The 127,345-nt window shown below is 41.6% G+C and overlaps 8 protein-coding genes across 12 annotated transcripts in view; 6 read left to right on the forward strand and 2 right to left on the reverse strand.

Moving 5' to 3' along the window:
- pitpnm3 (PITPNM family member 3) overlaps window positions 1-4,105 on the forward strand; it is a 56,696-nt gene extending 52,591 nt beyond the window's left edge. Inside the window, exons 15-20 of the mRNA XM_030778127.1 lie at window positions 808-924; window positions 1,288-1,436; window positions 1,883-2,032; window positions 2,810-2,993; window positions 3,365-3,493; window positions 3,785-4,105. Coding sequence (XP_030633987.1) covers window positions 808-924; window positions 1,288-1,436; window positions 1,883-2,032; window positions 2,810-2,993; window positions 3,365-3,493; window positions 3,785-4,105 — 1,050 coding nt within the window. The remainder of the gene's footprint in view (window positions 1-807; window positions 925-1,287; window positions 1,437-1,882; window positions 2,033-2,809; window positions 2,994-3,364; window positions 3,494-3,784) is intronic.
- Window positions 4,106-15,439: 11,334 nt separating this feature from the next.
- LOC115813735 (multidrug and toxin extrusion protein 1-like) lies at window positions 15,440-22,815 on the forward strand. Its single transcript, XM_030776334.1, has 17 exons — window positions 15,440-15,580; window positions 16,075-16,176; window positions 16,469-16,537; window positions 17,058-17,206; window positions 18,116-18,158; window positions 18,335-18,379; window positions 18,654-18,751; window positions 18,868-18,965; window positions 19,303-19,416; window positions 19,808-19,875; window positions 20,233-20,341; window positions 20,479-20,554; window positions 20,714-20,783; window positions 20,958-21,090; window positions 21,632-21,726; window positions 21,880-22,005; window positions 22,357-22,815. The coding sequence occupies exons 1-17, from the start codon at window positions 15,440-15,442 to the stop codon at window positions 22,669-22,671; spliced, it is 1,851 nt and encodes a 616-aa protein (XP_030632194.1). The 3' UTR covers window positions 22,672-22,815.
- Window positions 22,816-24,697: 1,882 nt separating this feature from the next.
- On the forward strand, window positions 24,698-31,138 carry slc47a4 (solute carrier family 47 member 4). Its single transcript, XM_030776335.1, has 17 exons — window positions 24,698-24,838; window positions 25,428-25,529; window positions 25,939-26,007; window positions 26,362-26,510; window positions 26,707-26,749; window positions 26,865-26,909; window positions 27,075-27,172; window positions 27,360-27,457; window positions 27,952-28,065; window positions 28,224-28,291; window positions 28,940-29,048; window positions 29,173-29,248; window positions 29,398-29,467; window positions 29,685-29,817; window positions 29,931-30,025; window positions 30,158-30,205; window positions 30,518-31,138. Exons 1-17 carry the CDS (start codon window positions 24,698-24,700, stop codon window positions 30,878-30,880), a joined length of 1,821 nt encoding a protein of 606 aa, XP_030632195.1. The 3' UTR covers window positions 30,881-31,138.
- A 140-nt stretch (window positions 31,139-31,278) lies between these two features.
- Window positions 31,279-38,216, reverse strand: slc47a3 (solute carrier family 47 member 3). The gene is made up of 17 exons (XM_030776336.1): window positions 37,915-38,216; window positions 37,416-37,517; window positions 37,178-37,246; window positions 36,788-36,936; window positions 36,591-36,633; window positions 36,379-36,423; window positions 36,178-36,275; window positions 35,619-35,716; window positions 34,847-34,960; window positions 34,561-34,628; window positions 34,313-34,421; window positions 33,983-34,058; window positions 33,345-33,414; window positions 32,842-32,974; window positions 32,663-32,757; window positions 32,152-32,194; window positions 31,279-32,043 (listed from the first exon to the last, which is right to left on the reverse strand). Exons 1-17 carry the CDS (start codon window positions 38,062-38,064, stop codon window positions 31,832-31,834), a joined length of 1,674 nt encoding a protein of 557 aa, XP_030632196.1. The 5' UTR covers window positions 38,065-38,216; the 3' UTR covers window positions 31,279-31,831.
- A 9,738-nt stretch (window positions 38,217-47,954) lies between these two features.
- On the reverse strand, window positions 47,955-54,746 carry slc13a5b (solute carrier family 13 member 5b). Of its 2 annotated transcripts, none has more exons than XM_030776135.1 (12): window positions 54,596-54,746; window positions 53,665-53,793; window positions 52,641-52,777; window positions 52,164-52,378; window positions 51,759-51,933; window positions 51,510-51,632; window positions 51,182-51,394; window positions 50,851-50,947; window positions 50,558-50,677; window positions 50,225-50,386; window positions 48,799-48,936; window positions 47,955-48,349 (listed from the first exon to the last, which is right to left on the reverse strand). In XM_030776135.1, exons 1-12 carry the CDS (start codon window positions 54,695-54,697, stop codon window positions 48,224-48,226), a joined length of 1,737 nt encoding a protein of 578 aa, XP_030631995.1. In that variant the 5' UTR covers window positions 54,698-54,746; the 3' UTR covers window positions 47,955-48,223. The 2 variants fall into 2 exon arrangements, with proteins under 2 accessions (XP_030631995.1, XP_030631994.1); XM_030776134.1 differs by having other exon boundaries at window positions 50,558-50,679; window positions 50,841-50,947.
- A 2,522-nt stretch (window positions 54,747-57,268) lies between these two features.
- Window positions 57,269-68,400, forward strand: wdr81 (WD repeat domain 81). 2 transcript variants are annotated; one of them, XM_030777190.1, is made up of 12 exons: window positions 57,269-57,670; window positions 58,307-61,311; window positions 61,363-61,863; window positions 62,186-62,293; window positions 62,500-62,693; window positions 63,113-63,294; window positions 63,496-63,661; window positions 63,848-64,013; window positions 64,147-64,989; window positions 65,423-65,568; window positions 65,813-65,995; window positions 67,878-68,400. In XM_030777190.1, exons 1-12 carry the CDS (start codon window positions 57,312-57,314, stop codon window positions 68,202-68,204), a joined length of 6,180 nt encoding a protein of 2,059 aa, XP_030633050.1. In that variant the 5' UTR covers window positions 57,269-57,311; the 3' UTR covers window positions 68,205-68,400. The 2 variants fall into 2 exon arrangements, with proteins under 2 accessions (XP_030633050.1, XP_030633049.1); XM_030777189.1 differs by having other exon boundaries at window positions 58,307-61,863.
- Window positions 68,401-70,929: 2,529 nt separating this feature from the next.
- Window positions 70,930-75,262, forward strand: serpinf2b (serpin peptidase inhibitor, clade F (alpha-2 antiplasmin, pigment epithelium derived factor), member 2b). Of its 3 annotated transcripts, none has more exons than XM_030778733.1 (9): window positions 70,930-71,046; window positions 72,179-72,250; window positions 72,367-72,441; window positions 72,549-72,798; window positions 73,112-73,255; window positions 73,508-73,696; window positions 73,792-73,934; window positions 74,218-74,422; window positions 74,596-75,262. In XM_030778733.1, exons 2-9 carry the CDS (start codon window positions 72,194-72,196, stop codon window positions 74,955-74,957), a joined length of 1,425 nt encoding a protein of 474 aa, XP_030634593.1. In that variant the 5' UTR covers window positions 70,930-71,046; window positions 72,179-72,193; the 3' UTR covers window positions 74,958-75,262. The 3 variants fall into 3 exon arrangements, with proteins under 3 accessions (XP_030634593.1, XP_030634595.1, XP_030634594.1); XM_030778735.1 differs by having other exon boundaries at window positions 72,370-72,441; XM_030778734.1 differs by having other exon boundaries at window positions 70,937-71,093.
- Window positions 75,263-75,774: 512 nt separating this feature from the next.
- rpa1 (replication protein A1) lies at window positions 75,775-102,247 on the forward strand. The gene is made up of 17 exons (XM_030777477.1): window positions 75,775-75,893; window positions 76,378-76,425; window positions 76,843-76,921; window positions 77,826-77,934; window positions 80,247-80,335; window positions 80,494-80,571; window positions 82,052-82,169; window positions 82,281-82,383; window positions 82,507-82,575; window positions 83,407-83,599; window positions 84,321-84,457; window positions 85,313-85,461; window positions 90,858-90,987; window positions 95,619-95,795; window positions 96,932-97,039; window positions 97,372-97,458; window positions 102,044-102,247. The coding sequence occupies exons 1-17, from the start codon at window positions 75,861-75,863 to the stop codon at window positions 102,146-102,148; spliced, it is 1,812 nt and encodes a 603-aa protein (XP_030633337.1). The 5' UTR covers window positions 75,775-75,860; the 3' UTR covers window positions 102,149-102,247.
- Window positions 102,248-127,345: the final 25,098 nt, after the last annotated feature.

The raw sequence follows: 127,345 nt of genomic DNA on the forward strand, positions 1-127,345 counted from the left end.
AGGAGCATGTGAGAGTTTCTTTGGACGTGGGCCAAGATGAAGGCTGGAAATGTTTAATAGCTTCATTAAATGACAAATATAGTCAATCAGGCTCATTATCTCTTGCCGTTCGTCAATTTGTATAGCTCAGCTGCTTAAGCGTCGCATCTCCCAACACTGCTGCTACAGGGTCAGAGCCCTGCACACGTGCGTAATCCTGCTACTTCTTCAGAGCGATATGAGGGTGTATCCCCCTCTCTCCACAGTCTCATGCATTGTGAGGACATTTGTGAAAGCTCAATGCTTTTAATTTAGCGTGCATACCTGCATATAAGACCAAAAAAAAGGCACGGCGTGTCATTCCGATTTCTCTTGGGGTTTCACAGACGTTACATGCCGTGCGCGTGTGAATGCCGTTGCCGCCAAGGAGACGGAAACCGTTAATTTCTACGAATCTCCATATTTCAGCGTTCTGCACCCTTACGTTTCTCATTGAAGTCCAGTCACCTTAGCAAACGATTTGAAGCATTTATTTGCAGAGTGTTATAACTTTCTCAGCGAAATGAAATTTATTGAAGTGGAACACAATTGCTTCGGAGAGGGGCTGAGCACAGATTTAACACATTCTTTAGGAAGGCATCTCTGTACTGCATATTTATGAATCTATTCTTTTTTACCTTTCTAAAGTGTGAGGAGAGAGATATTTTGTGCTATCTTTCTGGGGTCTAAGTGTCCTGTTCCTCGTAACCTATTATAAGGGTCCTTTTGGATAGAGATGAACGTAGAAGTGAGGGGAAAAAAATATCTTTTTTTTCTTTTCTTTTGCAGAACGTCACTGCTAACCACAGAGTGAACGATGTCATCGCGACCGAGGACGGTCCACAGACGCTGGTCGGACGTTTCATGTACGGTCCTCTCGACATGGTCACACTGACAGGCGAGAAGGTACTGTTCCAGCACGACGCTTACATGATCAATCAGTTAAATAGATTGGTAAATCACATGTTCACCCCTCAAATTAGTTCTGTTAGCACTTCAGTTACCTCACCCATAATGACCTTGCAATGCTGGTGTGTGCTTTCTGTCACACATCATATAACAGGTCAGAGTTCTGCTGTCTCAGTGGGGAGATGTCATTGTTTTATCATTGTATTAGATTATGCTATCCCAGAGTGGAGTGACATTTACGTGAAATGTGAATTCAGTCTTACCGTTGCAACATTATTCCCCTGTCTCATTGTTTTCCTCTCTCTTTTTTTCTCTCTCTCTATCTCACACACACACACACACACACACACAATCACACAGGTTGATATTTTCCTCATGACGCAGCCTCAGTCTGGGCGTTGGGTTCACTTTGACACAGAAGTGACCAACAGCAGTGGAAGAGTTTCCTACACCATCCCCAAGAGCAAGAAACTGGGTTTGGGGGTTTATCCCATTAAAATGGTCGTCAAGTAAGTCATTTCCTCTAGACTGGTCTTCTCTGGGGTGTCTCATGCAACCCCCCCCTCCCCAGTACCATTTGGCTACGGTTTTTATTTTATCAAACTGCATTTTCTTCCGAGGTGCAGTATGCGGACTAGTCTTTGTGGAAATAAACAGGAGTTTGCTTGGCTGTCTTAAGTCTCTTGTCAGCAGAACTGGATCGCAGATTGTCTGTGGGCTGGCACGCCAGTGAATTGATTTAGAGAACCCCGTGGAATTGCTGGAAAGACACACAGCCCATTTGCCTGCAGTCACCCCAGTTTCTCTCTCTCTCTCTCTTTCTACGCTCTCTTTCTCTCTTTGTCTCTCTCTCTTCTCTCACTCTCCTTCTTTCTCCCTCACTTCCTCGCTCTTTCCCCCCCCCCTCTCTCTCTCTCTCTCTCTCTCTCTCTTTTCTCTCTCTGTACCCCTTCAGGGGTGACCAGACGAGTGCGGAGGCTTTCCTGACGGTGTTGCCGCGGGGGATGGAGTGTGTGGTGTTCAGTATTGATGGTTCCTTCGCCGCCAGTGTTTCCATCATGGGCAGTGACCCCAAAGTGCGAGCGGGCGCAGTGGACGTGGTCAGGTAACGGAGGAGGTGTTATTCTCCAGTCACTGAGCAGAGCAATGTCAGACCCCTCCCATGCTTTCAGGTGTCAACTGGAAAGTAATTTCTCTCCAGGCTTTTTCTCTTTCGCCCGCCTGCTGTCAATGTCAGCGTGCTGTCTCACTGCAATTGATCTCCAAGTGCAATCAATTTAAATGTGATTTGGTCGAGAGATTGTGGCATCGCTACGCGCGTTGTACATTTTGTCTGTTGGCAAGCCTGTACTGCAGTTTTGAACCTCTTGGCTGGTATGTCATCGTAAATGAGAGTTGATTGTTTACTGATGTACTTGGTTAGATAAAGATCAGAAACCAAAGACCAGAGAAAGAGATGTGGAGTATAATATATGTAAAGAGTCATACGCCTCAGTGTTTGATTTAATATTTGATAGTGTCAGCATTGATTTCTTGATTTGTAATTTGAATTAGTAGGCGTGTATAAATACAAACAATTTCTAAATACGTAACATTTGTATTCTGCTTTATGTAATTCCAAATATATGCAATTAATGACAATAATTATTAGATTTTAGCTGAGAATGTTGTTACAAATGTTTGTAGATTTATTCACGTCTATTGTCAGTGAAAAGTTGATATTGTACTGTACTTACACGTGTTTAACTGAGTTAACGCAAATGAAAATGGCATTTTAACGGGTTTTGTGACTCAACAAACCAATGAATTGAATGTAATAAAACAGTAGAGTGTGTGTTTGTCTGATGAGAGAGAATGAGGAGAGATGTTTTGCTGGGTTTAGACACTGGCAGGACCTGGGCTATTTGATCATCTATATCACGGGGCGTCCGGACATGCAGAAACAGCGCGTGGTCTCCTGGCTCTCCCAGCATAACTTCCCCCAGGGCATGATCTTCTTCTCCGAGGGCCTCGTTCACGACCCCCTGCGTCAGAAAACCATCTTCCTCCGAAACCTAATGCAGGAGGTGTGTGCTGGTACCCCACAGAGTACAATTATAAAGCTATCTTTTTCTTTCATTCTTTCTCTCTTCCTTTCTTTATTTCTCTCTTCTTTCTTTCTTTCTTTCTTTCTTTCTCTCACTGCTGTTGTGTGCCTGGCTTCTGCTCCTCTCTCTCTCTCTCTCTCTCTCTCTCCCTCTCGCTTTCTCGCCCCCCCCCTTTCTCTCTCTCTCTCCCTCCCTCTTTCTCCCTCTCCCCCTCTCTCTCTCTCTCTCTCTCTCTCTCGTATTTGTGTGTGTTTGTGTTATACTCTTAATTTACATATTGATGCATTTTCGTGTCTTCAGTCTTAGCCTCTCCAGCAGAAAATGTTTTCCTTTTTTCTCTTTTCTGCTAGTGTCACATAAAGATTACATCTGCCTACGGCTCAATGAAGGACATCTCTGTTTATAACATGCTGGGACTAAGTCCCTCACAGATCTACATTGTGGGGAGACCATCCAAGAAGTACCAGAATCAGTGCCAGGTATCCCACTCTCCCTTTATCTCTCTCACTGTACCTCAGGCTAGAATAAATTGATTCACTAATAGATCTAATATTGGAATTGATTGTGTCCCTGTTCATTTGTTTAACTCTGTGCCTTTTGTCGTCTCATACCCTCCCTCCATCTGTTTCACACCAACTGTCATTTCCTTCTGCTCTCTAACTCTTCTCTCTTCACTGCTGTCCTTCTTTCTCTTCTCTTCTCTTCTCTTCTCTTCTCTTCTCTTCTCTTCTCTTCTCTTCTCTTCTCTTCTCTTCTCATCATCTGAGTAGTTTTTGAGTGAGGGCTACGCGGCACATCTGTCCTCCCTGCAGTTTGGCCACAGGGCGCGGCCGAAGAAAAGCCCCTCCGTTCGCATGGTGCTGAGGAAGGGTTCCTTCGGCCTGTCGGCCAAGCCCGACTTCCTGTGCAAACGCACGCACCTGCGCCGGACCATGTCGGTCCAGCAGCCCGACCCGCCGTCCACCCCCAACCCCAAACCCGAACGGGCCCAGAGCCAACCCGAGTCAGACAAAGACCACGCCGGCGGAGGGGGCGGGGGCCACGGTGGATGGACGAGAGGCTCCATGCACCGTGGAGACACCACACCCTAATGAAGAGACAAGAGCAAGGGAAAAGAGGGGAGAAAAAAGGGTTACTTAGTGGACAAGGCCCAGGTAAGCTCTTTGGTATTTAATACCATATCTCCTGTCTCAGTATGTCTCCTGTCAGCCACTAGGACTTCTTCTATATTCTGTTAAAAAAATGCAACAACAGCATGTTACAGATTCTCAAAAAAACCCCCCAAAAAAACTCACTGATCTCATCACCATTGATGATTTGAAAGTGTTATGCATATGGTCATAATGATTATGAAAAACCCGCATAAAAAAAAAACCTAGCCTCTGGATAGAGAAATACCCTGCTGCTAGAGCATTAGACGATTATTTTTTTTCAGCAGAATCATAACATCCACCGCATTCAGCAAAATGCTCATGCATATAATTCCTGTATTATTCAAATCAGCACCCTGTGAATTTGCATGTAAGCCTTAAAGAACACACGGCTGAGAAAAGCATTTCCCATTTGGCTTCAGCGGTTCTTTGGCACAGCCTGGGCTTGGCCACTTTGATTGTGGCTGTTTTTTCCCAGGTAGGAAGCAAGGGAGGTCACCAGACAGAGTGAGAGAGAGCCACTGACATAAAAATCCCCATTTAATTCCATCAAGGGAAGACTCCGCCCCTTAACGCTGTCCTCATTCATATTCACGTCCGAACTGAGAAGGCAGCGGTGCTATTATTAGGACCGTGTGTTTGTGTGTGAGTGTGTGTGTGTCTGTCTGTGTGTGTGTATGGGTTTTTTTTTTTTTTTCTTATGTTCAATTCAGTCATCCAGAATCCAAATGCAAATTTTACAATTGAAAGCTATTAAGTCGGTGTCTGATGATCCGCGGACACAGTGCCGGGGCATGGCCCAAATCCCGGGCTTTCTTATTGTGAAGTAATGTTATCTCAGTGAGTGTAGATGAGGGCATGACTGACGTGACTCTTAGTGCGTACCGTCATTTCTTCTGATGTGGTTATAAATGGATATAAATGGATAGATACAGAGATTTTTTGGTGTTCATTTTGACACCATTGCTGTGTGAAGTGACATCCCGCTTACTCCATTTCCTTTGTAGAATATGCACCCACTCTGAAGCCGCCAGTGAAAATTGGACCACATGCTATGACAAATCTTGCCTCAGCTATCAATTGTTCACCGAGGGGCTTACTTCTGTGTTTTTTTTTTTGTTTTGTTTTGTTTCGTTTTTTTTTTTTTTTTTTCCCCTCCCTGTGGATTATTTTGCCAACCGAAATAACATTATTGAAAATTCCAGAAATCTGGTTTCCCGAGATGTGTGCTCTCTTTGGCGGACATTTTTTAGGGAATGCAACGTTTTTATTAAGCTGCCTATGTTACAAAATGCCCTGTTTTTTCCCCCTAAATAAATTCACGCGTTGTTGCCCTGAAGGTGGCGGAAGAACGTGGACCGGTAATTCATGGTTTCCCCTTGCATGGATTGTTTTTCCCGTGGATTTGTCCAGTGACTCACTCGTCCTTGTCTTCAGTGGTTCCGCAACTCAACAGAGCTGACACAGCAGGCAAGCTGTCGCTCCAAGCAGGAGAAGTAAAAAGGCAGACAATTCCGGAACATTCCCTATGCCTCAAGCAATACACACACCGCGGAGGACGCCGGCTGGGCCGCGGCCGTAACCCGCTGCTCAGACAGGTGGACGGAGCATGCTCCTGCAATAATCCTTTTTTTTTTTTTTTTTTTTGTAAATATCCTAGGCGTTTGTCTCCTCACTGGGTTGCCTGTCTTTGAGTTGGAAGCTCTCCTGCTCACAGCGGGCATGTTAACCTTGAGTCAACACCGTTGGCCTGGCCTGAACTTCACCGTTTCTCACTCAGTCACTCAGGTGGGATATCGTACATGACAGCGACAGGAATCCTGCGCTTGACCTGTGTCCAGCCCCCCCTTTGCCGAATCAAACCAATATTTACTTCTCACAAAACCCGCGAGCCGTCATACGAATGGCCTCAGAAGCACTGCGTCTGCGGGTTTTGGGCAGTCGTTACTCTCTGGGCCTCATCCTCTCTTGACCCACGTCAAAACTGTGAGCGGCACCAGAAAAAAAAATCGTCGTCTGTGCTATCGTCTCGTATCGCAATAGTCAATTATACTTAATAAGCGCATAGAAGTCAAAGTGTATGATTTTTGTAATGGTTTTGAAGTGACTTTGAGTGTTTACACGGTTGTCACGGAAACACCACATGAATTAAATTGTTGGTCAGCGATCTGTACTAAGACTTAAGCTGACAAAATGTTACTGTTTACATATAAACACAACTCAAACTGACTATGCTGTGTTTGTCAAGGGAAATATTGGTTGTGTGTAATGTAACGAGAGTACAGTTTTATTGTGTTATTATTGGACTACAGTATCTAAAAAAAATCATAACCTCTTAAATGAGAGTAACATTTGTGAATGAAGCTCGAGAACACACTGAAATTTCCTCATGGTGTTTTTTCTTTTCTTTTTTCTTTTTTTCTTTTCTTTTTTTTTTTTACTTGTAATGCAATGCAATTCTTGCCTTATGTTTTGCGGTTAATTTATTTTACATTAAATAGGTTTTTATTTTTTATCAGGAGGTGATCAAATTAAATTGTTTAATTGATAGTAAATGAATTATATAGTATCTATTTATTTTTGTGGCTGTGCAAAGTTTGCTTTTAAATTTATTTAAAAGTGTATAGTAACCTCAGAATACTGTGAATGAGAATGTTTTCAAACGTGTGTGTGTGTGTGTGTGTGTAATTTTGTATTTATTGTATATACTCTGACAGAGGTCCAAGAGCATGGCAAGTTTTATTAGTTTTTTCTGTCTTAATCAGCTGAGTGCAATTTCTTGAGTGAACTTTGTGTTAACTGTTCAGTGAAATGTTGTTTATGATAGCCTTCGATAGCTATTCGAATAACAAAAACTCGAGTCCGTCTAAGACACCAAAATGACAATTGTAAATATATCCTTTTTGTGTGATCACTTTAAGTCATGTGGCAGGAAACTGTACATTATTAATGATGGAAGGACTGCTGGCTGATCTGACAGTGCTGAAACCTGTGTATGAATGTATTTCTAGCCTTATTTGCATACGATGTGCACACAAAATATGTAAATGTATTTGTCTTATATAAAGCTATATTGTGCGCTGTAATGAAAATATAAATATTTTCATGTTTTGTATTTTCCTTAAAGAAATGGTAAACATATCCTGTGTTCGGTAAAATACATACAGCGTATGTCCCCGAATTATTACTGATATTACAAAAATATTTATAGTAATAAATGTACTTTCAACATATTGGCAGAATAATTCATGTTTCCTGCTTATTGAATACATATTCTCACCGTTGACGACACCAGGTGTCTGAATGAAGACAAGTTTTTGATATTAACTCAAAGATATTAACTCACTGACATTTATAAGCAATGCAAGAACTTATAGCTCTTGTATTTTGTAAATATGTTCTCCGTATTGCTGAAACAGTGTGAAATTCAACAAGATTCACAAAGAAGGTTTATCTAACTGTTATAGTCTCATTAAACTGTCCATTTTGCCCAGATCGTGAGCCTTTGTGTTCAGTGAGGATAGCGCTGTTAGTTTTAATGCTGTTGAAATGGTTGACTGGTTTTCTGAGCCACTTTCCTCTGGCTCTGCTCTAAAATGAGAGCTGACCGTCACCTTCCTTCCCCAGAGCCGCTCACCTCCAATCAGAGAAGGGCACGTTCGTCTGTCGTTCTAATTACTCTCCCTCTTTCTCAAGCTCTTAATTGCGTGGCTTCAGATAGACCTTTTTCTAATATTTATGTAAATTCCACTGCTATTTTTCATGTACCTTTGATCCTGTAGTTTAAGTAATGGTATCTGAAAATGAGAACAAAATGGGTTTAAGAAGAAAAAAAAATGCTCACTCATTCCCCTTCATGTCTCAGTGTATGGTAATGTGAAAACGGACACTGTCTTCCTGTCACAAAAATGACAGAAATGGCCGTCAAGGGTCAGCTGTCGAACGTTTTTACTGTCAGATGCTCTCTGTCACCCTGCCAAATCCTGGAGGCCCATTTTGTTCCAGTTGAGGATAAAGCCTGTTATTTTCCTGCTCTCCTCCTGTGTTCGTTTGGCTGTATTAGCCATTATAAGGACACAGGCCACTAACCTCTTCGACGGACGACCGCAGTCAAGTAAAATTTGATCTAGCATGCAAACAGGAGCTTCTGGAATTTTCAGCAGAAAATGGCTGTTCTATTTTTTTTTTCCCTCTCTCACCTTCAAATTAGATTTTTCTTCAGATTAGATTTGTCACTTATACAACACTTTCTCTCTCTCTCTCTCTCTCTCTCTCACACACACACACACACACACACTCACACACTTGCACACATACAGATTAGGAACATGGATTTACTTAAAGCAGAGGTTGCGACCAGAAGAACAATGTTCCTCAACCTTTAATATGCTTTGATTGGGGCCTTCTGCTCGTTTAGCCTGATTAATGGTGCATTAATCATTTGGTTGTAAATCCATGGGCTGAAATGGATTAGTTCCAGCTGCATACACATGCTTTGCGTATTAACATTATGGTTACGTTACTCACCTCATTTGATGAGGGTCAGTTTTACTGCCTCTATGTACAGTATACCATGCTTTAAAAACAACTTGTGATGTCCCATTAAAGGCTGCAAGGTAAACAACAGAATAACTTCCAATCTTAACGACCCCAACCTCTGATAATGTTTGGATTAGAAACAGTATGTAAAAGATTCAACCGCTGAACTTTCTTGTTTTATTTTGTTTGTTTGTTTTGTAATGGGAATCCCAAAACAAATGAGTTTATTTGATACCGTTTTGCATCTCTTACATACCCGAGGTATATATTATAATTACCCACATACTGTCTCGACTCCTTTTCACGTTATTGAATGCTACTGTACTTATGACAATGCAATTCCTATATCAGCCTATTAATGCTGAGAGTGTGTATAGCAAACACTGAAATGATAGACTTCACCTTATGTAATCATAATGCACAACTTTCATGTTTGGTACAGCCATTAAAAAACAACCGCATCCACTCCCTTGGCCAGCTTTAAGGGTTTTCTCTCTCTCTCTCTCTCTCTCCTGATTTGTGGCAGTTTATTGAGTCGTACTATATGGGGGAACAATTGGCAGTACCGTGTTTTACCACCCATAATGCTGCTGAAATTGCCCTTAGAAAGGCATGATAAGTGAGTCTGTTAATTCGACTGCTCTGTAGAAAGGCAATCAAGCACTCGACAGCAAACAGAGGCATTTTCACCAGAGGATGGACTTCAAAACTAAACTGTCGCAGCAGGCAGTGCACTGGGTTTTGTTTGTTTTTGTTATTGTCCCTTTTTTGGGGGGGTGGGAGGGGGGCTGCATATTGGTTATTAATCATCATATCACTCAGGCAACAACAGCGACTTGTTCCACGTTCCCTGTCTCCTTTGCGATAAGAAATGCAAACGGGCTTCTTTAAATGAAAAACAGAATGAAAATAGTGGAGAGCTAGGCAGACCTAACAGATGCCAATGTTCACTCTCAGAGGTTTGACTCTTTTTCTCTTCTCCTTTTTTACACCTTTTATGAACTGAGTGCCTGTGCCGCTGGATGCGGTCGGATCGTTTTACAACAGAGGAAGAAGTCAGAGCGCAGCACAGCTGATGAGTGTTTGAACGTTATTCCCAGACACTTTGGCCAGGCTCTAATTTGGTTTGAATGAGTGGGTTTGTTTAGGCCACAGCAGTGATGAGGAATGGATGGTGATTGTTGGCCAGATAAACAGCAGAGAGAGCCCTGAGAGAGGGAGGCTTTACGCTACGATTCAGCCAGACACACACACACACACACACACACACACACACACACATACATACGCACACACGCACGCACACACTCACACACTCACATATACACAGTCTAGTTGGTCCCTGTCTTTGGGAACTCACTCCTCAATGTAGCCCATTCTTCCATAGGAGGGTCAAACCAGCAAGGCCAGAGAGATTAGTTTCCCATTGATGATCGAGCGTGGGAAAGTCCAGTGCTGCTTTGGCCAGAGGCTGCTGGTCTATTTTTGGTACACACACTTTTTATCCTTCTTGAAAAATGTTATATAAGGTCAAGTACTTCCATTAGTTCAGTACTTTTTCCTGTCATTTTTGGTAATACACGTGAAAGAAAAAAGAATGGTTGCACTCCAAATAAGGAAAAAGTCCTGAAAATAGCATGATATGTTAAAAATTTCAGAGGAGTGAATGGGTTATTTTCATGTCTGATACATGACTGTGTTCATTTCTTATTACTCTGAGATTCATTTTCACAAGAAGACTAAACCTTTTTTTCCCTTGATTGCTTCAATATGCACACTTGATTTTTTTTTTTTTTTTTTAATTTTAGGCTAAGCCAGCCATGCTCTCTTTTTAGACAATCGATGTGTAAATAATTATTATCTGGTGTAAATAATTATGTATAAACAATTATTGTTATTATCAAAGAAGATATACAATCATATCTCCTTCTTTCATTTAAGGAATTCAATACATCTGGTAACGCTAAGGTACCTGGTTCTAAGATTTGCTAGATAGCACATTCTCTCAGAAGATACAAACTGTCACTCTTCTCCCGTTATATGAACTGAGAGACACGCTTTAGGCAGGGTCTCGTCATGCACTGAAAAAGAGGGATGGTGAGAGTGACCCAGGCTTGGACTGAATTAGTCTAGAAAATTCTTTCTTTCTGTGACATGTCCTTGCCTCATATCGCTCACCTCGTTCTCCAACGCCGTTTGAATGGAACCGCGTGTGAGGAGTGCGACATGCCTTACCTTGTAACCTACGGGGCACAATCTGTATAGGTAGAAAATGAATACATATGTGAGTCTGCCCCAGCTAGAGATGGCAGAAAGACAGGTTGCTCACTGTAATAACCCTCCCAGCTATCACAGGACCCAGAGAGAGAGAGAGAGAGAGGGGGAGAGAGAGAGAGAGAGAGAGAGAGAGAGAGAGAGAGAGAGAGGGAGAGCATGATCTCATAACACGTTGTGATGTTGTTGCTGATATTATACCTGCGCCCGAGAAACTTCAGCTTCATAACCTCTCCATAACATTTACAAAATAAATAAACCTTGAAATGTATTGAAACAAATCTCTGTATGGTGATGGTGAATGGATGTAACTTTAGTTGAGATATTTTTGGACCTGTTCTGCCCTTCTCTCAGCCTTCGCAATCTTCACTGTCACATAAGAGTGTACTCTTTTTCCAGAATGTTCCTTGTCCATTCTCTCTTAGTCACTCAGAGCTGTCGTAGGCCTTATATTCACTGCTTAAGTGAAAATAATATGTTCTCACAGCAGGGTCTCAATCACACTCATCTCCACAGCCACAACAAGTCCTGGTTTACTTGGTATTTTTGGACCTTTGTGAACCTTGATCAACCTTTTCTCTGAGCAAGGTCTTGCAGGAAGTCCGATTGTCCTAGGCTAGGTCTTCTAAATGTCTTGTTAACATCTTGTAAATGTCTTCCAAACGTCTTCTAAATGTCTTGTTAACATCTTGTAAATGTCTTCTAAACGTCCTGGGCCTTTTCTTTGTTTTAGTTCATTCCAGTCAGAAAACTACCTGATGAGCCGGTGTTTTCTGTCTCAGTATGTTCTCCTCAGACATCTTATTACCACAGCATCTGCTCTGTAACCTGCTCATAATAACTTCATTATCTCCCCCAAACCCTTCCCACCTCCCATGGCCTCCTTATCATTACCTTGCCTCATTATCCCAAAACCCTGTGGGCTCCTCATCCCCACTCCCGGGCCTTACTGGCGGATGAGAGTGAGGGAGAAGATGGTTTAGCTCTCAGTAAGAAGGCTGTGGTATGGACCACGGCTTGGTTAATGAGTACTCCCCAGCATTCACACCGGCTCACGCTTCACCCTCATTGTGTCTGCTTCCTATATCTCCAGGAGAATGGCGAAATTTTCTTCTCCTGGAGATATTGTGTTCCATCCTTGACATCCACGCGCGCACCCACACACACACACACACACACACACACAAACACAAACAGAGCAGAGTAAGACTCCTCATTAATCTCTATAGGCATGAAATGCAATACAAGGCTGACCCACTTGCTCATGGCGTATGACAGCAATTCCAAATAGCAAAATGGTTTCTGGAATGGACACGGAGTCCGAGAGAGAGAGAGAGAGAGAGAGAGAGAGAGACAGAGAGAGAGAGAGAGAGAGAGAGAGTCTCAGGTCTCTGTTTCCTTTAATCTCTCTAAGCCACATATTCCATGTTAATTGTATCCACGTATTTGCAGTCGCCAACTGCTCCACATTTGTTATTCACACCATTTGCATAAATGACAGAATTATTAAAAATGTTTTGTGTGGTTTCTGAGAAAGAGGACAAAAAAGGTGTGTTTTCTTTTTTTGTTCTGTTTTGTTTTTCCTGATGGTAGGCTGTATGTGTTACGTTGATTTAGATAGCGTTTCGCTGAAACGTGGTAGTTTTCTATGTTGTTATCTGTTGCTGTCGGAAACAGACAGAAACTGAAGAGCTCTTCATATTTCGTTTATTTTCATTGAGAAAAAAAAAGACAAAAGAAAACAAGCATCAAGTCTAATTCGAAGGGAACAAAGCAGTATACCTGACAGAGATGGTCGCATGGAGGGCTTTGAAAGCGCATCTCTGTTTACAGAGGGAAAATTGCAGCGAGGATCAACAAGAGGTTGGAGGAAGTAACAGACAACAGTGAAAATGTCTGGTACAGCTGTGCCAAAGGACAGTTCTGTTGATTAAGGCTGTATGAGCACACTGTCTCACTGAGAACATCCAAAAAAAACCAAAAAACAGTGGGAACACACACTCACACACACACACACACACATGCACACGCACACACGCGCGCACACACACACACACACACACACACACACACACACACACATGCACACACGCACACACACGCTGGAGATCTGAAGCAGTGAAGGTTACACTGTTCCGTTTGGCATTATCCCTCTCTTGTTCTCCAGTACAATCTGTTGGAATGGATAAAAGATATGAGAGAGTGTCATGTGTGCGAAGAATATTGAGAGAGTCCATCACTAAAAACCTCTTTAAGGTCTAGATGAAAGAGCAGTGAAATAACATGGCATAGAATACCAACCATGTTGCATAAGTCTTTCTGAATACCCTCTTATTCAAGCCTGCTTGTTTTCAGAGAGAACAAAAAATGTTTCAGCAGATACAGATACTGACAGGGCATGTTGTTAAGATGCTCTGATTATATAAATGAGCTACTTTAATTCTGTTAAGACCATGAGTAACCACAGCAGCTGGTAAACATGGAAGACATCCTTGCAGGGGAAAACTTCATATATAGCTTAAGTGTTTGTGAACATCTGATTGGTACAGATATACATTGGTACATACATACATTGGACCACTGATTCGTACATGTATGTCAAACAGCAGCACCAAAATATGTATCTATTTTTTCCTCATTAGTTAATATGAAGGAGCACACGCTGTGATTCCTTAAAAATCGATGTGAAAAGTGTATCGTTCCTGCAAAGGGGACGTGTAAATTTCAGGGTTTAATGCAATATTACTGTATAAATCTCATTTACTTCACTGTTTTGCTGCTGTACACCTCCTTCATAATGTCTTTGTGGAGAAAAAAAAATACAAAGCTTATTTAAGTCATTAAACAAAACAGTAAAAACTGCAGGGAGCGCATTCAGCAGTTTACAGCCCACAACTGCCATAGGAGTTTTGACTGTACCAACTGATACAGTGTCCATCTGAATTATGAGGCTGGTATTTCATTACCTTTGTTATTTATTATAGAAATATTTCATGCCCTCTGAGCTTTCAGTTTGTTTAACAGTCATTAAGGAATCCTCTTCTGAGGCCCATCTTAAGTTGACAGATCCACTACTGTACATGGAAGTTTTGTTCCATTTATCGCGTCATAGAAACTCTACATACCGAATGTCAAAGGAGGACAGAGATGAACGCACTGCATGCAGTATTCATGACGCTACTGCCCCCTTCTGGACGGAGCAGAATCTGCAGGTTCCAAATGTGTGTGTGTGTGTGTGTGTGTGTGTGTGTGTGTGTGTGAGAGAGAGAGAGAGAGAGAGAGAGAGAGAGAGAGAGAGAAGGGGGGGGGGTGAAGTTCAAAAGAAGTGGTTCACAAATTAGAATTGGCAAATTGTCTAATAGCTCTACCAAACAACTAAACGGATTAAAATAGCAAATACTTAACATGGAAACAAATAACCGCCTGTCGTGACTTAATATCGACTTCACTGCACTCTATGCATTTTAAATGAGAGCTTGCAATAGCCAAAATAGGACAGAGGAAATTCGAGTAATATCCTATAGCAAATCTTCTTTTAATTCCATTCACTCACATGGTTTCTAGACACAAACTAATCCTCTGCCAACTAATGTACTGCGACAATAGGCTATCCATCAAACAAACTCTCATCACTGCAGTCTTGAGATAAAACGACAGAAAATGGATCCTCTGATTACATCATAAAAAAAAATTACAGCTTGTTATTAAAATATGACCATTAAGCACTTTCATACATTTTCTCAAAGACAACTGACCACTTTCAAAATTTTAGTATTTGCAGAAGGGAGAGTAACTTAGGAGTATATTTTTCCATTTTAATGTGAGGTTCAATATGCCAGTCATACAGTGTAGTCACTATGAAATTAATGTTTGGGAGAATCTAATTTGGAGATTAATAAAGCACAAGTATTAATTCTGTATTTAAAATTCATTTTCTCAGATTTATTATGCCGCTGTTGTAACTGGAATTATTACAAGAACATTGACTAATAGATATTTTGTGTAGGAACATTTGACTGAAAAATTTGCTTGTTTTTTTGCCTTTATAATCATTCACTCTTCAGCCATCCATGAAGACAATGTATTCATAATCTATAAAAAAAAAAAAACCCCATCATAGCTACCAAAGAAAGTAGATTAACATCCCTGTGTAGGTCTAAGCAACGGATTCGGTCTGACAATATTAAAAAGGTTTAAACTCAGACTTGCTCCATGCTTTCTTAAGTGTCTCCCTCCAACACCTCGTGACAGCGCTGGGTTGAGGGGCCATTTAATGTTTATAGATCTCTTTCATAGATTGAAACATTTCTTCCAGGATTTCGCCAGTTTTTTATCTAATGAGTAAGCCTTTAAAGAGCACTGAAACTTAGCCCCAGTGAACTGCACAGGGCACAGCTGCAGGAGTGGAGCCAGCCCACCGTGTTGTCAGCGCTTTAACCATGGGACAGAACTGAGGAGATCATGGATGTGTCCGGTCCCGCTGCTGAAACCTCCCCGATGGAACCCAGCGCTAAGCTCTTCTTCTGTCGCTCTGTGAGGCGTCACATCCCCCTGGCCTATAGAGAGGAGACCTACCACATCCTGTGTATGACTGGACCCCTGGTAGGAACCCCCCCCCAAAACCATCACTCCATACTACTCTTTTTTTCTCATACCTTTTCAATGCTTCTTCTGGTTATTTCTGGCGACTAAATGCTTTTCTCTGTTCTGTAACTTACTAAACTACTGCTCTGCAGTCATGCTACTGATCAGTGTGTCTCATCTTTGCAGCGGTTCTCGCTGAGTTCATTGTATCTGGTGTGCTTTTGTTCCCAGTGTGGGACGGTTTGATTGATATTTAATAGACCGTCATCGGGTGTAATGTTTTCCCATGTGCAGGATTTTAGAGTCATTACCTCAGCTTACGTGTCACTCATGAGCTGCTCTACCCAAGTTTAGACTAATCTTCCTGCACCAACAGGATCACAGCAAAAATAATGAGTTTTACAGTCAAAAAGAGAAGACAGAATTAAGTGTAAAACAGTCTCTGTTTTCTGTGAGGCTCTCTGCTGTCTTGTGATCTTTAACCACTTTTCTTTGGGTTTTGTTTTTTTCAGGTAGCATCCCGAATCCTGAATTACCTTCTTCCGTTTGTCGTGACGATGTTTTGTGGTCGTCTGGGAAACAGTGTTTTGGCTGGTTATGGGATGGCGTCAGCAGTGAGCTCATGATATCATCAGCTACTTTATTGGTGTTGTTTGTGAAAACAAGAAGATGCTGAAAATGTAGTTAGGATGTACTTGATTGTTATCCCCCCCCCCCCCACCCCCCAACCCACACCCACACACATATATATATATATATATGTGTGTGTGTGTGTGTGTATGTAAACATTTGTGAATACAGTCATGTTAGTCACAGCTGTTGGAAGGACCTCACAGACAGAATAATGAATACTGTATGTCCTTTTTTTTTAGCTGATAACAAATGCTATAAACTGTGTTTTTTCAGTTCATTAACATAACAACTGCAGCAACGGGCGGTGGACTAGCCTTGGCGTGTGACACACTGGTCTCTCAGGTACCACAAATTTCTCCCTTTCTTCCAAAAGAGGCTTTTACCACAAAAATATCACCAAAAAATCCCCTTGGATCAACTCTCTTGGATTTAACCTCTAAAGAAATAATCTGTTACCTATAAGAAATTTCTTGTGAACAGTTGATTTTCACCTACTTTTGGATTATGATAGCTATGTATCAACAGTCCTGTTTTCACACTGGTTTAATGGAAGGACATTCATGGCTTTTGATTCAGGGAGGACACCCTGAGAAATATCCAAAATGATGAGTTCTATTACTATGCAGAGCCAACCTCTCTCCTGCATTCAACGCTATTTTTGTCAATGTGTTTCTGTCTGCTTCATATCTTTTGCCCAGATAAATAGACAGGTATTACTGCCTGCAGAGATTAAAAAACACCAACAAAAACAACAACAACAAGAAGACGGTTCGTGTTGAATGAAATTATAGTCTACGCTGCAGACGTATTGTCCTGTCTGCGTAATAAGAGAACCACGTCTCTGTGCTTCTGTTGTCCTCAGACGTTTGGGGGGAAAAACCTGTTACGTGTGGGCGTGATCCTACAGAGGAGCGTTCTGATTCTGCTCCTCTTCTGTCTGCCGTGCTGGGCCCTGCTCATCAACACACAGGCTGTTCTTCTGCTTCTGGGCCAGGAACCGGAGGTGGCCAGGTAACACAACCACTGTGACTGACACTCACCCATAAACCCTCACTCTAGTCTGTACTGTGCAACTCTCTGTATTCTGTGTTTCCTTTGATTTCAAAAACTGATGGAGAACATGTTCTTATTATTTATATTTTTGTTTTTTAAAGTTATTATTTTCTTGTCCACCCAGGGGCGCCACTAGAAATTTTGGGCCCTTTGAAAGAATATAATATTGGGCCCCCCAAACCTGATAATAGTGTCCTATGAGGGCCCCCTGTCAGAGCTGAGCCCTTCGAATCATCCTAACAACCCGCCCCCCTCTTATGGCGCACCTGTGTCCACCACTTACATGTTGAACTGTATGAAAGAACTTAAAATTATTCTTGGATCCTAAAGTCTCTTTGTACAATGCATGTAGAGATGCAATTGACCAGGCTGTGGGGTCAACCATAAAGAGGTCGCAGTTGACCACTTTTGTAAACACTGTTGTGGTTGACATTCCGGAAGTAGCAATGAAAAACGGGGTTGTCAGCTCTGCTTAACTGATCCTTGCTTTTCACTGTCTTTATTTTGTAAGTGTCTTTATTTTGTGGCTTCATTTGCTTTTAAAAGACTGTGAGCCGAGCCAACTGGAATTAAACAGATAAAATCTTCTGAAACGTAAAAAACCAACCAACCAACTAAACAAACAAATATAAAAAAAACCCCACTTAAGTACGGTTCACTTCCCTAATGCAACAGGAACACAGTTGTTACATTTTAAATGAGCTAAATATTTTCTCACTGACGCTTTCACCACAGACATATGAAATTGCTTTGAGCTCTGAGCTAATATGCTTTTCACACAATAAAATATCCTCTCTCCACGATCATTTGCAGTTGTACACCCACTCTCTCACAATAACTCGTTTTCTCCTTCTCCCTCTTCTTCAGAATAGCTCAGTTATACGTTGTTGCATACCTGCCCGCGGTACCGGTAAGTCATCCGCCGTCTACGTTATTGTACACTTATGTCACATCGCCCCCGTAACGCTGCGTTTTGTTATGTGGAGCGACACTTAGAGCTATGCAAGACGGAGCTATTTTCTTGCGATCATTAGTTATGCTCTTCCTGCTCTTCCGACTTCCTATTTATGTGTCATCTCTACGCAGGCTATGTTCTTGCATCAGCTGCAAGTTGCTTATCTTCAAAACCAGGTACATTTTTTAAACGAAATTCTTTTCAGTTTGATTTTTTTTTTTTTTAATAAGGATTCTTCTCTGGAGCTGTCACCAAACTCCTTTTTAGGGCCGTAGCTTTTCAGAAGATAGATGAGGTTGTAGAATATGCTATTATAAATGAATGAATGAATGAATGAATGAATAAATAAATAAATAAATAAATAAATAAATAAATAAATAAATGTCTTCCCAAAGTACAACTTCACAAATTATAACCTGGTATTTAAATTTGCATTTAAACTGGATTTAGGGGATAATTCTGCCACAGATGTATGCAGCTGTGTTGGCTAACATTGCCAACGTGGTAACAAACTATATCCTGCTCTTCTGGCTGGACCTAGGAGTTTAGTAAGTACAGGCCATTGAATAAGTTAATCATCATTCACTATTAGAGGGCTGATATTGGCATTACACGTAAGGACATTTTTCTTTTTTTGCCGTTTGTCTTTGTGATTGTATTTAAGCGGTTCTGCTGCTGCCAACACCATCTCTCAAATTTACATCTGTGTGATTTTATTCGCTTATATTCGCTGGAAGAATCTGCACACTGGAACGTGGGCGGGTAAGCAGAATGTACACGCTTCGCTAATGAAATGGCCGATAAAGCTCCTGATTAGCAAAGGTCTTTGGAACAGCCGTGTACTAGAAGTCGGTTAAAACCGAGAAATTACATATTTATTACGTACACAGAGACAGTGTGACTCCTCTATAGGTGTGTACAGTTGAAATGCATTGTCATATGATGTCAAAACCTGATAATGACATGTTAGAAATGCCTGTCAGCTGCAGTAGGTGCATATATTCATTCTGCCATACCTTCACTCGTTATGGAAACTTAATATGAGGAAGGTTTCCTTTTCTACAAATGTCTGATGATGTTTCTCTCTCACCCTCTGTAGGCTGGAGTATTGAATCTCTGCAGGAGTGGGGATCCTATATGAAATTAGCCATTCCCAGCACAATGATGCTTTGCTTTGAGTGGTGGATTTATGAACTTGGAGGCTTCTTAGCCGGTATTTTGGGGGGTGGGGGGCTGATGTAAATCCAACCTATATCAACCATTCAAATCAATGGTATACAATACATTTGGCTTGAAGTCATCAAATGAGACTTTATATTCTTCCTTCACTTCTCCGGCATCTATTTAATAACACTGAAAACTGGTTAATGATCTTCCGCAGTAATTATTTTATGTCAAAATACGTCACGCTGTTTGCTTCATTTCATGTGGCAATGGCAATTCAAGACATATATACAGTACATGTTTTAGAACATATGAAGTAGCATGAAATACGTCATTCTAAAGGATTTCAAAACGACCCATCAAGACTAGGCCAATGTTTAGCTGTAAATGTATTCCGCATTTTCTTCTCAAACACAGTCTCTCTCTTTCTCTGTTGACAGGACTGCTGAGTGAGATCGACCTGGCCGCCCAGCATTCTGTTATAATGCTGGCTTTCATCAACTACATGGTATAGTGAGTTACACAAAGAAAATACCACTGCAAATCATTCTCAGTCATTTACATTTAAAAGACATTAAAAAGACAGACATCTTTAAAATGTGCTCAACTCAGTCAAACATTGATTATCATGCCATTGCAGTCATCAGTTGAAACCTAACCAACAAATGGTGTATTAACTTTGACCAGAGCACAGTGAATAACGATATATGTAATGTGTGTACACACACACACACATTACATTCTGTAGCTTTTGTTATAGTTCATGCACCGTGTGTCGTGTTAATTAAATACGGTCTGTTTTATGACATTCCATGTCATTCTTTCTTCATGCTTTTTTTTCTCCTTTCCTTTTTGATTGATGTAGTTCCCTTTAGGCATCCAAGGAGCGGCGTGCGTCCGTGTGGGAAACGCTTTGGGAGCCGGCGACACTGCGGCCGCTCTCCTCACATGCAAAGTCTCGTACACATGCACAGGTCACCTGAGGCTATTGCTCTTTTTTCCTCTGCTCCATGTTTGTCTCAGCCACCGACCATGTCTGTCATTTCATTTGACTTCTGTTGCTTTTCTTTTCTTTTTTTTTTTTCTCTTGGCTCTTTCTTTGGTGATACAGCTGCTCTAGCTGTGCTTCAGGGCATTGTGCTGGCCTCAACAAAAACAGTCATCGGTTTCATATTCACATCTGATGTGTAAGTTTTACGCACACTGGATATTTTCAGTGTTGTTGCTAACACAACATTGCTATCTGCCTTTTTTTCTAGCAGATTTTTTTCTTTTTTTCATTTTAGGAAGAAAGCCCAGATGAGTGTTATTAGACTAATGGATCCATGTTTGTTTCTTGTTTTCAGGGAAATTGCAGGTCTGGTCTCTAAGCTAATGAACGTCTATTGCGTTCTCCAGTTCTTTGATGGTCTGGTGGTGAGTTTTAATCAGTCGTTATCATTGTGTTTCATAATTGGCCACACCGTAGGTTAATGGAATTGACAACATGGTGCCTCTACATTTAATACTTTTAACCGTGTTCAAATGCAAAATAGTCCATTTTCTCTCTTTCTCTCTCTCTCTCTCTGTCTGTCTCTCTCTCCTGTCCAGTGTGTGAGCATGGGAATTTTGTTGGGCTCAGGACAGCAGAAGATTGCCGCTGTGGCAAATCTCTTTGGTTACTACTGCATTGGTCTTCCTCTGGGCGTCTCGCTCATGTTTGCAGCAAAACTACAAGTTGTTGGTTTGTTTTTTGGCATTATCTAAATACGCTGGGGTTTTTTTTGTTGTTGTTGTTGTTGTTATTGCTGTTTTTGTTTTTTTTTTAGATTAAGGATATAATTTTCACCAACATTCAGTTTGTTTTAATGGAAGTTTCCAGGAGAACTTTATTGTGGTAGTAAAAGTGGTCTACCAGGAAAACCCTTCAGAGGGCGAAGCGCAGGCCGGGGATTTGTGGGGGATAAAAATAATTTGGCATACATTTAGCTGCAAAGGCAGAAGGTTTTTTTGTGAGTGTGTAAAATGTGGGTTACTGCTAGTTTGGGAACTTCTTTTCATTTGTTTAACAACTGGGAGTTAGAACGCTCTTTATGAGTCTAAAAGCTGTATTTTCAAAGGATGGAACATTTTAGAGAAAAGAAGCCAAGGCCTTCCAGTACCGTTGGTTTCCTGCGAGACACCATATCTTGCAAAAACGGTCTCCGATGCATAATAGTAGTTGTGCTCTCTGATTTGAACATGAAAATAAAATGCTTCCACTCTCTCCTCTCTCATCGAAACAGGTTTTTGGTTAGGTCTGTTCCTCTCTGTCATTGTTCAATCAACTTTTTTCATCACAGTCATTTCCAAACTAAACTGGCAGAGAGTCACAAAGGAGGTAAGGGAGTGAAATTCCTCTGAATGCAGAGTGATCAAATTGTTTTCCTGTTTAATTTGCACTTTGCTAATTGATGCACTGTCCAAAATGCATGATGCAGAACAGGTGGATTACGGTATGCCGTTTTTGTGAGTTTATCTTTCATTTTGTCAGGCGGTTGAACGTGCTGGAAAGAACAGACAGGCTGCTGTGCTGGCGCCGGTTCCTGAAAGGGAACTCAGTCACCAGTTCTCACCGGAGAACATGAACCCTACGGAACGCATAGAGAGGAATGGTGAGGTAAGCCAAACAAAAACCTCATAAAATTTCATTTTCTGTATATAGGTTCAAATAGTTATTTCAGTGCTTCTTCTGTATATGTACTTAATCACTTAGTCTTAAATATGTAACACTCCTTTTTTCATTCGGATCAACTGCCATTAATACCGTCTGTGAAATTAGCTGGGTTTTTTTTTAATGAAGTTTGATTGATATTTTCAAATACTAATTCAATGTATTCAGTTATTTAAATTAGATACAGTACGGTGAGATAATGGGAGAATAATTTCACTTCAAGTTCTTGCATTTTTATGAATGTTAATGCTATTGGAGAAAATGAATAGAAATCATTCATTCTCTGCTCTAACCCAGAGCACTAATGGGTACATGCCAGTGAGCTCTGAGGAGCGAGAGGAGAACAGAGGGAGAGCTGTGACACAGGAGGTGTCGAGAACGGATCAGGATCAGGACGGAGAGACGCCCAAAGGACGTCTCTCCGTCTCTCAGCTCATCATTAGGAGAGGTTTGACCACTCTGGTCGCCCTCCTCATCCTCGCTATGGGAACAGCTGTCCACCTCATCCTGCCTCTGCCTGAAGTGTCCAATTCAACTGTAGCTAACGACACTCTGGACTTTGGGAATTCAACCACGTTCTCTCCTCTCGTCCATTCAACACAAGTCATGTAAAACCACAGACGCCGCATCTTTATTCATTTCCTCTGCTCTTTGTGCATCCAGACGTTTCATTTGTGAGAGCAAGATTCACAGATTGTCAAAAATGGTTAATCATGTAATTCAAACATGGAAATTTCATGAAAAGTAAACAATTTTTTTCAAGCAAACTTTGGTAACTTTATGGTATGGGTGTGTGTATGGCTCTGTGTGTCTCCTCCCCTCAGAATGCATACACACACACATATATATATATATATATGTTTATGTGTGTGTGTGTAGTTTTGATATGCATTGGTCCCAAACGTGGTGAGGCCTACGTGATGAAAGCGAATGTTTATGGTTAAAGGATTAAAGGTATTGCTGCAAGTAAAAAAAAAAAATCTCATGATCAACAATTTGATTTATACAAAAGCAAGAGTAAAAGCGTATTTCACCAACAAGAAAACCAAAACAGTTTTTTTTTTTCCAAAAAGGGTTTAAAGTCAATTTATCTGAGTGCAAACATTAACAACAAGGGCTCATATGACGCCAGATAGTGAAGTACATTTGCAGAAGGAAGGTGCTTTTTGATCAGTATCAGAACATGATTAGTCTGAGCTGTGCAGCATTCATTTTGTGAAAGGGTTGAAGTTCTTGACAAAGTAGAAACTCTTGTGTCATATCTGTTTACTATCGCTCAGCAATGACCAACGGCTGTGAGATAAGGCTGTCTGAAATAACACATTTAATCAGAGGAAATTCCATGACTTTGAACCAGTTGCTAGAAAAACCTCCAGCTCCTCCTCAAGCGTTCAATTTCAGGACAAGCAGAAGATATTTGATAATTCAGCTAATCCACCAACCTTAATTATATGAATCAGGTGAGCAGAAAATGGAATATGGAGGTGAAAGTGAGCTCTAGGTTTAAAGCTAATTAAATAATGTTTAACGACGCATAAAAACCAGTGTAAACAGTTCTTTTTTTTCTGTACAGCATGAACAAAGCGTATTTTCCTGCAAGAAATGTTTCGTGTGTCCTTTTTTTTTTTTTTGTCAAAAATACTGAACATAAGTGGTTTCTCTGAGATCAGACCAAGAAAGTCCTTTTCAGTGGAGAACTGAATCCCATTTGTCTTGTCCTCTACCCTTTGCTAATGTATCATAGCAAGAAGAAAACATGTTCGGTGTCTTCTTCCACCACACTGAACCTCAGAACGCAGAGAGCAAGGGTCCACTTAAGTAACGCATAACCAGCTGGACCAAGGCATTTATTCATTTTCCAGACAGCAGCTGTTACAACACAGCTCTGTGAAGAGTCTGCCAAGGTGAGATGTGCCCATCACCTTTCTCAGAAAATCCACTGTGACCACTATCACCCAGTGCAAAGGTTGGTTTGGAAATAACAACAAAGCAGCGGAGCATGTTGAGAAATGTTAATGTTTGTTTCGTTTCAGGGGGAAACACGTGCATGAAGCTCAGCAGGTGACAGAATACGGCATGTCGAACGCTCCTCGCGTATTCATTTCTTTTCAAATGACCCTGTGAAAACCTATGAAAAGTTACTTATTCTGTTTATTTTATACCATGTGCTTGACTCTAAAGAATTATACTTTATAGCTTGTGTTTTATGGATATTATTCTGGCTCTTTTAGAAATGAACCCTTTTCTGTCAGTTATGTATTGACCTATGCTAGCCTCTAATTTGTCTATGAAATGGTGCAACAGCAGAGAAAAAATAACATTTCGTATTACTAAATAATGGATTTAAACTGTACAAAGTCTGTCTGATTATTTCTAAAACAGGTCATTTTAATTGATAATGGGATGCGGTTTCATGAAATCCAACAATGTAACTTCAAGCTGTTACTCCAAACATTCTCCTTCCTTTGTTGATTGAATCAAAGCTTTCTATTGTCTGAAAATCTGTTTAATCGGTAAGCCTTTAAAGGCGGCGAAACTAAACCAAACCTTCAAGACCTGGGGGAATGCACAGCTGCAGGAGTGGAGCCGGCCCACCGTGCTGTTAGCGTTTTAACCATGGGACAGAACTGAGGAGATCATGGATGTGTCTGGTCCTGCCGCCGAAACCTCCCCAATGGAGCCCAGTGCCAAGCTCTTCTGCTGTCGGTGCGTGAGGCGCTGCCTCCCTCTGGCCTATAGAGAGGAGCTGTACCATATCCTCTGTATGACAGGACCCCTGGTAGGAACGCCGCCTGATCTATAATGTTCTTCTGCTACTCTTTTCCCCGCTCCATGCTGCTGGTCTTGTCTGTCATGCTCTGCTGCTGGTCTTTATCATCACTCCATCATTGGCTGATGGCTATTTTCTGTTCTTACAAATTTATGCTCCAAGCTGACACTCTCTGATATGGTTTCTCCATATGACAAAAATCCACTTCTGTTCCACACTGCTACTCCCACACAGGTCACGATATGTTTTTGTCTGGGAAGGAATAAGGATTAAGGAAACAAATCCCCGACAAGAATCGGTTTTAATGATTCTACCGGCATTAATATTATGGAGCTGATGAACTCTGACTGCCGATGCTATTACTTATGTTGTTCTATGAGCATATTGTATTATGCAGTATTTTTGTATGCCACTTGAGTTTCAAAATACTCTATGAAAGAGAAAAGGATGTTCTGGAAAGCTCCCTTGGAGTTCTAGGTAATTAAATTGTGAAATTTACCACACAATAGGTCTCAAGTTGTTTATTTCTTCATCACGACACAATGCCTCTTTCAACTTTATCAACAAATGCTTTTTTTTTTGCTGTTTGTCTTCTCAGCTGGTATCTCGCTTCCTGAATTTCCTTCTGTTCTTTGTTGTGACTATGTTCTGCGGTCGCTTGGGGAACACAGCGCTGGCTGGCTACGCCATGGCTTCAGCTGTGAGTCTGTGCCTCTATCACTTTTGAAGTCTCTGTTTTCAATAACTACAGGCTCTATTGTCTTGAAGAGGGAAAAATAACAGAGATGATAGGAGTGGTGGAAAAAAGGCTTTAATTATGTAGTTATTTGTGATAACTGAATAGCGGGACCTGAAATTAGAATTAAACCCCCATATGATTTCCCCTTGATATCCATGTTAAGTATTTCAGTTATATAAACCAATATATAATCTAATTTTTTTTTTTTATTAAGTTATAAGTTATAAATTATTTTTGTTGACGGCACATAAAGCATATCAGAGGGATCACTCGTTTTAACGGAAAATTAAGAAAATTCAAGCAAGTGTGAAAAAGGCTAACATATTGTTTCAAACAATATTAATTTTCTTTTTTTCCCCTTTTTTTTCAGACAATCAATGTAACAACTGCAGCAACAGGACTGGGGCTAGCCTTAGCATGCGACACACTAGTGTCACAGGTATGTAAATGAAGTGATCACTAAATGCCAACTGTTCCATTAAAAAAGAGTGTCTGTGTCAGGATTACATGTAGATTTTCCCCTCCCCTTAAATGCCATGACATTTATGTAACTGCTCTACTTGCATTTATTTTGGACAAGTTTGGGCTCCACAGGGGAAATGGCGCCAAAGACTAGACTGGTCATTCTACAAAGACCGAAAGGCCAAAATTAGAAACCGTGAACATGAAAGTCTGACCAAGCGTGGGCATTTGGATGAGGGCTGTCACAGGAAAAGTGCTTGTTAGTATTTTGTGTGTTGTGTTAAAAGCTGTTCTGCTTGGATTGAGTACTTTTTTTTTTTTCGGTCCTCAGACGTTTGGGAGTAAGAACCTTCTGCAGGTTGGTGTGATCCTGCAGAGAGGCATCCTGATCCTGCTCCTCTTCTGTCTGCCATGTTGGGCCATACTCATCAACACACAGGCTCTTCTCCTGGTACTGGGCCAGGAACCAGAGGTTGCCAGGTGACAACACCCAACCATCTAAAAAAAAAATATATATATTTTTATATACTCAGGCAGTCAGTGAGATTCCTACAGAAACCAGGGCTTTTACTGCAATTAAAAAGCTATAAATGCTGTTGTCCTGTGCTATGTTTCAAAGGTAGACAGTAGTACACAGTGTCCTTTGAATCTGTAACTGGCTTTTTTTCATTCTCAGGATAGCTCAGCTCTATTGTGTGGCGTACTTGCCTGCTGTTCCGGTAAGATGCCTTAGTTTACAGACGTCCAACATTACTGATGTCCAAACACCTTCTGTTTACATCACCACGGATACTTTTTTTTTTTTTGTCTTTGTCTTCTGTTTTCCAATCACAGGCCATGTTTCTATACCAGTTACAACTGTCCTATCTTCAGAATCAGGTATGATGAATGTCTACATTAGTGTTCCAACTTCTCTAACATTGGGTTCAGAATAGATGGTTTCTTGCCTTTGGTGATGTGGATATAGAGTCTGACAGCTCGATTTTGTGTGTGTGTCTGTGTGTGTGTGTGTATGTGTGTTTCTGGGGGGTTTGTGGGTCCTAGGCTGTAATTATACCTCAGATGTATGCATCTATAGTGGCCAATGTTATCAACGTGCTGTCAAATTACACCCTGCTGCACTGGTTGGACTTAGGTGTGGAGTACGTAACCTTTCAACATACGTCATTCTCATTAACTATGTTTAAAATGATAATATGTATCAACCCTGCTGCACTGGTTGGATAAAATGTATCAGTCTTCTTATGTGCTTTGTATGTGTGTGTGTGTGTGTGTGTGTGTGTGTGTGTGTGTGTGCGTGTTTTAATTTGTGCTTGCGCTGAATGTAAGAGGGTCTGCGGCAGCCAATGCACTGGCTCAGGTCCTGAACTGTATTATCCTGTTTGTGTACATTCGTTGGAAGAAGCTTCATGCCAAAACATGGGGAGGTGGGTGTTTTTTGCTCTTGTTTCATGATTATACAGTTGAGTTGAATTGATGGAGGAAGGTTCATTCTAATTAAACATCAGCCAAATGCCTGCAGCACTGTACATAGTACATAGTTTAATGATTCTAGGGCTACTGGACACTCTTTTTCCCCCAAAGCTGCAATGAGAGGTTAAAGGAGACAGGGCTGGTATGTCGCTGTATTACTGGAGTATTAAGGGTTTAATATCCTTATTCAAAGGCACAACAGCAGTGATGTTGGGAAGAGCAGAGACATTAGAGCCTGCGGCCTTTTGGTGTTAAGCCAGGGAGCCCAGGTACCCTGTTCAGGGTATGAAACCAGTCACTCTCCTGCTCTTCCTGCTGTAACTCTTCCAGCACATTAGCTCAGTGAACAATTGGTTTGGCTAAGCCTCTTTATGGTTTGAGGTTTTTCTGTGTTTTCTGTGGCCAGTTGCATTCTGGGTGTTTTGTAATGGTTATTGTCTTCCTACAGGTTGGTCCTTAGAGGCTTGGCAGGAGTGGGGCGCTTATATGAAGTTAGCTCTCCCTAGCACGCTAATGATATGCTTTGAATGGTGGATTTATGAAATTGGAGGATTTCTGGCTGGTAATTTTCAAACAACAACAACAACAACAACAACACAGACAACAACACAAATTTAACTTCTATACAATAGGATCATATTTATACTTTTTTTTTTTTTTAAATCATCGCTTCAGTTCATCTCAGACATATCGAAGTGTATCACTCTCTTTGACTATCAGGAATGTTGAGTGAGATCGACCTGGCGGCCCAGCATGTGGTCATTATGCTCGCTTACATAAACTACATGGTATGTTGTGTTTCGTTTGAGTCTTTCTCAATGCTCACTGTAGTTAAAGGGATGGAATGTTCAACTCTGTTAAACATTGAACCACACAGAGATGAACATTTGCGGTTATGTCATTTATACATAATGTGGGCAACTTGAATAACCGATAATATATAATAAGTAATTTATATAATTTATATTATTACAATTTGATATCAGTTAAATTTCACTCTATTTTTCGTGTATTTTGTAAATTCAACCCATAAATATTAATCAATTAATCAGACTGATTTATGAAATAAAGTCTTGATCGATGAGATTTTAAAATATAGATTTATCACTTTATATTAAAAAACTATATTTGTGGTAATCTTAATATTATTAATGATAATATTAAGGTTATGGACTTAAGGTATTTACCGTAGCACTACAGATCTGCATGCAATAACCTACAGAATAAATGTCAGATTTGGAAACCAATACTGTAATTTAAAATCCTCTGTGCGGGGTCACCGTCACAAATTACCACTGAATTTTCCATTCCAGATCAACTGTTCCATTATTCGCCTTGTTTTTTTGTTTTTTGTTTTTAATAGACATGCTGATAAAAGCTGAGTTAAGATATTAAGACAGTGTATCCTCTGCTCTGTGTCTCTGTGGGTGATGTAGATTCCTCTAGGTCTTCAGGGGGCCGCTTGTGTCCGAGTCGGAAATGCATTAGGAGCGGGGAATACAGCGGGAGCTATACTCACCAGCAAAGTGTCTCTCATCTGTGCAGGTTAACACACGCTTACTTTATCATTTTTTTCACTCATATTTATTATTAATCTGACTTCAAAGGGGTCTGTTATATTTTATTAAAGTATTACATTTCTAAATCTTTTTTTTTTTAATCGATGCAGCTGTACTGGCAGTCTTTCAGGGTCTTGTGCTTGGCTCCACAAAAACAGTCATTGGCTACATTTTTACCTCAGATGAGTAAGTTTTTATTTTTGTTTCATGGTTTACATTTATGATTTATCTAAATAAATCAGTTTGGGCTGTTTGAAACAGTTGTGTATTTTCTTACCCTGTGAGGACCGGCGGGGTTAAAGAAGTTCATGTTTGTTTTTGTTTTAACTTCCCAGAAACATTGCGCAGGTAGTGTCCAAACTCCTGAACATATACTGCCCCCTGCAGTTCTTTAACGGACTGCTGGTGAGTTTGGCAAACTACATCCATCCTGTTATTGTTCCTAATAGGTCAGGGTCAGGGTTAGCATATTAGATTTGATATTGAAACGTAGCTTTTATCTTTTGTAATGTTCCAGAAAGACAGCAAAATTGAAATATCAGTGCTGCCTGGACAGAAAATGAGAGTTCATTGTGTGTGTGTGTGTGTGTGTTTGTGTGTTTTGTCATTTACTCTCTCGCAGTGTGTTGGCATGGGGATTTTGTTGGGTACAGGACAGCAGAAGATAGCAGCGATTGCTAATCTCTTTGGCTACTACTGCATCGGCCTTCCTCTCGTTATAGTTCTGACTTTTCCAGCTCAGCTCCAAGTAGCTGGTTTGTCTTCTCAGATCTGACTTCTTCACAATAGCCTTGAAGTCTTAAATACACTCACGACTTTGAAACAGCTCACAAAAAAATCAATTGTACCCTCTGTCCTCTCTGATCAGGCTTTTGGTTGGGCCTTCTCATTGCTGTCGGTTTGCTCTCTTGCTTTTTCATCATCGTGATACTGAAGCTGGACTGGAAGAAAATGACAGCGGAGGTAGGCCAGACGATTCTCGCTCTCCATCGCTTTTTTTTTTTCCCTTTCCCTCCGAAAACTTCTGTGAAAAACTCATTCTGTCTTGAGAATACTTTATGCCTCTTACAAAGCTGACTGATTCTTGTCTCACAGGCTATTGCGCGTGCAGGAAAGAGTAAGAACGTTGCCATTAGGACATCAGTGTACGAATATGGATCCACTTACTTCACCCCAGATGGGATGGCAAATGGAGAGGTAGATCTTCAAACCAGAATAATACTGAAACAGTTGAAACTAAAGTTATGTTACATGACTAGGTCTGTTTGAATGTATAGTCAATTTCCTTTAAATGTTAACACCACAGAAAGAATAATATAAAGAGAATAATACATATTGTTTCATAACCCTGATGGAAATGTGTGTAGAATAACCGCATTGGAACAATGAGAATCATATAAAATTAGTTTTAGGCTTTACAGACCAGATGAGACAATGTAAGAAGAAATAAAAGAGCATACTATGTTTTTGTGTGTGTGTGTGTCCTCTGCTGTGACCCAGAGCACTAATGGGTACATGCCAGTGAGCTCTGAGGAGCGAGAGGAGAACAGAGGGAGAGCTGTGACACAGGAGGTGTCGAGAACGGATCAGGATCAGGACGGAGAGACGCCCAAAGGACGTCTCTCTGTCTCTCAGCTCATCATTAGGAGAGGTTTGACCACTCTGGTCGCCCTCCTCATCCTCGCTATGGGAACAGCTGTCCACCTCATCCTGCCTCTGCCTGAAGTGTCCAATTCAACTGTAGCTAATGACACTCTGGAGTGGGAAAATTTCACTACTGTAGCCTCTCCGCTGATCCAGTCCACGCAGCTCATTTAAAAAACACAACACCCTCAGGACAGACTAATCAGTGTGCCCTTCTCCTTCTGTTGGGTGGGCACATTCTGAGAGCAATTAGCACAAAACATCATGATCATTTTTGGTCATTTGTATTTAGAGAAATCAACAAATGTATTTCAGATCTAAATCATAGTATTGTTGTTCCAAACGACAGTATGTGGTTCATTTGTATCAAATATGTGTGTTTAGATTTACAGTAACATTGTGTTAGAATAGTTCACCCAACACCAGCACTTCATCCTTAATACATTTAGTTTTTTTCTTTCTTTAATTTTCTATTAATCAGGTCATTCTATACTGATCATTATGATTGATGACTTGTGGTGACATTCACAAAACCCCATATATATATGTGTGTGTGTGTGTGTGTGTGTGTGTATTTCATTAAAGTGTACATTTTCCAGTGATTTATGGTTAAGTGATCTGTACTCAGTTATCACAGCAATATTTAAAAAAAGAAAAACAAAGATCATAATGATCTCGCTTGACTGATGTGACTCATGAGTTTCTTTAGCGTTTTTTGGCTGTCATTTACCAGAAAAATCTTTTATATCATGTGCGTTTACTGATTCAGATATCATAGATGATCTGTAATTTCAGCATATCGCAAACATCACCATGTTGACAGCTGAGTAAGCTAGTGAAAATCTGTCTGGAATATTAATATTGGTCTCTTTACCCCACACCAAAAGGAACCAAATAAACTTCAGAACTTACAGTCCATATGCAATATGATCAATAACTGACCCCACTGCTAGAACTGTATTCTCATAACTAGCAGAACCAGGTTCTCTCCTCCTTTATCCTTCTCCCCACATTTCTCCTTTCTCCTTCTCCCCACGTCTCCCAACATGGGTGAAGAAATAGGCTCCTCTTCTCAAGGAAGTTCAGCCTGCACCCTAACTTTTTTAACAGTGGACACGTCCCAGTTTATCCGCCCAGCAGCACGTAGACGACGATGCCCACGGCAAGGATGGAAACCATAGCGGCGAGAGTCAAGCCCCGTCGCAGAATCAAAGCTCTGCATGACAACGGCGCTCCCACCGTGGTCACCGCTACACCAACCTGCTCCTCCGTCAGCACCTCCGTATCTGCTTGAACCTCAAAGGAGGCTTTATCACCTTCTACTTGCTTGACTCCGTCTGTCAAAAGAAAACCGGACAGAGAGCATCCGAGTCATTAACTCTAAGCTTCTGCTAGTGTAAAGCCCAAACCTATCTTTGTGATTGCCAGATTACCACAATTCTTACCCATTTCTGTCTCACTGGTCTGAAGTCCAGCTCTAACCCGCGCCTGGGAGGAAACAATTATATTTTATGTAGTGGTGTAACAGTACACTAAACTAACAGTTTGGTACATATTGTGGTTTTGGTGTTTTGGGTTGATAGGTTCTCCAAACAGTGGGGGAAAAAAGGCCAATGGTAAATTTGCTAGCTAACAGACAAGAACTGCCTGCTCTTTGCCAAAGCGGAACAATCCGTTGGAATAAGAGGTTTTAAATAATGTTTTGCATGAGCCTTGCTTTACCCTGCTGTTCAGCAACCTGACTCGTATAATAATACAGTCTCCATTTGGCACTGTGTAACTGTCCGTGCCAAACAACGTTTTCGATTTATACATTGCGTCAGTTCTTACATGGAAAATTGCTCAGTTCACTGAAACAGCCATTTTCATAATAAATAAAGCTAATTCAGATAATTTCATCATTACTCAATGTAGTAAAGAGACCAGGCAGATACTAGCAAGGAAAGTAAGGTTCACCTCTGCTGTGGCTTTCTCCCAGTTCAGTTTGATGAGGAGAGTGCTCATGAAAACTGACAGAAGGATCACAGAAATTAAGAGACTGGTCCACAGCCCTGAATCAGAGAAAACAAGCACGTCAGTGAGAATCAAAACAGCAGGGAGAAAGTGAAAGGATATTTACAATGTCAGTTTCCTACCAACAATTCCCAGCTTTGCAGCAAACATCAGGGTCACCCCAACAGGAAGTCCGAATCCATAGAACCCCGTCAAGGTCAAAATAGCCCCAATCTTCTGTTTTCCTAACCCTCTCACTATATTAACAGTAGCACCCTGTCAAGACACACACACACATAAATGAGTGTACTTTTCATTCATAAGATCATTTTTATTCAGTGCAAATTTCTTATTTACTCTTTATTCTCATCTGAATATTTAGTGAAATAAGAATTTAGGCTTGACAGCGGTGTAGTACAATAGGTTGAAAGTTAATAGACGTTTTTATCAACTGAACCTTTTAAATCTGCCATTTAGTTGAGGGGATTCTCTATACATTTATCATGATTCAGTATCAGAATGGAAGGACTTCATGTGGTGTTTTTTTTCATCATGTAATGTCCATTTCAAATGAACTTTGAATGAATGTTCTGTTTCTCATTATGTCTGACTAGTCCGAGTAAAGCCAGCTGTATTCCTGCCTTACCGATATTCCATCAAAGAGATGGAAAGGGGCATAGAGGACCATCACCTTGGCAACTCTTTGTGTAATTTGCCTGACAGGAAAGAGAGAGAGACAGAGCAAGAGAGAGAGAGCGATGACGTTGTGAATAAGCCGTTGTCTTATTCTTATTTTCTTGCTATTTCAAAAAATGAGACATACTGGTGCAGGTGAATGCTCTCCTCTCAGTAAAAGTGGCAATACTGTCTCTAGAATCATATCAAATTTTGACAATTTAAAATGAATGAAGTGTGATTTGACTGTGTTTAAATGATTAAAACTGCTTAATTTCAATTGGCGAGACAACATGATCAGAATGTTTACAAAGTGTGCGAAAACTAAACGGTCTTGTAACAACTTTGAACAGTTAAAATTACACAACATGAAATCACCTCATCCACGTTAATATGTAAGTCATTACATGACCAAAGTTCATGTGCAATATGTCATATCATGTTTAAACAAGCAGTTCACCAATATAGGCCATTAAATGTGTACAAAGGTTAAGTCAAGAACACGTTTAGCCACTGAAGAAAATTATCACACTGTGTGATTGGAGACAGAAGTCAAAAACAATCAAAAGTAATATGTTAAAAGCTTTCTGAGGCAGAAGAATAACTCACTCGTCATTAGAGAAGACATATGCAATTACATCTTTTGTAGAGCCCAATGCAATTGACGAACAAGTCGCCACGGAAACTATTAAATAAAAAAGGAGAGGATGCAAATTCTTAAACAAAATGTGTGTATTTTTGGCAACAATTGTTAGCAGTTAACAAATGTGATTAAAAAAAATCAAATATGATTTTTTTCATATTTTTAATCAAATATGAATTTTTGTGTGTGGTTGAAAAAATCAAGAAACCCTGTGCATAAAGCATATAACACATTAAAAAAGATATCTTGGGAAAAACTGAATTGCAGTTATTGCTTGACTGTGTGGTCACACTTACTTGCACCAGCCATTGCTAGTTTGGCAGACATTTTGGCTTGTTCAGTTTGTCCAGCGCCCAAAGCGTTGCCAACTCTCACGCTGCCCGCTATGCCAAACCCTGTGGGGAGCTGACCACAGACAAGTTCCCCTAGTTAGTAGAACAGTAACCTTACCAACCACTGAGTTATCCGCATCCATGTTTCGGTTACTAAGATGTTCATTTTTTTATTCCAAAACGATATGCGGTTTTATCAGGGTCTCTATTACCATGTATGCAGTATTAGCAATCTGATAGATAATCGACTGAGCTCCCAATTCAACATCACTGATCAGACCTGCAACAAGAATCAAGAAAAAAATTTTTTTTTTTGAGTAAAACAGTTACAGAACATGGTGTCTAACGTGAAAGTCAAAACGTGAAAGATTAGAGTCCAATATATTTTTATAGGTAAAAGATTCTGCTAATTGCATCTATAATGACAGATTTCCTTTTGGAAAATGGTAGATATGGGTTTCCCTGGCATGAGGAAAAACCCAGGCTAGCCAAGCTGACCTGCCAAAAACCCTCCAATCTCATACAACCACCAATCTGCACAGATCATTAACGTGCTCGGGATGGCTAAATGCATGTAGGAATCCCACTCCTGTAAACATTCCATGGACCAGCCTGCAAAACAAGCCAATAGCATTCATGGGGTCATTTATTTAGAGACTTTGAACAAGTAAAATTATTACATAAAGTCACTATGTTGGTCTCATGAGACATACGCCAAATTTCAATGTGTGAGTGAAAGTGAATATCTGACGTTATCTGGTGAGCAACCAGAAACATTTGATGTGGATGGTGTTTTTGCACTCTGTCCATTTGGAAATGACTTTTTCTCCCTTATTCTTATTTTCATTTTTAGCATGAGCTTGCTGATGTTGTTGAGTTAAAAAAAATGCTACAAACCAGGTCATGGGAGGAAAGGTCGTTTAGGGTCAAGGTTTGTAATTAGGGTTAGGAATACTACCCCTTTACTATCCCTGACCCTAATCTTTTTTATATTATTCCAACATAATATATGAGTGACATTTCTTATGGGTATGAAATTAATGCATCATGATTTTACAGCAAGTGAATTATTGAACACTCATGTGTTAACATTTGACTTCTTCCTCATGAATTCAGGTTGGTCTTCCTATTGAAAAAAGATCTTGAGCAGATGGACATGAACGGATCCGGAAAATCCAGACAAAGTCTTTTGATAAGAAATCCAAACAAGTGATACAGTGAGTAGAAACCTGGTATAAACTGGTTTGTTGTAAATTCTGTATGAAATTACCTCCCCATGTGTCCTTATGTAAACCTCTCCAACGAATGTACAGGAAGAGTAGAACCATTATGGAGAACTGGGAAATGGAGTTTGCCGCTGCAGATCCACTGAACATTAAATTCTCAAATCAGCAACAGATTGCATGATATCCATATATATACTCACACACACACACACACACACACACACATATATATATCCCTAATATATATATATATATATCCCTAAATATATACATGTATATATGTTCTTTTATGAAATATAACTATTTGAAGGTAAGCAATGAAACTGTTATAGAATTGGCTTATTTTAATTTAGAATGGAAAATGAATGTCTACATTAAACAAATGTGAAGAACCGTATCAGATTGCATCGTATCACATCGCATCGAATCGTTACGTATTAAAATGTATCGTCCCTGAATCGTGTCGTTGCCCGTGTATCTAGATAGGCCAACGTATGGGATCGTCTTATAAGGGAGAGATGCACACCCATATATATATATATATATATATATATATAATAAATAAAAGTAAGAACCGTCATTAATTGACTAAGCAGTACTCACGGTACACCGAGATCCAGCACGAAGAGGAAAACATAGTTGATTAGTGCATTGAGAACAGAAGCGACAGCACCTGTAATAACCTGAGGCCAAATGCATCCCTGAAAAAAGCAGTTTTCAGGAAGCAAGTCAGTTTTTTGGGGGGTGGGTTGTGGAGGGGGGTGTATATTCTCTGACATATTTTCATTTATCCTGGTCTTCTACCTGATTCTGAAGATAACTTCTTGCAACTGTGGACATAAATGAGGCCTACAAGAAGCAAAGCAAAAATTCATTATTATCAGTATTATCTTCCTTACAGTTTCATAAACAAACAGGGTGCCCTTTCTGTGCAATGTAAAGGCATTTTTACTTGTATTTCACAAAACTGCTTTTTAAAATAACTTTATGTTTAAATGGAGAAACAGAACATGTACCGGGAGCGCTGGCATAAAAATCTTCACGTATGTCTGTGCCAACCTGAATATAAAAAATGACAGGGAATTATGACCATGAATATTCTCATGGATTCTTCAGCCATACTAAGGACCCGCTGACAGGTCCCAAACAAATGACTTGATGTAAATTAAGCTCCAAGTTTGTAAAAAGGCTCAAACATTATGAGTAAGCTCACCTGGCCACTTCAGGGCTCTGGCCCAAAGCTAGTAATATAGACTGTGTGTTAATGAGAATAGCCCAGCATGGGAAACATGTTAGCAATACGATGAGAATTGCTCTCTGTACAATCACTCCAATTCGCTTCAGGTTACGACTGCCATAGGTCTGTCAAGAGAGCATCACATAATTACAACAAGATTACAACAAAAAAAAACAAGAAACACGACATATCTCTCAAGTCAAAAACGAGTTCAATACAAGTCAAACAGGAGCGGGGGAAAGAGTGAGAGAGAGTCAAATGGGGGAAGGGGGGATATTTATTACAAACTGATTGAACACGTTTGTTTCACTGACACAGATTCTCCCTCTCTCCCTCTGTGTGTGTGTGTGTGTGTGTGTGTATCACCTGGGATATTAGTGTGTCACAAGCTGATGCTAAGCCAAATCCAACAGTGATGCCTGAGACATTGATCACCTGTTGGATAGGACACAGAACATTAAAATGAAAGGTTGTAGTTTTTCTTCGTTTAGCATGGCTTATACGTAATTGTTAATTAACTGTTTATTAATTATATAAAGAACATGAAAGTATTCATTTAAATACACAAATCCATAAATAAGAAGCAAATATGCTTGCTACTCACAGTTGTGGCTAAAGCCACTGCATCAAGTTCTGTTCTCCCAAGATGTCCACAAAAGCCAGTGCTAACTAAAGTTATTGAATACATCATAACCTGTGATAAGAACTGCCGAGAGAGAGAGAGAGAGACAGAGAGACAGAGAGAGAGAGAGAGAGAGAGAGAGAGAGAGAGAGAGGCGGGGGAGCATTTAAAGACAACAAATTGTAAATTTAGTGTCTGCTGTGATTCACACAATATTAATACATATGGGGTAGAAAGTAAGAATGGGCATGTAATACCACATTTTGGTAAACACCACAGAGGGAAAGTCATGAACAAACAACCAAACAACCCCACCTCACTTAAAAGAAGTAACGTACAGATGGATTAATGCAAACCTGGAAACCCCGAGTGCTCAAAACAAACTTTGGGCCCGACCGCTTATTCAAGCAAACAAATGTCACGTTCTTTGTTAACACAGCCACAATGAAGCTTTGCTGTATATGGTATGTAGGCTACCTACCACTGGTAAGGCTAGAATTGACAGCTGGACAATTTCCCCTTTGAAATCGACGGGTATCAAATTCCGAAAACTTCTTAAACATCTCAGGTGTCTATGGCATTTCGAAGAAATTTCTGACAAGTTCATCTCTTCCATCTGACGCGATGTCATGTTTAATGGAAAATCTCGGGAGGAGTTATTACTTTGGCCCTTATCTGTATATTGCTTCAGCCGGAGGAAAATTCAAGTGACTAAAACGCTGCTGAATGAGAAACTAAACTGTTATATCCTCTTTATATATGTGTATATCGGCAGTGTTTCGCCCACCCGCGCAAAGTTACAATAGGCCTACAGAACGTGGACTTCACCTTTTTATCTGTCCCGTGTATCACTAATTCATGCAATCCCACTTTCACAACGTGACTCAACTACGGAACCACGGTGACGTCATTCATTCACGTCATGTACATCAAGTAGGAGTACTCTCCTTAAAACGAAGTGACTGTGCAATTAAAAGTAAGATGAAACCTCGTTGTTTTAACAAATTCTTATTTTAGATTTTTTTTTTCGTATGGTAGGCCATCAGTCTGTTGAACAGGTATTCATTTGTACAGATATTTCTGTAAAGTACTCTCATAAGGTTTGAGACCCTGCAATAATAATCTGGGTACAAAGTTGGGGTGCAATAAAATTACATGAGGCTGAGCAGTTTAACGAGATTTCTGAAATAAAATATGATCTGTCTTACACAATGAATGGCTCGTTAAAAAAAAATAGAATATATCTTGACGTATTAGCTGGGAAGTTCATGTCAATACATTGCACCATTTAAAAACCAATAGCAATTTTAACTGGTTTCTATTGGTTTTCATAGGGAAACTGAAACACATTCAACTGGTTTCATAACTGGTTTCTACTGGAATGCCCAGTAGAAAAAACAATAGAAATTTCTACTGGAATGTATTGGTCTGGTTCCAGTTGACAAACAACTGATAGAAACTGCTGGTCTCAAATGGTCTGTATTGGTTGAACTGGTCTCAGATGGTCTGTACTGGTTGAACTGGTCTCAAACGGTCTGTATGGGTCTTAGCTGGAGACAACTGGGTTATTGAGTTCACATGAACTCACGTGGTGTGTGAAATGTTACAGTTGGTATTTAAATGGATTAAACTAATTTCAATTGGTGGAACCTGGAATTATAGTGAATACATCACTGCATGTACTTTATGTTTTAACAGTTTACTTCCACCACGTCCACACAGGCCCATGAACACACACACATCTTTGTATACTGCAATCTATATATACACCTTGATAATAACAATTTAACAGAGAATACTGAAATACAGGCAACAAGTAAATGTATAAAGAATACCTTTATTGTCATCGTAAATGTACAACGAGATTCAGAGTGCAGTACCAAGCAACATAGAAGGAATTAAAATATAACTACAAAATGTAAACATAAAGAAAATATAGAAACATAAAAATACGAATATAAAATCATTTTAAGTGGCAGTGCAGTGCCTCAGGAAATGTTTTGCTTGATTGATTTAATAGGCTATACATGTATAATTTCCACCCAAGTAAAAATTCCAGTTGAAAATCCAGTAGCTAGTCTATTGGGATGAACTGGTCTCAAACGGTCTGTACTGGTTTCAATTGGTTCCAACTGGGTTTTCAGATTCTAATGGTTTGCCCAGTTAAGAATACCAGTTGAAACCATTTAAAACCCATTTAGACCAACAGAGCCACAGGCAGTGGCTGCTTCACCAGTTCCACCCAGTTGAAACCAATAGGATGTAACTGGTGTTGTCTGCTATTCATTTCATCTGGAAACAATTGGTCTCAACTGGTCTAACAAACCCAATACCTGCACTTGGTGAGAAAGTGCTGTACAGGGAGAATGCACTCAAAAATAATGAAATGAATTGTTTGATTCATCAATTAACAACGTACAAAGTGCACTAGAATACATTGGGTTTTTTTTTTTTTTTGAAAATGTCAAGTCATTTGTAAAACGTTTTAACCGTTAGTGTTTCTTTTAAATAATAAGTGTTTTTAAATTGAACATGAATTCATATTCAATTTAAAAACACTCATTTTTAAAGTTGTATGTTGCTTAAAGAAAGTGTTCTGCCTTCCTACTGGTCAATTTTTATTAATTATATTTTGCCGGCTATAAACTGACCAAAGAAGTGCACACACTGTTTATTTGGACATGATCACTACTTACTGAAACAGTTATATTACATCAGAGCAAGCATTTTGATTATACGATCAGCTTGTCCTCCGTCTTGACTGAAGAGATACCTGGGAAGGGAGCGTGGCTCATAGCCCTTCTTGAGTAATCTGATTGGTGTATTCAAAAATCCTTGCTGTAACGTCGCACGAAGGCAAGCAATCAAAACCCGCGAATTTCGCTTCGGTTAAAACGCAGCTTTACAGTTACAGCCTACAGTTAGCCTAAATTCACAGTAAAAAAAAAAAAGAAAAGTTTGCTCTGGTAAGGTACGTGGAAGATAATTATCGGGCTGTTGTTCCCATTTCTCGTATAAAAAATTTCGATTTCGACAAAACTACCAAGTACTGGGTGATTGGACGACGGAGCATATTACCAATTGGCCTTAAGGCCGGGTTTTGATACTGGTAAGCAACTCATTGCATTAAGTGTATAACATATCTTACTTAACTTACTTTAGCTTTTACATTTGACAAAAACAAGTACTCACTTCGTGCTATTGTATGCTAGTAGAGTTATACTGATAGTTGTAACTATAGTTAAAGACAGGTGATAACGTTACCGAATCAGTTCCTGTGTGTCTCCGCGGAGACTGTATATTCAATGTAGCACACGCTTGCTACTGTTCGTTTTTAGTTAACCATAACGTTAGGCTGGTCAGATAACATCTGTTTGTAGATACGGCTTTATATTGAGTATGCCTGCTGCTGTTAATGCCTTTAGTGAGCACATAGTTACGGATTTTATATAATGCAACCGAAGATCGAGAACTCGCTACGATAGCGGAGAACAAGGGGCCCCCCTCCCCGAAATAAGGACAGAAACAGCGTCGCCCACCAGGGAGGTCACCGCTATTAAGAACGACAAAGGCAACGCTGGATTTGAGGTCACCGCCATTAAGAACGACAAAGTATGATTTTAAAAGTGAAATTCTGTATTGTACCGTTACCAGCGCATCTTGTATGCCTGGTTAACCATGTTTAGGCCTATTAAGTAGCGTAGAATTTGACACTGCCGTTCAAATGTTTAAAAATTTCCATCCTCCAACGTACTGTATAGCCTATTAAATCAATCAAACAAAACATTTCCTGAGGCACTGTAATGGTCCTCAAGTGCCTGAAGTCAGCCATCGTAGTGCTAGTGCCGAAAAAAACACACATCACCACTCTGGACGACTACCGTCCGGTTGCCCTCACTCCAACGATAATGACGTGCTTTGAAAGGTTGTTCCTCTCTCACATCAAGGCCTTCATCCCTGCCTCACTGGACTCACACCAGTTCGCTTACAGAGCTAACAGATCTGCAGAGGACGCCATCTCTCTGGCACTTCACACTGTCCTGACTCACGTGGCGAGATGGGGCACATACATGACGATGCTATCTGTGGACTACAGCTCTGCTTTCAATACTGTCATCCCCAGTAGGGTCACCTCCACACTCCACCAACTCAACCACAGCTCATCACTATGCAGCTGGATCCTGAATTTCCTGTCAGAGTGAAACTGGGCCCTCACCTGTCCTCCACTATAACTCTGAGCACTGGCACACCACAAGGATGTGTACTGTGCCCCATCCTCTACTCCCTTTTCTCACACGATTGTGTCCCTCCATACAGATGACACAATGGTGGCTGGCTTGATTACCAGCAGCGATGAAACAGCCTATAGAGCGGAGGTGCAGAACCTGGTGAGCTGGTGCTCTGAGAACAACCTGTCCCTTAATACAGCAAAGACCAAGGAGCTAATCATCAGCTTTGATAGGTCACAGGATGATGAGTAGGCTCCTGTCTACATCTACGGTGACGTAGTGGAGAGAGTGTCCAGTTTTAGGTTCCTGGGAATACACATCTCAGAGGACCTCACATGGTCCACTGACACCACCGTACTGGTAAGTAAAGCACAGCAACCTGAGCTGTTGCACTATTCACTACTACCGGACACTGTTTACACTGTCTATACTGCCAAATATTGTTCATACTGTCATACTGTTGTTACTCTGTACTGCATTGGTTCTGGCACTGCATTCTGCACATCTGAGCTATTGCACCATTTATTTACTACCGATAGACATTATTTATACGGCCCTACTTATTGCTTTTTATTTTATTTGTTGTCCTATTGTTACCTTATTTATTTTCTTTTATAGCATCGAGTACGGGAGTTGCAAACCTAATCTCGTTGTACTCGTGCAGTGAAAATTGTGCTTGGGCAATGACAATAAAGATATTCTACTATTCTATTCTATTCCATTGTGCTGATAAACTGAGTCTGAAATATTTGGAGCCGAAAGAGAATAATACACACAGGCCGACATTTTTCAATCTGTGTGTGCACGTGTCTGCTTGTGTGTGTGTGTGTGTGTGTTCAAAATCCTGAAACAGTTCATACTGAGCTACATTAGCCTGGTCCAACTGCTCTTCAGGGTCCACACATATCAGTTAAAAGTAAAACTACGCTGTCAGCACAGTGAATAAAATGCTGCAAGCACAAATCAGCTGGTGGCTTTAAATTTTACAGTAGTTGGATTCAATGTTTTTCCCTCTGTGTTCAGCGGAACGTATCAGGCTCCTGTAGCAAAATATTGTGTGCTATACAAAATAAGAGTGTTATAATCATTGGAGCCAACCAAATCATGGAGGTTATACTGCCCTTATTGTGACTATTAGTCTCATCAGTGTAGGGTATTGTAATGCATGTTGGTAATGATGTTGCATTGTTATCAAGTATATGACAATAAAACTTCTATTATCTATTGTATCTTTGGGTTTGAACACAGCATTTTCAATAAACTGAAAAAGCCTTTATTGTCTCTTCTTTTCTTACAACTCACACTGACTTTCCAAACACAATGACAGGCCACAATGACATTCCTGACTGATGGGCCATTACCTTTGACATTGGGGTGGGGGACTGTTACAGGTGTCTTGACACCTACCTCATCAGTATTCGTTGTGTAGGCCACTGGCTTTGAAAAAAATACTGTCACTCCAAAGTTATAACACTTTAGTAGTCAAACCACATGAAATCTCTGAGTACTTTAATCACCTTTGTGTAGCCAACACCTGTGTTTGCAAGGTTCAGAGCTCAAAAGTCTTGGCCAGAAAGGTTTATAATGTGTGGGTTTTTTTTTACAATATCTGAGCACCTCTGAAAATAGGTTTTTCAAAAGTGTATGTTGATTTAAACAAAAAATAGATTAATGAATTTCTTAATCTCAGATTATTGGTGCTGTGTTTGTGCTGAATATAAGCGTATGTAACACTTTGGGACCAATGTTTTTTAGATAGGTGAAATATATAAAAATGTCAAGGCATGTCAGACTTGCTCAAAAGTGGCTGATAGGCCTCAGACCCTAGAGGGTTAAGGCCCATTTCAAAGACACCAAGGCCCTGGGTCTGATTACAGGTTTGGGGTTTTCCCACTGGACACTTTGCCAGTCTGTTCACCGGACATCAGAGACTCCGGGGGGAAAGCCAGTAACCTCTGTCTTCTTAGAGACTCAACTCTGTTCTACATACTTTCCTTTCTTTTCATTTTTTTTTGTTTTTGTTTTTGAGATTTTCCAAGTTTTATGCATATTTAAGCACAGACATTCTATGCACTATTTGTTACTAAGTGTTTTTAAAGAAAATGTCAATTACCAGATAGCTACATTAGCAAGCAGTTAATAGGGCAAACTATAATTACTGTTCTTTAATTGCTGTAATCATTCATTAGTCTTCAGTTTTCAGTTTTAGCTTATAGTTGCTAATCACCATAAATACCAATTTTACACTTGGTGCTGCAGTAGTACGTTTTTTTAAAGTTAGTATTTTAAATGTTACTTTTACCACTTTTATTGCTTTGTCTGTAAAATCCCCGGAAAAAAAGAGGAACAAAGATTCTGTAGACGTCAACTTTTTATTTGAAAAATACATTAGTAGGCGAACTTGGCCACAATGATCAGTCATTTAATGTTTTATAATTTAATTTCATCAAATTAGAAGTCAGTTGAATCATTCATGAGTTTGACTGTTGCTATGGTTGTCAAAACACAAAAAGAGACAGAATCTTAGTGTGTCTTCATTCTCTCTCTCTCTTTCTCCCTCTCTTTCTCCCTCTCTCTGTCTCTTCGTTCGACTTGTCTTAAATGATTTGGGTATATTAAATGTAAATACATGAATAGCCTCAGTTGTGTATTTGCACCTGTGAGTTCCTTGTGATTTTGAATGATGCAATCGGCGTTGAATGGGAGAAACTCATCCACAAACTGTTTCTCCTCAATATAACCACAAGATGGAGCTATTTACATGTCCCAGGGACAAGGCTGACTGAGCACCGAAAATTTTTTAAAAGCATCTGCCGCGTGCCTTGAATCGTGACGAAACACTTCAACTTTTATACCTACCCAGCAGCAGATTCAGCCTTAGAGAACAATCCAGCCACTTTTTCTTTTAAACCATATTTAAGGGCTAATTTGGGTTTACATACAAATATTTAAAAAGTAAATTTCATCATGGTGAATCTTTCGTTCTAATCTGACAAGCACAGAGGAACATTTTTAATGAAGAAGGTACGCACTTAAGATTACGTAGAAAAAATACATTTATGATGTACATTCATGCCGTTTGTTTGTTTGTTTGTGTGTGTGTGTGTGTGTGTGTGTGTGTGTGAGAGAGAGAGAGTGTTTCATTATGTTCAATACATCATTTGCCTTTTTTTGAAGTTAAAAAGAAAGTGTATAGCCCTGTCTTATTCTCATCAAAGTGTAAGAATGCACCACATTGTTCTAATTACTTTTTTTGTAGCTTTTATTGGGTTTTTGTACTTTCTTAATTGAACAGTTCCTTCGCTATGTGGAGAGGCAGTAGAATAGAGTCCTGGCCGAAGTACATTCCATGTGGAGAGCAAACAGGGTTAAATAGCTTTGGGTTCATCTCAAGGACTGGTACTGAAATGACTCGTTTTTTTCTGCAACCCCAGCAAAGAGAACATTACGCTTACTTTCTTTTTGGATACTCAAATATATGTAGAGCCAATAATAGAGGCTGCGATGTACATGTACTTGTTTCAATTGGATAATGAGTAGGTGTTTGTAAGGCAGTAAAGAAAGAGTAGGCCACTGTAATTAAATCGGTTTTATTTTTCTCCCGAGACCTCAGATCATAGTGATCACCGTAGCGTTGCACACCCAACCGCTCATTAACTGCTTACTCGTCTCAGCGTCTAGTTTTTTAATTGCCTCAATAGAAATACTGGATTCTGTGGCCGAAGGACAGGGCGTGGAGGAGTTTTATGTATATTTCTTTTTTATGTAATACACTTTTTTGTGACATACTTCTCTCTGTTTCTCTCTCTCTCTCTCTCTCTGTCTTTTACATGGTTGACGCATACACTTTGACCTTTAAAATTGTTAGTGTCATTTTCACACAAATTTCCTTCCTAGCTCTAGTCAGTGGATAGTTAGCATTACTACACTTCCTAAATGTCGATTGTCGAAATGGTAGAAACTGTGACAACACAAGAGAAGCTATTTAGGTGTCTGCATCTTTGTGAAAAATCCTCAGACATGGACAGGGTGAGGTAACAGACTACAATCTCGCCATTATGGGTACAGGGCAGAAAACCTTAAACTCATGGTTGGGATGTGTCGTCTTTTGCCTGGACCACACCATGAGATGTCTGTGAAGCACAAGACTGCAGTCAGATCATGGAAATGATCATTTTGCACGGCTGCGATGCACAGCTGTCTCAGTTTTACTTCATAGTGAGTGGATGTGATTTTAAGATCGTAAAACTAGAAACAATATTAGAGGAAGTAGTAGCCAAACGTGCCTCTTTCTGAATCGCGAATTCAATATATGGGTAAAGGTTTATTTAATATCTTGTAACCAACTGCATACTGGTAATGACAAATGCAAACGCCGGGGGCCTATCCTTTCCCACACTGGTTCGGCCGAGCAATGAAACAAAAGATAATAACGCTCTTATCGCTATCTGGATCTTAATGCAGTTGGACAAAGCACATTTGTCATGTAAGGTTGAGACAGAAGTATCGGCTTCCCTCCTTATTCTGCTTCACCGTCTCTGTCTCTGTGTGTTCGGAGTTGGTTAGAACACTGATGCCTTTATGTGAATGGTTTTGTCATTTCCAACGACGGAAATGTGCCAGCTCACCATGTTGGCAAAAAGAGAAAAGGAAAGAAAAAAGAAAAAAAAACCCAAACAAAAAAGGGCAGCTATGTTGTTATATTACAGACTTTTCTTTCAGGGATATATACACAGTGCATGCCTCGTTCTGACTTCATATAAGAATAGGTTGTTAGCCTGTATTTACAGGAAACGATGTACCGTTCATATTACTGATGCTGGTGCCAAATTTAAACATGCTGTGAGCCCCAAAAAGCAACTTGACCTCACATTTCAGGGCTGAGCTGTTCAGATCCCTTTGAAGTTAATGAGAGTCCAAATCCAGCTCCCTGTACGTATGAAGAATTTTCCTTTCCAAACCTTTTCCCGGAGTAACATACTATTCTATGTAATTTTAAGTAATATGGCCCCATGTTAACCTCAGTATTTATTCGTTGGAAGGAACTGGACTTGGTATAGACATGCCATTCATTGAATATATTGTCAAGTGTACAAGGCCAACAGGTGAACTGGCATTCATGACTGTAAAAGGACTTGTAAAACATTGTAAAGCAATCAGGTTTACAATGTGTACTGATTTGTACCTGATAAGTAACCAGAAAAAAAGGGGAAAATATTCTTGTTTTGGAAAATACAACATTTGTCCAGCTGCTAGCTATGTATGGTTTTATTTTTTCTGGTCTCCTAGTTTTTAAATCAATAAGAAGTAAATCAGATCCCGAAAATGAGTTGAATTCACTTGTGCATGAAGTTCACTGTTACATTACAACCCTTAAAATTCAGTCAATGGCCACAACTTTAAGAAACAAAATTTAAAAAAAAAAGAAGAAAAAAAGACATGCAAAACTCATAAACAGATTGCCTGCAGTTAAAGCTGAATCCAGTAAAACATAAACATTTTACAATCCTGTAAAATAAAACCATTATCATTGAACAGTCAGCTGTCTCACACGTAAAAATCCTGACAGGAGCATAATACCTCTGCACAACATGACCTTTTGGTCACACATTTAAATTTCATTTAAATTTGAAACATAAATCAATGAGGCATGTTTGGTAGTGTCAGATCATCTGCTTAAGCACATTCAAACTTTGAACATTTTCTTGATCACTATGCTATTTGTACAGCCAAGGGTTTTTTTTTTGTCGTGTATTTCAGCCCTACAGGGAAAAAAACCCACAGAAGTAGCTCTTAATGAACTTCCATTTTTCTTTTGGTGCTTGTAGCAACAAAGATTACATGAATGGAGTGTTTTTTCACTAGCACAGCTGACAACAAAAACTACCTCTGTTTGTTTCATTCTGTTGTGTTAACACAAATCCCTACAATCCAACAACAATAAAACCATATCTTATGAATCTAAGTAGGAATAAAAAACTGCTAATCTCCCTTTTATGTTCCTATCAAGACCAGCGTTGTCCTTTGAACTGAAATAACTTGTTACAGTTTGAAACATTTTTATGATACTATCACGGTTACTCATGATCAGCTAGGTGATACCTCAGTCCTTATTGCTACGTGGTAAATGACTGAGAGAGTGAATTATTCACTGCATATTTGAATTTTTGACACATTTCAGGCAACACACAGGGCCAGATTTAGTTAGGATCGACCACTGCAAATGCGTCTAACATCTGAAAATCTAAAAGTATATATATATATATATATATATACATATATATATATATATACTTTTAGATTTCAAGATCAGCTGAAATAAATAAAACATAAATCAATGCTGAATGACACACTATTTAAACATCAAAGGCTGATATTGCTCAGTAAATCTGGCCCTCAGTATTCTGGGCTAAAAGGCCTAAATTCACACAAGGCTATAGCCTGCAAACTATGGTGTTTGTCTTTTTTTCAGTGCTGCAGCTTCTTTCTGCTGAGGCCCACAAAGCAGGAAAAAAGAGTGCAGTGAACTGTGCGTTTCCAGAGGGTTTGGTTGTCAGTCCCTCACACTCCAGTGCGGTTAGCCCACGAAGGGAAAGTGTCCAGGTGGAACATGGCTCTCCCCCAGGTGTTGATGGCCAGAGAAATGCACAAAATTCCTATGATATTCATCATAATGCCAGTCTTTGCCTGGGAGAGAAAAGGACACTGTATAGTCAAATGGCTCTTAAAACACACACGCACACACACACATGCAAGCATGCACGCACACACACACACACACATGCACATGCACACACACGCACGCGCACACACACACACACACACACACACGCACGCACACACACAGAGAAACATACATGCACACATTTTGATAAGGACTTGCAAATTAGGCTAAACTGCAATATAGTTATCTAACAGTTAGACTTAGAAGACTTTGTACCATTAACACAATACTTGACACCATCTTGATTAGTAGTAGTTTGGCAAGGGAGAGAGAGAGAGAGAGAACACAAAAATAACAACAATGAAAACCCCAGAATTTTTCATGTGGATTTGGACAGTAATGCCCAAAATTTAATCCTCTTCTTTGACTATTTTCTGAACAAAACTACAAACTGAATTGCCAGGAGACTCACCATGTCTGAAACCTTGAGGTAGCCATAGGAGAACACAATGGCATTGGGAGGTGTTGCCACAGGAAGCATGAAAGCAAACGAAGTACTAAGAGTACAAGGCACCATGATATAAAGGGGGTTGACTCCAATGGACTGCGACTGGAACACACAGAAAACACATAGGGCTTGAATTTGTCTGTCAGTGGGCTTTAGGTCATTTCAACATTTCTAATTCTTTCATGTCATGCAGCTGAATCGTAACCCATGGATCTAAACACTTGTTCTTGGAGTTCCAAACGTAATTAAGTTGTAATTCTTGACGGTGACAAAGCTAGACTGACTCACATCTGCGTGGATGTTGCCCTTTCACAGCTGTGGCAAAAAACCCACAAAAGTCGATAAAATGTTTTTTAAAAGTAGCTGACACGTCATGGATTTCACTCTTCTCATGTGTTTTTACAATTTGTTACTTCCCAATAAGTACAGGTACGACTACTTTTCTTTTCCTTTTTTTTTTTGGTGCCATTATCAGCGGAAACACAACCAAGTTTTCTTCAGTGTTCAACTGTCCAAGGTTATCTTGCTAAACAACTTGTTATATATGTTTACGATACGTTCAAATTGGCAGGCACTGCTTTAAAGATAAAGGGATAGAAATAAGCTGTAAAACTACAATTGGCTATTGTCTTTTATTTAAAAAACAATTATATAAGTGATTATATGACTTTACAGTTTTACCAATGTTCTCCAAAGGTATGTAAAAAGAAAATATTCTCTTTTTTTCTCCTCACTCTTCACTTTTTCTCCTCAGCTTTTTTTTCTCCCTCTTTCCCTGTTGTTCTCTGCACTCTCCTGCCTGCTCCCCCATTCTTAGTTTTGACTGATAGATCTTCTCCTCAATTCTCCTGCTTTCCACTTTCAAAGTCCCATTGTGGAGTCCTATTGGTAAAGGAATGGTAGGGGAAATGCTGCAACTTGTAAGTATCTGAATGGGATGGCTGGAGTATCAGTGAACAGAGAGAGAGAGAGAGAGAGAGAGAGGGAGGGAGGGAAACTGAATTGTTGTGTTTGAGAGCTTGGCACATGAGGGGTAGAGGCCCTTGAAAAGGGGAATTCATTGAAATTTAGCCTGACTGAATGGACAGTCTAGTTTGTGAATCTAGGGCAATTTAGTACCGGGCGGTGTTTCAATGCCTGTCTCTCATTGGCAAGCAGAGAACTCACTTAGGAAACAGACAGGGGAATGTCTAACATCAGTGAACTGCAAGCATCCTTTATTGATGTGTACTGGATAACATTTGTAAACTGGACGTTGTTTTAAGATAAGGAAGGAATCTGACCTTATTCGGCTCTGGATAAAGTCAACAGGTGCAACAAAAAATAAACATATAGGACCTACTTGTATTGCATAATCATTCGAGCGTGGAAGTTTTGACGTAAGTCTTACCATGGAGGCGAGGACAGGAAGGAAGAGTGTGGCAGTCGCCACGTTGCTCGTACACTCGGTAAATGTGGCGATGAGGAGGCATAAAATAATGGCTATGGCCCAGGGTGGGATGGTGTGCAAGGGTGTCAGCTGGTTACCCAGCCATTCAGACAGACCTGAGTCCTACACACACACACACACACACAAACACACACACACACACACACACACACATATGCACGTGCGTGCGCACACACGCACATACACATGCACACAAAACATGTAGGGTGAGTGTCAATTGAACACAAATGTTGTCATGCTCTGATTTGATGAATGAAGTGCTGTTAACTCTACCTCACTTCCTTTGGCCAAAGCAAAACCTCCCCCTAATAGCAGCACTACGTTCCATGGCATTTTCTTGTGAGTAACCTTCCAGGTGAGTAGAGCTGGTGTTTTGGCAGCAGGAGGCTGGGGCTCTGTTGCAGACAAAAAGTTGGAAATTATTATGACACACGCCGGCAATCGGAGCAGTCTGTAAAGCTGATACTGATGTAATACTTGGTGTGTACACATATTATTTTTCATCAAAGAAAATTTTTCATTAAATGCCCAGTTGAGCATTAAACGTGTATCTTACCTAAATCTACACTCTGACGATGCCAGAGACAGAGTTTTGGTGGTTTGGAAGGCAATATGAAAAGGAGAACAGCAATAAAAACCGCCACTGTGGCATCTGTCACATACCTAAAGGTGTGAGAATTGACAATTAAAATCCTAAAAATCGTCATATTTTTCTTTCTATCCCCCATATCTGTGATCAGATAAAGTCAATACAAGACGTTGTATACACTGGGGTTAGTTTTATTGCCCTAATTTTCATTTAAATTTTGCTTAGTCATAGAACATGCTGTCTGTAATTTTTGCTTGGTCTACAGTTTGGAGAAATGTACCACAAAACAGCAGGGGTTTAAGACATACTCTTCATTTGAGTTGAATATATATGTAGCCCAGCCCGCCATGAAACCAGGGTCTCTGGTGAACCACAAGACCACAAGCAGAACAAAGAGGGCCAAGACACTCAGCTCTCCAAAGCACATGGGCCCCAGCAGACGATGCTGCTCCCGGATCACGTTGTAAGCGGCTAGGTCCTTCTCTGTCTTTATCGAACCGCAACCCCAAGTCTTCCTGAGGCTGGGGTAAAAAAAAAAAAAAAAGAATGTGTTTGAGGTGTGTGATGTAGGAATATGAGGAATGAGAGATTTGGTGGGAGAAAAAAAAGAAAAAGAAACACAAGCGGAATACTCACTTGAATCCCATGAAAACGAACTGAAGCCAGAGCCAAGACAGTGCCAACATGATGATCATGTTCGGAAAGGCGAAGCCAAACCAAGAGGCAAAGTTAATGACATCATCGTTTTCAGGAAACAACCTATGCAATAAAGAAAGAAAGAAAGAAAATAGTAAAAACAAACAGCTATTTATACAAGTCCTGTTGAAATAATCAAAGCTGTGTGGATTTGTATGACATTATTTTCTTCCTTTGAATAATACCCACTGGCTCATTTGACCTTTGAGGACCAGGTTGGGCCCAGTGCCTGTGAGAGTAGCCGTCCCTCCAATGCTGGCAGCGTAGCACACACACAGAGTCAATCCCTTACAGATCTGCCTTTTCTCCTGAGCTTCCTGGCATCTCGCAGCCTCCACAGAGACATCTAAGCCGTTCACCACCACTAGGGAGAGAGAAACAGAGACAGGGAGAGAGGGGGCGCGAGAGAGAGCGAGAGAGAGAGACAGGGAGAGAAGAGAGAAGCTTAAGGGACAGACGTGAAGAACTATGGCGCTCAGAAAAATCTCATCTCTAACACATCTGAAATACATTTAAAGTTGAGCGACACATCTCCCAGCCTGACTCCCATTCATGTTCTTCACGGAAGGTACGGTATGTGGTCTCACTGTTTACCTTGGGCCTCTTTTTCATTGCCTGACTGCGAGGTGTACTCGGCCTCTGGTGTTTGACTCTTGTCCTCCTTGCTGTGGATCTCAGGAATCTCTGCCTCATCACTGTTCAGCTGTTCCAGCACAGCCTGAACAATTGGTACCATCATGGCAGTGGTGGCAGTGTTACTGATCCACATGGACAGAAAAGCAGTCACTCCCATAAAGCCGAGCATGAGGCTGTGGTCAGAACAGAGAGGAGCACCGGTCTGAGAGCCACGCAGATGAAGCACACGCACATTATCACAAAAGGGTTGATTTTGAAGGGAAAACGCATCGGGGAAAATGAGATGTAAGGTCAAGTAACGCAATGTGTACACTCAGGCTTGGGTCAAAGTAACATCAAAGGCTGTGTATTACTCGATTTGTGCGGTTTATCAGCATTTATTTTTCCATATGTGTGGCCTTACGTGACCAAAGTCTGACTAGCGCAGATACTCACAGAGCTGGCCGCACACCAACCATTAGCAAAACCCTGAGAGCTATTCGCTTGTGTAAGTTCCAGTGTTCTACCGCCACAGCAAACATGAGTCCACCCACAAACAGCATGTTGGTGTCCTTCAGATACTGCATGCACACCTTGGTACATCAAGAGAATGGAATAATACAGACCTTTAAAAGTGCATCTATTATTTTCCCTCTACTAATTTTAATCTGTTATATTGTTAATTTGACTATTTTTTAACTGTTCAGTTGCAGCTGTACGCACTGTAATGCAAACATCCACATCATATTTTTTACTACATTTTTTCACTGGGTTAAATGAACTTCTTTTTAGTACTTGTCTAAAAGGGAACTGCAAAAATTAATAAATTAAAAACTGTAAGTTGGTTTATAAGAGACATACAGTTTCAAATAACTAAAATGTGAACATATTGAGCATTTTTGTGGACAAACATGTGCTCATTTGAAAGCATTTGTGAGTGTGTCTGTAGCTGTTCAATGGGTAGTCGTATTCCTATGGCGTTATAAGACCCAGTAAGGCAATCTATTGTAAAGACTTGTATATAGTAAAGCACTATGTTTAGTAAGCAAGTATACACTAAAAGCCTGCAGACCCGACTCACTGCAGAACTTTGTTCAGTGGTTTGTTTCTAGGATTAAACCTATCACAGCACCTCAAACAGCTGTAATTTTTAACCCACTGTTTATTTGTCATGTGATAAACAGAAAATCCAATCATCTGTTTTTCAAAACCAATAATGGAAATCCACCCAAATCAATGAATAAATGGGAGAGGTGGGGTGGACGAGGGCCAAACAGGAGCAAGAGTCATACTATGTTTAGGGAATAATTAATTTATGTCCTAAGGATCATTTATAAAAGATTAAATATAAAACGTTGACAACTCCAAACCGTTCAAAGTGCAGTGTCTCACGCACGTGTTTTCCCCAACATCGATCAATAATGACCCAAAGAGGGTTTTGTTTTCTTTTTTACAGCATTCTGTAGAGTGGGGTGCGTACCTCTTTGGACGGCATGATCCCAAACAGGGGGAAGAGAATAACAGGTAGTAAGGCTGTGATAGCCAGTGGAAGGGCCTCTGTGCACCAATACACAGCCATCAGAGCAATCACATACGCACAGTTGGCCTCCTGGTATGGGACAACAGAACATAGTCATAAAATCTCAACAAAACTCAGCACAGAAAAAAGGAAGAAGAGGCATTTTTGAAAGAAAATACTAAAAAAAAAAAAAAAAAGTTTCACAGACAATAAAACTGCATAACTGGTCCAGGAATGAATTTTGAGAAATCCCTTTTTAATGGAATTCTTGGAGAAGAGGAAAATAGCATGCTGCAACGCGATTGTAAACATTACTAGCTGTGTTTGGAGTAAAGTTTGATCTTCATGGTATGTCAAGACATGTATTGATAACCATAAAGGTTTTCAGACAGTGTGTATCGTAAATCCGACTTCTAACTGTCCCAACTCTCAGCTTTCTAGATAATACTGGTTTAAGGACAATGAAAGGGTTTAAACATACATTTCCCACGATTGCGCACTGACATAAAACAACTGGTTAAAAGGTTAAAACAACATGTGTGAAGCCTGAACCATGGTTACACGACAACACGCCAACGCCAGGGCATCGTCACATTCCCATGTAAATTACAACACTCTACAACAGATCTCATGTTTAAGATATAAAACAGGTGCAGAGGTAAAAAAAACAAAAAAAAAAAACCCAAAACGCTCCATGAAGTAGGTTTCTGCATATGTTTGTTTCAATAATAAGATGTTTAGTAATGGAAACTGTGTTATACTCAAGATTTTAAAAACCTTTAATACAGCTTACGATGTCTCAGTGGTAGGGACTGAATCCGCTATAAGGCACCAAACTGATTGTAGCATTCTTTCAGTTAAGACAGATCAAATCAAATCAAAATTTACATACCGATGTGCCGATGACCAGTGGCAAAGGGAGAAATACTAAAGGTGTCAGGAAAATAATTAAGCCATCTTTCAAGTTCCACAGGACTCTCAGTAAGGGTGACATCTTTCACATCAACTGCAAAGAAAACTTGCGAGAGAAACTAGCGCGGTTGGACAAGTCCTTATACAGGGTGGGGGAGAGACGGAGCGAGAGAAAGAGGCAGAGAGAGAGAGAGAGAGAGATCTTTAGAGTTTGGAAGAAGGATTGTGATGTTAATTACACAATCAAACGTGTTTGCTCAGCTTACAGCGTTATGCTCTTACACGCACACACTTTCAATGAGTGCATTTTCACAGTCTTCTTCGGATCAGCATATTGCCTAATTTCAGAGATAAAATTGCCAGTGACGGTACTATTGCACATCGGAAAAATAGGCTTTTTCGGGGGATTGAAGGGTTGGGTGAGGGTTTGGATGCTTGTGTCATAGCAATTTCTCTCTTAATCATCAGTTTTTCTTTCCCAATCATCAGTGTGAATGAATATTAAGTGGTTACAGTCTGGAAATCAAAATAAAGAAGTAAAATATTCTTTAATAGGACGCACAAAACAAGTGCCAACACAAACACTTGCACAAAACACGTGAAAAATTGGCAAAAATGCACTCATAGGATTTGCCTGTACCGATCAAGGAAATCACATTTCTTAGCAATCCTGGGATTCCAATTCCATTGAACGGACAGTTAAGAGAACGTGTATATTCCGTAATCTGGTGCCCTCTCTTGGTTAAAGAGTAGCCAAACAGTGCAGACTACTTAGTTCGCTTTCTGCATGCTTAAACAGGACAGAGAATGTGTTAAATACGCATCCATCAGCATTTAACATATATTTTATATTTCCGTGTTATAGATTTCATTCTCATAACACATACTGGAATAATTTACGTTATGCAAAACAGTGACCCCAGACTCCGTCGTGAATGTGTAGCTTATTTAATGAATGAAATGGTTAGTGCGTGAAAGGCCTATTTTTTTCCCCTAGCGCACAGGCACAAGAAATTCTAACGCTCAAGCAGAAGGCGTAAACTTGCTCAGTGAACATCCGCAATCATTGAAAAAACAGTACTTGTGTTGTTATTATTATTATTTTTATTTTTATTATTATTACCATTATTATTATTATTATTATTATTATTATTATTATATATCTTTAATTGTTGTTGTTGTTATTGTTGTTGTTGTCCTTGTTCATCTTTTTGTTGTTCTTGTTGTTGTCGACGTTATTACTGCCATCCTTCTTTGTCGCAGAACTATTCAACAGTTTTATGAAAGCGAAACTGTTAAATATAACTGGACGTAAAAACTGCCTCAGGATATCAAAAAAGTCTCCTCGGAAAACATTGTCGACAAAATTCACAGATTTTCTCAAACAATTTTGATTTTGTCACATGATAGGAAATAAATTTCCCGTTTGGGGAACAGTATACGCGCGCGTAAAATCACTGATGTCTAATATATATGTAGATATTACTACGTGATATGTTCGGACTTTGACCAGTCACTTTGTTAGCAAGATCTTATAACCTGCACAAACTTGCATCCTCTTGCGCACGTAGAGCGGTGTAAGTCACGTGAGTTTCCTGACATAGCATCATGGCTGCCATCAGAACAAAATACAGTTGACTTCCCTTTCCCTGAAGTCCTTTCCTGATCAGTTTTATGCGCTTTTACTTTCAGTGCGGGATCTCCGTATTTGGATTCATTTTTATACATTTATGCATCCTGAAAAACATGGAGGTTGGCGTTGAGTGAGTAACTGTTCTGTGCAAAGACCAAAGATAACGCTAGAGAGAACTCCTAGCTAGCAAGTTAGCTAGTTAGTTTTTTTTTCTAACTATACCTTAGATGTTATTCATTCGTGTTGAGCTCTTAGTGAATTGTTGTACAATAACATTGGTTACGTCTGTCAATCATGTTATCTGTTTAACCTGCTCAAGACATATATCATGTATCATTGTCAGAAGTATGATTTGTTTACTGTCACCACTCTTAGCCAGTAAAGCCTATTAAAGACAGTTGTCACGCTTCACTTGGCTGAAAACTTCCTTATTCCCCCCATCTTCGGATGCTTTTTCAGTCGTGTGGCCAATAGGTGGTTTTGAAGTTACGCATAGGTCAGTCTATGTGTTGATATGATGTTGAGTTCTAACGAGTTGCAGTTGTTCCCTTCGAGCGCCATTGAGTTATAGAAACATTGTTACTATTTTTGTTCTTTCTCCCTCCTGATTCACGTGGTGCATGTCAGTTGATTATATAACGTTTTAGCCGCAGGCACACTAGTTCTGTTACCTTAGTTAAAGCTTTATCAAGATGGTCAGTTATTCAAAGCTATCCTTTCTACATTTAGTTAAGAATGTCTTGTTGCTTTTGCTCGCAGCGTTCAGATTACGACGTCTTTATGTTGTAATTAATAAACTGAGGTGCGTCAGAACGGAATTGTATTATTTTCATTCTGCAAACACCATGTGATGGTGGCAGAAGTGAACATTAACAACAGTTTGTTTGTGTTTTCATATGTGTTTTCAGAAAAAGTGGATGATTGCAAATTGAACCTTTGCCGAATTGCCATCCAACCTCCCATGGGGGTGTAAGAGAACCTTAAGGTTCCTCTCATGAAAGGGTCGAGTGAAACCTCTGGATCTTGACCGTGAGTCACTTTAGTCAAAGCCTGAAAAGGTGCCATGGAGTGGCTAACATTAGCTTTGGAGAGGGACCTGGGAATAGACCAGCGACAGACTGGAGCTGGACCACGACCTCATGAAGTGGTAGCCCTAGTCCCAACCCGGTGGCTGATGGGGCTGAGAGAGAGGAAAGTTACTCGCTGTGCAAGATATGATGGTGTCGGCGAGGGAGAAATTCGGACGTTCCTTCAGCGCTCTCAGGTTAAGTTGCCTCCTGGTTGGACTCGTGTATGCATCCAGGGTTTGAGGAAAAACAGGTTGGCATACCATCTGGCTAGAGAGTCCGGGAGCCCAGGGGAGGGACTGTCCCAGGCCTCCTTCATGAGAATGATGCAGGTTGTATCTCAGTGCAATAACAGGTAAGGCATTTTGTGCAGATCTTGGTTGAAACACAGTACACTGTCAGAGTTTGACGAATGATTAGTTTATTTGGTTGTACTCTTAGCTGGCTTTAAATAAGGTCTTCCTGCCAAGACTTTTATTTGAATGTGTACATTGTTCCATAAGCATTGCAGTGTTCTAAGAATCATAGTTACCCTGGATTTTTAGGTATGGAAATTTAATAGCCCAAACTCAAAAGGTTATCCTAAATTTTGGTGATTCTCTGGTTTGTTAAGTCATAGAAAGGTTAAATTAAACAGACATTTATTAGAAGGTGCTGAAGAGAAATTTTAGACATAACAGGGAAAAGACTGGTAACTGTCTGAAGGTTTAAAGTGATAATGATGACTGCAGTAAGCATATTGTAAGTTTTCATTGGAACACATGTAATTGCAAAACATTTTCAGTTGTCCTGTGACTCTACTATGGTTGTCTACAGCTTATTTTTTAGTTTGTGTAAATTGTTTCTTGCTACCTAAATGTACTGAAATAACACATTATTTTTGGAGCATGGATGTAAGAAAATATATAATTGATAGGGCAGAAAAAGCAATTTCAACTGTTTTATATCAAGTTTCTGTTCGTTTTCAAGCTCACTTATGATTTTGTTACAGGAATCTTTGGCATGAGGCTTACCTTAAATATGTACAGCCTTATGCAGGGGCCATAGAACAAACACCGGTGCTAGCTCTTGATGCTGTTCGCCACGCCTTGCAGAAGCTCTTTGGCACCACTTTCATGTCCACTGACCGAGCATCACCATCCCTTTCCCCAGCCAGGGATAAAGAGAAAGAAAGCACTTTCCCACCCATCAACTCAGCTCCCAAACAGAACATGGATAGTCTCTGTCCAAATGTGGTGCCTGCTGAATGTTTGCTGGAATCAGGGGAAGTGTTGTATGTTGTTCTCCCGTACACGCAGTACTCTCTTCATGACATTGTTACCTACAGCCCAGCTAAGCTTGCCAACAGCAATGCCAAAGTATTGTTCATTCTGTACCAGCTCCTGACAGCAATGCACGCATGTCAGGAATCAGGACTATCTTGTGGAGAGCTCTCCTTGCAGGATGTAGCAGTGGATGAACAGCTCTGCAGTCGCCTGAAGGTCAATCTGGCTCATTATGAGGATTTAGGGGAGGACAGAGCAGTAGTGAGTAACATGACAGGGGAACAAGTGCCAAGAAGTATTAGAGGGAAAGACATTTCAGGTATTAGCAGAGACCACAACGGACCACTTTGCAAGGATTGTCGCAGTGAGCTCAAGTGTCTGGTTTTGGACTGGGTTCATGGTCGAGTTAGTAACTTTCGCTACCTGATGGAATTAAACCGTTTGGCTGGAAGACGGGAAGGAGACCCCAACTATCACCCAGTTTTACCCTGGGTGGTGGACTTCACCGTGCCGTATGGGAGGTTCCGTGATCTCAAAAAGTCCAAGTTTCGTCTGAATAAAGGTGACAAACAACTGGATTTCACATATGAAATGACCAAAGAGGCTCTTGCAGTTGCTAATGGAGGTGCGGGAAACAATTTTGCAGCAGACCTCAGTGGACCTGTTGGTGCTGGTGGGTCAGGGCCGTCAGATCACCTCCATGTTCCGCATCATATCTCGGACGTGTTGTCTGACATCACCTATTATGTCTACAAGGCTAGACAAACTCCAAAATCTGTACTATGTAGCCACGTTCGTTCCCAGTGGGAACCTAATGAATACCCAGCTAGCATGGAACGCATTCAGAGTTGGACTCCAGATGAATGCATACCAGAATTCTACACAGATCCTTCCATATTTCGCTCTATTCACCCAGACATGCCTGACCTGGATATACCCTCTTGGTGTAACTCCTATGAGGATTTTGTGGCAGCGCATAGGCGCCTCCTAGAGAGCCGTGAGGTGTCTCAGCAGCTACACCACTGGATTGACTTGACATTTGGCTATAAGCTTTCAGGTAAAGAAGCTATTAAGGCAAAGAATGTGTGCTTACACTTGGTGGATAACCACACCCATTTAACCAGCTATGGAGTGGTTCAACTCTTTGACCAGCCCCATCCGCCCCGGCTTGCACCATATCAGTATTCCCCACCTGAGCCCCCGTCCGTGGGTCCTATGAGCGTGTCCTCTTGGCAAAGTCCACCACTTGAAGCTATAATGGAAGGTGTGGATGGAATGGTTCAGGAGGCAACTGGATGTGAATCTAGTGGCTGGACAGTGCTTGACAGGGATGAAGAACTTGAGCAGGGCATGGAGGCTTTGGACTCATTAGGTGCTTCTAATGTGGTTCCAGCCACAATATCCTCCTCTATCCCATTGCCCACAGCTAGCACTGCAGGAGGGAAGACCAGTGGGGAGCACCCAACTTTAACTGTGTCGCCATCCTCTGGATCTTTCCCAGGTGAAGGATCTGTTAGTGCTGCAAATGCCCTGGGACCAGGAATAAGAAATTCCATGCTACAGAGAGGAGGCCCTGCCAACAAAAAACATGGTGAAGGTAGTCTTAGTACTTCCTCCACAGAGCACTTCAAGATAAACTTGCCAGATGGATTCTTTCTGTTACAACCACTGGAAGAACTGGAGAAGCTTAATAACTTCTTGGTGAAGGGCTTACATGCTGAAATTCAGCAAACAGCGTCAAGTGACAAGGACAGTAAAGAATCAGGAGCATTACAAAGAGCAACTCTATCTTTCACAGATCTCTTTCAGAGAGACATGCAAGCCTTGGGAATCCTCATTGCGGAGATTTTTATCTCCTCTAAAATGCGTGGTGTAAAACTAGGTGCGCCTCTAAATGACCGCTTTCAGACAGTTATGAAGCTTTGCTCTGCCAATTTCCGTGATATTCCACTACCACTCCACCACGCTCTAGAGACCCTCCTTCGGTTCCACAAGCACTCCTCTACTACATCAGATATAACAACAGTGCACGGCCTCCCTCCACCATTAATTTTCAAATACGACCCAATATACGAGGGCCTTCCGCCTCCAAGTCCTTGGCAACTGCTGAGTACCACCCTTTCTCCTTTTCCATTTCCAGCATATTTCCCTACACTGCATCGCTTTATTTTCTGTTACCACTCTAAGATGGAGTCCATTAGCAGCATTCAGGGTCGTGACATCATTTTCCATTTGTGGCAGCAACTAGAGACACTTTTGCAGGATGACATCACCATGGAAGGGCTGGAGATTCTTCTACCTTTTGTACTTGCTTTAATGCGAGATGAGACCACTGCGGTGTACGCTGCCTGGTACCTGTTTGAACCAATCTCCAGAGTCCTTGGGCCACGCAATGCCTCTAAATACTTACTTAAGCCCCTAGTCAATGTGTATGAAAACCCCTGCTGCCTTCGTGGACGTTTCTACCTCTACACAGACTGCTTTGTCTTGCAGCTTATTGTACGGCTTGGCTTACAGGCTTTCCTCTCCAGCCTTTTACCACACGTGCTACAAGTCATCACTGGCTTCGAGAGCTGCAACACAGGCACAGGGTCTGAATGGGAGGGCCTCAAAGTCCTAAGGGGTGGTACCAGCGGCTTGGGAGAAGAGGAAGAGGACTTTGAGTGTGGAAATGGTGGACCGTCTTCGGTGACAACAAGTGGTAAGGTTGGAGGAGGTGGTGGTGGTGGTAGTGGAGGTGTGGGGGTTGTTGCTGAACCAGGACTACTGGATTACTCTTCAGGTATCAGTCTTAATGACCAAGTGTTTCTGTCTGATGCCGAGGACTTCCAGAGTGGTTTCTATGTGAACAATGGAACATCTGGAGTTGGGAAGCAACAGAACCAAAACTCAGCAAGCAAAGACCAAGACCAGGAATCTCTCAGTGTCGGGAAACTGAGTGACAAGAGCAGTGCCAGTGAAGTTTCTATTGGAGATGGAGACTCAACCAAGGACCGGGCTAGTTTAAGGTCTGCTGACAGCAGCCAGGACCTAAAGCAGGCCAGTGATGGTGAAGATGGAGGGGAACTGGAGGATGAGGAAGAAACTGTGGAGAACAAGGAGAGCACAGTGCACAGAGCCCCAAGTCTTGAGCTTACTCTGTCTGGCTGCACAGAGGAGTCAGAGGCCACTGTGACCACGCTTGAAGGGGATTTCTTAAATGGAATTGAGCAAGGGGAAGCAGAGAAAGATGAGCATGATCCCTCAGAGAACTCAGCTGAGAAGGAGCACAAGATTCTGTTAGGTAGGTCTGACTGATGTAATGTCGCTATGTAGACCTGATATTGCATTTTGGGCATGATTATGGGTATGGAAAGTTTTGTCACAAGAATAAGAGCACAGTTTTTTGTCTATAAGATGTATTTTAGCAAAAGAGTCTATATCTTGGGTTTTAAGTCCCCCCTTATCATAACTCTGAGAAGACATTGTAATAATTTTAAAGATAACACCATTTGTTTGGACAGAGATAATGGTGTGAACAATCTAATCGCGGGGACGTCAGGGGAGTAGTTCATCTTTTTGCCTTAGTGTGAATGACTTTGTTAAATTGCTTTTTGTTTCTGAAGACACTGTTTGCAAGACTGTTAGATGGCTGTCAGCAAAACTTGGACCTACAGTAACATCTCGGTATATAGCTAGAAACCTGCTGCGTCTGCTTACAACGTGCTATGTTGGTAAGTGCTGTTTAAATAATAGTACTATAATTACAGTAATCACAGCAAAATGGTTCTATAGTTCATCAATGACTTAATTTTGCTTTGTATTCATCAGAGCCCGCACAGATGGCTTTGATTTCTAATGCTATACCATCGCTGATTGATTGTTATTTTGCACGTGTGGTGTGACACATGTATTAATGTGATTCTGTGTCTTACATAAGGCCCAGATAAACACCAGTTTGTGCCGTCTGCGACTGAGGAGAGCAGCCTGGAGAGTGTTGGAAGTGTGTACGAGAAGAAACCAGTTGTCGGAGACCAGACAGCACGGCCAGTTCTGGACTGTCTTATCTACATAGCTCACCTTTACGGAGAGCCTGTTCTGACCTATCAGTACTTGCCTTACATTGGTTACCTGGTAGGACTTTTTCATTTAGATCAGAATTGCGTCTTGTTAAGACTCTGGATAGACATCTATTTAAATCCATTTAATGACTGATTTAGGATCAAATAAACCTTTGAACAAGTGAACTGGATTATTTTTTTAATATAAGTAGTTAGGCAGTTGGGGCAGTTTACATAAACAGAATCTGATGAAACTGCTGCTGTTTTGAGTTATTGAGTTAACTGTAAAATTATCTATGTCTTTAATTTCAAAAATATTATTCACAAATCTGGTCTGGGATACTGAAAAATCGACCAGTAAGGCAAAAGAGAACTGTGTAAGTCGGTTAGTGTCTTTCTGCTGGTGGTTGTTTGTTTGTTTGATGGATTGGATGTGCCCCCAAATATAATTGATCTAACAGTGTCTACTTTATCCATCCTCGCATCTCTCAGGTCTCTCCTCCATCGTCCTGCCGTCTGAATACGCGTAAAGAGGCAGGTCTGCTCGGGGCAGTGGTGCTAATGCAGAAGATTATAGTGTTCCTGTCGGACACTACTCTAATGGACATGCTGATGAAGATCAATCAGGATGTGCTCCTACCATTGCTAGACCTACTGACCTCTTCTAAGATGGGGTAAAGCTTCTCATCTAAGTATTTCACTTTTCTTCATCTTCACATCATGGCCAAATTTCTGCAATCTTCGAGTGTTACAGACCTTGACAAAAATTACTCCCTACTCTGCTCTATCTAATTAAAATAAGAACTTTGATGCTCCAACAGCCCCACGTGCTGCTGACGTGGGTTTCACTAATCGGCTTGTTCCTCTGTTCGTAGCTTTCCCAGTGGAGAGCAGACCCGTTCTGCGGTGTCTCTTAAGACTCTGAGCCTCATGGCTTTGATATGCCTTCGCATCGGGAGGGAGATGGTACAGCAGCATATGGCGGACACCTTGCAAAGGTTTTTCCAGGTTTTCTCCCTGTTGCACAGCCTGCAGAATCAGGTAAATTCAGACAGGTTTCACTGACGGATGTAATGTGCATTTATTTATTTATTTTCTTAAATTTCATCCACTCTATAACCTCAGCTAAGACAAAAGTAATTTGTAAAACGTGCATATATAAAACATTGAGGTTGTTCAGCCTCACGTCTCATGAATGATTTGAAGCATTATCCTTTTAATGTGCAGGTAAACAGTGCACCTCGCAGGGTGGTTGGAGACTGTACATACCTAGATGTTTTTACGCCTGAGGGAACAGAGATTACCTGTGAGCTAGGGGTTCTGGAGGAACTACAGGCTGTTTTCAACCCCGAAATGGCTTACGCCTCCTACATTCCCTTCTATTGTCTTATTGGTATGAGATTTAAGTTGTACTTCCTAGAGGTTTAAATTCTTAATTCTAAAACTCTAAAAACTAAATTCATTTTGTTCTCCTTGATGTATTTTTTTTCCCCTTCATCTAACACACTTCACCTTGACTCCACTAGGTGATTCTGCTATACGCAAACTGGTTCCCAACCATGAACTTGTTTGGGGGCTTGCTCAGTCATACCATGAGAGAGTAAGCCCAGTCAGCCCTGAGCCCAACCCCTCCGCAGGGGACAGAAATGACCCTTCCACCTCCTCTGTGGGCCACTCACCAGGCATGGGTCGCCAGCTTGGCCGCAGCCCCTTCCCTGCTCCCTCCTCCACATCCACTCCACTAGGCGGCGATGTTCTGCCCGAGTCAAGCACGTTCGGTAGCCACCTGGTTGGCAACCGCATCCAAGTAGCACGAGACACAGAGTCAGGCGGAAGTCCAAATTTGACTTCACTGGAGACCTGGGGACGTTCTCACCCTACTCATGCTCCTCCCACTAGCATAGCCACCTCTACGTTTACCTCCGCCTCTGCAGGTCCCTCTTTCTCCCTCTCCTCTTCCTCATGGGTGCTGGGCCCTACTCCAGAAGACAGTGCACTGAAACAGGAGCTACCGCGCAGCGAGCGATCCCTGCAGGGAAACTGGTTGGCTTACTGGCAGTATGAAATCGGCCTCAACCAGCACTCCCACTTCCACTTCCACCAGATCCGCCTGCAAAGCTTTCTGGGGCACTCTGGCACAGCCAAATGCCTGGCCCCGCTGGCAGGTGAGGACTACTTCCTGTCAGGAAGCAAGGACAAAACAGTGAAACTGTGGTCGCTTTATAACCGTGGTGACGGCACGAGGGAGGTGGAGCCCCGACTCACATATGTGAACCATCGTAAGTCTGTGTTTTATGTGGGCCAGCTGGAGGCGCTGCAGCAGGTAGTGAGCTGTGATGGAACAGTGCAGCTGTGGGACCAGTTTACAGGTAAACAAATAAGACCCCTATATTAAAAAAAAAAAATTAGATGTCTGACAGTGATATTTTGATATCTCTCGCTGAAATCTGACAGTAGTCCAGTGGTATTTTACAAATTTTGAAATTATGATAACAAGTACAGTTGCACATTTTTAAATATAATGTTTGTGCAATACTTTAAATAGAATTATAGATTAATTTTTATTTATATATTCAAATATATTCCTATTTAAATACATTTATATGTTAATTTATGTATATATGCAAATATATGTAGATGTATGTTTATTTGTGTGTATATATAGACATATACGAATGTATATGAATATATATATATATATAGATATTTGTTTATTTGAAGGGGAGAAAGGGTTTTAGATTTGACATGTAGATTTGAGTTGGTTGTCTTTTATTTAACATTTGATTCCGATCACGTTCCCAGGAAAGCAGATCCGTTCCTATGATGCTCTGGATGGGAAAAACCCAATTACAGCGGTCAGCACCATGCCTGCCCCACATTACAGTGTTGTGTTTGGCAGTGCCGACTCTGTTCTCCGCTTCATAGACCCACGACAGCCAGGGCTACAGGTATCGTCAAACCCAGACTGGAATAACAGTTTAAAAAAAAAAAAGAAAAAAAAGAAAAATCACAGAACTACTCTTGTTATCTGTATCTCATTTAACCTTGAGTTAGTCAAAATCTTCACCATCTTACCAGTAGGCTTCCAGTCACTGTTGACTGACAAGCTCTTTTCAGCAGAGTGGATTTACAGTGCTTTCTGTGTCTCCCTGTGGTTCTTGTTCGTATAAATAAACCCCATTCTGTCCTTAGCATGAGTTCCGGTTGGCCAACAGCAACATAAATGCAGGCCTGATCCGCTGCCTGGCCATCAGCCCTGGGGGGCGCACTGTGGCCGCTGGCTTCTCCTCCGGGTTTATCATGCTCCTGGATGCACGGACGGGCTTAGTGCTACGGGGCTGGCATGCCCACGAGGGAGATATTCTGCAAATGAAGGTGCGTGTGTGTGGGAGTATGTTTGTGTGTTTATGCAGGCTTGTGTGAGAGTGTGTTCATGTAGCACATATATTTTCGTTTCACATGTTTGTTACCCTTGAACATTGCAAAAACATTTTTTCGTAGACTTGTACTGGCAAGGAGTAGCAATTATGGTTAAATATTGCTGAACAGGTAGTCTTTTAGTCAACAACTTTTGGGTAGAAGTGTGGAGCTGTTATATTAATCAGCAGTACTACTGCTGAGGATTCTGTTTTCTTTATGAATATTTAACTAAATTTGGTTAATTTCAGCTGGGTGTTGTAAAGTTTTGTGTAACACTCATCCTTTAATGACATACTGAAGATAATATGTAAGATATAAGCAGAAATGGCCAATATATTTTTTATAGCTTTTAACAAAATAAGCAATGATAAAACCTGTTTTTTTTAAATAAATGAAAAGAAAAAGTTGACAAACAAGGTACCTATTAAAGCAGTCTTTCAAGAATGTTTTCAAGAAACTCTGCTTCCTACCCACTATAGTATAATTAACCACATTTTTTTTTTCAGTCTAGGCCCTACCTCTGGCAGGACAGTTGATACCACAGTCCGACTATATTAAAGTTACTACATGCAATGAGAGGATGATTTAAAAAAATGATTTTGTTTTTATGTACAACTTGTGCAACGTAACACTGGGAAATTGCTTAATTTTACTTTGTTTTTCTTTTAGAATGGTTAATAACTCAGTGGCCAATGAGAATCTGTTGTATTAGTGATTGTCAGGACAGCTTTTAAACAAACTGTTTCTCTAGAATCCATTAAACAGGTTGATCTAGTTTCACTGTGGTTTACAATGGAGGGGGGGGGGGGTGTCAGCAGGGCTTATCCAATATTGCTATAAAACCTAACAAAATAGTACTTGGTGAACAGTAATTGTTCATGTCTTAATGGGTATGTGTCAATCTGCATGTTGAGTAAAAAAAAAAAAAAAAAAAAGTCAGAGAAGGGTGCGTTCTGTTCATGTGTTGTTGCTGTTAGCATGTGGCGTCACACATCTAAGTGGGGGCGTGCAAAAGGATTTGACTCACATAACTGAAACTGGATTAAACTGTTACTGTGTAAAGGTTATCAGTCAGAATCTGATCTGCTGGGTTCTTGCAGTGTAATTCTTCACGGCAGCTCAGGTACACTCTTCACTGACTCACCTTGTTTTCTCTGCTATGAGTGGTTGTCAGTTTGTCTCTGTACCTGACTGAACACACAACACGAAAAAAAAAATTACATTTCCACCAGTGAATACCCTAGGACACCTAAACCACCTCCCTAATCTTTGCATATTACAAAATTAGTTTTTTCCCCCATTTGTTATCCATTTGCTGGTCAGATGTTAAAGGAGATAAAACCTAAATTAAACAGTTTATTTTTCACTTGATAAATTCAGCATAAAGCAGCACTTGTGAATTGAGTAAAAGGTTGGACCCAGTTGGTTTGTTCAGAAGCAGTCAACAAAGAACTGGAGCTGAACAAACTTTATTTAACCCTGATTTACAGGGTCAAGGATTCAGTCTCTGCCACTGGAGGCCCAGGTTCAGGCAAATATGAACACAGGTTACTCAACAGAAAGACTTCTACTGAGGCTCTCTGGTTCTTACAAATGACCTAGACTCTTCATTGCTGTCATATTTATTGATTGTTCGATCAGGAAACTGTTGAATGAGACACATTTCCCTGGAAACCCAGAAACCTTTCAATTGGTTCCAAAACCAACAAACACAGATGTTGTGTGAGTGTGTTTCTGTATGTGTCTGTGTTTGTCAGAGGGAGAGAAAGAGATGAGTGAGAGTGAGAGAGCAGTGTGTTCTGTCGCGATTCACAGTACGCATTTGAACTTTTTGCAGGCGGCTGAGGGGAACCTGTTGATAAGTTCATCCTCTGACCACACGATGACTGTGTGGAAAGAACTGGAGCACAAGCATCTTCACCAGTACAGAACTCCGTCCGATCCCATCCACACCTTTGACCTGTACGCTGCCCAGATTGTAGCGGGCACGGTGGGAAACAAGATTGGGGTCTACTCGATGATGGACATCTCCGCCAACCCGGCCAGTTGCACGAAACTGAGCTCTGAGAACTTCCGTGGGACCCTCACCAGCCTGGCTGTTCTACCCACCAAGAGGCTCCTTCTCCTCGGCTCTGAAAACGGCGCCATCAGACTCCTGGCATAGACAAGTTCTTAAAAAGAACAAAAAATATTGCCAGATTCTGTGATGAGTTTTTATTTTTCTTTCATAATGTGTACTAGTGTTACTTGTGCCACTTCTAAACCCTCCAAACAATTAATGGAGCAAGACTTCATTTGCCAATGAAGCAAGTGGAAAATTCTTCAAAACTTCTTTTTTTTTTTTATTATTATTATTATTTACTACATGGGAGAGTACACCTGATGTAGTTCTATAAAACTCCTACATAGAGGAATTTGCTCCTCAATCTTTGATATGTGACCTAAACTTAATATAGCAGTTGATGACCACACAATCACTTCAATATGTGATAACACAATGAAAAGATTTATAACTTTTACATTATTATTATTATTTTTTTTTAGAATTTATCTATAATACTTACATGTGCACTAGTTGCTCTTTATTAAAAAAAAAAGCAAAATCAAGTATAGAGGATTCCTATCCTTGTCTAGGTCAGATTTTGTTCTTCAGAAATCAGTGGATCAGAGGAACCGCTGAAGACGGTTCTGCTGTTCTGTTTACACTTTCCACGTACAACCGCAAGAAACACCAAAAAAAAAAGAAAAAAAGACACACTGTGAGAGTTGTGGATCCTACTTTTCCATCTCCGATATAAAATGTCAAAACATACCAGGAGGCACTCAAAATCTATGCAGATTTCATGATTTACATTTTTCTTAGTCCGCTGTTTCCCATATTCTTGTTGTCGTATATTGTTTTTTGTTTTTTTTTTCCAATACAAAAAATTTCTCTCCCTCGTGTTGTATCAGTTTAACATGATGAATTATGTTACTACTCATGCTGATATAGTCTGTGAACCTTGTCAAAGTGGACGAAAAAAATGATGAGAACTCTGAGATGATCCTGATGATCTATCACTGCATCTGTTGAGCTTGGTCAAAGTCAGGTAGATGGTCTGTGTGGTGGTATTCTAACGTTTGAATTGGACAACGTACAATCTATGCTGAAGTGTAAGTTTAAGATGAAGTCCAGTTTTAGGAAATGTGTATTTTGTTCGGGATGTGTGATCGCACTGATAGAGGATTTCTTATGTTTGATCAACTTAATCACCTTTTGAAATCTTAATTTAGTCTCCTGATTACTGTTGTAAGTATGGTAATTTTATGTATTATACAGACTAATGAAACATTTAACTGATGAACTAACTAATTTATAATCTACAGATGCCTTATTTTCCTTTATCTACTTTTTAATCGATGGAAAGACCAAGCCAAATCAAATTATGACTAATTTGCAGAATGTATTGACAAAATGTCGTAAATCCGAGATTGTGTTTTCTCCTTAAAGAAAAAAAAAGACAACTTTACACAAAACAGCAGTTGATTCTGACTTCCCAACCACTGCTGATTGACAGTGCAAATATGGTAATGAAAACAAAAGCTCCATTACATTTTAATTGTGACATCACAGAATTGCCAGATTCTGATAATTAAGGCTCACATGTGTAACATGTTACAGAGAAACAGATTTACTAATGTATGTTAATTTGACCAGTAATTCCCTTATTCTATATTGTGCTTATGTAAGTTGAAGTTGGGTGTGATTTGTGCTGGACCAGAGACTTTGAACTGCAGGAACCAGACTGGTAGCAATAGGATCTTTGTATAGTTTGGGGAGACTTCTGATGCCATTTTAAACCGGAGAAAAGCAAATTTCAAAGAGAAACCAAGAGGGTTAGTTCTTCCAGTAGAACCTTAACATACAATGTTTCCCTACATTCCACACTACGAGTCTGGGTGGTAGACTCCAAGGTCCCATTAACAGCACATTCTCATATACCAAGTTCAATATTTACCCTTTGAATTGTTCAGCACGATATCAATCATTTTGTACTTCCACATTTTTTGTTTTTGCTTTTTTTTTTTTCTTGACTCTTTTCTACATGTTCTAACTATCTAAAGTGAACATTCCCAGAATTATTTTGAAGTAAAATAACCACCTGATCATAAGCATTTCAGTTGTGTGTCTTCATATCCCAAAGAGCTCTGAGTTCATTTAACAAGTTGAGTGTCAACAATGGGGTAAAATCACATGCTTGCTTTGCCAGAGAATAAAGAAGTAGATACACAGTTACCATTTGGACATTTGAATTTTGGGTGTTCAATTTTGCTACGATAATCTGAGCATGTTCATCTGATCTGTGTTTATCAGTTTGCTGTTTGGGAGTTTCACTCTTTGTAATGGGAGCCACCGAAGATGAGGAACACTAAGATATCTCACGGAGCAAAGTCCTCCCAAAGGTTTGCAGTTTAATGCCTGTCAGCTGCTCCCAATCAGGAGTTAGCGGTTGCAGGCTCTCTACAGACTAAGTGGTGATGTTGGATCTTTTTAATGGGCCTTGGCTTTAATGCACAGGCTATCAGCCATAAAGCTTCATAACCTTATAGCAGCTCTGTGGTTTTCATATGTGTCCATCTAAAGTGCTTCTTGCAAACGTCTCTGAGCGATGTCTGATAACTATTTAACGCACATCTTCCCGTAATCCTGTTTTTATTTAGCAGCCTACAATAAAACTTCTCATCGCTTTGAGTTCTTTATACGTCACTGCTGCTCTAGCAACACTCATACCCCCCACACACATCTCTTAGGCTGTGATGTTTGACCCCCGGGTCTGACTCAATATTTACATTTAAAAACAAGTAGTGACTTATATGAGGCGCTGATCAATGGAAGTTGAAAAGTAACTGCATGTTCAGTCACTGCCAAACTTCAGAGGGGAGACGTTTTCCCATCGCTCATTCGGTGTGCCACACTCTCAATTTAGGACTTTACTACAGGGACTTCCAACTGTAGTTTGTACAAGGTGAGATCAGCTTGCGTTTGTCTTTTGCTTAAGACGCGTATGAAACGGTGGGTGCTTATTCTGTTTGTCAAAAGTTTGAGTGTTTGTTTAAGCTAAGATTTATTTGGTTTTGGGTTTTTAGGTTCTGCGTGATTGCTTTAAATTTATTTAGTGCACAAAGACGTGGTCTAGCTTTAACTGAAAAGTTTTTTTGTTGTTGTTGTTGTTGTTTTTTCCCCAAACATACATTTTTTGAAGAGACTAGGACTGTTAGAGGATTATAATTCTAGTACTGTGGCTCTGGCCACTGGCTGTATCTCTAGTGCCACATTGTTTATTCAGTTTGCACATAATGCTTTTTTTGAACAGCCAGTGGTTTTCCACATGCTTTCCCCTGCTACATGCCCTTTTTTGATCCAGACTTAAGCAATAGCCGAAAGACCTTTAGCCTTTTCAAAAGCTGTGTTGATCATTTCATTCAACATTGACAAGGGTTGACAAGGGAGGCCTAATCTGTTAAATTTTAAGGATGCTTTCCTTTATTTTCCAGTTTTCAGCAACTTTTCGTTTTGTGATCTCTTGAAACACCATAAATGTACCTTTCTATATTTGATAGAGCTTCCCTCTACTGGCTGTAAGAACTATAGCACCATAACTTTCAGGAATGTTGCCCTTTTTTTGTGGTCTTGCAGATATTTCCTTTATCAGTGTATTTAGTTAGTGCTAGGAGGATGTGTTTTGTAAGTCTTTGGACTGGACATTAATTAAAGTTATAATGTAACTCTCCAATGGGTGAGAATACTAATATATCTCCATTTCTTAAATGTCTCAATATTCAACCTATGAATATATAAAGAATATAGTATACCACCAGATCTAAATTGCATTGTGTTGTTTTTTTTTGTGGAATGATGCCTGTTTATGCAAAATTGCAATACTGAGAATTTAAACGCATACTTGCATGCTAGTTTATACTGTGCTACAAACAAAGTACTTCACCTAACATGGTAATTAACATCAGTTTTGCTCTTTTGTTTCTCACTGAACTGAGGAGGTTGCATTCAATGTCTAATAACATTGAGCTTTTTTATGTGTGGTCAGTACACCAGGAGTATTTGAATGGCTGATGGTATTTCATATATTTGAATTTTAGGCCGGCTGCTCGGACATGGACTTACATCTGCTTGCACTCCTGCTCTTATTTCTCTGCAAACAAGGATGGACTGTAGGCATTTATTCATTGTACAATATTTCAGAGGCTTCTAAATGAGACTTTGGTTATGTTCAACATACATGTTTCAGTCCTGGTCGACAACTAGTTACTCTGCTCTTTCCCAATAGCAGGATGAAGCCTCAGAAGAAGGAAAGATTCCTCTAGTTCCTCTTATCCCCCTGATACCAGGCAAACCCATAACGGTCAGGCATTTTCATTATGCGTTACACAGAAACTCGCATTTAATTACATTCTGCCTTTTTGAGTCTTTCCATCCATATAACTAAATCAAGTCACCTTTCTCTCTCAGGATCTGGAGCCTTCTGCAAACGGAACAACTCCTGAGCCTTCTGCTGGGGAGGAAGAGGACTCCTCAGAGGGGGGGCTGGATGGAGTCTGTGGACCTGGCGTTTCCAGGCTGGAGTCTAAACTGGCCATTGGCAGTGGGATCATGAATCTGGGCCTGAAGTTCTTGGTGAACCTGAAGACCGGTCCCGGTCGGCCTAACGTGATCATCTCCCCCCTCAGCCTGTCGCTGGCACTCTCCCAGCTGGCCCTGGGTATGACGTTGTCTCATTGGCTGTGGAATCCTATCAATGGTTATCGTTAGACTGGTGTGCTACAGAAAAGACAACATTTTTAGTGTGTCAGCAACATTTTCATAATGATTTTGAGGAAACTTGTCCCTATAGCTTTGTTGTCCTATGTCTCAAGTGAAAGAGCTAAGTCATTTATTTTTAATGTATTATTTGAGTGAATTATGGAAGTTTGTATGTCTTCATAGACCATATCAAGCTATAGCGCAATGATGATACAAGTGGAGTTTTAGTTTAAGTGCTGATGGGAGACACCTTTGTCTTGTGTGAATCTCAGGAGCCCGAAACGAGACAGAAAAGCTTCTCTTTGAGCACCTACATGCTGATGCTCTTCCATGCTATCATAAGTCCCTCAGCCATCTCCTCAAGCAGTTTCGCAAAAGCACTTTTCAGATTGCTACTCGCATGTACCTGCGCCAAGGTGAGTTACGCCTTGGTGGGAGGCATGGGGATAAAATTGAATTACTGAACATTTTATTCAGAAAAGATTTAGTGTTGCCCGATCTCCGTGAGACTGAAGCAAATGATAGGCTATATGGTAAGACTATTCAATGACTTGTTTCTGAAATGCAAGAGTCAATGCGAAGATCTTAATTTTATCATGCTGTATACTCTCAGTTTGTGGACAATGTGAGATACATATAGGATTAAAAAAACATGTTTTCTTTGTCAGGCTTTCAGGCAAAAGAGGAGTTTATAAAGGAGTCTGTAGATCTGTATGGATCTGACCCAGCCACACTTACGGGGCTGGAGGAGGTGAATGAATGGGTTGAAAACGCTACAAATGGCCAAATAGTGGACTTTCTATCCAGTCTCCCGCCCAACATAGAGCTCATGCTCATTAACGCAGTGCACTACAAAGGTAAACTGACGGTTGAGTCTGTCAGATGAAGTGGATAATCATTACTGCTCTTGGTCTATTCCATTACTGGTCCTTGCACTCTTTTTGTCTTACAGGAGAGTGGCTGACACGCTTTGATCCCCGCTTCACGTCCACTGAGCCTTTTCACATTGATGACAAACAAGTGGTCAATGTGGATATGATGCTTGGGCCAAAGCACCCCCTCAGTGTTTTCACCCACAATGAGCTGGATGCTCAGGTATTCTCCTGATCACTTCTGTTTTCTTCAGAAAACAACCTTTTTCGTTGGCCAGTATCTTTAAATCCTTTTTGACCCAGCATTGTTTTGACAGATTATTAACTCAGTTCATTTCCTCCTGTAATATGCACTATGCAATTTGTTTGATTAGGTCTGATTAGGATATTTCATGGGACATTATCAGTTTCACTAACTTTATTAAGCAGCCAAATACAGCTGCAGTTACCTTCTGTCTTGCACTGTTCATTCATTCATTCATTCATTTTTCTCTTGTCCTTTGCAGGTTGCTCGGTTACCATTCAAAGGGGACAAGAGCCTGCTGGTGGTTCTGCCCATATCTGGACAGGTCAATGTGTCAGCCATGGCAGCTAAACTTAATATCTCAGATCTCTACAGTCGCTTCCCACGAGAGATAAGCATGCAGGTCCGAATCCCCAAGCTGAAACTGGATTTTGGCGAGGAGCTGGAAGATGTCATGACCAAAATGGGTAAGAGAAGAACTTCTGAACAAATGTAATGCAGACACTTAAAAAATAAAATTGCAATGGCTCCTATTCTAACCCGTACACACACACACACACACACACACACATTTTAATAATTGTGAACACTTCAGTTTTTTTTTTTTTAAAGTGATGTCACAATTATTCTCTTCTTCCAGGCTTAGGAGAGTTGTTCTCTGGTCCAAACCTGGCTGGAATTGCTGAGAGCCCCCTGCTGGTCTCCAGTGTACAGCACAAGTCAAGCATGGAGATAAACGAGGAGGGGGCCGAGGCTGCCGCTACGACCAGCGTGTCTATTTCCCGTTCCAACCCTTCCTTTACCGTCAACCAACCGTTTTTCTTAGCCCTCATGGACGATTCCACGCAGACACCGTTATTTCTTGGCGTTATAACCAACCCCAACCCAGGAGCGGCAGTCGTGGTTAGAGCTGCCTTGATGAAGAGCTTAACAACCAAGGATAAAATGGGGTTCGGATTCGACAAGAATTATGATTACTCTTTTGGCACCAACCCAAAGTAGGGGCACTTTTTAAAAAAAGCCTAAATCGATCAGGAACTATACCTCTGGCTGTTGAAAATAGGCTAATTGAGATGAGCAGTCCGGGCGCAGCAGGATTACGTTGAGCAGAATGTCAGATGGACTTCACTGAAAATGTCAGCTCATTTTTAAATGGTTCACCTTTTGCTTTATTCAGTTGATTTTATTTTATATTCAGTCATTAAAAACATGTTCCCCATTTCAGTTTGAAATGTGATTATCTAATCCTTTTAAAGCATTTTGGTGAATTTCTTTCTTTTTTTGATTAAAGGAAATTTTAAATGTGAGTTTTTCTGTAGTGTCTTCATTAACTTGAGCATGATGGAAATTGTGAATAAACTTTTAAACCATTTAGCGTCAGAGACTCAGGTCCTAGAAAAATTCTAAAATTCTGCCTGTCAAATTATCAACGTGTACTCATGTATAAATTTGGTGTAAAAGGAAAAAAATCCTACTATAATACATTCGTCCACAGTTTTGTACCTCTTTACGTACTTCACTGAGTTGGTGCAGCAGTCGCTCTAATGTGAGGATGACGAATTCCTGACATGTTATTCAATAGTGATCCAAGAGCGAGTGGCAGACTACGTCATGTTTTTTTATTCTGTGTTCGCAGCACTGCTTTCTTTCCCCTTTTTTAACGATTCCACAACTTGACCCGTTATTTCAACTCATTCTATCCATCGTATCTCTTGATACATGATCACGAATCAGTGCGCAAGACAGGATATACAACCCGCGGATGACGTTGGTTATGTTGCGCATGTTCGCGGGCTTAGAGCAAAGTTGGCGCCACGAACCTAAGTAGAGAAGAGTACCGTGATAGCGCGTTGAGTTTCAATAAATAAAAAATAAAGGTCGTGACAAAATTAATTCTGCGCAGAAATGACTGTTAAATTGTCAGAGGGAGCGATAGAGGTAAGGGTTTAAGACAGGCCTATGGTTCATAGGTAATTTAAGCAGGTGTATTGTTCGCCGAAGTGCTGTGTTCGTGTGTAGGTTAGCCAGTTACCATTTTGTATGTGTTTTTTGACTCATAAAATAGTTTGACTGATTGTAGTTGTGATTAGCTCCTTAAACAGCAAACATTATCTTATGGGATTGCAAACTTAGCCATCCCACTGAACTGTCAGTGATGGTTCAGCAATTGGGGTAGAAATAGCTAACGTTAGCTGGCGGCTAAAAAGTTGATGATCTCAGTGTTAATTGTCCTGTATTTCTTTCTACAGCTGCCTTAAATATTCAACAACTGAAATATGCCGTCATAAATTAGGATGGCTAACCTCGCTTCACTCAGTTATGAACAGCACTTTGTTGCAGCTAACGTTAATGCATTTTGTGTAGCATCGTTGTACTCTTAGCAATACAACATGCAGAAATGTCTATTTGTTTTGATTTTTAGGCTTTTGCCAAAGGCAACGATGTCAATAATCCAGTGCTTCAGTTAGTGGTAAGTAACATAGTATCACCTGGCTCTGTTACGTCAGGTCGGTCTTCCGGACACAGGCTAAGCCTGAACCAGCAGTAGTCAAGATTTTTACTGGAGATAACTCAACAGTGAAATTTTGAACATGATCAGGTTTTTACTTGCATTTAGTCCAGAAAATAAGGAGATGCATCAGTTGTCAATAAAGAACACAAGCAAGGAGTAACGTTAACCGAACCTTATTCTGATACTGCTGTGAACACAAAGGAATACCTCTTGTTTTGTGAGCACTGGGTGGGATTTTTACTTAAAAAGTATTTATATCACAGCATAAGATGAATTTGAACATTTATTTAATATTTAACATTTTTAACGTTTGTGTGACTGAAGTATGTAAATTAAACAGCCTGATTGATACGTACTCTTGCCATTTTGTTTAAGAACATTCGTAAAATCGATGGAGGCAGCGGACCAGCGCGATATCGTGTCATGATGAGCGATGGACTACATACAATGTCCTGTGAGTAACATGCGGATATTAAATCTTATCTTCAAACTTATGGCCTCTCTTTTTTTCCCTATTAGGGTCATTGTAATGAAAGAAGAAAAAGCATCTATATGCGTCAGAACTTTATTTCTGTTTCCACAAACACGTTGTTATGACTTAAGACCGTATTTTCGAACTGTATAGTAACACAGAACAGTGATGACGGTTGTTGTGACTTGTGATGGTAAGTATTGTTGGAAAAGCAGAAAGCTGTTGCATGCATTAATGTTTTAATGAAGTATTAAGACCTTCTGCTGTTCTGCAGCACATGATGGAACTCATTATGTTTAATAATCCTCTATCAGTCTTATCTTGTGCTGACTTTTTAAATTATTCAGGGTAAAGGAAAATCTTTAATATCAAGTCACTCCATCTGCTCTCTTTAACTCTGATACTGGAACAAATAAGTAAAAAAAAGAAAAAAACTAGTGGGATTTCTGTTCAACATGTCTCACGCATGGAAATTCTGAGAACATACCAGCAGGAGGTAGAGAAGATGCAGATGATATGGGGAATTGAATTTAAAATGATCAAAAAAAAAAAAAAAAGAAAAACAAAATCAGTCTCAGTTTTTTTTTTTTTTAATGTGCTGAATTCTTGATAACATGCAAGTTCATGAATAAGTCATGTGGAAGTTGGTAGCACTAAAAGGCACTTTTTCTGAGTGTCTTAATCTTCTCATGCTCTACATGCAGATCGAGCTGAAGCGGTCGTTTGGGGAACACGTTTATTATATGATAAAGTTTTGGGGTGTGGGGCAGGGTGCTATGTGGACTCCCTTAGGATGGCTCTGTAGGCTTTGATATGATCATATGTAGTGTAATGCTTAAACAGTTTGGTGCATATCTGGTGTAATTCATCTTTGCTCTGCCTGCAGCCTTCATGCTGTCGACCCAGCTGAACCCGTTGGCTGAGCAGGACCAGCTGGCTCCTAACTCCGTCTGCCTGATTAAGAGAAGTGTCACCAACGTCCTCAAGGATGGACGGTAAGCGCTTTACTCCACCATGCTGGTTCCCAGACATTATTATGTGACAACACCCCCCCCCCTCCCGGCGATGTCGCGTTCTCAATTGCTGTGGCCGGTCACACAGTGAGACAGACGTAGTGGTTCTTAATTCATACACCATCTCATTCGTATGTCGTTTCAGTTCTGAGAGGAACTGCTTCAGCCGGCAAGTTGATATTGATGGAATCACAGTTTCTGTAACAGTATGAATAGTGTTAGACAGTAACACGTTACAGACACGATGAAAATGATAGTTATGTATTGTGGTGTGAGCATAATGTTCTTCGTCAGTGTGAAAGGCCAAGAAAAGACATAGGTCCTGGATGCCAAACCAGGCTAGTGTAATGGTTTGTGTTTTCTCATCTAACTGTAAGGTAGGATACTTAATACTCGCCTCACTTTGCAAACCGAAAAAATGTTCCACCAAGCAACAATTAATGCTGCTCACAAATTCACATGGAAATTGATATTTTAGGAATTATAGTTTGCACTGAGTCTCTGAGTGCCTTAAGAAAAGGAACACATGCAGGCTTATTTAACAAGCTAAAACAACAGGTGGGCCAGTAAATGTCAGTTGAAAATTCTTATCTCAGCAGGTAATTTCACTTTGGCAAAGTAAAAGCTGTTGCTGTCTGTTAGCAGGTAAATTTGCACCTTATGTTTCTCTCTCCTTTATTTATTTATTTATTTATTTATTTTTTCACTTACTGAAAATGAACTGTGAGAACAGAAGCACAGTACACAGTAAACCATGTGTTACGTTTCCACAAAATGGATCCTGCCTAAGTATCAGCTCAGTCTCTGGCATGGGACCGAGGGCTGAGTGACTATTTGACCAGTTTGACCAGTAAGACCACAGTCTGCCTCTGAAATAGTCTTAATGTCTTAATAGTCTTAATAGTCTTAAAGCCCATTGCCAGTAAGATTTCAAACACTGAGAGGAACCAGCATAAAGACAAACCCTTAACAGAACCAGTCAAAGAAGTTTGGCTATGGTGGGTACAGTTCTATTAAAAAAAAAAAAACCTCTTTTGGTGGGGTTTAAGCACCAAAGTCCAGTCTTGAGTAATTTAAAAGACTAAGTTAATACTCAGGGCCACTCTTGGGCATGTTGTAGAGAGAATTATGCTACCCTGATGTGTCATCAGAAAATGAACCCTTTACGTGGATTTGAAGCAAAAATAATGCTATATGAATTTAAAAGTCTGTTGACGGATGTTAAAAGCCAAAGTCGAGGCCAGTAAAGGAAAGCACCTCATGAATAATATTGCTAGATAAATAAGAATGGAAAGCAGTAAATTACTGGCTACACTTGATGGGTAAGACTTATCATTTTGAAGGCACGAAATTGAAAAGTTCTCCTTGTCTGTATGGGTGACAGTAACTGTATGTTTCTTAGCAAGATGTATTCTCATCAAATTAGATATTAACAGTTGTTTCAAATTTTGGCTCTTGTAGCGTAGGAGTCCAGGTGAAAATGAGTGTGTGTGTGTATGCATGCATGCAGATTGTGATCTGTCATCTGCGCAGTATTTCTCCACAGTATTTCTGCCATGACACAGGCTCAATGTTTTCCATAATGAGAGAAATCCATTTTCCTGGGTTGTAGTCTGCAAAGCAAGCCGTCTCGCGCTTGCATGCCCCGAAGGGACAATTTCTACTCTTTTCGCTACTTTCCTGTTTGATGTAAAAGAGTGTGCAATTTACAGAGAACACCTTCAGCTCAATAAACATTCATAATCCGAATGTCGATACAGTTAAAAGGAATGGAGTCTAATGCTACTGTAAATATGTGTTAAAGATTTTGCCATCTGACCCATCCAATACAGACCAAATGGCTGAAAACATCCCCCCCTCACCCCGTGATGGGTTAGAGCTTAATGAATTGTCTTCATCTCCCGTCCTGTGAGCTCATAAAGCTGGACGGCAGTGTCGTCTGTGTCTGCTTTATCTGGACCATGCCACAGGAACATGGGGATATGAAGTGTTTTCTGCAGCTGGAATGAGGAATCCTCAGCAGGGACCCTGTTCTTTTGTTTTTGTTTGTTTTTTTTGTTTGTTTTTTTCCCCCTCTGCCCATGCAAGATTGCTGATTTGTCTCTGATTATTGTTTGAAGAAGTCTTGGCTAGTCTGCTGTGTGCATTGCCCTCCCCCTTGGACATGTCAGTTTTACATGTGCTTGACCTTTTAAATCAGTGACAAATGTAGCGTCGCACTGACATGGCATTACTTTTTCTCTCTCTCCTTTTTTTTTTTTTTCTTTTTCCGTGGTGGCTGATCCGGGATGCAGCCGTGTGGTGGTTATCCTGGATGTGGATGTGGTCAAAACCGCCAACGAGATGACGGGGAAAATCGGAGAGCCCACGCCCTATGTGGAAGGTAAGAATGGAGCTGAAGCGCGCATATGAGTAGCCAGCAACGGCTCATTCATTCTCCTCCAGCCACACCGTGTGGCAATTATCACCTCATCCTGGCTCATACGCCATGCATGACTTGATACACGCCTTTAATTTTGCTCGATCTCGCCTTCCTTGCAGGACAGTCAAAGGCACCGCAGACAACCACGACGCCTGCACCCACCGTACGTCCACTTCAGCCTCAGAATGGGAAGGATGGTGAGCAGACACTTCTCAGTCATTTCCAGACATCCAGTGAAACATCCATGTACCATATAAATAGGCTATCAGTTGCATAATATAGGTCAGTCACTGCACTTTCTCTGCTTGCCACCAGGTGGCAGCTTTTGTTTTATTATGCAGTAGGAAAATTACAGTGATTTTTTTTTTTTTTTTTTTTTTTTGTGACAGGAATGTTAGAAAAATGATCATAACATTTAAAGAGGAACAGCAGATTTTATACTGTTGACAGTTTGACAAATTTGTGCGTTTGAGAGTGCTTATTAAATGCATGTATTTTGGACTCGGAGAGGACTCTGGAACCTGATAGAGTAGACAGCTGCACAGACAACTGTAATTAACTCTGAAGTCGTGATTAATCGCAATTAAAAAACGTCCGATTTAGACTTCATTACAGATGTCTCCATTATATCAGCTATGCATTAGGTTGGTTGTAAGTGTCGTGTTTTAACTGAGGGTAAAAGAATATTTAAATTGTTTTTCTTAGGTGTTCGCTTTCCTTTTTTTCCGCCTTTAATTGTATATGGGTCTCTTAAGATCCACACTCAGTAGCTGGGAGTGCTCAGTACATTTTCTTTACCCAAATCTTTTATGCTCGATGTTCTTAACGGTGATGTCTAAAAATAGGATAAAATAGCCTTGTTTTAAACTATGAAGGTCCTGGGCATTCTTTTTTGTCTTTTGTTTTTTGTTTTGTTTTTGTAAGCAATGCTTTGCAGCGTTTTTTTTTTTGTTCTTGACTGGATCACACAAGCAGATGGGTGGCGTTGCTAACCAGCTGTTTAACGGGATTCTGCCGGAAGAAAAGCACTTACATGAGGCTGCAAGGGTTTCTGAGTTGTCAGAATGAAAATTGCTCCATAGCGCTGCCTCTCTTTGCACTCCTCGAACAAATCACACCAGGACTACATTTTCAAAAACCAACTCATTAACCACATTTAAAACAGGGTGGTTTTTGTCTGAAAAGGTTTGCAGTGGAAATGCAGACGCAGAGACTCGTACTGTGTTCGGTCCAAAGAGGAAAACCTGACAGGGCTGAAATCTTTAGGGTTTGTGGTGTGGTTTTTTTTTTGTTGTTGTTTTTTTTGAGGGTTGGATAAACAAATGAAATGTTCATCTGGTTTTGTTGCTTCAGGGAGGCCTAGACAGAGTTCTTTTAATCAGAAGGTAGACAAGTAGACTCTTGCTGTTTTTATGCTTTTGATTTGGACGTGTGGATTTTGAAATCCTTGTGCTCACAATGCAGCATCTCATGAAATACCAAGAAAACAGAGCGTCTGTACCCTCTTCAGGGTGGCACAGAGATTGTTCTAGAATCTGTGTGTTTTCCAAGAAATTCTACTCTGCCTGGTGGTTGACTAATTAACTGTGGTAAAGCCAGCCAGGTCTCCAACTCCATGCATGCTGGAATCAGTCAGTTCTTCTCTCTCTCTCTCTCTCTCTGTCTCTGTATGAATAGGCTCTGTGAGCAGAGGCTTTGGTCGAGACTTTGGGAAGAAGACTGTGACTGCCCCCAGCACTCCAGGAGGCTCCTCCAAAGTGGTGCCCATCGCCAGCCTCAACCCGTACCAGTCCAAGTCAGTACAGACACCAGTCTGCAGCTGTTTAACCAAACGGAAATGTCACTAGTTAGGTATACAGCGAATGACGTTTTCAATAACAAACGTGGTTAAAAACCATTTCTATAGGTGGACCATCCGTGCTCGTGTCACCAACAAGAGCGGAATTCGTACCTGGAGCAACTCCCGTGGCGATGGCAAACTCTTCTCCATGGAAATCGTGGATGAAAGTGTGAGTGTGTTTGAGGATTAGTAATCCATAGGTTTATTGGCCATTGGTTTAGTGTTTTTAATACACTTTTTGTTTCCCGTGTTCCACATTTTTAATGGAGTGTTATTTATGCTTTTATTCCAGGGAGAGATCAGAGTGACTGGTTTTAATCAGGAGGTGGACAAATTCTACAGCCTCATTGAGCAAGGCAAAGTATGAGTCCATCACCTTATCCTCATTCTTTTTTCTTTTCCTCCTGTGTGTATTTTTCTTTTTGTTGTTTTGTTTAATTTACAGGCCATGACAATACTCTTACAGTAAGCCAGGGGTGATTCTCTATCTGGATATTGTTCTTAAATGTTTTTGCAGCAGCACAACAAAAATGAAATACCGTAATCTTAAACTACAGTCAAGATGTAGTGTTATGCTACAGTTTAACTACATCTGGCATAGATACATAAACGGACAATTGCAGATTGTTAGCATGCATTGTGCATATTTCAGCTACAAACGTGTACAGACATAAAGTTTCTGAAAACAAGTTGAAGAAATCGTGACATCGCCCGCGAAACATTAGTTTAGACAAAGTAAGGAGGACACGTACTTGAGGTTGACAGAAGGAGCAGGGATGTTGATTCTTTCCTCAGTACCCGTTTATTGTTTGTTTGTTTAGACAGACCTGCAGCAGCGAGCAAATTACAATAAAGCCCGTCAGATGTAATATTCCAACTCTAAATTATTTTGCCAATAAAACCTGATCCGTCCTCAGTACCAGCGGCTATGACAACAAGGCACAATATTAAATAGCCTATTAAATAAGAACAAATATGATATCGCTTAGCGGCTGTATTTCACGACGGAAATCAAATTGGCGTTTCTCTAGATGTTGCTCAACTCCGCCATGAATAATGCAACACTCTTTCCTCGCTGTGACCTCTCTAAAAACCAAATCGTCTTTGCAGTCCAGACCAGTCAGAGCGGATTTGCCCATCCGTGGGGACCTCGGTTCTGGCACTCCTAACGCTTCTTGTCTGGTTTCTCCAGGTCTACTACATCTCTAAAGGCACGCTGAAGATTGCCAACAAGCAGTACACGTCCTTGAAGAACGACTACGAGATGACCCTAAACGGCGAGTCCACCATCATCCCGTGCGAGGACAGCCAGGATGTGCCCATGTTGCAGTGTGACTTTGTCTCCATCGCTGACCTGGAAGCTCGGGACAAAGATGCTATCGTGGGTGAGGGCCCGTGCCATAACAGTAATTAATAACAATAACAAAAGCCGTAAAGCGGCCATCGCCAGCCGAGAATTACATCTACTGTGTGCGCGTGGGCGTGTGGGTCGGAGGCGGCTGCAGCCCTGACCTGGGAGGTTGCGGTAATTATAATAGCAGCGATAAATGTTTTATTAATGATGCTGATGACAGTAATGGCCGGTGGCACAGATTGACTTTGCTCCTCGTCGTTGTCACAAGGGGAAGGCAGAGGAGAGAGCTCCGTCATAAGGAAAAATGAGGAGGTGGTACGCGTAGTTGTAATTATGATAACAGAGCAAGTGTCACAGAAGTCGTTTCTCTTACGGAGACTTTGACTGGGGGTGCCACCGGTGATTTACAAACCGCCCTTAAGCACGTCTAAATGAGTTACACCAAATGAGTTGAACCAACAGACAATAAGAGCATTACCATGGAGACAGGTGTATGTATCCTCAATATAATGAAACTATGATGCATTTTATTAGATTATATGTGGACTGAACGAAACTACATAGTGCTTTATTCTTGGAGGGGGGCGTGGTTAATGAAACCATGACTAGTCCTGCGTTGGTATGGATGGTCTAACCAGACAAGTTAGCTTTGACTTTAAAATTTGTGCTGAGACAGCTTTGTTTTTTTCTGTGGTTGAAGTGTGTGTCCGGTCAGTCTGTGATGTAAAAGCTGTTTCCTGTGATGTGTGTAGATGTGATCGGAGTGTGTAAGAGTGCCGAGGACGTGACTCGGATCACTACGAAGAACAGCCGCGAGGTGTCCAAGAGGAACATTCAGCTAATGGACATGTCTGGACGGGTCATCCAGGTCACAATGTGGGGAGCTGAGGTAAGACTTACACATGCGCACACACACACACACACACACACACACACGCACAGAGGGGAAAGAACTGTTACTAAATCTATAGTTCAACTAATTCAGTAAATTTTTTTTTATCAGACTCCTAATGGTACTGTTTCTGAGGAAATATAATGTAGTTTTTGGACTGATACAAAATACATCGAACTGCACAGAACATTACAACTGACATCCAAAGAACGTGTCTTTGCACAGTCACTCATAATAAAAAAAAAAACAACGTTCACATTCCCTCGTGAAGGTCCCTTTTCAGGTTGTTTCCCTTGTGCCCAGTGGAATGAGAAGCCGTGCTCCTGCTCCTCCTGCTCTGTCTCGTGTCTGGAGTTGTGTTATATGTGATGTGTATCAGGCTCTGATTGTGTGTGTGTGTGTGTGTCTCTCTTTAAGAGGAGACCTGTGGGGAAGGGCTCCTCCGCTGTCCTCTTGTTTAATCATGGCTGATGGGCCTGCGCTCCCTGTGTAAACAGAGCCGCCTGATGTGATGAAGGAGCTGCTCCCCCCCCCCCCCCCCCCCCCCGGTTTATTTTCCAAATGCCATATGGGGACGAGGACCTGGGCCGCCGCCATCCTTCTAACTCTGACGAGCGGCAGAATGCTGTTGCCTTTTTTCTGTTTTGCCCTCCAGATACGCTTCATCTGGGCAGGAGGACTGCCGAGCGGAAGATGAACGGAGCGTAAAACGGCAATTAGAATTGCCAATACCTGGCACCTGCGTGAAGAGGAGACTCTTGTAGCCTGCTGTGATACTTGAATGCACTATGTACGCATAATCAAGTGGTAAAACGTAACACCCTCCCTCTCTCTCTCTCTCTACCCCCACAGGCGGAGAATTTCGATGCCACTGGGCAGCCGATCCTGGCCATTAAGGGGGCGAAGCTGTCTGATTTCGGGGGTCGTTCCCTTTCCACTCTGTTCAGTAGCACCGTCATGATAAACCCAGATATGCCTGAGGCCTATAAGCTCAAAGGCTGGTAAGTCCTGAACTCGGTAGTTTATACTCAACATTAAAAAAAGAGAAAAAAAGCTGCATGATACGCTGAGGGGAAAACAGGAGTTAAACTTGATTAGAGATGACAGTATGCTGAATACAGATTGACTTTCCTCATGCATTGGACTGTGTCTGGTTAATGTTTAGAGTTGCATGGTAATGGTAAGGGTTAATGATGTTTTTCACTTTTTTGGGGGTTTGTTCTACTTCTTGGAATGAGGACAAGAAGTGTAGGAAGGCAAAGAATGACACTCTAAACAAAAATACAACCCCCCCCCCAAACTCTAAGATAATGTTCTCAAGCTCTCCAGATCAAGATTAGTTGTACCTGTGAAGAAGCCTAGCGCTCTTTAGCCAGCAGTCAAAGGAAAATCAACTCATTGTTCATACTTAGCGGAGTTTTTCCAGCACCCCCCAGAGGTTTCACATGACACATACCACTGTCATATTAAGTATGTATGCTTCTGTTCAGCAGAAATAGACAAATATTTGAGAGCCGGAGCAAAAAAGGCAGTTTTTATTTGTTTGTTTGTTTGTGTTTACTAACTGAATAGAAAACAGAACAGGGTAGGGCACACACACACACACAGATATACTCTCAGTGCATTCTCTCGCAGGAGCTCTGGGCCCTTGCTCTCCTTGAAGATTCCCTTTTTATTGGCTTCTCCTGCAAAGGAATGGAAAAACAGTAATGACTCACTCTTTCATCTTTTTCCGGGCCCTTTCTCCTGCCAGCTCCTTTATTCATCACCAAAAAACCCCCCCAAAAAAACAAAAAAAAAACCCAAGCAAATGATGGCATGCCGTTTTCATCAGGTCCAGAAATAAACACCCCCCCCCTTGTTTGCGCCAAACGTCGGGGTTGAAGAGGTGTTTCATTTGCATGCTGATATAGCAGCCGAAACCTTTTAATGGGGTGAGATGGGAGGTGGGGTTGGGGGCGCGGCGATGCTGCATGCACGCGTGTGTGTCTTGCCGAAGAAGCTGAGAGGGCGTCTGACGTCAGTGTGGGGCGAACAGGAACGCCACTGGCCTCGTTTAACCTTTGCCACAGCTCACCTACGCATCGATCGTGCCCCTCCCTTGCCTACGGAACCACATGCCCAGGCTAACAACCGGCAGCCCAGGCCGTCAGCCCCAGATGAAGGCAGACATCTCCTTTTATTTTAAAAAGGCCCGGATCGATTTGGCCTCAGTCAGATACCTCATTTATTTACCTCCCAGTAACAGGTCGCGTCCCTCTGGGAAATGAGACCAACACTGTGAAGAATAAAGAGCATGAATAAAAATCATGCTCGTATTTTCTGATACGTCCAGCTTTTTTTTTTTTTTTTGTTCCCCTCCCACCGTATGTGTGGTTCTTTTTTTTTTTTTTTTTTTTCCTTTTTTGGACAAAGTGAAGAGACAGTCTTTAAGCTCAGTTAAAAGTTGTGCGGTAATTATTAAGCGGAAGCGATTTGCATAATATGCTCAACAGGGTGTGAAAGAACTCAGAGAATGAGGAGAGATTGAGGGAGGGGCTAGCGTAAACCCCCCCCCAACCACACACACACACACACATACACTTGCTGACCTCTGCATGTGCTCTGGCTCTTCACTGGAGCTCTGACGTCTAGAATGCTCCTTTAGCTATGTATCTGTGAAATTCATATGAGCCTCTCTCTCTTTGCTGAGGTTATGCATGCTCACTGTCAGTGCTTTAATGAGTTTTTCAGAGCTTAAAGGGAAGAGGCTGGCTCCTCTCCCCTCGTCCTCCACTAGAGCTGAACTGCAGGAGTCTCCGCTCTACTTTTTTTTTTTTTTCCTTTTTTTTTTTTTTTCTTTCTCACATGGAGAGCCAGGGATAACGAGCTAGTTAATGTTGGTGCGGTTTCAGAGCACCTCACTGGTGGTTCTGGCATTTTCTCTGAGCGGCCAGGGTGCCACTCAAGAGCTTGCTGGCATCTATCAATTAGCAGTTCCCAGGTTAATGATTGGCCAAAGCTCCAGTATCTTCAGTGATTCCAACAGCCAAGTCTCTCATGCCAAAGATGAAAACCAATCAAACTCCAGGAGGCATTTATTAACCTGGTTTACATCTATAACCATTAAACCACAGTCTTTAAAAAAAGAAAAAACAAAAATTAGCTCAGCATCTGAGACTCTTCTGAGGAGCGTGCTGAGGAACGGGGGGGCGGGGAAAAGCCACTTTATGTAAATAATTTGTCAGTGATGATCGAGGTATTAATAGACTTCTAGACCCATGGAAGCAAGGCTTTCAATCGCCATCTTTTTTTTTTTTTTTTTTTTAAAGTGGAGATGTTTTCCTTTGATCCGTTAAGCCGCAAACCCAAGGGATTTAGTGGAGAACACTCTCATGAGACCTGACGACTCGAACTCGCGACGATCGCTTATGCCACTCCGAATCCCTCCCCGTACTGCTCGGAGAAGTGCCGAGTTTCTCTTTAATCTCCATCTAATGAGCCATATGGATTCAAGAGTCTACCACTCTTCTGTGTGTTGGTTAATCACAACAATAGACCCTTACCATTCATCACTCTTAAACGCACTGTTAGGAACAATGGTCTGTATCACGGACAGCGCTAAGTGCGTCATTCGTTCAAAAAAACAAAAAAAAAACAAAGAATTTCCACCAACTGAAAGGATGTTAGTTTGTTGTGGAGGAAGCGATATGTTTCACAGCCATTGTTGTCTTGTGTAATTCCGTCGGAAGAAAACATTTGTTTTTGATGATGGTCTTTAAAATATGTCTTAGTTCTCTAGTTTTCTCGAAATTCTTGCAGCAGCGTGCATCTGTCCTCGTGATTAATCCTGCTATTATATCAAGGACAAGATGACTGTAGCTGTTAATTTGTCGTCCGCTTCATCTGTTTTCTTACTCGCTGTGGCCTTTGTTTGTTTAAACGACGTTCTGTCTCCGCCCTTGTTCGGATTTGAGTTATTCAGATTTGTCACTTTTCTAATTGGTTTTTCGAAAAGCCCTTTTTTTCTTAACGAGTGAATCTCTGTCTTTGGCTCAGTCTAGAGTGTCCACTAGAGTTTTGTTTCAATATTGCTGTCTCGTCCTCGTTTGGAGAGAAGTATATCCCCCTTTTTTTTTTTTTTTTTTTTTTGCATATCTTGTCCAGTAGGTGGTAGCACATGTCCAGGGCACATCTGGGAAACCAAGTGAACAGCAGCCTTAGCTGTCAGTCAGACTATCTGTCATGTCTGCTTGTGCCTTGGCACACTCGTTTGTCCAGGGCTGTTGTCATTTGCACTCTTTCACCGTTGTTCACTTAGTCAGAGGTTGGCGGTCACACTTACTCGCCTCCCTGCTTTTAGTGTTCCCTGACTCACAACTGCTTCCTCCTCACACATCTCCATCTCCTCACTTACGTGGAACTTGTCTACTGGACACTTGCCTCCGCCCGTAATCCTCCATCTGTCGCCCTGTTCTCCTCTTTTCCCATGCACGTCTCTGTCCCGAAATTCTTTAGCCACTTTAACGTAGATGTTGTGAGTCAGTACTAGCAGGTTTCTGCAATATGTGGTTATGTCTTTTTATGTTTATTTGCTTGTTTACCTCTTTTTTTTTTTTTTTTTTTTTTTTTTCCTTTTTTTACGTGCCCTTTTACAAAACGAACCCATCGTTGTGCGTGTCGGATGATGCAATATTTCTGTCATCTCGGGCTGCAAGACTTCCTTGTTAATCTCCTCTGGAGTGTTTTGGCAAATAAACAGACGTGACTGGAAGAGGAACTGGTGAATAAATTAAGGCCTGTGAACCTTTTTAGTAAGAAATGGGTCAGGCTGCAGGCTGACCACTTTAGAACGGCAAGGAGAAAAAAAAAAAAAAAAAAGATTCCGTGCCTCTCACCATTCAGCATTATCCGTTCGAGCCACAGGCCCTGAATCGTCCACCCTCCACCCCATCCATTCAGCCAACACCCTCCCCGCCCTGTCATGTCACATGTCCCTTCATGGTGCTGCTTCAGTCCGTTACAGCATATAGTAGCTGTGTTTGACATGTGACAAGCCATCCTGCATCCAGTCTCCCGCCCCCCCCCCCCCCTCCCGCCTTTCTCTTGTCTGCCTCAGTCTGTTAGGTTTGCCTCAGACATGCTGGGTTAAGCCTTCTCCTGTCAGTCCACCGCCTCAAAGCCCGTGCCAGCTCCAATTTGTCCCCCCGTCCTGCCTCCGTACGATGCCGCTGCCGGGTGCTATGACTCTCCGCATCTCTCACACGCGCTGAAGCTTGCCCGGTCAGCTCTGCCTTCATACTTTACCACGCTGTCACCCGTTCCCCCTGCAGTATTTTTCCTTTAGAGAGTCGCGATTCATAACTTTTAAAACCGCTTTGTAAAGACTTTGTAAAGCTACAACTTATGTCTCTTGGTAGCTTATGCGTAACATTTGAAAAGGAAAGCAGGTACTCTTAAACTCCAAAGTCTCTTAAAACTGCGCCTTTTTCTCTGTGGTACTTCCATTGTGTTCAGTGTATTCAGAAACCCAGCCACACAGGGGAAGGCTCTTTTTTTTGTTCTTGTTTTTTCTTTCTTCTTCTTTTTTTTTTTGCTGTTGTGATTCATTTTCGCAACATTACCAGCACTATTTTTAGGGTCTTCCTCTCATATGTAAGAAATGGTAAGGAAGAGCACAGACATGAAGGAATAGTGGTGCCACGGGAGAGAATTAAACCCATTTTTCAGCAAGGAGGTAAAATGGGCCCGTGCCAGGGGTCAGGGCTACATTCTCTCCATTAATAGGGATATTTTTTTAATTAGACGCCGCTCCCCGAACAGACCCTGACTACAAGATTCGCATTTCCATCCTTACCTCCGTCGCTAAGTAAACGCTATTGATCCCTCACATACCACATTCCAGCCCAAGCAGTGTTTTTATTGTTGTTGTTACGACCCTCCCCTCTCCATGGTGGCTGTATCTTCGAGCCGGGCACTCTGGAGGGCAGTGAGCTGTCTGTGAAAATGGATTTCTGTTTTCACCGCCACATCCCTGACCCCATCTCACTCCACTCTACCTCCACTGATGATTCCTCTCACAGCTAGCCAGCACCACGGCCTCTCTCTCTTCATCTTTTTCCTTTTTTTCTTTATTTTTAAGCTTGCATTTTTCACCCTCCTTGGAATCGTTGAATGTTTTATTTATTTTTTTTTCATTTGGTTGACTGTTTTTTTTTTTTTTTTGGGGGGGGGGGGGTTCCGTAGACCAAGGAGGATGTTGTATTTTTAGCGTGAATGAGGGGTTTGACCTGCCATTTAGCACTGTTACTGGAGCGGTTGATGTTCACTTAGGCAATTGCAGCTGATGTAATGATCAGCAGACATGCTAACGTGTGTGAATCGAGCTCAGACAGGACTGTGGCTTGTGTCCTGGCAGGTATGACAAAGAGGGCCATGCCTTGGATGGCCAGTCCATGACGGAGATGAGGGGGGGTGGAGGAGGAGGCTCTACCAACTGGAAGACCCTCGCAGACATCAAGAACGAGCATCTGGGCCATGGAGACAAGGTTTGGAACACATACAGACACACACACACACACACACGCATGTGAGATTCCTCTCCCCCATCCTGTTAATTCATTAACAGTCACTCAGGGCATCTCATTCAGTGCCAGGGGAGGGAATGAAAAGGGCGAAACACAAAATTAGCAAAATTTTTGCGAGCCGTTTAAACCGCCGACGGAATGCAGGCGCCGGTAAGCTGCGTGTCACCTTGTCAGTCCATCTGTGCCCATTTCTCTGGCGCTAATCAGTCACTTTCTCGGAATGACTCCGCGCGGCGTTTCTGGAACTGTATCCAGAGACATGGAGTCTGATGGGCCCACGTTCATTAATCACTGGCACTAATGCCCTTCCAACCGAGCTTTCTCAAGGTGTGTGTTTGAGTATTACTTCCATTTATTGCCAAGATAGAGAAGGAAGATTAGCAGGGCTCAGTTTTATTGAGCTTGATAATGAAGCGATTATTGTCCAGATAAGCTGCATAGTAAATCGCCTCTTGTCTCCTGTTCTCCCCTTTAGAGGTTTTTTTTTTCTTTTTCCCCATTTATTTATTTAGTTATTTATTAATTTAGTAAGTCTTGGATATGGGAATGTGCAGCTTAATGATTTAGTAAATTAGAGACTTTGATTCTTATCCACACATGATAACTGTATGCAAGTTATTTGTATTCTTAATCTTATGAATAAAGCCATCACTTTGTGGTCGTCCTGCATTATGTCAGTTGAGGGATCTGTTAAATAAAAGAGATTTGTTTTTGTTGGCACATGAAAAGCGAAGGCTTTGCGCCAAGGCTGCTCACTAGAAAAAGAGGTGTGCAGTTAATGAAACCACGGATGACACAAAAATATCACAAGCATGGCTGAGAAAAGGTGAGATTTAGACGACGCGTTTTTTGTTGGATGGAAAAGCATCATGTAACATGAAGAGCAAAATTGTTGTTTCATTGGTTCACTGGACTAGACACACAGACGGGCACCACACACAGTGTAGAATAGTGAACTAAAAAAAAAAACAGCCGAGGGAGAGGTCACAGTCCTTCACTGATCTATTGACAACCAATCGACACAGATCCTCAATCCATATTAACGTTGCCCTTCTAGAATGTTCTAGTAAAGACCACAAAAGCTGGCTGACTAAATACTGTGTCTAAAGATTAGCTGGAAAACAATAAAAAAAAAAATGAACTCATGAAATCATTACAATCTGTTCATTGTGGATATAGTGCAGAGAAACAGAAGATCTAACCTGCTTTCCCTGTCTGGACATCTGCAGCTGAGGAGCAAACACTGTGGGGACATGGGAGGGGTGGGGTGGTGGAGGGGTCAGTGGAGAGATGAGAGAAAAGTGAGAATTACTTGGCGATGCAGGCCTGATGTGATATGGTCTAAAGAATTTTGGACAGCCAGGTAGCGAGAGACTTGAGTATGAGGTATGTCGATATCAGAGGGGAAGTGAAGAGCGTAGAGAGAAAAGAAGGGAAAGAAGGAAGACTCAAGGAAGGGTGTCAAATAAGTCAAATGCGATTTGGTGAAGTCGTGGCCATCTGGCCATCTTGCTGCGTCTTCATTGTGAGTCATTGGATCCTGGTCTGTGTGATATGAGAATTTTTGGTTTTGAACTTCTGATTTTTTTTTTTTTTTTTTTCCCCCCTTTCCCATTTTTTTTTTTCCTTTCCTCGTACACATTTATAGGCGCCAGAGCTAGTGAAAGCTATTCTGGTTTCCTCTCATGTCTTGCAAAATATCTTACCAAACTCGCTTCAAAGCAAAGAACGGAACATAGAGGCCATTACCGTTCTAGAACATTCTGTATTCAGCTGTTTGGCTATTACTGAATGGTAATTGTATCACTGTCTTGCCCAGAAGTGTTGAAATAAACTTGTTTTTCCTCTAAGATTGCCTCGTTCCCCACCTGCCACCTGCACACATTTGAGATTTTGAGAAAAAGAAAATTCACGTTGAGCAGTACAGGACATGAAATGGATCGTTAAGTTGTTTTCATGGCGAACTCGCCGCGTGGTCCCACGAGGCAGTCACGCTGAGATCCGGACATTCGTGACTCAACTGACGCCGAGAGCCCAACACGGGACTGCTCTGATTGGTGGAGCCTTTGGTCGTAGTGCTCTCACATCCTCTTAACCTGTCCATTGTTGAGATTATTGCCTGTGGAGTTAGAGTGAAAACTCCTGTCAGCTTTCTTATCCTCCAGCTTTGCCGTGGCTGGCCAGCACCGCGGTGTTTGACCGGCCTATTTTAATAACTGTCTCGCTAACCCGCCCCCCCCATCTCCCCTGGGCCCCTGCCAGCACTGCTCCGCCGTTAAGGAGATTTCCATACAGCCTGGCGTTAAGTCCCAGAGAAAAGGAAACATAGGGGCAGACAGGGGCTGTGAGGATGGCAGCTTGCTCCGCCGCGTGATGAGGGTCTGGGCTGACGGCAGAACACACACACATGCATATATGCATATATATATATATATATATATATATATATATATATATATATATACACACACACACATGCAGCGAGAGAGAGGGCTTGAGACTCTGCTCAGCATGTCTTGTTCCACTTCACTCGGATGGAGAGACACAAGGTCAGGACTGCGAAGGCGCTGAGCTAGTCCGCCCGCAATTAATTGTGGCCGTCACACAGCCCCTGTGTCAGTGTCTTCACAATAGCATCCTTACCCCACTGACAGTGAGCGACTGCCACGCAACCGTACCCCCACACTCGCGCACATACACGCACACACTCGCGTGCACACACACACACGTGCGCACACACGCCACCCCTCGTTCAGCCTGATCCGGCTAGCGCACGCCATATCCTACACAGCCAATCAAACAAACACAATCTAATCTTTCAGGCCCCTCTGGCTGGCCTTGTTTTGAAAACAAAACAAAAAAAACAAAGAAAAAGAAAAAAAAGAGAAAGAGTGACGTGATAATTATCAAGGTGTTTACTTAATTAATTACTGCTCTGTTACCGAGGCGGAAATGTTGGACGAATGGTGTTTTTGAAATGAAATGCCTGTAATTGAAAAGGATGTCCGGCTCTATAAACAGTGGGCTGTTATTTGTTTTGTTTTTTTTTTAAACTTCTGTCGTCAACTGCCTCAGGCTTCTTAATTGTTTGAAGGGACATGGAGTATCAATTCTGCTCCTTCTGGAAGTTAATTGGGGTCGATTTCCCTTGAACGTGCTAACACAATGGTCAGCAGTAAACCTGTTAGGAGAAAAATCAATTATGCAAGAAAATCTTTTTTCTCTCTCTCTCGCTCTCCATCTCTTTTCTCCCTCTTTTTTTTGGTGGTTTTTTTCTTTTCTTCCATTCATTTCCTGGGAAAACTTGAGGTCAAGACTTTGCCTTAGGTCTTTGTCTGGATCATGATTCTTTAGAGAGAAGAAAAAGTCATTTAGCATGCAGAATTCACAGCGTACCAACGGGCAGAATGTCCTTTGCTTTTTGTCTGACCCCCTCCTCCCCACAGTCCATTAGGGAGTCAGTTTTTTGCACTATAAATATGAATAAAGATGTCCTGATTACGTTTACGAAAGAAAATTCCTTTCAGTCTCCCCTCAGGTGAGTGTGAGACAGAGCTGTTGTTCAGACAGCTGTGGAGAATTAGTAGTGGCTGATTGATATGGGCCGGAGCATGGTTGCCATGGTGAAGTAGTAGTGACTGATTGACATGGGCTGGAGCATGGTTACCGTGGTGCCTGGGCACTGATGCTCCTGTTTGGAGCCATGTGTGTTGGTCTTATTGGCACACATGTTCAGTTACTGACCCTCTAACCCGCAATCAGGAGACTCCACACTGTGTGTGTGTGTGTGTGTGTGTGGCTACGGGTTTGTTTGTGTGTGAGTGACTGTGTGTTGTAATGGCTTAGGAGTCATTTGGGCGTGCGGGCGTGCATGTGTTTGGCTTAGGGTGTGTATGTGTATGCATGTGTCTTGTTGTGATTGTATGATGTTCTGAGAGGGGCCCTGGACAGGACCTGGAGCCACTCACCGTCTTCTCTCAAACTAACTTTTCTTTCTTATTCTTTTCTTGTTTGTTTGTTTGTTTTTTTTTCCCCCCTCCCTCTCACTCCCAGACACCTTCCTTTCACATGTGGCTGAGGTTCTGCCTGTTGAAGCGGTGTGTTTGATAGTCTAAAACAAGCAGGAGTGTGTTGTTTGTTCTCATGCATAGCCCGATGTCACTTTACGTCCCGTCATCACACAGTTCCCTGAGCTCTCATGCTTTCATTTAGCTCTGAAGTGCCGCGTGCGTTCCCGCTAGGCGCCCGCTCTTTACCCGCCCAGGCTGAGGCTCACATTTAAACGGGCTATTTATGTTTATGGATGCCGAACACTTTGCATATTCCTCTGTAAATGAATGCAGCTGGGATTCTGCTCATTTACGTTAGACTTACTTCAGCAGCAGGGCGATGGTTATTTCCCGTCCTTTTTTTTACACGTGTACGCTTACTTAAGTTCCTGTTGAATAATTCATGGCATCGGCCGTGTGCTGTGACGATAACGTTTCAGACGTTAAATGTTTTTGTAAAATGTTGTCTGTTGACTCCATGTGAATTAGCTGGAAACAGCCTGTTTGGTGTTGCGACTAATGCGCGGCGTCTCCTGTGTTCAGGCTGACTATTTCACCTGCATCGGGACCATCGTGTACCTGCGCAAGGAGAACTGCCTGTACCAGGCCTGTCCCAGCAAGGACTGCAACAAGAAGGTGGTGGACCAGCACAACGGCATGTACCGCTGTGAGAAGTGTGACCGCGAGTTCCCCGACTTCAAGTACCGCCTCATGCTCTCCGTGAGTTCCTCCTCCGGCACTCCTCCTCTTCTCTCTCTCTCTCCTCCCCCCAACACACACACACACACACACACACCGGCTCTGCTCCAAAATACATGCTGTCTTAACTTCTACACCTGGCTGTGTGACTGCTTTCTCTCCCACACTCCTCTCTCTCCCTCTCTCTCTTGATCTCTACCTGTCTTTCTTTTGACTTATCCTCCCTTTCCCCCGTCCCCCTCCTCTAAATCTCCTTTAAGCCCCCACCCCCACCCCAGCCCCAGCATGTTCTCAGTAGATCTTCTTTACTCTGTCTCTCATTCCTTCACCTTTGTTTTCCTCTCCTCTCTTAGCCCAACTGGTCTTTCTCTTCCCTTTTCCCTAATTTCCCCCTTACAGACAGTTTCTGAACATTAATATTTCGGAGCCGTGTTTTTGTACTTATTGCTGTTTTATGAGTCACTCTGGCTGTTTTTTACTCTTATTCAATTTAGCCTGTGTTCTGTTAATTGCTCTCTTGTTTCTTCTTTTTTTTCTCTCTCTTTTTTTTGTTTTTGTTGTTGTTGTTGTCCATGTCTCTGTTCAATTTTCCCAAAGATCTGCTCAAATTCACAAACATGGGGGCGTTGTGGGGTTTTTTTTTCCCGCTGTTTTCTTGGTTGTCTCCAGCTAAAATGATTTTTTTTTTAAAAATAGCAGCATTAAAATATTATAACTCATTTAGTCAGCAAGCCCGGCTTCGGCAGCCAGACGTGTGAAATAAGCCGATTTTCCCTTTTTTTGTTTCCCGACCCTCTCCAGTCTGCGCATTGCTATTCTTCCCAACGCTGCACCTTAAGCCCAAATTCACACACACACACACACACACACACACCCGGCACCGCTGCAAACACGCCTGGGCTGTGTTCTCCTCTGATGCTCCTCTCCGCCAAATCTCCATATTCACATATTCAACAGTACCTGCATTCAGCTGAGGAGTGTCATATAATGGTTAATCAGATGTAAATTATGGATAAATGGATTTTTTGGGTTTTTTTTTTTTTTTTTTCTTGTTTGGAAGGAGTGGGTTGGTTGGTTGGGGTTTTTTTTGTTTGTTTGTTTGTGTGTTTTGCATGTCCTTGCTGACTCAGTGTGTTTGTTTGTCTTTCCTCCGCTAGGCCAATGTGGCTGATTTTGGGGATAACCAGTGGGTGACGTGTTTTCAGGACACGGCAGAGGTCGTTCTGGGCCAGAACTCCACTTACCTAGGCCAGCTCAAAGACTCGGTTAGACTCTCACACACTCTCTCACACACACATTCACACACGCATATACACTCATGTGCTCTCACACATGCATGCGCATGCATGCAGGTCAAACTCTCTCTCACTCACGTTCACACTCACTCATGCACGCACGCGCACACACACACACACACACATGCACACACACAGAGGTGACTAGTGAATTGGAGGCCTCCCAGAGAAAAGTGTCACATTTGAATGAGTTACACTTTTCTGTGTTGGCCCCATAAACAACTTAATGACTTGTTTTAATGATCATGTCATCCTTTTATTTATTTAATTTTTCTCCTATTCTTTCTTGCTGCTTTCTACAGAACGAAGCTGCTTTTGACGAGGTCTTCCAGAATGCCAACTTCAATACTTTTGTCTTCCGGAACCGAGTCAAACTGGAGACTTTCAATGTGAGTCACTGGCTAATTGGAGCTTGTTATTTGATCAGAGCGTTTAACCGACAAGTCAGGATCATGAAGTCGCTCGTTATTTTTTATATAACTATTTTTTCCCTCCCTGCATAGCCGGCCATATCTTGTTAATTTTTCAAAACGTGGCATTCTGTGTGATAAGCAGTGCGGCCTCATTTGTCACTTTGTTCAATTGGTAATGCCAAAAAAAAAAGGGTTAGGGACAGGTTTTTTTTTTTTTTTTTTTTTAAACCCCTCTTTTAAGTCCATGAGAGACTTCTTTCTCTGTTGCTGCCCTGGGTCTTTGATTGGTTCCTGAAGAGCATTATTGCTTACACTATTCTGCCTGTTATGAGTGGACTACAGACAGTTGTGGGAACTCAACAAAGGTGTCTCTCTCCCCTTCTCTCTCTCTCTCTCTCTCTCTCTCTCTCTCTCTGGCTGGACTAATAAGCAGTAGCAGGGTTAGAGATGCGCTGCTGTATTAGCCGTGATGATGTGGTAGTTGACAGCGTTTGCGAGGATTGGACAGCATTTGGAGCTGTGTTAACACGGGGCTCTTAAACAGGGGAATTGATAGCGTGCACAAGTTCCACAGTCAGGGGTGTGTGGCGTTTGTTTTCCCCATCTCAAACTCCGAACATGTGGAGCTCTCGCCAGGAGGACCACTCCCCCCCCCCCCCCCCCCCCCCTTCCTCACTCAGTGTGCAACCACATCACATCGCTCAGGCTTCTCCGTGTGATTTTTAAGTTGTAGTGAATTCAGAACCGGTGTTTTCAGCAGCACAGAAGTGTGCGTTTATGAACGCAGCATCCATGTATCTTTAGGGCCAAAGCCCATGGACGGGAGCCAGTTTCTAATAACGTTTACACCACCCGTTGGGAAATTAGTACCCCCATCTACGAAAGCAATATCAGTGTCTAAATTCCCAGCCCCATCATGTCTGTGAGAGGCCGTTAAATTATATGATCTAATGTAATCGGAATCCCGAGCAGTCCGTCAGCACATTTGGAGGTCAAAAAAAACCGGAAGGCGGCGGGAGAGGAAAACGCGGCGCCTGGCGCGGCGGAGAGTATCCTGTTTTTGTCAGTGCAGGTTTGGAAGGAGCCTCGGTCTGTCATTGAGTCTGTCAGAGGAGCAGAAACATCTGGACACATTAAAGGGTTGGGTTTTAATGTCCTCAGCGCAGCAGGAACGTTAGGTGACAGCAGCACATAAACCCATCAAAGCGTGGCCTCCGTCCGTCAGCCGCGCTGCTCGCACGGAAACTCAGCCCGACACAGGACAAGTCGAGGTGTTGTACAGAAATAGTAATTATTATTGAAATAGGAAGAAAAGCATGTGGAGTACTGCAAGTGACACATTTATTTGGGGGTTATGCAGCTAGTGTCATGTGGGCCTCTTAACTAAACATGATTTCAATTGAAATGACATTGAAGTGATAATGCATGATGGATATTCTCAGCTCTACAGTACACATGCAATGTGTGTATTTACAAATGACACTGACTCTGATAGACATCAAAACAGTCATTGCAGTGGAATGACCAAACAGTTCAGAGAGTCCGTCTTATTTCAAATTCAAATCAAAACACTGCAGTGATGATACGTGTTACTGTCTCTGGAAAGAAGCCCCCCCCAAAAGCCAAAACAAAAAAAAAAAGAGTGACACTTTAACTAAATGAATCCTGTTCATTTATTTGCAGTTGAGCTGCTGTCCGAGTAAGTCTGTAGTAGAAGCATGCTAACGGCCAGACTGTTTTCAAATAATACATGTCATCCTTTTCTTTCTCCTTACAGCATCATTTTGAAAAACAAATGTAAAGAACAGCAAAAAAAATCGAGTCCCTAATAACATAACAGCACCACTAGTCAGAATTACCAGTGAAATATTTCATGATTCACCTCATAATTAACATGTGTGTTTTTTTATTTGTTTGTTTGTTTTGTTAAGCAAATATTTTGGGGCAGAGCTGGCTTTCTGTGTTGCCTTTTGTGAATACAGTAGAGCAATTTCTTCCATTGTGCAACTCTCACTCTATGTCTGTTCCGTCACCAGCATGTGGCTAACCTGTTCAGGAAGGCGAAAGTGTCCTTTAGGAGAGAAAGAGCCACGGTGGCCATTGTGATGTTTGTTTCAGACTCTGAAATGTTAGCTTCCCTGGCTCAACCCGGCCCTCTCATGGCGTGTGCAAAAAATAAGAAAAAAAAAAAAAAAGAGAGAGAAAGAAACTGCAGTGGATTTGCATAGCAAATGGCAGCTTGATTCTCCTCGCTTTGCCCACAGAAATCCTGGCTTTCTGGCGAGATATGACCAACACTAATCGCTTGACAAACTCTGTCACAGTTAGTTGTGTGGCAGCAGTGCTCTGTGTGTGTGTGTGTGTGTGTGTGTGTGTGTGTGTGTGTGTGTGTGTGTGTGTGTGCACGCTTGGTGGTGGTTGGAGGAGCGTCTGAGAACAGTACGATATGACGAATGTTGTGCGAGTGACAGGCCTTAAAGGTTTGACAGAATGTGAAGATGACCATTCAGTCTTCACATGGAGAACACCCTGCATTAACCTCGCCTTATACCTTCTGAGAGTTTGTGTGTTCGTGCGTGCACGTGTGTGTGTGAGACTGGGGCATGTGTGAATGGCTGTTGTCTGAGACTTAGAACGTGTGTGTGTGTGTGTGTGTGTGTGAGAGAGAGAGAGAGATTGGGGCATGGGAACGGTTGTTGTCTGGTCAGAGTAAAGCTGAGTGGGCAGTCTGTGGTGGACAGTCTGTGGTGGGTAGTGGTGGTAGTGGACAGTCTGTGGTGGGTAGTGGTGGTAGTGGGCAGTCTGTGGTAGTGGACAGTCTGTGGTGGGTAGTGGTGGTAGTGGGCAGTCTGTGGTGGGCAGTCTGTGGTAGTGGGCAGTCTGTGGTAGTGGACAGTCTGTGGTGGGTAGTGGTGGTAGTGGGCAGTCTGTGGTAGTGGACAGTCTGTGGTGGGTAGTGGTGGTAGTGGGCAGTCTGTGGTGGGTAGTGGTGGTAGTGGACAGTCTGTGGTGGGTAGTGGTGGTAGTGGGCAGTCTGTTGTAGTGGACAGTCTGTGGTGGGTAGTGGTGGTAGTGGGCAGTCTGTTGTAGTGGACAGTCTGTGGTGGGTAGTGGTGGTAGTGGACAGTCTGTGGTGGGTAGAAAGAAAAAAAGAGACACACACACACAGCAATGTTTGAATGTTTGTCCTTCTTATTCAAGTAATTCATTTTTGTGTCTTTGTAGTTGTTTTATTTTTTATTTGATTTTGATGGTTCTTGTAATGTATTTTTCACTTGATTATTATGGTTTTTTACTTTTTGGAACCCCCCCAGGAAGAAAAAGCTGGGCTGTATGGCTCAGCTAATGGGGATCCTATAAACAGTAAACAAACACGCACACAGCAATAGTTACTCACACCAGTGGCAGTAGCTTAATTCACATTCCTATTGGCTGAACACTGTTGTATCACATAAGCCATAGGCTAAGCGTGCACGCACACACACACACACACACACACACACACTCTGACTGCATCTTAAACATCCGCCTTTGAAGCCCAGAAAACACAAAAACACTGTCAGCATGAAGACTGTAGAGCCCCTAAGCACCCACCTTTTACCATTCATCACAGAAGGGGGGGACAGGGGCTACATGTCCAAGATTATAATAATATCTAAATGGTAATTTGACATGTGTTGAGTTTGATATGGCAAATAAATGGGGGGAGTAAGACAGAGAGGGGGGGGGCGCAACACAAAGCTGTTGTTTAGCCTGTATCGTTTCTGCTAGCGGCAGAGAAAGGCCGGCGAGCTTTGGGAGGATGTAAACTTCATTCAAATCAGCAGATTATCATTTGCCGCTTGGCATTTTCCTTCCTGCCCTCGCAGGCATCGCATTAAAAAAAACAACAAAAAAGTCTCTTTATAGGCCAGGGAGAGCTGCCACGTTGCCAAACGGCAGAGGTAAATGGGCTTTTAGGTTAAAGTAATGGAGTGAACTGTTCATCTTTCATGGCTTATAAAGACATCTGTCGTAGGTGTGGAAAGTTCATTTTTAAAGTCTTCAGATGTGGTTAAACTAGAGGGCGAGTGTGAGAGGAGAGCCTGGAGACTTAGCCCTACACAACTGGCTGGCTGTAGAAGACTGAGGCCCATACCGCGTGCTGTTACAGTGATGCATTAGAGATTAGGCTCCATCTCTCACAGTCGCCTAAACTCTGCCAGTGCGAATGCAGTGTTACAAAGGCAGATCTCCTTATCTCTCTCTCTCTCTCTCTCTCTTTAGTAGTGTTTTTTTTTCCCCTCCCAAATATGTATTGGATATTTTGAGGGAATTAAATTAGATTGGACATTGGCTTAGTGTTTCAGCTCATCATGACGGATTAAACGTGAAAGAAGTCATCCTTGTGAAATGCAGTCGCACATTTAGACACAACAACGAAGAGCGATGATGTCATCCAGGCACAGGTGTAACTGAGTCTGTCTGGTGCTGCTGCCATTTTTCATACCGTTAGCTTTCCTGCTGAGACCCACTGAGTCATTAACGTTGAGTCTCTCTCTTTCTCTGTCTCTCTCTGCAGGATGAGTCCCGTATCAAAGTGACAGTGGTGGAGGCTAAACCTGTAGACCATAAGGAGTACAGCAAAAGGTTGATCATGAACATCAGAAAGCTGGCTGCGCAGTAGGAACCACGGCGCCTCACCAAGACTAACCCGCCGTCGGGGCCAGGTTTCCCTCTGGTCCCGGACAGCACTTCACACCCTGTGTCGAAAGACAATTTTTTTCTTTTTTTCTTTTTTTTGTGAAACGTCACAGTTTTGCTTTGCTTCCTTTTATTTTTTTCTTTTCTCAGATAGTGTCTATGTGTGTGATTTTAGTTTGATTTGTTACAATTGACCGTTTCCAATCTTTTTTTGTTTGCCTTTGTGTGCTTGTCTGGCACACAGTTTATTTTGAGCTTTTTGAGAGATGAACAGGTCATTAAAGCTTGTGTAGTGTTGCCCCCCCCCCCCCAGGTGTCTGACTGGTGGGGGACTGAGTACTTTACCTCTTTGGAAACTGCTGATATGTTTGGTGGTGGATAAGAGGGACTAAGCAAAGGATTTGAGAAGGAGAGAGAGAGCAAGGAAGGGGGTGCGATTCAGTTTTCACACACACACTGGAGTTGTTGCATGTCCGTCTTTAAGTTGGCTGGCAGAGACAGACTATTGGCTGTCCTTGGCTGATATTTTGCTTGAGCTACCCAGTCAGTTTCTTAGTCTGTGTAAAAACCGCTAGGCCTGGACCTGCACAACTCTGATAAGACCATTTATTCCCTCACTCTCTCTCTCTCTCCCATACACACACACACACACACACACACACACACAGTCAACAGACACATCAGAGACAAACTGTATTTATGTAGATACCTTTTCTCTTTTTTTATGTCAAACTAAATATTTTGGTTAAACAATAAAAAAAGTTAATAAAGTTCCTCATAATTTGCTGCCTGGTCCTTTAAACATGCCTCGGTAAGAAACATTCAAATACATCGTGACATAGTATGATGTCTGCAGTTTGTACTGTTGCAGTTTTGAATACACTCTTTGGCTTTTCGTGTAGAACTAGTCCTGCATACCCAAATTAAGCAGGAGAAGAGGTTGTATCCTTGGGGTCTTCTGCTGTGTTTCTGCTGAGCTGTGAGGGTTCATTGTTTGGGACTAAAGCTGATGCGAGATGTGCGTTATCCAGCAGCTCCAGTGGGTCATGGATTCCTCTTGTGCAGTTTCAGCTTGTGCTGGATTAAAGGAAAATATCAGCGATGCGACAGACCTCACATTTTTTCTACTGATAACCATCGTGTTTCCTCTGAATACTGAGTACTCTCACCAGCTGCCCACGGAGAGCAGTGGAGCCTTTTTTTCCCCCAACTTGTACATGGTGTCCCACTGTGAATATGTGTGTGCGTGTTTGTGCCCATTTATTTATTAATTTATGACACCCCAAACACAAGAGAAATTGCTTTCCTTTATGGTGCTGGAACGTCATCTAATTACGACATGCCTATCTTACATTTTCTTGTCCCCCCCCCCCCCCTTTAAATCCCTTATTTTCGTGGTTTGAGGTTGTCAAACGATGCTTCCATTTTTTGCTCAGACAGTTGTTAGTTGTAGTTTTCGTTTGTGGTGTTTTTTTTTAAGACGCTGCAGCTAACTGCAGTGTTCGATGAAGGATCTGCTCATGAATTCTAAGGATTGTTTTTGCTCCCTAGCACTAGGCCTGTCAGTCACGCATAACCATGGAAACGGCCTCGATCGTGATCGCTCTGTGAGGGATGAAGCAGCGAGTGATGCCGAGCACAGGCATTAAATCCTATGACTTATAGAGGGGAGAGGCAGTTGGAAATGACTGCGAATCCGTTGAGCTCTGAGGTTCTTTCTTTTCCACTTGTTCCTGTGAACATCCCATCATATGCTAAGCAGTGTAATGAATGGTATGTATTTTGTTTAAGCCTCAGGGCAGGGCCAACCATAGCATTCAGGCAGTCTGGCTTAAAGCAAGTCTTCGCTTGTATTTTACTGTCTCAGGCTATGTAGAACACCATTACAATCTGATTTAATTGGTCTTTTTAGGATAGATTTACTCAATGTTTGTCGGTACCTGAATATATCCTAACTTGGTCTTCCACGTTTGGTGTATAGATGTAGAAATGTTCTTGGTGAATAAATGCTTCTTGGCATTAATGTTAGTTTGAATACCAACTCCCTCGATGGAACAATGGCTTTTGTTTTACGAGTAATTGACCACTTATTGTGAGATATAGTTTTTAAAGGAAAAAGGATGGTGGCTCAAATGCTTTCGAAATGATTCATTGCCACTCGAAAAGGAAAAATGGCCCAAAGTCGCGGAAACAAACAGGCTACAACGTTTTCTGGCATTGCCAGGCCAGGAAAACAAAGTGCCTCCGTTTCGTGAGAAACTACCTTACCCATTTTTCACTTGTCTTTTCCCGCTCCATATGTCGACAGTTCTTCAGCGCAAAGAATGGAAGCATGCCTCTTTTTCTACTATCGAAGACTTATGTAAATCAGTTTCCAGTCACAATGTGCTTGTCAGACAGTACGCAGAGCGTTGACTTGGGACCCATCAGGAAGAAATTGTTCCATTTTTTTTTTTTTTAGCAACGAGAGAGAATTCAGAGAGAATAAGAAAACTGTTTCAAGTGGACTATACGACGTTACACGAGCACTCTCGTCGTATGGTCTCAGCTCTGGTCCCTGAATTGCCGGATTGGTGATGTTGTGCAGTTTCTTCTATGTTCTTCTGGTTCTTTTTTGTTTGTACCTTAGATAAAAAAAACCCACCCAGCATCTGTGTCTATGCACTATTTATATTATTTTGATATTTGCTGATAAAGGGATTTGTCAAACAAACTTGACAAGGAGGTGATCTGCAAAGTGTGTCGGGCGAGAGTCTTCCGAGCGACCGGGAAACAAACAGCGAAAAGGCGTAGGGGGGAAAAAGTAGCGGTGTTATCTTGAGGGTCTGTTTTACAAAAAGAAATCTGTCTCTCTCTCGCTCTCTCTCTCTCTCTCTGAGAAACTTCCACCACTTAAGCTCTTGGCAGGTCTCAGTGTAGCAGCTGATGGAAAATCTTTGCTAGGATAAAGATCCCGGTTTGCCTGGGTTCATCCCTGGAGCTTGGCCTATGAGGGCGGGAGTGTGGAAGTACAGAGCCTACCCCTCCTCCCCCTCCCAAGTTAATTAAGACCACAGATCCGGATTGTGCTCGGAGGGACTGCTCTGATTAACTTGTAAGCAAGTGTGATTTTTGCCTCCCTTTCTCTATGACATGACTGATGTTAGCAGATAGTGAGCGAAACATACCCCTGTTCCTTTAATGCAAAAGAATAGTTTCTGGATAGCTGGCACCACCAGCGTTTTTAAGTACCAACTTTAGCCAAAAGCTTCAGCCTGACTGAAAATAGATCTTTTTTTCTTTTTGCATATATATTGAGATTTTTTTTCTTTTTCTTTTCTTTTCTTTTCTTTCTTTCTTTCTTTTTTTTTTTTTTTTTTTTTTGAGGGAGTTGGTGTCACCATAACTTCATCGCATTTCTCTCTCTCTCTCTACAGTGCACTTGTATTGCACTTGCATCAGCTGTGCACCTCAGAACTAACAAATTGGCAATGTGAATGCATTACACAGGGTCATCGTGTTTTTCTCTGACTCATATGTTCTTTTGCTATAGCAATCTAATGTTTTTTTTTGTTGTTTTTTGCTCATTAAACCTATGGCAGGAGGTCTGTTTTTGGCCTTCCCTGTTGGAGGTCTCACACTATTGAGACAGATGGGCTGGAGTTCTTCTGGATTGCTGGAGTAATTGTAATGGATGGAGGGATGGAGGGAGAGGGCAGTTTGTGTGTGGGTCTCTCTCTTCCTTAAGGCTCATGTGGCTTTGAGCAAACACGGGGTGACTGAGGTTCAAAGACACGACGCTGTGTAGACCAGGCCTGACAGGGCACCCGCCCTGTCTCACTGACCAGACACTCAGTGTATTTGGATGTATGCGAATTCTGGTGAGTCATCTCAGTGCCTCCCCCCTGCCAGACACACACACACTTCCAAATTAGATTGGGAAAATCTTGGTGGAAGTCACACATGGTTGGCAGGTGCAAAGCTGATTGTATTCATAATTGTGGCGATAAAAGAAACGTGTTCTCTCTCTCTCTCTCTCTCTCTCGTAGCTTCTTTAAAGTGCTGGAGATTGAATTTGTAGATACAAATGACTTTGTGACTTCTCCCCTGTTCTGTCTGTAATTGGATTAGACTACAGATAGGGTTTTTTGTTTTTGTTTTGTTTTTGTTTTTTTGTTTGCTGCTGTCAGAAGCTGGATTACTGAGACAGCTACAGCTCTCTTCATACCAATAAATAAAACATCTCCATGGCTTGTGGTGTTATTTCTTGCACTGCATCTCTATCTTCTATCCGTGTGGAGATGAGTTAAAAATAAATAAATAAATATGTATATTTATGTGTGTGTGTGTGTGTGTATGCATCTCTCTCTCTCTCTCGCTCTCTCTCCATTTTTCTTTCTTTCTTAGGCTGAAGAATTGTGATGAATCCCTGTGTCACTGTTTACAGTGAATGAGAATATGAAATAATTGGCATGAATATTGTGTCAACACTCAATAACAGATACTGCTGAAACTTTATTCATAATTGAATAAAAGGACTTGTGATCCCATTTCCCAGCCAAATGCATCATTTCTCTCTTCTATCTTACTGAATTGATTTAATTAGGGGAAAAAAACCCCTTCTACCTGTAGTTTATAGGAATTGAGTGAACATCAAATGGCCAGAGCGTGGTTTTGGTCAATATGGTCTTTATGATATTAATGTCTTTCAGGGTGAAGTCAGACGTAACTAATGGTGGGCAATTATCATCTTTGCTGTATGTAAACGTTTGAATGGATCACTGAATAACCTCGTGTGACACTTCCGCTGCAGAGAATACCCTATGCATTTTGAGATGAATACCCACAAAATTGTATTTGCACTGTTCAATACATCACACATTGTTTGTTGTTGCATTAGGAGTCAATGGAGGATAAACAATGAGGCCAGATGAATTGTGGGTGTTGATACTGTACAAAGGCTCTTACTCCATGGAGCTTAGGTTCTTTGAGAAGAAAAATTCACATTGATTTTTGAATGACTGTGACATAGTTAAAAAAAGGCAATTACAGAAGGGATGGTGCTTGGCTAGTTAAATAAAAAGTAAACATTTATCTTTAAATGAAACTTTTTTTCTTTCAGTAGATCAAAGCAGTCTACTATAATTCATGTTTGTTCCCAAATCAGAGAATAACGCTAATTTTAAATGCTTTCTATGGTGAACAAATTAGAAGGTTAACACACTGATAGGAAATTTAGTAGTATTAACATCAGTCTCAGTCTTGTTACTGTATGCATAGTTGAAAAGTGTTTTTTATCAGATGCACGTACATGTGTTTGTGTGTGTGTGTGTGTGTGTGTGTGTGTGTGATGTGCGAGAGCAGACAAAGGCAAGTGTCGTGTCAGAAGAGCATTTTTTTAAGAGATATAAAATAAATCTAAAAAAGAACAATGAAGACACATCAAAGCCTTTCACACAACAGGGCCGTGTATGGGATAACTCTCTCTTTAAAAAGAAAGCTCTGAAGTTGTCTTTTTCTCTCTCTCTCTCTCTCTCTCTCTCTCTCTCACACACACACAAATGTCCCTAGAGTTTTTCCAAGTACTTTATTACCTGTGTATACATGTGCTTGACCCTGTCTGTGTTTTCGTCTAATTGGATAGCTCATTTGAGTGAAAAAGTATGTTAGAAGGGATTAAAGGTGATAGCCTGAGATTACCAAAGCGTCATAGATACAGCTGACGGTACTAAAAGTTATCACAGACTCAGCATCTCTGTGGGAAGAGACATAGAGCAGTACTTTTTAGGTCTATCTCTGTCTCTGCAGAAGTTGCTGCTTCATTCCTTCCTTGCCTCTACAAACAGGCCTTTTTTAAACAGTTCCCCCAGGTCTGCCTTCACATAGACTGCCTGGTTACGTAATGTTGTGCTGGCTGGTTCTTGGGCTCTCATATGCGCATGCAGTTGCTTCTCTGCCTTCATCTTCACCACATTGTAGTTTAATTGTCTGTTGAAGCACGTTGGGTTGAGCCTGTGGCTGGAGCGCCTGACTCCCACGGGGGAGGGGGTGGAGGGTACCCTATGTGGAGGGCACTGCCAAGCAGGGAAGCCTCGCTCCGGTTCAGTGCCGTCACCGCTTCTCGGCTCTATGCCTCTCAAACAGCAGTTTCCCTTTGAACGGCCCCTCTTGTATTTTGAAAGCCTTTCCAGTGTTATTCTTGTCAAGAGGCCTCCATGCCTGGTCCTCAGAGATCGGCAGAGGACGGAGAGTCTGGAGTTTAGTGTCTGCTTTTGGTCGGTCTTGTGGGGGTTGGCGGGTGGGCGGGGGAGTCTTTTGGTTGGAGGTTCTCTCTTCCCTTTTGATTTGAATACATTTGACACATTGATGTCTGTATTTGAGTCTCTCTGCTTGTGGATGTCATGCTGGGTGAATTCCCATGATGCTGGTTGACTCAGATGGAAAGTCCAACAGTCACTGGTTGGTCTTCAGCATGAAATATATGCAGCATCGATTTAAGTCAGGAAAAACAAACAAAAAAAAAAGCGGTTGAATTAATGAGGTGCTTTTTTTTTTTTTTCCTTTTAAGTCAGTGACCTTATGACCTGCAGGGTTCAGTGAAGTTAACCGGGCTGAGTCCACAGTTCGAAAACACGTCTTGTCTACACCAATCAAGGTCTCAGTGAAGTGTGAGTCATATACTGTAGAAGGTGAGTTATTTCTCTACGTCACACACCCTTCTTAAAACCTGCAAAGATATTTAACATTATCACTGTTCATTTAAAGAACGATGCTCATCTGTTCACCGTCAGCAAATGTTTCAGGGCTGATTTTTGAGCCAGAACTCTGTTGAGGGGTAAAAGTCCACGCTGGAGGGTTAACGCAAGGACAATGAAATGGATATTTTTGCGGCCTCCAAAAGTAGGACATATTTGAGAAAATCCCTTTAGTCTGTCATGAGTGTGTGAGATAGCTGTTAGATGAGGGCACACTGACAGCAACGGTTCACTTCAGTGTTCACTTCTCCACCAGTTAGACTGTCACATCTGCTCTTTTGCTCCCTTTGAAATTCTTAGTGTATTTAAATGCCTTCCAGAACCTTCTGATTCTCCCCTGCCCTTTACTTCTACTTAGGGATGACAGTCCTACTTTTATACCCATGCATGTTTTTGGACCAAGCCCCAATCTACAGGAATATATTGTAATCAGACATTCAGAGGTTTGTCAAGACGTTGAACTTGCTGAACCTGGTGTGTTTGCATAAGCCTGGAGCAAAGACCTGCATACCCTGTGGTTTTCTGGGAGGAAGACCGTCTATGCATGACTTTAATAATTTCTACCATCAGAAACCGGGCTAAATATTTATCTTTTCACCAGTAAAAGATGTGATATATGCAAATGCACCCAGATGTCTCATTTAATTAGTAACGTAACCAGAGTCAAAAAATTATTCTGGCAGATAATCCAGTTGAAGCAAATTATTATTTATGAACTAGAAATGGTGGTGTTGTCTAAATGAGCCAAACAACTCAAGGAAAAGTGTTCAGAGAAAAAAAAAAGTAGATGTTTTTGTGACAAATACTAGTAGAAAAAGAAAGAGGAAAAAAAAAAAGAAGGAAATGATGGTAATGCCGCTGCACAACTCTGAGGAGACATAATTACTGGAAAGAAACCGATGCCAAAAATATCCTTTAGTGGAGCTCTTGGCGTCACAGGGAGGCCTGTAAAGCAAGAGATAAGACAGAGAGTAGGTAAGGCCTGTCCTCTGAAAGCCACAAGGCATCCTTCTCCATGTTAACATCCCAATGCTTTAACTCTGTCTCTCAATTTGGCAAGTCTGTGACCTCCCGTGTTCTCTTTTGGGATTTTAGGTTTAACGGGAGTCTGTGGGTCGCCGAAGCGGCCGGTTTAGCGGGCGCGTGTCTCCGGCGACACACATCAAACCGTAAAAACCTCACGGTGTTGTGGGGACAGCGAAAGTAAGACATGTCGCTTTCTTGATCCTGTGAATGCGCCTTTTGAACAGAGGCGCTCTGTGGTCTTCCTCCGTGGCGCACCAACGCTGTGGGCAGTGTGACTGGCGAGCTCGGCCAGCTTCAAAGCCGCCACGAACAGTGGGCGAGCCCCGAACTAAATCCCCCCTTTCAAGCTTCCCAGCATCGGTTCCTTTTTCAGTCTCTCCGTTCTGATCCTCACGTGGCTGTGGGTGGGGGTGGGGGTAGGAGTGGGGGGGGGGGGGGTGTTTGGTGTGCTAGCCCCAGCTGCGCACAGGATTCTGAGTTCGAAAGATAAAGAGAATAAGGGTTTATACACCCCAAGGGCAACACTCAGACCTCTAGGGATTACGTTTCTGTCCCTCAACTCTCTTTCAATATTTCAATAAAGCGTTTATGAATATTAAAGAGCAAACAAACGAACAAACAAACAAAAACATTCATATCAAGATAGATTTGTGCAAGTGGAAGCAAAAGGCTTGAGGATAAAGGGAAAAAAATGACCAGTTGTCAGACTCTGGGTTGGAATTTGAACAATAAACTTCATCTGTGTGTTGTTCTTGTATTAAATAAGTAATGGAAGGACACAAAGTTTTTTTTTCTGACTTCTGAACTGAAACATTATTGTGTGGAAAGAGTAATGATTCTCACCAAACTCCAAATCTACCCTCAATACATACTTTGAAGAACTCAAAGATGTCAATGCACATCAGAAATACAGAGCCTAATCCATCTTAACCAATGGTATGCACTTTGAGTGTGTGTTTGTGTGTGTGTGTGTGTGTATGGCTTTGGTATGCTGACATGCTGGCTTTTTGTCCAGGTTTGAAATGGCAAGCGCCAAGCTTTCTACACCAAGGCCCCTATGTATATGCTTTTGATGTGAATTCCCAGTCTAACATGAATCCTTTTTCCCTTTTTAGGGGGTATAATATTCTACGGAACCTCAAATTCATGAATCCTAAATGAATCCTAATTTGGCTCAGAAACAGTCCTCTAATTTTTTTTTGTTTGTTTTTTTTTTAAAGACATGCACTAGAGTGCAAAAACACGGAGCCAGATGGACTTAATGTGTGCAGCTTCACTCATACCATATTCTTTTTCCTTATAAAATTAGGACGCTTATATCTCTGCTGTTGTGGGAGGTATGTTGGCAACATATAACGCTGTTAAGAGTCTCTCACCTCCCTGGCAACCCAAAAGACATCAAGCAAATATCTATCGGCATGCAAATATTTTACTCCAGGCTCACATCGCTGCCATAATCGCTGCCAAAATTTCATTTGCTGTCTCACTCAGGCCTTTGGTGGTAAATACAGAATTAACAGGACAATTGTGACACACAGATGGTACAATTTTCAATTACTCTGCCTATGACGAGCAAATGGATTTATGTGAGTTTTAAATTGAACGAAATTGTCCTGTGTGGTTAAAGATAGGGCCAGTCACTGTTTTCTTTCCGGAGCATGAACGTTTCTGGAATCGCTACTGTCTTAGAGCCTTGAATGTGAACAGTCTTTTACATTACGCTGAGAGCAGCAGCAGCTCGGCCCGTATGTTTTTGTATTTGATTTCTTGGAGTGATGTGGCCCCTCTGATAAATTCGTAAATGTCGTGGCGGCTTTCGTACCCACGGGCCTCTGCCCGCCCAATTACCGAAAGCCAGCGACGAAGCTTATATCACCGACGGTTTGGGCCGGACAGGTTCAGAAAGGAGCGTTTGATTGACAGCTCAATGAGCGTCGTGTCACCCTTTGCTCTCCTCAGTCAAGTGCTATTGATTTGGTTCTAATTGATTATGCCTTGAGATGGCTCCTCAGTGGACTGTGGCCTGAGTGAGACAGTATGATTGGGTTGGAATGGAGAATGAAAGCTCTTCTCTGAATGGTTGGGTGGGTGCATAAAAACAACTGAAGAGGGTAAAGGGGGAAAGACAGCATACATTGAGAGTGATTGATTGTTTGCACTGAAGTCCCACAGCAGGGTCGGTCATTTCAAATGGCTGGGGGTGAAGATTCACATGCAAATACATTCCTAAATGAAGTCAGCTCATAGTGCGGCCCACTGTTTGTTCACAAACAGTTAAACGTATAGACCACAGTCGTCACGGACAACAACGGGAAACATTTTAAGTCTTAGTTTCTCATAAAAATCTATTTAAAAACGCAACACATTTAAATCATGGTCATGTTTTACAACACACTGACGTATATTTACAACAGTTCCGAGTTATCACAGGGCCCCGCGGCCAGACGGGCTCGGCCGATCGATATGCGAATTTGGCCCTGGCTGGATTTATTGACAGCTTTTCATCACTGGTATGGGCCTTGCACTGTGTCCAGGCCAAACACTATAAATGCCCTCTCATTAACCACAAGCATTTTATGGCTAGCCCACATTAGAAAGAACCTGCCAGAAGCAAAGGACCAGTTTATTGCAGTCATTGATTGGTTGATTGGCTTTTAAGTGAACTCTGCAAATTGTGTAAATGTGTGAATTTGCCTTAGTGTCTATGGAAGGTACTCTCGGAAAATATAGATTGTCTAAATTAAGGAAAAGCATGAAAAAAAGGGGGATGGAAGATGACATATGTCTTTATCTATCCTCAACCCATTAGATGACGAGGTGCATACTCCGTTTTGTTAGCATGAAAACGAACGCTTCAAATCCTCTTGGCAAAATCCCAGTTTCCATGGAATTTGTCCTTTTTTCTTTTTTTTTTTCTTTGGTAGATAATAGAATATGTCAGCGCTTTGTGCTTTTATTTACTTCCTTTAATTTCCCTTCCCCCTTTTTTTCTCATCAGTGAGTTTATCCCGGTGCTTGTGAAGTCAGAGGCCATGAAATAGGGGGGTGGAGAAGGGCAATGCACCCGGAGCTGTCCTCTCCATTTTCCTCCTGTTGGAGGCGCTGCCGAGGTCTGCGGAGGGGGCATTCATTTTGATACTGACCCAGAATGTTAGGTGCGGCTTTATCTGCCGCTGTATTTATTGGGTTCAGTTGACAGACACAAATGAATCTGTAACCCCGTGACCCGCTCACATCTACCTTTTGGCTTCCCAATCTGAAGAATGACCAGCAGAGCGATGATGGCAGCATTGTAATTGATTAAATGTTGGCCGACGGTGTTTGCTTTCTGACGCCACACTTTGAACTTTGTGCTGCTGTCTTCATCGGTTGAAACGGGTGGGGGGGAGGGGTGGGGGCACAAGTGTGGGCTGAGGCTTTTCATCTGATTAAGTCTGGTCTCCACTGAATCATGGGGTCTATGCGTCGACACGTCCGCACCTCCGGGACAGTTTTGAGAGTAATGTGAAATTCTGAGCGACATTAGAGAAAACCTTTCACCTCTAGGCGGGATTGGAGGTCAGGTGGGTGCCGTGTAAGTGTCGAGGCTCTGTCATGTTGAATGTGTGCTCTGTTGACGTGCTGACAAAATGCTAAATAATGTCGTAGAGTCCGTGGAGAGCGAGGCGTTTGACCTGATCTCTGTCAGCGGTCATGTGATTATTCCTCTCAGATGAGGTGTCTCCCAGTATTTGACTCGTGTGTCATTGTGTCAAAGTTTGTATGTTAAGTGTGACCGAGTTAGAGGGTTAAAGGGGAACAGCGACAGGGCACTGGGTCATTTGCTCATGGGCGAATGGGACACGCCCAGTGGACGTCTAAAATTTGTACTTATTTAAAACTTTGAGATGGAGCCTGTGTACTTTACAGCACAATACTGAGTGTACGGCAAGAACCCATAATGGCCGTCTCTAAATACGTGCTATCAGATTTTAATTTAATGGACTTTTCTCATGAGTTCCGCCTCACGGACTTTATCACTCCTTTATTAAGACTGAGGAACTGATACTGATATTAAAATCTAGAATTCCTTTATGACATCAGTAGAATATGAATCTCTATTTAAAACGTCATCCGCTGTTCTACTAACCAGAATATTGTTTGGTATGCTAAATATTGTAAATAAGGTTGTATTTCTGAAATTTCAGATTTTGCCATTTTGAAAATACTAATTCGATTTTGAAATGAAGAGGTCATGAACCATTTGTGCAGGCTTGGAAGAGGACCTATCCTTTCTAGTTCTTGAAACTAATGTGTGTTTTAAAAACAAACAAACAAACAAACAAACAAACAATCAAACAAACAAACAAAACATCTTCCATTTCTCCTGTGACAACAACACGACAAAAAGTACTGTTTGTACCAGCAGAGAAACACATTTCCACTGTCGCTTTAAATGAAAGTTTAATTCAAGTTCAACCTATTTTAAAAGTGCCAAAGAGCTGGTGCAGAATGTTCATCCACATGGAAAAAGCCTCCTTAGCAATTTTGCATTCTGAGAGGGTCTGTCTTGGTTTTTTTTGTTTTTTTTCTGTCTGTTGAAAATAGTGAGAACGTTAACATTGTTACATTGTATAAACTTAAAGTTGATGAAGTTGGAGAAGAGGGGGCAGGTTCCTGTTCTGGAACTGCATGGAGAATTCCTAATTCCAGTGCCAAGAGAGAGCGAGAGACGACAATGTCTTAAATTTACATATCGGGGGACCAGTGATTTGCTGCCTCTTCATTTTTCCTAAGCTAGATTTACTGTCTCCTCTCAGAGCTTTGTTGAGCTTTACCAGATTGTCTGTCTGCTCTCTCTTCAAGTGAATGGAAAATAAACTGAGGTTCAGATCTGAAAATGAAAGAATTTTAAATTATAAAGGAAACAGTGGCCAGTTTTATTGGTCCTGTGTACTAGGATTGCCTTATCTTTTCCATATTGTTTTTCATAGCTTAGAATGTATCATGAGATCATGAGTTGACAACTCAATTTATTGTGTTAAATGATAAATCCCTGTGATTCAGGGAGAACATGTCAAGAAAGCTCCAGTCACTCTGTGTAGAAAAACAGTGGGTTTTTTTTTTTTTTTTTTTTACAATGGATAGACCATAGCCATGTATAGCACGATTTTTTTTTAATGTTACAAATTCGTGTTTGGGTTTATTGGTGATCGTACTAGCTGTGGTATTAGTCGACAAGTCTTATTGGATGATTTTCCAGGAATATTAATTCTGTCAACATTAATTCCGTCATTAATATATCTTGTCGTCATGGGGCTTTCCTTTTACTAATACTGTCACTTCTAATGTTGGTCAAGCCTGAAGTAGAGTGCTGTTCACATAATGACACCCACAAATACTCAGGCTCCATTACAGATCACTAGAGAGAGAGAGAGAGCCTAAGGAAATATGTCTAGTTGCCCCCACCCCCACCCCCACAACACACACACACACACACACACACACACACACACACACACACACACACACACAGAACCAAATGTGGTAACAAATCCAATCTGTGATATTGGTCATTATAGTCAAAGTGGATATTTTTTCTGTTTTAATTTTAAACTTCTGTTTAATTTATTTCTGCAACAATTAAACCTTGAAACAAAATAATAAAACCTAATATTTATGATATTTTAAAATGTACCCATTCATGGATTAAAAAAAAATCAGCGTATGACATTTTAGTTGTACTATTTGTATTATGCATTTAGTTGCCTTATCTCTGAGTATAAACTCACATCACTCCGAAAAAGGACCTTCAGTCCAAGTCTTTAGTCTTTAGACTCAAATCAATGAATGATCAACAACTCATTTTCCTGCTATGTTTATAGGATCAAAGCCAAATTGCAGGCTAAAACAATGGTATGTCTATATATTCTCTTGCATTTTTATATTTTTTTGTTGTTTCAACATATTTTATCCCATCATACTATATGATTCAGGGGATTCCTGAATCAAGCCTTGAGAAATAGTGTGTGTTTGTTTTTAAAAGATTTTTTTCCCCTTTTTTCTGCCAGAACATTCACAACTAATTATTAATCAAGGCATTGTTTAAAATGGGTGAGTGGATTCCTAAGCTAATTGGTGCCTTTAATCACACAAGAACACACACAAAGGGCTCCCAGAGATGAGTCTGGACAACTTCATTGTGTACCTTTCTTTCTTTGTTAGCCTTCCACTCCACTGAGAACTGACGACTGCTGCCGTACCACAGGCTTCAGCACCTTGGACAGCGGCAGAAATAGCACAATGGACAGCACTTCACTGCAACCTTTCCTATGAAGACTACTGGGTCAGATGAATTATCCTTACTTTGCGTGTGTGTGTGTGTGTGTGACTGTGTGTGGGTAGTTGAATGGGTATGTGTGTGTGTGTAGGGGGGTGAATGTGTGTGTGTTTGTGTGTTTGTGTGTGTGTGTGTGTGTGTGTGTGTGAATGGGTGTGCACGTGAGACTATGTATTTGAATTACAGTATGGTGAGAGCCTTGAGAATTCCCTGTGAAAGCAGATCAAAAGCTTTCACTGTCCGCTCTCCTAATTGAATTGGAGAAGCTGTGAGGGCCATACTGGGCTCTGTGTCCGTCACTGGCTCTCTGGACAGAGTATTTGCCTGCCCTCAAATGTCAGCTCTCTTCCCCTCCTTCATGTGCTTCACACCATGAAGAGGCAACACAACTCACCCCCCCCATCCCCCCACACACACGCGCACACAAACGCACACGCACACATTCTTGAGGGGGTTGTTATGAGTGCAAAAGTAAATGGAAGTCTGTTTGATCTGACAAGCTTGAATTTAATTGACTGGACTGAGGCTTAGGAAACCAGCTGGAGAGAGATAGATAGAGGGAGAGAGAGGGAGAGAGAGAGTGGGGGGGCAATAAGGCTGTTGAAGGGGTTATGGACTTCAGTTTTATCACCTCATTCATCCTGGGCAGTGTCATATGAACCAGGCACTATGGTCAGACAAACATGAGGACAGGAGGCTCAGAGTCGCAGAGGGAATGGTATAGGCGGTGTTAGCTGTGTGTGGATAGTTCAGAAATGACAAGAGTTATTTTCAAGGCTTTGTGCATACTAATTCATAGGACTACTGAGTGTGTAGTTCTTACTGTCCTTCAGCTAGGTGGCGGGGGGAGGGTGTTGGGGGGGGGGGGGGGTATTTAGATGAACATAGCACCTTCAGCTATTGCATATTTCATTGTATATTTCAATGTATCAAATTGTCAAGGTGAATCATCTTAGCTGTATGCGTAAGTACTGAAGAAAAAGGGAACTGAATTATCACAATCGCAATAAAGGGCTTTGGGGTCGGGTGGTTCAATATTCAGTGCAAAGGTCTGGGATTTTAAAGTAAGTCTCAAAATGGCCTAAATTACTCTCTATTACTGACTAGCGTATCATTTTGATGGACATTTGTAATTTGCTTATCGAGTCGTTTTTCTTTGCATTCCTCTCCGGTGATACAGGACAATAAAAGCGTCTCTCAGGGCTGTCACAGGGGAGCAAGAGTTCGTGCTCCATGCCTCTCAGAGGAACTCATATTTTAAATGAGCAGGAATGAATGGAGCCTCTTCTACTTTTAGCACAGTATTTTTAGTCACATGCTCTTTCTAAGTAGCGGCGTCGCGTTCCCCGGTGAGATAGTGGCACTTGCAGCAGCGTGTTGAGCTGCGCTGTCACCGCCACGGGTATGTTACGCGGGGTTTTGCGTCTCCCCAGGGAGCAACCGTTAGCGAGCGATGCCCGCTTTATATATATATATATATATATATATATATATATATATGTGTGTGTGTGTACACAGTATATACAGTGTGTGTATATATATATATATATATATATACATACACACACACACACACACACACACACACACACACACACACACATATATATATATATATATATATACATACACATATATATTGCATTTCAGCTAGAACCTCTCAGTGAGTGATTACAACAGATAGAGTCTATGTTCTGATAATTTTAGTCCCAGATTAAAAATAAGTCCTTCCGGGGATCGCTCGGACACCTTCTGCTTTTCTTCTCTAAGATCTCAGTTTAATCGCCCTCCGTCTCTAAAAGCTGTCATAATTTACTGTCTTGGAGCTGACGCCTCCGTCCCTGTCGGATCAAATGAGGGAACGGAGTCGTTTGTTGCTCATGCCTCATCACTCCTTTCACCTCTGTCTTTGTCCCAGTCCTCTGGTTCTGCGCGTGATGCTTTTTTGCGATCTGCGATACTCACCAGTGGTTTTGTGACAAGAGGCTGACTGCGGGATGTCTGAAGCAATGAACAACAATGACTGTGTTATGACTGTGAGGAGTGTGGATAGTCAAAGCCCTGTCCATGACAGATGCTCCGTTACAACTGCTGTATGCTGCTCTGTGTGTGGTCTGGGTGACCTGGCCACTGGTGGAAGTGCATATTAAGAAGGTACACGTGACATCTCCTACATCTGGTGCTGATGCATACCTCAAAGAGTTCTGGATATCTGTGGTTTTGTGTGTGTGTGTGTGTGTGTCTGTGTGTGTGTGTGTGTGTGCGCGCGTGCGCGTGCGTATACTTGAATGCGGTTATATTCATTTTCAATAAAGCACCAGGTAATGGACTTAAGGGAGTACCCAGAGCTGTCTCTTGTATGGACTTTATGCTGTGTGACCTCACCACCAGTGGAGCCACAAATGAAAAAGGTATGCGTGACAACTGGGACATCTGCTGCTGAAGCAAAGAGTTTTTTTTTTTCTATGGCTGCTTTTCTGTGTGTGTGTGTGTGTGAGTGTTTGTGTGTGTGTGTGTGTGTGTAACATGTATTGGGACTGAAAGTCCCCAGTAAAATAGCATAATCTGAAAAAATTGCCTTGTGGGGACCAAAATGTTGGTCCCCACTAGGAGAATAACGTTTTTCTAAACTATATTGTTGTTACTGATCAAACAAAAAGTGTCAAAACATTTCTTTGGTTAAGGTTAGCGTTATGGTTAGCGTTAGGGATAGGTCAGTGCTCTTTAGTTATGGGATAAAGGGAGTCAATGGGAAGTTGTGTGTATGTGTGTGTGTGTATGTGTGTGTATGTGTGTGTGTGTGTGTGTGTGTGTGTGTGTGTGTGAGCACATGTGCGTGCGTGCGTGCACAAATGTGTTTGCACACGTGTGCATGTATTTGTGCGTGACCATATTCATTTTGAAGTAAAGCACCAGATAATGGACCTGAGGGAGGGCACAGAGCTGTCTGTACTCCATATAGCTCTGTCTTCTATAAGACTCACGTCCCATGGCTCGAATCATGCAATACCAGAGGTTATTTTTATTAACCTCAAGGTCTCTGTCATTGAAAGACAACTAACTGCATGTTTTAGTTCTCAAGAAACTACATCCCTTTACCACCAAGGCTCTCACCACCACACTTGTCGCAGTGAAGCAGTTGTATTTAGTGTGTGGCAATTGGAAAACATGCATTGATTGACTGAACAATTGATTGATTGATTGATTGATTGCTGCAGCTATTTTTATGATGCAGCTTTGTATGACAGAGTAGGAAGGCAGATGATAAGAATGCGATACGTTGACTGAATAACGTGACATGCGTGAGTCGTTTTTCAACACTGAAAGTAAATTGAATTCCATGTCCTAGACTCCAAACCTGCGTTATTGTTTTTCTCTGTCGAGCTCCAGGTTCACCAGGATGCTTCTCAGATGAACCTGACATTCTCTTGAGTAGCATCCCCGACATCAGCACCCCACTGGCGCTCCTGGGTGATTTCAGCTTCCCCCTCAGATACAGCGCAGCTCATCAACTTCTTGTCACATCTGGAGTCATTCACTCTCACCTCTTTGCCCGGGCCCCCCACCGGACCTAGTCTTCACAGGGAGCTTTACCCCATCTAATGATACTCTGACTCCATTCTGTGTGTGTGTGTGAGACCACCGCTTAGTTTCATCTTCTCTCTCTCTCTCTCTCTCTCTCTCTCTCTCTCTCTCTCTCTCTTTCTCTTTCTCTTTCTCTTTCTCTTTCTCTCTCTCTTTCCCAGACTTAATCCCAAACCTTGTACTTTTACAATAACTGTTACTTTGACAAGAAACCTTAAATCTCTTTTCATCTCCTCCATCATCATTTTTATCCACGTACTCACGTCTCATATCAGGTACTGCTGCCTCAGTTTTAAATTCCTTACTCTGCCCGTGTTTTAATTGAGTCTGTTCTCTTGTTTCCACTCCGGCTCACCCTCTGCAGTCTCTGCTACTTGGCCAACAGACATGTTTCATTCATCTCACTCATATGTTAAAAGAAGCAGAGAGGAAATTGAGGAAATCCAACCCTTCCGGTGATTTGACTCAGTGTTACGCTCTAGTTAAAACCTATCCCTTCGCAAGCAGTCAAAGTGACCTTCGTTACTTCTAAAATTAACTTGTGTCTCGAACCCCTATACACATTCTCCGCCTTATCTTGCCAAAACGTTCTTCAGCCCCCTTCCTTCCTTCCTCCTCTGTCCCCAAGTGATTTTACCGACTACTTTGACTACCTCCACCAGATATCATTCACAAATGAGATATGACACCATGCTGGCCTGGTCATTTACTAAGGCTGAAGTTGTCAAACTCCTCATAGACCGCTGTCTGCTGACCCGCCTGTTTGTCTCATCCTCACTTCCTCAAGTCAATCTTCGCTGACGTCTTCCATTTCACGATGGCCCTCATCAGCTTCTCTCTAACCTGTGGTCTACTGTCCTCACTCAAGTGACAATTTTGGTCAAACTTTTTCTCCTTGGAAAATTCCATCCATTTGAACTCCACTAATGCACATGAAGCAAAATCCTGCCATCTTCAAGTCCTTGCCTTTTCTGAACCAATTTGAAGTCACATGACACCCCCCCCCTCCCCCAGCCAGCAGTGGAGGGTGGGGCCAGAGCATGTGTTCAGCCATAAAAGGAAAATCAACCCTGGCCTCTATTCACCTGACTGTTTGCACATATCTCATCGGGAACTCATCGGGAGGTGTAATGACCGGAGACCCCTGTCCAGTTGACCCTCCCTGACGTGACCGATAATGTTCCAGCTATATCCAGCCGGCAGCAATCAAAACCGAAATGTCAGCGACTGCATGTGGCATAATTTACAGCTGTATCCTCATGCTGAGTTTCTCTTCCACCTCGTGTCCCTGTCACATACTTAAAGAATTTTGTTTCCTCATAGGCACTTGCATGTAAGTTCTTTTTTTATCCACTAACCATGTCTGCTTTCTTGTAAGCATGTCTTGATGAGAGTCTGTCCGGTAAATGTAAACGTGTCCCAGTTACCTCTGCTCGAATGTCTTATTTTACTTCACTTTACTACCGCCTTCATTATAAAGCCTTTGGGGATTGTCGGACTAACAGTCGAAAAGCATGAAAAAAGTCTGTAAAAGAAGAAGATTGTTTACATTATTAATCCCATAGCAATGTCTTATTGTGATAAATGAGATGCCACCATAAACAGAAAGAACATAATTGAATGCGTCAACAGAATCAAGGAACACGAATTATGTAGCGGGTGCAGTTTTTTTTTCTTTCCTCTGTAAACAAACTGTCTTGCTTAAATATGTATGTGCATTGAATTTGTTATGTAGTGACTTCCCTCCAAAGAAATGATCAGACCACCTGCTTGATGCTATTGTCTGCAGAGCGCTGAAATGTTGACGTGAAACCGTAGGGACGCTGGGCTCTGTCCCCGTCTTACTTTGATGTAATTCTCTTTTTTCTTTCTTCTTTCCTTCTTTCTTTCTTTTTCTTTTTTCTTTTTTTTTGGGGGGGGGGGGGGTTTGACAATGTGTTTACTGATGACATAAAGAGAATAACTGTGGTTTAAGCTGGTTGTGTGTGTTGCTCGAAGCCCAAAGCAGTACAGACTCTATACCTTACATATTCAATTAGTCCAGAGTGCCTCGCACTTGTCAGAAAATCGATGCAGATCTCTCCACTAATGCAGGAAGCTGCCGTCCCTCCAAGAGAAGGAAACATGAGCCAGACAAGCGTAGATGAATGAAGAACAAGGGAAATCTCCATCAACCTTTTAAACGGAGCCGCATTAAGCGATGAAAACATCTGTACCGAGATATAATCGTTTGATTGTGTTAATGAACAAATCACATTCTCTCTTGGTGAGAAGCCTCGGTAACAAATCTTGAAGCCGAAACCTTTCTCCACTTTTGTCCTCCTAACTCATCCCCTGTAGATACGTTTATTTCTGCATCCGAATGTTCACATCTAGAAAGTAACGCGTGGGAAATGCTACAGCTTCACACAGCGTTCAGGTGCCTGGCTGCTGAGGTAAGATCCGGCTGGATGCTGTGTGGGAGGTTTTGTTTGTGGCTTAAACACACACAGGTAAGATGCTCCTCTTAAACAGGCACCGCTTTCAGGTCCAACAAAACCAACACTGCTCTGTGTGCTAAAGCAAGACGCGTTCAAACCACTGCACTGTTTGTTTCAGCGACTGGGAAATGGAATAAATTACTCAATATACACTGCGCTGAGTGGTAATTTGTTATACTGTTATGAGTATAAAGGCAAAGTATGAAATTATTATTTTGGTTGGGATTCTTTTACATAATCTGATAGATCAGCTTCCCACCATATTATTGTGCCTCAGATAATTTAATGAATATTCAAATTAGCTATAGCAAAGCCGTCTCATTAGATGATAAAAATGCGGCTTGTTGGACTATTAAAGAAATAACCAGAGAATCGTTTTATCAGTTCTTCTTTGCAGTTATGACTCAAAAAGTATTATTGGTCACAATGATCCAGCGTGTGTGAGATATTCAGGTGTGCAGTTAAGCCAGTGAATTAAAATTCTAATCAGAAAACTGAATTAATCCAACTGATATCTAACGAAAATTACAGGAATGACAAGACACTCTATATTTGAGTAATTTTCCAAAGCTGCGAGCAGGATCGGAGCATGTGTCAGTAAGATGATGGGACAGGTCCAGACACAGGTGGGAATGCAGTACTGTTTGCCTTTGCCCCTTCTCAGTCAACCCACATCTCATACAGAATGACCTGAATGATAAAGAGACCCAAATTGGTTGACCTTTTGGTCACTGTAGTGATATGATGTGTGAAGCATGCCAGACCTGGTGTTCTGCTATAAAAGCCGTCTGAAATCCCTTTTGCTTTGTCACAGTACTGGCTCGATGGAAATGCGATTGCACGTGGCCTCAGAGCGTAATTCAACTTCAGACCCCTTCTGCTTTCATTCAGACTACCTGAGATTTTTGGAATAGAACACACCCTATTCTGGATTGTTCTGTTGTTGTGTTGTTTTGAACCCACGGTTTTGTGCATAATGAAAGATAAATATATCAATAGCACCCAACAGACCTCCTTTCCACGTCATTTATTTGATCTATCTATCTATCTATCTATCTATCCATCCATCCATCCATCCATCTATCCATCTATCTATCTATCTATCTGTCTGTCTGTCTGTCTGTCTGTCTGTCTGTCTGTCTATCTATCTATTAATCTGTTTTTTGTATATATGTGTGTGTTTTTGTGGAAAATGGTATTCATTCTGGTCCATTTATCGGCCACCTATGATTTGAAGGTGTATTATTTTCATGATTGATATTTTTGTCTTTTGGACTGTTACCCTCTTGATTGTTTTCCTGTGTGCCCTGATTGTGCATGTAGAGTGTGAAGTGGAAGCTTAGCCAGACAGCCAGATTCTGTTTGGGTTTGTCGGCTCTGCCTGCTTTCTGTAAACACTGTCAGCTTGTGCGTGGGGGGCAAATTTGATCTGTGCGTGGGGGGGGGGGGGCAAACCTGTTTGGATATGTCACACACTATGTTTGTGTTTTGGTCCATGTGGCATTTTTGTGTGTGTTTTAAAGACAGAGAGCAAGAAAGAGAAAGAGAGAGTGAGCAAATGAGAGAGAGGGAGAGAGGGATTGAGTGTGAGAGAGGAGGAGGGAGATTTAGAGAGAGAGAGAGAGTATAGACTGATGCCACTAGGGCCTGGGTTATATTGTGCATAAATGTGTATGGATGTAGCATTTTTTGAATGCCATTGTGGGTTTGTTTATCAGTGAGAAACCACTGCTTCAGGGGAAGAATACAAACACAGAAAAAAAAAAAAAAAGACAGAGAAGTTTGAACTCCACCTCGGAAGTGCCGCAGCCTCCCACTGCGCAGGAGAGCGAGGAGGCGGAGAGAGAGAGAGAGAGAGAGAGAGAGAGAGAGAGAGAAAGAGAGAGAAAAAGAGAGAGAGATGCTCTCCATGAGTGTCTTTTCTTTTGTTGTGGAGATAAAACTTTATGTAGCGCTGCAGTCGAGGAAGAGCTGTAGGGGGGCAGAGGCACTGTTCTCTCCAGAGAGATTGGCTGACACAACTCCCAGGTTGATGGGAAACAGATATGGAGAGATGGAGCTGAATGCAAATAAAGGCGCTGCCTTATCCCCATTGTCTGATCCGGGTTACTGGGAGTTTGGTGGTGGGGTGAGGGATGGGGAGTATGTGCTAGAGAGATCGAGTTTTGATCTAAGACCCCGAGACTTTGAACTTAAAGTCTGTACAACCATAATTACAGTCTTGTCTTGTTCACTGGATGAACCCCTGTATGAATCTCATGTGGTGGCTAACACACTCACTGCCAATAGGAGAATTATTGGTCCCACTTTGTGTAATATTATATGCGTTTTAAAATCTGTGTGCTTATCAAATTTAAGGAGAAAATGACATACACATTGATATTCAGGATATGAAGGAGAAAAAAAAACAATATTATACGACATGACTTTTTCATTTCTTCATGCACGGCCATGTTTTTGCTGTTTCTGAATGTGAGGTGAAACTATGTGTAACCTTGCTTTAATTACATGCTTCAGTTCTGGTTTTGTTGTGGTTCAGAAGATTAGCATGAAGATTAATTTTGTTAAAACTCTCTTTGGCCTGCAAAGTTGTTTGTTGCATACAGTAATCAGTGTTTAAGATAAACAACTTAATCTCAAAACATTACACACATGAAACACGTTCACTGTAACCAAGATCATGAAGGATGCAGAGAAACTCGTGTTTCATTTGCTGTTCATTGATATTCAGATGTGGACTGCAATATTCTAAAAACCATGGTAAACAGCTGTTAGCTGATAGGGCAGATGTTGGAGTGAGATTATGTTTCAGTATTTCGTTGATATGATAGCACTGTTTTGTGGTCACGGAGACCAATCAGAACATATGCTGCAATGAACGGGCAGAAAAATAATTATTTCACTGTAGTTTTATCTCACGACTCAACTGGGTTCCTGTGATCTTGATTAAGATTTCTCTGGGTGAGTGTGAGCATGCATGTATTACTCTGTGCGTGTGTGTGTGTGCGCGCGTGTGCGTGTGTATGTGTAGATATTTGATGTGTTGTGAGTGCTTGAGTGTGTATGTGTGCATGTGTTTGTACGTTACTCTTCTTGCGTGTGTGTGTGTGTGTGTGTATGTGTGTGTGTGTGTGTGTGTGTGTGTGTGCACGTGTGTATGTGCGTGTGTATGTGTAGATATTTGGTGTGTTGTGAGTGCTTGAGTGTGTATGTGTGCATGTGTTTGTACGTTACTCTTCTTGTGTGTGTGTGTGTGTGTGTGTGTGTGTGTGTGTGTGCACGTGTGTATGTGCGTGTGTGTGTGCGCGTATGCGCGTCAGTCCATGCAAGTGTGGATGTCTGTGCATTCCTGAGATGTGTATAATGTGTTTGATGTGCATTGCGTTGTGCTTTTGTGTATGTGTCGTGTGTAGATCTATGATGCGTGCTGTGTGTGTATGTGTAGATATCTGATGTGTGCTGTGTTGTGTTGTGTTTCTGCATGAGTATATGTGTAGATATCTGATGTGTGTGTTGTGCATGTGTGTGTGTGTGTGTGTGTGTGTGAAACTGCCAGTAGCTACAGGGACTCCTCTGCAGGGAGAAATAAAAACGGAGAGAGAGGAAATGGTGCTGTGGTGAGCAGGGTGCTGTTGTCTGTCAGGCCAGGGTACAAGTGATTAATTGAAGGAAGGAAAATGCTGTGTGTGTCATTAGCCATGTTGTTCGGGGGGCTTGTCTCGGCCAGGGATTTGTCCAGAAACAACAGGGCTATGGGAGCCCACTGTTACAGTGGGGACTTTTATTTTGTTCTTCAGGCAGCTGAAATTGATCTGGCCTGTTAATTGCAGCCATTGATCTGCTTCAGGGCTGACAGAGATGCTCTCAATAACATGGAAGGCTTGAGTGAGTAAGGAAAGAGAAAGGCCTGCTGTTGTCTTTTACCAAACAGTAATAATGTTCGGCTTTAAATCACCAAAGCCGGTGTAAACATCCAAGTGCGCTTTACTACAAGCAGAGGCTGCTTAAGTAGAAGAAATCCAGTCTGTAACTCTATACCTGACAAGTATTAACAAACACACACAGACACACACACAAAGAAACAAACAACTCAGTTCAATCACAAATAAATTCCATGGTGTAACAACCAAATGCTATGGGAGGGTTTTTTTGTTTTCTGTGCCAACACAACATCTTAATCTTGTAGCCCTAGTGTCTGAGGTTTTGTCAGCAGCAGCGGCAGCAGCAGTAGAGTCTGTCTCCAGTGCCTAAGGGCTGAAAGTGATATATCGAAGCCCCTGTATTTTATATGCATCCAGTTCGGCTGGAGGGAAGACAAGTATCCGCAGGTTTGATGGAATTTTCATCCTAAATAAATAAAACAGAACAGAAGCCCAGTGAAAAGGGGCAGTTTGTATAGAAGGGGCCAATATTAGATTTGTGATTGATTGGGGAGCATGGGACTTTGGGAAGGAGGGATAGAAGAGCGAAAAGAGAGGGAGCGAGGGAGAGAGGGAGTCGCAAAAAGAAGCAGGTGCGGTGGTGTTTGCGGCGTTTATTCTGTTAATTATCGTGCCACCCCCCCCCCAGCGTGTTGTTACTTCCTCTTCAGTACACTCTCTCACTCCCTCACTCCCTCACTCTCTTTTTAATTTTCTAAACGTTTGCTTTTAATTAAACTTGCATGACAATGAAAGGAAAGTCAATTAAGAACGAGCACGAGACAGGCACACGCGCACAGTTAAATCTCTCTCTCGCACCCGTTTTCTTTCATTTTACAGGTTCTGGGGGTGCCGGGGCAGGGCATTAACACGCCGGAATATACAGGTACTCTCAAACACCTGGCACAAAGATTGAATCTGTCGTCGTAGCACTTTTCAGATTAAATTAGTTTCCTGGGCCTGTACTATTGTCTCATACTTACATGCGGTGTGATACCTGGGACTTTACCTGTGCTGCGAGCTGGCGCTGCCTTCTTTTGTTTTTCTTTCGCCTCTTTTCAGTCCTCTCTCTCACTCACACTCTGCTCTTGTTGACTGGATTGCATTTGACCTCCT

This window comes from Chanos chanos, chromosome 6 (assembly GCF_902362185.1).
Source record: "Chanos chanos chromosome 6, fChaCha1.1, whole genome shotgun sequence".
Lineage (NCBI taxonomy): Eukaryota > Metazoa > Chordata > Actinopteri > Gonorynchiformes > Chanidae > Chanos > Chanos chanos.

Coding starts and splice junctions, on each gene's coding strand:
- rpa1 (XM_030777477.1), top strand. CDS start 75,861: ATGACTGTTAAATTGTCAGAGGGAGCGATAGAG. Junction 82,170..82,280: donor CTCAACCCGTACCAGTCCAA/GTCAGTACAGAC, acceptor CCATTTCTATAG/GTGGACCATCCGTGCTCGTG. Junction 85,462..90,857: donor GCCTATAAGCTCAAAGGCTG/GTAAGTCCTGAA, acceptor GTGTCCTGGCAG/GTATGACAAAGAGGGCCATG.
- wdr81 (XM_030777189.1), top strand. CDS start 57,312: ATGGAGTGGCTAACATTAGCTTTGGAGAGGGACCTGGGAATAGACCAG. Junction 57,671..58,306: donor GTATCTCAGTGCAATAACAG/GTAAGGCATTTT, acceptor ATTTTGTTACAG/GAATCTTTGGCATGAGGCTT. Junction 65,569..65,812: donor CACGACAGCCAGGGCTACAG/GTATCGTCAAAC, acceptor TTCTGTCCTTAG/CATGAGTTCCGGTTGGCCAA.
- slc47a4 (XM_030776335.1), top strand. CDS start 24,698: ATGGATGTGTCTGGTCCTGCCGCCGAAACCTCCCCAATGGAGCCCAGT. Junction 26,750..26,864: donor CGTACTTGCCTGCTGTTCCG/GTAAGATGCCTT, acceptor TTCCAATCACAG/GCCATGTTTCTATACCAGTT. Junction 30,026..30,157: donor GGAAGAAAATGACAGCGGAG/GTAGGCCAGACG, acceptor CTTGTCTCACAG/GCTATTGCGCGTGCAGGAAA.
- serpinf2b (XM_030778733.1), top strand. CDS start 72,194: ATGGACTTACATCTGCTTGCACTCCTGCTCTTATTTCTCTGCAAACAA. Junction 72,442..72,548: donor TACCAGGCAAACCCATAACG/GTCAGGCATTTT, acceptor TTTCTCTCTCAG/GATCTGGAGCCTTCTGCAAA. Junction 73,935..74,217: donor ACAATGAGCTGGATGCTCAG/GTATTCTCCTGA, acceptor TGTCCTTTGCAG/GTTGCTCGGTTACCATTCAA.
- LOC115813735 (XM_030776334.1), top strand. CDS start 15,440: ATGGATGTGTCCGGTCCCGCTGCTGAAACCTCCCCGATGGAACCCAGC. Junction 16,177..16,468: donor GTTATGGGATGGCGTCAGCA/GTGAGCTCATGA, acceptor GTGTTTTTTCAG/TTCATTAACATAACAACTGC. Junction 21,727..21,879: donor GGCAGAGAGTCACAAAGGAG/GTAAGGGAGTGA, acceptor TCATTTTGTCAG/GCGGTTGAACGTGCTGGAAA.
- slc47a3 (XM_030776336.1), bottom strand. CDS start 38,064: ATGACATCGCGTCAGATGGAAGAGATGAACTTGTCAGAAATTTCTTCG. Junction 34,961..35,618: donor ACATAAGGACACATGGGGAG/GTAATTTCATAC, acceptor CTTGTTTTGCAG/GCTGGTCCATGGAATGTTTA. Junction 32,975..33,344: donor ATCTCTTTGATGGAATATCG/GTAAGGCAGGAA, acceptor GTGTCTTGACAG/GGTGCTACTGTTAATATAGT.
- slc13a5b (XM_030776134.1), bottom strand. CDS start 54,697: ATGTCACCCTTACTGAGAGTCCTGTGGAACTTGAAAGATGGCTTAATT. Junction 52,778..53,664: donor GGATCATGCCGTCCAAAGAG/GTACGCACCCCA, acceptor TGATGTACCAAG/GTGTGCATGCAGTATCTGAA. Junction 48,350..48,798: donor ACCTCAAGGTTTCAGACATG/GTGAGTCTCCTG, acceptor TTTCTCTCCCAG/GCAAAGACTGGCATTATGAT.